Source organism: Talpa occidentalis, unplaced genomic scaffold, assembly GCF_014898055.3.
Source record: "Talpa occidentalis isolate TD23 unplaced genomic scaffold, MPIMG_talOcc4v2.1 talOcc4.12, whole genome shotgun sequence".
Classification (NCBI taxonomy): Eukaryota; Metazoa; Chordata; class Mammalia; order Eulipotyphla; family Talpidae; genus Talpa; species Talpa occidentalis.
Genome location: NW_023601212.1, coordinates 61,514,007 through 61,635,902, shown reverse-complemented (window position 1 = coordinate 61,635,902; position 121,896 = coordinate 61,514,007). Strand labels below are relative to the sequence as shown.

At 42.3% G+C, this 121,896-nt stretch overlaps 3 protein-coding genes and 1 long non-coding RNA gene across 11 annotated transcripts; 2 read left to right on the top strand and 2 right to left on the bottom strand.

Annotated features, from left to right (window-relative positions):
- Nucleotides 1-208: 208 nt before the first annotated feature.
- Nucleotides 209-15,417, bottom strand: MYOC (myocilin). Its single transcript, XM_037506480.2, has 3 exons — nt 14,741-15,417; nt 3,335-3,460; nt 209-1,624 (listed from the first exon to the last, which is right to left on the bottom strand). Exons 1-3 carry the CDS (start codon nt 15,300-15,302, stop codon nt 843-845), a joined length of 1,470 nt encoding a protein of 489 aa, XP_037362377.1. The 5' UTR covers nt 15,303-15,417; the 3' UTR covers nt 209-842.
- Nucleotides 14,562-53,838, top strand: LOC119241293 (uncharacterized). Its single transcript, XR_008551168.1, has 5 exons — nt 14,562-14,592; nt 22,050-22,182; nt 23,786-23,894; nt 49,911-49,979; nt 53,027-53,838. It is a non-coding gene; the product is annotated as an uncharacterized LOC119241293 (long non-coding RNA).
- Nucleotides 23,700-65,790, bottom strand: VAMP4 (vesicle associated membrane protein 4). 7 transcript variants are annotated; one of them, XM_054693477.1, is made up of 9 exons: nt 65,649-65,790; nt 64,445-65,189; nt 61,491-61,603; nt 57,356-57,402; nt 54,168-54,218; nt 49,447-49,547; nt 48,455-48,534; nt 43,169-43,220; nt 36,793-39,081 (listed from the first exon to the last, which is right to left on the bottom strand). In XM_054693477.1, the coding sequence occupies exons 3-9, from the start codon at nt 61,554-61,556 to the stop codon at nt 38,963-38,965; spliced, it is 516 nt and encodes a 171-aa protein (XP_054549452.1). In that variant the 5' UTR covers nt 61,557-61,603; nt 64,445-65,189; nt 65,649-65,790; the 3' UTR covers nt 36,793-38,962. The 7 variants fall into 7 exon arrangements, with proteins under 7 accessions (XP_037362383.1, XP_054549452.1, XP_054549453.1 ...); XM_054693478.1 differs by having other exon boundaries at nt 65,709-65,790; XM_037506486.2 differs by lacking the exons at nt 36,793-39,081; nt 64,445-65,189 and adding an exon at nt 23,700-23,870.
- An 11,582-nt stretch (nt 65,791-77,372) lies between these two features.
- Nucleotides 77,373-96,127, top strand: METTL13 (methyltransferase 13, eEF1A lysine and N-terminal methyltransferase). 2 transcript variants are annotated; one of them, XM_054693475.1, is made up of 8 exons: nt 77,373-77,745; nt 79,095-79,394; nt 81,451-81,642; nt 84,258-84,453; nt 87,150-87,317; nt 89,397-89,612; nt 91,994-92,125; nt 95,662-96,127. In XM_054693475.1, exons 1-8 carry the CDS (start codon nt 77,593-77,595, stop codon nt 95,934-95,936), a joined length of 1,632 nt encoding a protein of 543 aa, XP_054549450.1. In that variant the 5' UTR covers nt 77,373-77,592; the 3' UTR covers nt 95,937-96,127. The 2 variants fall into 2 exon arrangements, with proteins under 2 accessions (XP_054549450.1, XP_037362376.1); XM_037506479.1 differs by having other exon boundaries at nt 79,095-79,854; nt 81,443-81,642.
- Nucleotides 96,128-121,896: the final 25,769 nt, after the last annotated feature.

The following is a 121,896-nucleotide window of genomic DNA, read 5'->3' as shown; positions in this document are numbered from 1 at the left end:
CCTGAAACTGCTGGTAGCTCTGTTGTTGGTTTTTTTTTTTTTAAAGATTTATTTATTTATGCACACACACACATACACACACACACACACACACCCCACTTAAGCATCCTGCAATCATAGCTCCCAGCCTAAAGAAATTATCTGATGTTGGAATCTGTACTCCTCTGTTAAGTAAAGCATCCCATAAAGTCCAACGACTGCTGTGTAAGATCATTTTATTTCACAGGGCAAAGCATTAGAAGCCAATATAGTAAGTGCATTTTACATATGTCCAGTGCTGGCCGCAAGAGCTGAATCCCCTTTAGAAATTCAGCTTTTTTTGTCTGACTTAACAGTGCAGGGGGTGGCCCTGGATGCACCTGGGACAATTTGTTTCCCCCAAGCTCTCCTCCACCAAACATACTCTCTCTCTTTTTTTTATGACATAATACATGTTTTTTTTTTCTTTTATATATTTTTTGCATCATTTTTCATTTTTGCACAATGTATGCATTTTCATCTTGGTTATAGTCAGTGAGAGCCATCTATAAAAAAGCCTTGTGGTTTTCATGCAGAAACTACTACACATTCAATGCTTTTTGCCTCAGATTACCAGAAAACAAACTTCTTTGGTTAAAAGTCCCTTGAAGAGCCAACAGAAGAAAGTGATATTATAATGTGAAGTTGTCTAAATCCCGAGATTGCTACTCCTGTCCCAGGTGCCAGTGCACATTCTTCTGCATAAATGCAAACTTGGCGAGCAGAGAAAAGCTGCATGGGTTTGGCTGGCTGGCTCTCTGCTCCAGAGCTCTGCACACCCTCTCTTTCTGCCTGTCCTAACAAAGCTTGGTGACTTGTCACATCTATGAGAGCCTAATGTCATAGGTGACCATGTTGAAGTTGTCCCAGGCAAAGAGCTTCTTCTCCAGAGGGTTGTAGTCAACCATGCTGCTGTACTTGTAGCGGTTCTTGAACTGGATATTCAGGGTCTTGCTGCTCCTCGTGCCCATGTCGTACGCAAAATTGATGGCAGCATCAGGTGACGAGTAGCTGCTGACTGTGTACAAGGTGCCACAGATGATGAACGCGTTGGCAACTGACAGCTTACGGATGTTTGTCTCCCATGTTTGTTCAAGTTCCAGATTCTCTGGGTTCAGTTTGGAGAGGACAATAGCACCTTTGGCCTCCTCAGTGCTATAGATGACCCAGAGGCCCGTCTCATCCACAGCCAGGTCAATATCCGTGTAGCCTCCCCAGGAATAGGGGAACTGTCCATGGTATCCAGCTCCAGGGATTTCTTTCTTAGCCTTCACAGACTCTGAGTTCAACTCATACCTGATCACAACTCTGGACTCTGCCCCCTGGAAGTAGAGACTTCCCTGGTAGACCACAGCACCAGTGCTTTCCAGGGGCTGAGGGAGCACATGAACCTTGGAAGGGAAGCCCTGCAAAAACTGGCTGATGAGGCTGTACTCAAAAACCTGGCGGATGTCAGTGCCCACAGTGTCAATTCTCCATGTGGTCTCCGGGGTATAGGGTGAGGTGGGTTTGGGGTCTCGCATCCACACCCCATACTTGCCTGAGATGGTTTCAGCTGTCCTTAGAGTGACGGGCTCTCCAACCCACACGAGTTCTCCACATCCTGCTGAATTAAACAAACAAAAAGCACTTACCCATCATCTTTCCATGACAGGGAAGCATGTCAGAGCCAGCAAAAGCAAGAACCCCATTTGGGTTTAAGTCTGGCGTTTGCCACCTACTGGCTGGGTGACTTTCAGCAAGTTACTTAGCTCTGTAAGCCTCAGTTTCTCATTCATAAAGGGAGCAATAATCATGGTTGAAGTACTAGGGTCATTGTTAGTTTTAGATGTTAAAATGCTTAACATAGAGTAAATGCCCAGAGAATGTCACATTATATGAATTGAACTTCTACTCAGCATCAGTTGTAAAGATGAAGGCTTCACAGAAGTTTCAAATTGTATTTGTAATATTGGACTAAAAGCAGGTCAGGATTTCTTTGGTGTCCATTATATTACTCTTTGACTTTTATGTCTGATTTTCTTTATTATTTTAAAAAATGAAATAGGGCTTCCCTGGTGGCATAGGGGTTAATTCTCAGCTCTATCACTGCTAAGGCCTGAGATTGATCCCTGGCCAGGGAAGTGACCCACATGGCACAGCAGACCTCTCCTGACTCACCTGCCACTACCCTTAGCAGTGTATTTCAGTCAGTCTCCTGTTCTGCTCCCCACTCTGTTTCTGGTGAACCCTCTCACCCCCACACCTCTGGCCTATACCCAGTTCTGCTATATATAAATAATAAATGTATCTTTAAAAAATAAATGAATAAAAATTAAAAAAGAAGTAGAAAAATCAAGTCATAATCATAATTTCTATTAAAAAAACAAAGTTTCTCAAGTCCTAACATTTGGGTCATATATTCCAGGCATCAACTTCATGTAATAAAACCCGAATATACTTTTTTAAAAAAAAATAATAAAGTGATGATTAAAAACAGTTTTAGCTGAATCATAAGAAATCTCTGTACTTGAATGGGCCCCTTATAGAAAATGGAAATTGTTTACTGTTCATATCAGAGAATATGTGAATATTCCATAACTCCCATCCCATGCATGCCTGTCTGTGTGAGAAATAATTATCAACACTGTGGATAGTCACAGTTTCTGAAAACCAGTACTTTTCCTAAATTCTTAGGTTTCCTAAGTTCCCAAAGTTCAGAAAAATGTCTTTAGGAGCAGACTGTGCTGAGATGGAGCGTGCGAAGGACCTAATGAAAAATTTTCAGGTGTAATTAATTCTATGTGACAATCGAGTAGGTGAGATGCAATTGCCACTGGAGTGACATGGGTTGGAACGCTCAGGTTCACTTACACTTAGATGTTTTTCTATCCTTGGTTTTCAAATTCACAGATTCAACTGCAAGTATCCGTTGGTTAAATTCACAGATGTAGAACCCAGGGATACAGAGGGTTGACTCTGAGTTATTATACAGGGGGGTTTGACTAGAAGGTGGGGTTTGGGTCTTTAACCCAGGCATTTTTCAAGGGTCAGCCACACTTCTCTCATCTCCCTCCCCGGCAGCCCAGCTGCATCCCAACTGCAGTGAGAAAATGCAGGGTTTTGCTCAGGAAGAACTGACTTCTGCTGGCATCCCCTGGAAAGGGAGCAGAAAGGGGTTCTGTTCCTCTATTCCTTCCCGGCCTCTGCTCCCAAGGAAGTTACTTGCCCACTCCCCTTTGCCCACACATACCTCCCTCCTGGGAGGGCTGTGGTCAGAACACAGAACTAGATACATAAAAACCTAGTAGAAAAGAAAAGAAGGTTAACTTCATACCACCAGCTCCCTCTTTACTCCCAAGCTGGCCAGGTGAACTCTCCTTCGAGAATCGGGAAGCAGGAACCTCAGTTAACTCTGATTTCAGTTCTTGAAAGTCCAAGTTCTCCAAATTCCATTTAGAAACTATTGAAAGAAAGAGACAAAATCATACTGTGGTGGAAAATGTCCCAACGACTATATTGAAGGTAGCATGTAAATGGAGTTCCAAGGATAAGCTGTTTGAGATTTGCCTTAATAAATGGCTGAGTGGAGGAGAGGGAGGGAAACAAAACAAGCTTGGACTGTGGTGGCAACATTCAGAGCTGGGTGACAGGTGCCTTGGACTTCACGCTGTTGTGATTTTGCAAATATTTGAAAATTTTCATAATAAATAGCTCAAATAATAAATAACATAACAATAAGCCTAGAACAGGTGTAATTCATTCTATGTGACAACCTATGTAACAAGGTATTCAAAATAAAATAAGAGAAATAATTTCCACTAAAGGGCAGATTGACAAGCAGGTGAGGTGTGTGCTTCAGCAATCTTGGGAAGGTTTTTAGCATCTGGGGTGCTAAAAATCAGTAATTCCCTATATGACTGCGGTGTAAACCCTGCCGATTAACTTTTTTTTTTTTTTAAGATTTTATTTTGTGTAGAAAAACTTGGGTATAGGCCAAAGATGTGGGGATGAGAGGATTCACCAGAGACAGAGTGAGGAGATCTACTGAAATATACTGCTAAGGGGGGCAGTGGGTGAGGCAGGACAGGTCTCCTGCACCATGTGGGTTTGCTCTTTGGCCGGGATTGGAACACAGGCCTAGGGTTGATAGTGCTGAGACTTAACCCCTGGGCCTCCAGGGAGGCCCCTGCCAGTTAACTTTATGGTTTGTAATGCAAGTGGCTGACTTCAAAGATGACTCAAAGAAAAACAATGCCAGCCACAGGACTGACTGCTTCCTCCCCCCACCTGAGCTTCCTTCATTTTACAGATCCTGCCTAATTTAGATAACTGGTCCATTGGGACTGACATCTTTTTCCTTCTTTTGTCTCTCTTCCATCTTTATCATTTAAATTCATGAATAAAAACAAACCCAACATTCCTGTCAGCCCCAAGAAAAGGAGGACTCCACACCTGTGAGCTTGCTACCTGTGACATCACAGTGGCCCAGGTGTGCCCTGTAATTCCCAGGGCGTAGATGTCATTGAACTTTACTTTTTCAAAGTTTCATTGCTGTGGGGCATCTTACAATCATAGTAAGAACCCCAACAGCTAGCAGGCCCAGGTGTGTTATTAGTGTAAAAGGGGGAATTGTCTATGGAAAACTCACCTGGCCCAGGTGAATCATCTCCTTGTTGTCAGCAGCACCTGCCCCTGCCCTGCCGGCCTCCCTCCCACACAAGTGAAGCAGAAGTTCACAGTGTGGCAGTGTAACAGTGCGTCCACAGTAAGGAGGGTTCCAGCTTCCCTGTCCCACCCAAGGAAGGGTGGAACTGCGCATCAAGGAGAAGCTAGGGCCCACTGGGGAGGAAGGGAAAAGGAAGAAGAAGGGGTGACCTGGGGGAGGCACATGCAGGATTAACTTGTGAGGAGCTTGCTTCTCGGCTTTGGAGACATGGAAGGAGACAAAAGAGACAGAGATATGGGAGAGAGACTCGTGGAGAGGCTGACAATGGCAGCCTTTGTCTTGACTCATATTTTGATTTTACTTTTTTCCTTTGAGACTTGCCTGGTCCTTTCTGCCGCTTTCTCATGGGTCCACAGCGGCAGGTGCCTTAGACTTGTGGCAAGATTTTGGGCCTCAGTGGTCCTGCTTTGGGTCTACCCTTTTTGGCTGGGCATTTACCCACAAAGGGATGGGTGTTTCATGGGGAAATTATTTTAGCTATATTTCTCTTCTCTCTATGGCACACTAATTGTCTTGAAGTTTTTTTTTTTTTAAAGATTTATTTTTATTTTATACAAGAGCCAGGGTACAGTCCAGATGCGCGGGAGGGTAAGAGGATTCACCAGAGACAGAGTGGGGAGCAGAACAGGCAGACGGACTGAAAGCACTGCTGAGGGGAGCAGCGGGCAAGACAGGAGAGGTCTGCTCGCCATGCAGGTTGCTCTGAGGCCTGCGAGGATCGAATTGGCACTGCGGAGGCTGTGGCTGCGGATAGCTTCAAAGCGCTGCGCTCAACTGCCTGCGCCACCAGGGAGGCCCTGAAGTTCTTTCCTATTGAAGGTTTTACACACTAGAGCATACTTTATCTTCATGTGGTGAATGGCAGAACCCATTTAGAGCAGGCAGGGTCCCCAGGTACCCCTCATTCTGCCTACTAACAGCAGTCCTGGCAGGGCAGCTTCTCACAATCAGGTCAGCAAGCACATTCCCGGAGTTGAGCTATTTCTTATTCGTTTGTACCTTTTCTTAGTCCATGGCAGATGACTTCTTCAATCGTCTTTGTGCTTAACAATTCTCAGAATAGGACCTGGTGGTGCAAGGGGTTAAGTCTCAGCACTATGAAGCTATCCATAGCCACTGTGGCCTGAGTTCAATCCCCTGCCAGGGAGGTAACCTACATGGCGCAGCAGACCTCTCCAGTCTCACCTGCTGCTCCCCTCAGCAGTGTATTTCAGTCAGTCTGCCTGTTCTGCTCCCTGCTCTGTCTCTGGTGAATCCTCTCACAACCCCGCACCTCTGGCCTGTACCTCAGCTCTGTATGCATAAATAAATAAATCTTTAAAAAACAAAACAAAACAATTCTCAGAATATAGGAGCTGGTTTCGGGCAATGTAAAGTGAGAGAGAAATAGTGGTTGGCAGCTATACAGAATGTCTGGAGTGTTTGCTCAAACCTCCCCGCCCCCCAGCTGCCTGCCTGACTCTCTGACCCTTTGAGCCACCCTGACTCCTTTCTCTGTGACTTTGTTCTGTCAATGTGATTGGAGTGGCCACATAATTTAGTAACTTACTGGGGAAAGATACATATTGACAAAAATAGAGACATTTGCAAGTCAGCAAGGAGAAATTTTTTTAAAGCAGCACCCTTTGGGACCTCCCCGGTGGCCTAGGTGTTAAGTCTCAGCACTATCACTTCTTTGGCCTGACTTCAATCCCCGGCCAGGGAGCTGACCCATATGGTGCAGCAGACCTCTCCTGCCTCACCCGCTGCTCCCCTCAGCAGTGTATTTCAGTAAATCTGCCTGTTCTGTTCCCCACTGTCTCTAATGAATCCTCTCACCCCCACACACCTCTGGCCTACACCCCACCATTCTACACAAAAATAAATAAAATCTTAAAAAATAAATAAAGTAGCACCCTTTGTAGCAGCAGAGAGAATAAAAGTGGGGGGACCCCAACAGCCATTTTCACAGTGGCTTCCTTTAAGACAGCTAAATTACTGGCACCAAAATACTGAAAAGCAGCTTATTGGAGAAAAAGAGATGATTAATAGCTATTTATAACCCTTTTCCACCTTTCAAAGCATTTTCATAGAAATTATTACATGATCTCACAAGTATTAGAGAAATGGAATATGTGGTCGAGGACTGCAGGTGGCACTGAATGTGGTTTAGTTACTGGCAATACTTAGGTGATTCCTGTGAGCCCGGTGTTGTACCAGGTGCTTGCTGTCATTACCTCTGTCCCACATAACCGTTCTGAAAGGGAACGTTATTGTCTTCATTTTGCAAAACAGAAAACTGAGGCTCAGAGAAGCTAGGTAGCTTGCCTGAGGGCACCCGGTGAGTTGTTTGCCAAGGCCACAGCCTCAGAGACCCTTTCCACCCTGTTGGCTGGAGTCGTGCCTCACGGCTCTCTGCAAAACAAGGCATTTCTTCTTCAAAATAAGCATTGTTGGGCCTCCCCGGTGGCGCAGCGGTTGAGCGCTGGGTTGCGAAGCGGCCCGCAGCCTCTGCAGCGCCGGTTCGCTCCCCAGCTGCTCCCCGGCTGCTCCCCGGCTGCTCCCCGGCTGCTCCCCGGCCACCGGAAGAGGGTCCCATATGCCGCGCAGACCTCTCCTGCCTCCCGCTGCTCCCCTCAGCAGTGTACTTCGGTCCTTCTGCCTGCTCTGCTCCCCGCTCTGGCTCTGGTGAATTCTCTCACCCTCCCGCACTTCTGACTGTACCCAGTGCTTGTATAAAAAAAAAAAAAAAAAAAAAATCTTAAAAAAAAAAAAAATAATAAGCATTGTTAACCTTTCCCAGTAGAGGGCACTGGAGTGTCGCTGTGGGTGGAAGACTATCTGGTGTGTCCTGAGGGAGGGAGTGGGGTTGGTGACATGAGTGTCACCAGCTCAACACCTGACTCCTCAGTGATTCTTTCCAGCAGCCACAGCCATAAACAGCCCACAGCTTTCTCATCACAGAATCTGAGTCCCTGTCCAGGGCCCTCCAGCTCTGCCCTGACTAAACTGAACTTACGCCACAGGTGACTGGTCACTCAGGAGGGGACCAAGCCAGCTGTGGTCTGGGCAAATAGGCCACTTCTGCTACTGATGGGCTGAACCCTAGCTCATTCAAACCCTTCAGCCCTAGGGCACCCTGTAGAGTTTGCTTTTATGTCATAGTTGCTCTTTGATTCCAGCTCATCATCCTTTATATTAAAAGTCCTGGCTTAACCTGCTGTGGGTTTTCAGTTTCCTGATTAGGCCCAGACTACTGCTGGGAGTGGGGAGTGGGAGGGCCCTGCAGGAGCCTGGGAGATGCTGGGAGGTTGCAGTCCTGGAGCTGAGGTCAGATTCCAGCGTGCAGAGCAGCACTCAGCTCCCAGTTGAGGCGCACAAAGGGCCTCATCCTTCATTACTCTTTCCTCCTCCAATGCCCAGGAAGAGGGTGTACAGATGTCTGGCTGGGGCCAGTTCCTTTCCTGGTTCCATCAAGACCCTCAGGGCTCTGACAGGGCCTTTCTCTCTGTCTCTTCCTCTCTCTCTCATCACTCTTTGCAGGAACCACGCCTCATGTGCTTTCTTTGGAGTAAACAGGAACCATAATAAAACATAATGTCATGGAGTGGCTTCCAGAATGACTTCAAGGCCAGTTCTGAATTGGCAGGTGTGATGACTGGATTGCAGTCCCCATGGCTCCTGCTTGGGGTGTCAGCCAGGAACATCTGGCAATTGTCAGACACCCTGGGCAGAGTTGTCTCACATAAAGAACCAAGGACTGAAGGATTGATGCCCCTGGGAATGGATGCAGGATCTCAAAACAGGGACACAGTTGAGTGAAGGGGCCTGGACTATTTCCTACTTCAGTCCTGCCAGGTGCCAACTCTGTGACTTTGGGCAGGTTACCCAACCTCTCTGAGCCTTGGTAGTCTTAAGTCAATATGTGAAATGGACCTCAGTGAAGATGTGTCAAAACTAAAATTTCTATACCTCTACCATATGATCCAGCAATTACATTCTGAGGTATCTACCCAAGGAAAACAAAATCACTGATTTGAAGGGACATATGCATCCCTATGTGCATTGCAGCACTATTTGCAATAGCCACAGTATGGAAATAACCTAAATGCCCAATGACAGAGGAGTGGACTAAGATGTGGTGTATATGTGTGTATGTGTATGTATGTATGCATGTGTATATGTGTGTATATATACACATGCATACATACATACACACACAGTAGAATGCTACTCAGCTATAAAAAAAGATGAACTTTTACCATTTGTGACAACATGGATGGAACTGGAACGGATTATGCTAAGTGACTTAAGTCAGAAGGAAAAAGACAACTACCAGATGATTTCAGTCATATGTGGAATATAGAGAAAAAAAACCAAGGGAACAGACAAAACTAAGCCAAAACAAACCCTAGAAATATGACTGCAGAATTGAGGCTACTAGAGAGGGATAATAAGGGGTGAGGGAAAGCGGGGCGGGGGCGGGGGAGGTAGGAACAAAGTGGGGAGGGGCCCCATAGATTAGGGCAAAGGACTGTGGGTGCTTTGATGATGGGGGTGGTGTGGTAACATATATCTGAGGAGGTGTTAACCTGTTCCCCTAAGTCATACAGTGTTGTAAACCAAAAGCATCTCAAGAAAAAAAGAAAATTTCTCTAGGCTGTTTAGAGATCACTTGCATTTCATTCTGAATGGAAGAAAAACAAAGAGGTTATGGAAATGTGAAGAACTATACTGTATCAGACAATTAAAATTTTTAAGGGATTTTATGTTATTTACTTTTATTAACATTCAGTCCTTTTATTGAAAAATTCTGGATATTTTGTGCATGCTCTGCCCTATCTCCCTTATCTCTCTGCTTTATTTTTTTTTTTAAAGATTTATTTATTTATTTATACAAGCACTGGGTACAGTCAGAGGCGCCGGAGGGTGAGAGAATTCACCAGAGCCAGAGCGGGGAGCAGAACAGGCAGACTGACGAAGCACACTGCTGAGGGGAGCAGGGGGCAACAGGAGAGGTCTGCGTGCCATGTGGGACCCTTGCCCAGTTGTTGGGGATTGAACTGGTGCTGCAGAGGCTGCAGGCAGCCTCGCAACCGAGCACTCAACCGCTGTGCCACCGGGGAGGCCCATCTCTCTGTTTTATAGACTCACATTCTAGAGAGTTTAATATAGAAACCAAATTTATTAACTTGATTGCATATATTATATGTACATACATATATATGCATATTTACATATATATGTTATATTGTAATGCCTTTTGTAGTTGTTTTCTATCAATGCCCAAAAAGTTAGGTCAATATTAAATAATATATTTTTCATTTTTTTTTTTAAAGCAGGTCACTCTTTTTTTAAAAGATTTATTTATTAATTTTATACAAGCACTGGGTACAGTCAGAAGTGCAGGAGGGTGAGAGAATTCACCAGAGCCAGAGTGGGGAACAGAACAGGCAGACTGACAAAATACACTGCTGAGGGGAGCAGCGGGCACGGCAGGAGAGGTCTGTTGCGCCATGCGGGACCCTCACCGGTGGCCGGGGATTGAACTGGTGCTGCAGAGACTGTGGGCAGCTTCCACAGCCCAGCGCTGAACCTGCGCCACCAGGGGAGTTCCCAGGTCACTTTTTAAAAAAGATTTATTTATGCATTTTATGCTACAAGAACTGGGGTACAGGCCAGAGGTGCGGGGGCTGAGAGGATTCACCAGAGACAGAGTGGGGAGCAGAACAGGCGAATTTACTGAAATACACTGCTGAGAGGAGCAGCCGGTGAGACAGGAGAGGTCTTCTGCACCATGTGGGTAGCTCCCTAGCCAGCTGAGGATCAAACTGATGCTGCAGAGGCTGCCGATAGCTTCATAGGTTGCATCTTAACCCCTTGCACCACCAGGAAGGCCCTACGTGTACTTTTAAATCACACACACACATATAAATGAGTGATTTCTGTAATTCTAAGGAGATTTTGGGACAATTACATGACAAAGAAACAATTACATGACAAAGAAATTGTCATGTAGCTGTCATGGGAGCTGAGTGCTGCTCAGCACACAGGAATCTGACCTCAGCTCCAGGACTGCAACCTCCCAGCATCTCCCAGGCTCCTGCAGGGCCCTCCCACTCCCCACTCCCAGCAGTAGTCTGGGCCTAATCAGGAAACTGAAAACCCACAGCAGGTTAAGCCGGGACTTTTAATATAAAGGATGATGAACTGGAATCAAAGAGCAACTATGACATAAAAGCAAACTCTACAAAGATTTTGGGACAATTACATGACAAAGAAAGAGGTGACAATTTAAATTGTAAGAATTATTAAGTGGAACAAGGCAGGATCCACCTTCCCAGACTTTCTTTGGTTCAGTAAACCCTCACTGAACCCCCTGCCCCCTAAACCTCGGTCACTGGCACCTCTACATAAAGGTATAGCTACACTTAGACCTGCTCCAAAAAACTGCTTTGCCTTCCAATCTGGGACCTCAGAGCAGCTCTTCTCCTTCCAAGCATTTCTTTCCCTGAGGTTCAGGCATATCTTGTCTGCCATTTATCTCTAGGCTGTATAAATCAGGAATTGCCACGGGACCTGCAGGTCACAGAAACTCAGATGGAGAGGCAGGCAGTGTCTCATCCTGGTTCTGCCACTCCCTGGGGAGGTGACCACCGACCACCTGAGTCACCTCCTTGGGTCTCAGTTTTCACATCGGCAAAGATGAGCTTACTAGACCTTTCTCCAGCGCAACATTCTTATAGTAACTTGATTACCAACTCATGAAAAAACCCCACTACTTGGGAGCTTCCCTAGTGGTGTAGGATTAAGTCTCAGTGCTATCACCACTGTGGCCTGAGTATGATCCCCAGCCAGGAAGGTGACCCACAGATGGTGCAGAAGACCCCTCCGGTCTCACCTGCTCCCCTTAGCAGTGTATTTCAGAGGATCTGCCTGTTCCTCTCCCCGCTCTGTCTCTTGTCAGTCCTCTCACCCCCCCATACCTCTGGCCTGCACCCCAGTTCTTATATGCATTAAAAAAAACCTACTTGGGAGGAACTCCCAAGTTTAGACTTAATTCTAGTGGGCCTAATGGGATGTTGTCCTTATTTCAAAAATGGAGCAGCTGGAAAGGCCAAAAAGAAATATGAAATTAGAGAACACATTTCATAAATCCCCAATGACTTGTTAAATGACCACAAGATGATTAAAAAACAAGACATTCTTCCTATTTTCTCACAAACACACAGAGGTTTGTTGAGTAACTTCATTCAGCTAACAGTCTTTGTCTTCAAAGACTCAAGTTCAACAAGTCTCAGCTCAATCCCCCAGCAACCGTGTAACCCTGGCCCTTGACCTCTCTGAGGTCAAGGCCCTGACTGTCTAAGTACCTCACTGTCCTTCGTTGTAAAATATAGAATTCATCTCTTCCATTCTTTAGTCATATAGGATTTTTAAAAATCCTTTATAAAATATATATCCTTTATACTATATTTGAATAAAAATTGTTCTTTACAGTAGGAATTTTCATTGCCAAGTCAGAGGAAAGAAAAAAAAAATCAGAGGAAAGAAACCAAGGCACAGGTTAAATGGCTTGCCCAGGGTCACACCAAAGCAGTGGTTCTTGGGGGTTTTGACCTCAATTTATGCAGATCTTGCCTTTTATGTAGAAAGATTTTTAGAAAATTTCCCCCCATAATTTAAGTAGAAGATTTTCAAACCAATAGAAAAGTTAAAAGAATAGTTCAACAACCTCCTGTTACTGTTCATATAGATTCTTCAGTTGTTAATATTTTGCACAGAGGTTGAGCTCTGGGCTGCGAAGCTGCCCGCAGCCTCTGCAGCACCGGTTCGATCCCCGGCCGCCGCTGGGCAAGGGTCCCACATGGCGCGCAGACCTCTCCTGCCGCCCGCTGCTCCCCTCAGCAGTGTACTTCGGTCCTTCTGCCTGCTCTGCTCCCCGCTCTGGCTCTGGTGAATTCTCTCACCCTCCCGCACTTTTGACTGTACCCAGTGCTTGTAAAAATAAATAAAATCTTTAAAAAAATTTTTTTTGCCACATTTCTTTTAATGTCCTCTTACTCGGTGTTTAGTTTTTTCTGAGCCATCTGAAACACAGCGCAGATGCACGGATGCCTCACTCCTGAGGACTTGAGCACGAGTCTCCACAGAACAGGGATATTTTTCATTACCACAATACCACATTTCTTCCCAAAAAGTGAGCATTCAGGGCCTCCCTGGTGGCAAGGGGTTAAAGACAGCACTTTCAAGCTACTGCCAGCCACTGCAGCACGAGTTCAATCACCGGCAGCCAGGGAGGTGACCCACAAGGCGCAGCAGACCTCTCCTGACTCGCCCGCTGCTCCCCTCAGCAGTGTATTTCAGTCAGTCTGCCTGTTCTGCTCCCCACTCTGTCTCTGGTGAATCCTCTCACCACCCACACCTCTGGCTTACACCCCAGTTCTTGTATGCATAAATAAAAATCTTTTTTTAAAAAAAGAAAAATCAGAAAAAACAAACCAAAAAAATGAGCATTCATCCAAGAACATAATCTAATAAGCAGTCATATTCAAATTTCCTTGTGACCCCAAGCCTGTCCCTTGTAGCTTCTGCCCCCTGTGTCTGCCCCCATGTAGGAGCCAAGTCAGGTCACGTACTACAGGTTGGCTACCATGTCTCTGTAGTCTCCTTTAAACTAAAACAAACCCTCTTCCCATCTTTTTTTTATGAATTTATCTTACATCACTGTTAGTGTTTTGGAAGTAGAGGCTCTCCCCCCTCAGGTATAGTCACCTTAGTCCCCCCCGCCCCGCCACCAAAACACCATAGGCCTCCACCATAGTGCACTGTGCTCTTCCCACTCTGTCCTCGCCCACCCATTCCTCTCCCCTCCTGGATGCCTCGGATCTACCGTCAACTTTCCCTTTTTTTAAAAAATTTTATTTATTTTGCATATAAGAACTAGAGTATAGGTCAGAGGTGTGGAAGGGTGAGAGGATTCACCAGAGACAGAGCGGGGAGCAGAACAGGCAGATCTGCTGATATACATTGCTGAGGGGAGCATCCGGCAAGACAGGAGAGGTCTGCTGTGCCATGTGGATATCTCCCCAGCCAGGGATCAAACTCAGGCCATAGGAGTGATAGCGCTGAGACTTAACCCCTAGGCCACCAGGGAGACCCTGTATGGTCAGCTTTCAAGGGTTGGTTTTGAAGTTTGTCTTTGACCCTTTGTTTGGTGTTTCTATATTCCAACATAAGTAATATCCTCCACCTTTTTTCTTTTTCTTGATGTCCTGCTAATTATCCCTCAGCTGGATTCACTTGCTTGTTTCCTTGTTGTTGGAAAATGTATTAAACAGTGAATATTTGGGAGCACAACTCTCACAAAAAGTGACACAACTAATCCTCCCAACTAATGGGGAGCGTGTGCCCTCTCCCTCACACACACTCAGGGGTTCCCCTTCAAGCAGGGGCCGGAGGAACAGAAGAGCATCCCAGTTAGCAAATAACACCTCCCAGAGGTTCCTGGGGTCTCCAAGCGGGGGATCCTGTGTTGGACAGAGAATCAGACAACTCCCAGAGCAACATGCTATACAAAGTGACAGGGGACGCCGCTTCTTTATTGTGTCAGGCAAGGACATCTTTGAACAAAGCACCCACCACCTTTCATCATTTCATAAATCTGTTGTTATTTTATAAACAGGTCATTTTAACAGCAAAAGGAGGGAATCAGAATCTCAGGACAAATACTCTAAAAAGGATAGTTTTTCAAAAGGACAGTCTGCTCATATGTAGACCAGCCCACCAGGTCCTCTGAATTCTCATTGGCTATGGACTTCTGTCACAGGGAGGCACAAGAACTTGGTACCACTAGCCAGAGAGAACTATCTGGAGCTAAATTACTGGTAAGATCTGCAGGGGATGACTTTGCCCTTGTACTAGATGTGGTCTCTGGGGAAAAGGAGAGGGCAGGAGGCCCAGCCTGGCTCAGGTAAAAGGCCACTGTGAGCCATGTCACCTTCTGGACCAGGGGTCCTGCACCCATGTTCTTACCTTCCCTGGAGCCTGGTGGCACGTCCAGAGAGATGCTCCCAGCCTGAGGACACTGGCCCCTTCTTAGCATTTCCACCTCCTGGCTGCTACTTTCCAGCCTCCTGGCCAGGACCTCGTTCTCTGCCCCCAGTCGCCTGGTCTCTTCCTCCAGAGCTGACTTGTCGCGGAGGAGCTGGCTGTAGGCTGTCTCCAGCTCTCTGGTCTGGGATTCCAGCTGATCTCTTTCCCTGCTCAGAGAGCCCAGCTCCCCCTGCAGCCCCTCTTGGGTTGTCAAGACCTCGGCAGCCTGGTTCAAAGTCAGCCGGTGCAGGAGGCCCTCCAGGGAGCTAAGCCGGGCCCGGGTGGCCTCCAGGTCTGCATGTTGGGCTCTGCTGTCCCTCTGCAGGTCCTGGATGGCTGACATGGCCAGGCCCTGGTCAGGGCAGCTGGACTCGTTGGGGCTGGCCACAGTGAAGGTGTACTGGCATCGGCCACTCCGGTCATTGGCCTTCCGGAGCTGGGCTGTCCTGGCCCCCAACCCCCAGGCCAGACAGGCCAGTAGCAGCAGCTGGATGGCTGGCATCCTGAGTCTTCAGCTGTGGCACCACATGCAGAGCTTCAGCACAGGGGTGGGGGAGGTGGCCTCTGGGAAGCTCTTCTGTGCCGGGAGGTGTCTGGATGGTGACCTGGTTCATGTCGCAGCCCCACAGAGGTTTATATATACAGGGAGGCAGTCCTGCATGGAGTGAGAGAGAGAGGGGCCACGTGAGGCTGGGTGGGGCCCTGCACAGGGGGGTGCCTTCTCACTGCCAGCCAGACTCTTAGAAAATGACCTTTCAGAAATCTGTTTTGAATTTCTTAAAAAAAATTTCCACTTTACATACCCCATAATAGTCCCTATATCTCCACCCTTTTTGCGCACACACATCACACATGTCCCCTGCATCCAACATGACTTATTGTGTGCCGCTTTCGACAGGGAGTTATTTCTGGTTTACATTTCCATTTACTCTGTAAGCTCCATTGAGCTTACTGCCCTAGTGCTTTCTGATAGGCACTAGGTGGGGAGCCAGGGACACAGACATGCCTAGGACAGGTCTGTCTGCAGGGACAGAGGCAAATAACAGGCCGTCAGAATACAAAGGTAGCACAGCTCCAGCTACTAGGAACAGCAAGCCCAGAGAAGCCACAGGAAGCAGAATTCTTTCCTAGGCCCTCATTTTATTGAATTTATATTTTTTAAAGATTCATTTATGCATACCAGAACTGGGGTACAGGCCAGAGGTGCAGGGGGTGGGGTAAGAGGATTCACCAGAGACAGAGTGGGGAGCAGAACAGGCAGAGTGATTGAAATACACTGCTGAGGGGAGCAGCGAGCAGGTGAGGCAGGATTGGTGTGCCGAGCCATGTGGGTAGCTCCCTCACTGGGGGATTGAACTCAGTGCTGCAGTGGCTGCTGTTAGCTTCATAGTGCTGCAACTTAGCCCCTTGTGCCACCAGGGAGGCCCCTAAGCCCTTATTTTAAAACAACTGTGGTTGCATCCTTGGGAGAGCTTTCCATTGCAGTTTTGTATCTCAGTTACCAATATCAACATTAATCAACTTCTAGACCAATTCTTACTATTGTATGTTTGTGTGTGTGTGTGTACATGTTCCGTGAACCTCAGTGATGAAACCTTTGGAACCTTTCTCAAAAAGACATATGTAAAGGTATAAAATACAGGGCCTCCCTGGGGGCACAAGGGGTTTAGCACAGCACTGTAAAGCTGTCCGCAGCCTCTGCAGCATGAGTTCGATCCCTGGCTGGCCAGGGAGCTACCCACATGGTGCAGCAGACCTCTCCTGTCTTGCCCACTGCTCCCATCAGCAGTGTATTTCAGTAGATCTGCCTGTTCTGCTCCCCACTCTGTCTCTGCACCTCTGGGCTGTACCCCAGTTCTTGTGTGCATAAATAAATCTTTAAAATATGAATAAATAAAAGTATAAAATATATAGGATTACAAAGGAAATACATGATAGTAAAATACAATTATTAAAATATTTTTAATTGAAATATACATGTCCTTAACACATTAAAATCAAGGTCTAGCAGGGGACTGGATTTTAACTAGCTTTGAGTGTGTGATTATATGTACCTGCAATGACATGTACAGTGTCTGAGTTTTCTACTGGATGGCACTGTCACAGAAACTGCTGATGCAACTTTGGATGCTGGATTCTCTGGAGAGGACTTGGAGATTGGAACACAGCTGAGAAGCAAAGCTGAAGTTAGCGGTGTGTCCTTAGAGCGATATCCATAGTGGAACGAAAGGTTAAACTTACATTTTAGCTAGAAGATGGTGACAAGGAAGTTGTCATTTTTTCCCATCCAACTTCATGGGCTTTCTGGACCCTTGGTCAATAATCCCTGCTTTGTCATAGTAAGTCCAAAAAGAAAAAAAAACAAATGAAACAAAAGCAGGGGTAGGGGAGGACCCACCAAATATCCCCAGGCAAACGCTGTTGTGTGTGCTTAGGAAAAGCACCTGTGGCTTATGGTTTGGTGAGCTTTCCTCAGTCCTTGTGGCTCACCCTCACTTTCCCCCCCTGGAGCCTGGTGATAAGGACAGACGGGGCTTCCACACTTTGCCTTCTGGTGCCCCCCACCCTCATGATCACCACCCTATGATACTCTACTGTTTGAGCTCTGTCTACCACCCACTCTCTGCATCCCTCCCTCAAAGTATTCACTACTTCCATACACTATAGATGAGAAAACTAAGGCCCAGAGAAGGAGAGGTTCTGGCCCCGGGTCACACAGCCAATCAGGGGCAGAACAAAAGCCTGCTGTTTTCCAGGTTTCCATCACCAGGCATGAGCTAAATCCACCTAAACACCCAGAAGTTGCCAAGAATACATGAAAGGGGCCTCCTGGTGGTGCAAGGGGTTAAGTCGCTGCTCCTCTATGAGCTAACCCACATGGCCCAGCAGACCTCTCCTCTCTCGCCCTCTGCTCCCCTGAGCAGTGTTTCTGGTCTGTCTGCCTGTTCTACTCCCTGCTCTGTCTCTTGTGACTCCTCTCAGCCCCCACATCTCTGGCCTGTACCCCAGTTCTTGCATGCATAAATAAATAAATCTTTAAATTAAAAAAAAAAAAAGAAATACATGAAAGACTCCAGTCACTTCTTCCAGGAATTGAGGCTCTGGGGAACGAGCTAGCTTCCTATAGCCCCTTATATAAAGGCCCTCAGTGAAGGAAAAGTCAGACACACCCTTGAGTTTTTACAGCTGATTTTATGAAATGGCAAGCGCTCATGAAATAGAATTACTCTCCAAGAAGCAAAGAAAACGGCTCACTGGGAGACACAGGAAACTCCCAGCCCTGGGAGCAGCAGCAGACATCGGGCCTCTTCCAGCCTCCTTTTGCACCCTCCTGCCTCTCGGGGGTCCTCCCAGGGCCAGCACCACTCCCCACGCCCCTCCTAGAATCCTCCAACTTGAAGACCCCTTGCCCTTTAAGGGGTAATTTCAGATTCGCTTCTCGGCTGTGCTCCAACCTCCATGTCCTGTCTGGGGCCTGGATCCAGGGAATCTCCAGATCGGACGTTCGCGGCCGCCAGGGAGACAGCCAGGCTGCCAAAGGCAGTTCAACTTCTTGTTGGAGCCGCCGACACCCGGCAGGATGCTGGCAGCAGGGGGCGCTAGGGAGGTGGTGTCATGATCACCGGGTTTTCAGTTCCATTCAGCTGGCGTTTATTTTTGTTCCTTTTTAGCCCTGGTTCAAACTGGTTGGCTACTGATTTTCTTCTGCCATTTTTCCATGAGATGCTGTACCCCACCCTCCATGAAAGTAGGGCTGTGTCTGCTTTGCTCTCCAATGTCAGGAAAATATAGAAAGTTTTCCAAAATCATTCAATGGATGCATGGATAGATACAGAATAAATGCAGAGAGAGAGAACTAAGGAATGAGAACAGAGCCACCAGCGACGTTTAAACATACCAAAGGCGATGTTGGGGGACAGTGGGAGAAGTAGAGGGGAACAATCGGCCTGGCTGCGTAGGAGCTCGACCTGAGGACCCTGGACGCCATGTGTAAAAGTGCATTTTCTCAAGCATTACAGGTTACAAGTCTACTGCTGTTCGCGCGGGGATCTGCGAAATGTTTTCATGTTTGCAATAGCTTCTCAGACACTAACCGTTTGTAATTTACTGGTGGGGCACAATATCAAGTCAAGACTTTAAAATTTTTTTTTCTTACGTTGTTGTTCATTTTTGTATGATATTTGATTTCTTCTCTCAGGTGTAATCCCCATAAATCTCCCATCACCACCTCATCCGTGATCATCATACTCCCTTCCCTATTTTGAGGCCCTCCCTCCGCCTCCCCTATTGTATGTCTCAGATCTGTAATTTGCCTGCTAGTTTTGTCTGCCCCCCACCCCCACCGCCCTATGTTAATTCAAAGGTCAGTACTGAGCAGAGGGGCTTTCAGAAGATCAGAGAGCCCCATGTCATGTTCCACCAAAATGATATAAAAACTGAAGCCCTGATCTATATTAAGTTCATACTGTTTTTTCCTGGCAAATAATTAGTACAAACTTTACTTTTAGAATGACATCTATGAAGAATCCACAGAAAAGCAAAATATTTTCCATACAAAGCGAAAAAAGGTTATTAAAACGGTCCTGCTTTTTTGTCTAAGGGTGGGAGACTAACCATCAACCTGAGCTTGTTTTTTTAATTTAAATTTTATTTTTATATTCCCCATACAATTACAACCCCCTTATTTTGACCCCAATCCCTCCTTTCCCTGCCCCCCACCCCTCATAGAGTGTCTCTGGTTCATAGTTTTTTGTTGATTTTGATATTTTCTTTCTTATAGTTATTCATTTTCCTGGTCCCTTATTTAAGTTTTCTAGATTCCTGCTATGAGTGAGACCATCCGGTATTTTTCTTTTTCTTTCTGGCTTATTTCGCTGAGCATGATCCCTTCCAGCTCCATCCATGCTGCTGCAACATGAGCTTGTTTTAAGCAATTATTGAATAACTCATCTTAGGATTTTCTTCCATTTCTTTTAATTCTTACTTTTTACTTATTCCTTATGCTTTTGCTTTCTTAGGAGTCAGTATATTAGGGAAAGGTGAAGGGACCTAGATATCTCTGCAGTTTGTTCACTCCTTGGTCAGCTGGCTATGCCTCTTTTTCTCCAGGTTTAAAAATTGAGAAATTTTAGATTTTTTCTTTTGAAATTTGAAGATTTAGAAAGTTCCTGTGAAAACTGTGGCATATTGTTCAATGGTTGTAACAAGGAAAGGAAACTTGAAGACTTGAAAGAAGCTAGACACAAAAGGCCCATGTCATATGGTTCAATTTACGTGAATGTCCAGAACAGGCAAGTCCATAGAGTTAGTGAACACACTAGTTTTTGCTAAGGCTGGTAGCAGGAGAGAATGGTAAGTGACCGCTCATGGTTGGGGATGTTCCTTTTGGGGTGCTGAAAAATGTTCTGAAATTAGGTCAAGGTATGGTTGTACAACAATGTGAACATTGTAAAAAGGCAAATATTATTTAAAAAATAAGCCTATAATTTAAATATTTACCAAAAAAAGTAGTTCCTGTGAAGATCAGGTGACAAAATGAGCATGAAAGCTCTTAGAGCACTAGGACTGTGTCTTTAATCCTCTGTCCTCTGCTAGAGCAGAGCAAAGAGACCTCACAGAATGAAAGTTGCTTCTGATTCATTGTACAAGACTCTGCTGAGTGATTATGAATCATCGCCTGATCCAATAGCCACCATTTATTGTGCTCAGATTGTACACTAGGTGTTTACATGCAGTCTCTCATCCTTTCAACCACCCAACCAGATGGTTAACTTTTCCCCCACATTAGTTCCAGGGAAATTCAATTTCTGAGTCTAAAAGAAAGACATGTTGTTAAGCATGAGAACTAGAGTTGTGAACCTAACTTTTTGCAGGGTCTGAGTTCCCTGCATGGTTGGTTATTCTTCCTTATTTGACTGACATTAACTTACCAATAGATTATACCTCAGTCTGACATGACTAATTATTAAAGAGAGAGATTTTATTACTGGAACATATCCATCTATTCATTTCGTTTGAAAATTCTTTTATTCTACAGAGAACAGAAAATGTTTTCCCTGAAGATCAGTTAAATCCATGTAACAGATTTCAGTAAGCATAACTCAAAGGTTTTTTTTTTTTTTAAAGATTTATTTATTTGTGCATATAAGAGCTGGAGTACAGGCCAGAGATTCAGGGGGTAAGAGGATTCACCAGAGACAGAGTGGGGAACAGAACAGGCAGACTGACGAAATACACTGCTGAGGGGAGCAGCAGGCGAAAAAACAGGAGAGGTCTGCTTTGCTGTGTGGGTTTCTCCTTGGTGGGCTGGGGATCGAACTCATGCTGCAGAGGCTTCGGATTGCTTCATAGTGCAGTGTTTAACCCCTTGGGCCACCAGGGAGGCCCTCAAAGGGTTTTTAATCAAGAAAACATCATGTTTTATTTTTTAAAGTTGGAGTTGTGCTCTCCAACCAGCAAAATTATGTGAGCGCTTGCCAAGGAAGTAGTCACACACATTCACTTAAAGTTGGTGATTTGACTTTGGGTGAACACAGTTTATTCTTTAAAAACACATTTCTGAGGGCCTCCCCGGTGGCGCAGCGGTTGAGCGCTGGGTTGCGAAGCTGCCCGCAGCCTCTACAGCGCCGGTTCGATCCCCGGCTGCTCCCCGGCCACCGGAGGAGGGTCCCACATGGCGCGCAGACCTCTCCTGCCGCCCGCTGCTCCCCTCAGCAGTGTACTTCAGTCCTTCTGCTTGTTCTGCTCCCCGCTCTGGCTCTGGTGAATTCTCTCACCCTCCCGCGCTTCTGACTGTACCCAGTGCTTGTATGTATGTATGTATCAATCAATCAATAAATAAATCTTTAAAAAAAAAAAACACATTTCTGGGAGGTTATATCTAAAGCTATGGAGGGAAAATTGAAGACTTCTTGTCTTTTTGCCTTCTATCAAAGTAGAAAAACATCAGAATCAGAAAATCAGGAGATCATCTTAGGTCAACAACTCCTGAATGTCCTGCTTGGAATTTCATGTGTTATAAATTATCTGTGAGTATATTTCAAGTCCAGTAACTCCCTCACAAGCTTCCAATTACCTGGGCATCTTTCCACAAAATGTAGCAACCCTGTCATCAGAGAATTTCAAAGGATTTTACTATTAACACCAACAAGATTGAATCAAAAAGGTAAATCTCCTAAAAACAAATAAAAACCAAGAATGCAGCACATCCCAAGTTAAATATAACTTCAGATTTTTTTTTTTTTTACAGTTTACATCCTTTTCTATCATTGCAACATGTACTGCTGACTCTGCATGCTTTCTGGAATCTTGTTTCACTCTTGTTGCAAGAACACTGGAATTCCCTGGTCTCCTGTGTCCCTCTGAGAGTTCCTCCTGTCTAGGTAGGTTCTTTTCCTCTTTCTGTTCCATATCTTTTTTTTTTGCTTAGTTTTTTTTTTTTTTTTTAGAACTGGGGTGCAGGCCCGTGGTGCAAAAACAGATGGATCTACTGAAATGCACTGCTGAGGGGAGCAGCGGGCGAGTCAAGAGAGGTCTGCTGCATCATGTGCATATCTCCCTGGCCAGGGATCAAACTTGTGCTACAGTGGCTGCCCATAGCTTCATAGCTTCATAGGTTGCGTCTTAACCCCTTGCGCCACCGGGGAGGCCCCCCCAAATTATTTTTTTAAGATTTAGGGCCTCCCCGGTGGCGCAGCGGTTGAGCGCTGGGTTGCGAAGCTGCCTGCAGCCTCTGCAGCGCCGGTTCGATTCCCGGCTGCTCCCCGGCCACCGGAGGAGGGTCCCGCATGGCGCGCAGACCTCTCCTGCCGCCCGCTGCTCCCCTCAGCAGTGTACTTCGGCCCTTCTGCCTGCTCTGCTCCCCGCTCTGGCTCTGGTGAATTCTCTCACCCTCCCGCGCTTCTGACTGTACCCAGTGCTGTATAAATAAATAAAATAAATAAATAAATCTTTTAAAAAAAAAAAAGATTTATTTATTTATGCATTCAAGAATGGGGCTACAGGCCAAAGGTGTGAGGGTTGAGAGGATTCACCAGAAACAGAGTGGGGAACAGAACAGGCAGATTGAATGAAATACACTGCTGAGGGTAGCAGCAGGTTAGACAGGAGAGGTCTGCTGAGCCATGTGGGTCACCTCCCTGTCCAGGGATCAAACTCATGCCGTAGTGGCTGGCAACAGCTTCATAGTGCTGCGACTTAACCCCTTGTGCTACCAGGAAGGCCCACATCCCCAACTTATTGATGAGGATTCTGAGGTTCAGAGGTGACAAAATTTGCGTAAGTTTACACATTTAGAAAGTTGAGAAGCCAGAATTCAGACAGATGACCCTCTGACTCCTAACTTTATGCTAGACCATGTGCTTGCCTTACCCCTCCCTTGACCTTGGACTGTGTTGATCGAGGCTATGTGTATGTCACCCAGGGCAAAGGGGAGGATATGAGCAGAAAGGAGAAATTGAATGGGAAAAACAAATAAAAGGTAATATCTAAGATCTATTACATTTTTTAAGATGGAAAAAAATGTGTTTATATGCTAACGAGAAAGAGCCAAAGAGCAGAAGTCCAAGTATTAACAATCATAGTTGACATTTATTAAGCATGTTGTATGCCAGAGGCCTGCTAAACATTTTACCAGGATAACCTCACTAATCTACACAACACACTTATAAAGTACATGCTATTATTATCATGCTATTTTGCAGGTGACAAAAGAGAGGCTTTGTCCAAAGTCACCGGACAGGGTGATTTAAATGCAGGGGGTCTGAACTGCTGTAGGTGGGAATGCAGAAGTGGATGCCTGTCCTGGTGGGAAAGCCAAGCTTCTGTTGAGGCAGCACCTGGCAAATACCAAGTACATTAACTATGAGGCCATGATGTCTTTGAGGGCAGATGTATACATATATGTATCTTCACCATTTTCACAGATAGGACAGTCAGCCTCAGTGGTTGTCGACTTACTCAAAGCCTTCATCTTTTCTCTTTTAGCTCTCTGCCATGAGCTGTGATATGCAGGGGCTCTGCAGCCCCAAATCATGACAGCATTTGTTTCCAACACTTCTCGTCTTGTGAACTGGAATGAAAACACATAATTCGGGTAAGCGATGATCTTTTGAGCACTAAATGGATCATTTGGCTGCACCATCCTTATAAAGAGACTACTCAACTGCCCTGCTTGGGGGAATATAGCCAATTGCACTTTTGCTTTTAACAGTGGAACTCTGTTCCACTTTTTTAAACACAGCAAGATACTGTTTACAATGTCATTTCACTGGACTAGGCAACTTTTTTTTAAATAATAATGCATAGGATACATTGGTTTATTCATAATTTTTTTTTCTGAAATTGATCAACTAGTAGTAAATAATTGAAAAAAAAAAGCTGGGTACTCCCCTGGTGGCACAGGTGTTGAGCACCATGCTGTGAAGCTGTCTGCAGCCTCTGCAGCACCGGTTCGATCCTGGCTGGCTGGAGAGGGTCCTGCATGGCACAGCAGACCTCTCCTGTCGTGCCTGCTGCTCCCCTCAGCAGTGTATTTCATCAGTCTACCTGTTCTGCTCCCAGCTCTGTCTCTGGTGAATCCTCTCACCCTTCTGCGCCTCTGGCCTGTGCCCTGGCTCTTGTATAAAATAAATAAATAAAACTTTTTTTTTTTTTAAAGATTTAATTTATTTTTATACAAGAGCCGGGGTATAGGCCAGAGGCGTGGGAGGGTGAGAGGATTCAGAGAGACAGGGCAGGGAGCAGAACAGTCAGACAACAGAAATACACTGCTGAGGGGAGCAGCGGGCGAGACAGGAGAGGTCTGCTGCGCCATATGGGTAGCTCTCTGGCTGGAGATGGAACTCATGCTGCAGTGGCTGTGGATAGCTTCACAGGTTACATCTTAACTCCCTGTGCCACTAGGGAGGCCCGAAACTGGCATACTTCTAAAAGCTATGGCTCCTGGACCTCCTGGTGGTGCAGCGGTTGAGTGCTGGGTTGCGAAGCTGCCCGCAGCCTCTGTAGCACCGGTTCCATCTCTGGCAGCCTGGCGAGGGTCCCACATGGCGCGCAGACCTCTCCTGCCACCTGCTGCTCCCCTCAGCAGTGTACTTTGTCAGTCTGCCTGCTCTGCTCTCCACTCTGGCTCTGATGAATTCTCTCACCCTCCCGCGCTTCTGACTGTACCCAGTGCTTGTATAAATAAATAAATAAATAAATAAATAAATAAATAAATCTTTAAAAAATAAATAAAAGCTATGGCTCCTTAGCAGTTTTTTCTTGATAGAAATGAGACTATTACAAGGCAATATATTCTTTAGATTTTTTTAATTTTCTGAACTGAAAAAGGATATTTCACAGAGAAAAGTCTTAAGAAGACATCTAGATCTATGCTTTAAGAATATTAGGATGTAATTCTTTTTTTTTTTTTTTTTTTGTGGGACCCTCACCGGTGGCGGGGGATTGAACTGGTGCTGCAGAGGCTGTGGGCAGCCTCGCAACCCAGCGCTCAACCACTGCGCCACCAGGGGAGGCCCAAAAATATTAGGATGTAATTCTATGAACTCTTTAGAAAGAGAATTCAAGTTAATATCAAGGTGACTAAATGCAGAATATAGTTGCTGGAAAGGAAGTGGATTATGACAGAGATTTTGTTTAGGCAGTTAACATCCAAACTCTAAGTGGAAGAAATTTTTTAAAATCTTTATGGAATGGGAGAAATCATGGTTAAATAGTAATGGTGCTTTAATTGACTGTGCTTTAATAGTTGAGTTTAATGAGAAAGGAGAACCTAACTTGTACTTAGTTAGGCCTATTTAAGTCCTACTTCAAATACAAATTTATATTAAGCAAAATAGTTATGGGGGAGTAGGAAAGTTTTGTTCACATGAGTGCTTTTGTTGTTAAGTCCTCCTTCTGATGATTTCACTCACATCTGGAGCAACTTTACAACTGGGATCCACTGCCAAATAGAATGATCCAATATTTACTTGGTAATATCAAGTACAATCACAAGGGGAATACCAAAAGGAAATCATCTATAAAGTCCCTTTATATATTTGATCTGCACTGTCAATCAATGCAGTACAAGAATATCACCCCTATTTCTTTAAAAAAAAAAAATTTATTGGGTCTCCCTAGTGGTGGAGGCGGTTGAGCGCTGCATTGTGAGGCTGTTCACAGGTTCTGCAGTGTGGCCAGCCAGGGAGAAACCCCCATGGTGCAGCAGACCTCTCCTGTCTCGCCCGCTGCTCCCCTCAGCAGTGTATTTCGTCATTTTGCCTGTTCTGTTCCCTGCTCTGTCTCTCACCCTCCCACACATCTGGCCTGTACCCTGGTTCTTGTGTAAATAAATAAATCTTTAAAAATTTATTTTATTTATTTATGCATACAAAAGCTGGGGTACAGGCCAGAGGTGGGAAGGGTGAGAGGATTCACCAGAGACAGAGTGGGCAGAAGAACAGGCAGATCCACTGAAATACACTGCTGAGGGGAGCAGTGGGTGAGACAGGAGAGGTCTGCCGCGCATGTATGTATCTCCCTGGCCAGCCGGGGATTAAACTTGAGTTGCAATGGCTGTGGATAGCTTCACAGAGCTGTTTTTAATCCCTTGCACCACGAGGAAGGACCCCAATATCTTTTAAGAAATAACAAATTACTGATAACAAAGACAGGAGATGTGGAGAACTAGAGGATGAAGGCTTTTAGCAAGAGACTACCTGTCAGAAAAACAGGACTGGGCTGCTTTTGAAAGTCATGCTACAATAATGACCTTTAACCAGATTTCTTGTAATAAAATAAGGAAAAAACAAATCATTTCAAATATTAAGATTGGTAAAAATTTTAGTTGCATGCTTCTGGGAAAGCTATTTTCTCCCACCCCCACTTTGCCCTTCCCCTTTAAGTAGAGCACGCTGTTCAAAATTCAAAACCTGAGGGCCAAATTTCTAAGATAAACAAGACTTTCTGGATCTAAAATGTGCCCTGTCTTGAAAGCTGATTTAGTTTGGAAATGGAGTAAAAGGAGGAGAAAAGGAATTTTTAAATAAAAGGAATATGGACTTGAAAATAAATAATGAGGTTCAAGTTGCTTGGATTCTGTTCCTGGCACTGATATTTCTCTAAGCAACTTTAGACACATATAATTCCAAGCCAACTTGGCTAAGCCCAGAGCTGGCTGTAGAGAGCTGTGAAAAAAAGAAAGTGTGAAAGCCATTAAGTGGGAATCAGACCATGTGAAAGTTTCCCAGACCCATTTCAATGTGAGTGTGTGTTGGCTTCTCCGCACCAACCAGCAAGTCTTGGATCACAACACCGTGTGAGAATTCAACTCAGTTCAGATACTTTCTACCCAGAAATAGCATCATATTCCATAGGTTAAGACCTAAGTCTCCCACGACTGCCCTCCGATTCAGAGGTCAGCTGCAAGCCCATGCTGTTCCCTGCGCTTCTGACCAACTGGCTATTACTCAGAGGTTTCCACCATCTCCTCCTCCTCATCTCCTCAGGGTTTGATCAATTTGCTAAAGCAACTCACAGAACTCACTAGGACAGTAGTTTACTCACTAGATCACTGATTTATTATAATGGATGTAACTCAGCAAAGGATTTAACAGGAAGATATGTTTACAGGGCAAGGTGTGGGGAAAAGGTTCAAAACTTCCGTGACCTCTCCAGGTCCACCATTCTCCCCAAATCTCCATGTGTTCATCAATTCAGAAATCTTCTAGGGCCTCCTTGATGGCGCAAGTGATTGCAGCAGGAGTTCGATCCCCCACCAGAGAGCTATGCACATGGTACAGCAGATCTCTCCTGTCTCGCCCGCTGCTCCCCTCAGCACTGTATTTCAGTCAGTCTGCCTGTTCTGCTCCCCACTCTGTTGAATTCTCTTACTACCTCCCTGCACCTCTGGCCTACACCCCAGCTCTTATGGACATAGATAAATAAATCTTTAAAAACAAAAAACAGAAGTCTGCTAGAGCCTCTTCCTCTTGGATTTCTATAGAGTCTTCATTATTTAGGTATTGACCATTGATAATTCAACCTCCAGCTCCTCACCCCTCCCAAGGGGTCAGCAGTGGGACTGGAATTTCCAACCATCTAATCACAGGATTGGTATTCCTGGCAACCAGCCCTCATACGTGTGAGTTTTCCAAAAGTCACCTTCATTAACACAATAACAGGCACCTTTTACCTTCTTGACTTTAGGAAATTCTAAGACTTTCATGTTTTGGGAAAGCAGGACAATATCAAGTTTTGGGGAAAGACATGTACTTTTTAGGAAAGTCGGGGAAAATTCTGACACTACTTTGAGTAAGTGTAGCACCAGCAAGGCGCAGAGCAGGTTCTCTATGATCCAGGCAGGTGGGTAAAGGAAAGTCCTGGAGCCCTCAGTGGCTTTTCAGGCTTTTATTGAGCTTTTTACCAGGTACATGGCAGGCAGGGGTGCCAGGGGGCCAGGAGGCTAGCAGGCCTCCAAATTTTCACTCTGGGCTCTCTGGTGGCGAATTTTCACTCTTTCTGGGCTCTCTAATGGTCTCTCATGGCCTCTGAGTCTCCTTTGCTGCTCTGCTGGTCTGCTCTTGTTCTGCTGCTCTTGTTCTGCTCTTCTCATTCTTCTTCTCTTTCTGCTACTCTCTTCTGTTGGTTCCCTGTGACACCGCCCTTATAAGCCCAGTCTTAGCCCAGGTGTACCCCCTATGCATGCCCACACCCTACTCCAGGTGCCCGCCATCAGGCATGCATGTAGGGCCGCAGGGATCCATAATTAATGCTAATGAAGGGAGGGCAGGAAAGCCTGAGAATTTTTCACTTACCCTACAGTAAGTTAGAAGAATTTGCATTTCAGTATAAGAAATGAAAATAGTCTTTGTTATTGTTTGCTGAAATTTGCTTGAAATAGAGGGATGTAAAACTTCAAAATCTGCCTTTACAACACTGAAGGTGCCCCTTGACTTAAAAAAAGCACGATGAGAAATGAGCTTCACAGGTTAACACGTTGGGTTTAGTACCTGCCGGCGATTGAAGGTTCATGCTGTTGGTTTAATTGATGTCCTCAGCAATAGCATGTGACCAAGTAACTGGTGTTGAGATAATGCAACAATGCATATAGACTGCGCCTGGCCCTATTTCAGTATTTCAAAATATTAGTGATGATCATGGTGACTCTGAAGATGATGGAAAGGGAAGGAACAGGAAGAAAGGGAGAGCGAGATGATGACAGGGCACACACTAAACTTCCATGCTTGAAATGTGTGGAAGAGTTGCTGGTTCCCCCACCCCCCGTGTTAGGTCAGAGCCTGTGAGCAGGAAGGAGATAGTGGAGCAGGGAGTCGTGGAGGTAAAATGACTTGATGGGTTTTAAATCACATTATTGGTTTTCCTTGTTGTATTTATCTCTCGGTTTGATTCCTTTACACATGGAATTTTTCTGTTACCAATTAATTTGACTTGGCTTTGTGAAAAAATAAACACCCATCAGACAAGTAGAATTTATTTCCAGGGCAGATTTAGAGAAAGTAGATGTTTATTACTCACTAATTCAGTAATGCTGTAAATTGCCTCGTATTTAGTTTTTCTGAAATCATATAAAATTATCCATTCTAATTGCATGAACTTTCATAAACTTGACTGGAGTGAATAGCAGCAAGGATCTTTGTGGGCTAAGGTGGTTCTGTGCAGTTAAAGAGAGGCCACGAGATTCAGGTAAGCGAGTTAAGCAAATGAAGTGAGTTGAGTGAGTGTGTCCAGATAACTCGAGTTATTCCCACAGGAGGGCCCGGGGCCCTTGCCGCAGACCGCAGTGCTTTCTAACACCCACAGCTGCTTTTCATGAAGCTGGGGTCTTAAAAGGCAGCACAGGGCATCTATTTCCCTCATAAGATGGCGGAAGGCAGCTTTTCTCCTCGCACCTCTGTCCTTCCGTTTCTTCTATCCTGGGCTTCAGTTTCTTAGGCCTGACAGCTCTCCCTGCTGCTCCCCCAGCTAAACCCAGCCAGAGTTCTAGAGGCTTTTGTGGCATTCTGCTTGGGATCACACTCCTGAGCTAAGAGGTAAGACATTTCAGATAATTCTGGCACCATCATGGAAGTCAGAGAGCGAGGGAGACCCTCAGGGCACCTTGACCGCAAGCATGGCTGATATCTGCTGTGGCTTGATGTGAGTACAACTGCAGTTTTAGAAGTTACTGACATACTTTTCTTTGGTAAATTGTGCTGCCTTGAGTCCCTGAGGGTCCCTAGCCTCCTGTATATTTAAAACTATCTTGAATATCACCTTGCTCAAGTTAGTGATTTTGAATGCTTTCAGCCAACAACTGGGTTTTATTCAAATATACGTTTTATTAAGTTTGTAAATCACACCACAGTGGGCAGGATAATAAGAGGACAAATTTACCAGTAACACAGCGTAAATGACTGGTTACAAAAGGTAGATTTCAGAGGAGTGCACCTTAACATGGTTTATGATCATCACCACTACATCCTTGAGTGAGAAAGGTGAGTAGGGAAAGAGAGTACATGCCTGGCAAAGAGGGGGTGTTTGAGTAATATTTGTCACTGAATAACTGAACACATATCTGGATGACAAGGAGAAAAATCATTTCAGGATCTTTGATTTTAATTATCATTTTTTAAAGATTTATTTATCCATGCATACAAAAACTGGGGTACAGGCCAAGTTGGGGGGTGAGAGGATTCACCCGAGACAGAGAGGGGAACAGAGTAGGCGACTGACCTAAATACACTGCTGAGGGGAGCAGCGGGTGAGTCAGGAGAGGTCTGCTATGCCATGTGGGTAGGGACGCCCCTGGCTGGGGATCGAACTTATGCTGCAGTGGCTGCGGATAGCTTCATAGGTTGTGTGCTAACCCCGTGTGCCACCAGGGAGACCCCCGATTGTGTTTTAGAGGTGTAGGAGCTCCCCGTTCAGGTGTTGTCACACCATACCCATCACCTATGTACCCACAGACCTCAATCTTAGTCCATTGAGCTCCTTCCCCAATTTGTCATCTTTTGAAGCTAGATGCTGAGAACTGGAAATGTTCTGAGAGAGTGCCAGTGAGCAGGATCAGTGTCATGGGCATGTGACAAGCACAGCTACATCAGGCACCCTGAGACGCACCAGGTTAAAAGCTCTGCCACCATCTTGGAATTCTTTTTCTTCTTGGCTGACTGCATCCTTTGACCAGAAGTCAAAGATAACCCTCTCCACATGACATTCTCCTTCAAGGTCTGGGTAACTTTTCCCTTCCCTCATCCCTTCAAGCCTAAATGGTACACATTCCTTGCAGTTTCTTTCAATCCTAGACCACACCTTTATTAATAATCTCTTTATTAAATTCTTTTTGAATTATTTAGACAGTGTCGTGACTGTGGAGACTCTAATGCAGTTTGCCACCCTGGCAGCAGCAGGCAGAACCAAAGATAAGAAGTTTATTTTTTACTGTAAATACAGTGAGAATCAATTAATGGGTTGGTTTTAAGTAGAAGAATGAAATGATCTAATTTTTTTTAACTCTCAATTTTGATTTGTTAGTTGCCTGAAATATGTAAGTTTTCTAGTAAATTTATTTCAAGAAAGTCATCAGGGATATCTTTCTGCACCCTATTTCTAATTGGGTGTGTGTTTGTGTGTGTTTTCATGCATAAGTGATAACTGGCGGAGTGTAAAATTCCTTGTAGGAAACCATTTTTCCTGCCTCAACTCTTAAAATTTCCCCATTGGTCTTATAATATTTTTTTTCATATGCTTATTCTCTGCCACAATGTATTTTAATTGAAATAAGATTGCATGATAACAAATGTTATAGATATAATGTGCAGTTAAAAATCAACATGTGTTTAGACTATACAAGTTCACTAAAAGTTTAATTCTATACTTTAGCATGTATTTGGCCCCTTTTATCAAATTTGCCCAGTCCCTTTCCTTTCTGGTAAACACTAATTAGGTCTTTTAATTTATTTCATTAGTTTGGCTTCTCTATATATCACATGAATGAAATTACGTGGTGTTTGTCTTTCTCCATCATACTTATTTCATTATGCATAAAACTCTAGGTCCCTCCACTTTGCTAAAAATGGAAGCAGTTTTTAAAAATAGCTTTCCTTGTGTGTGTGTATATATATGTTCTATAATCATCACCATATGTTCTATAATCATCTATTGATGGATACTTAGGTTGTTTCCAGTTCTTGGCTATTATACATAATAGTGTTTTTTGTATTTTTTGGGTAAATACACAGAAGTGTGATAAAGATCATATGGAATTTCTATTTTTAATGATTTGAGGAATTTTCATACTGCTTTCCATAATGGCTGTGCAGATTTTACATTCCCGCCAACAGTGTGCAAGGGTTCCCATCGCTCCAACACTTGATGGTTCTCACTTTTTGAATATTAACCATTCTCACAAGTGTGACACATACTCCTATCTTACTGTCACTTTGATATGTATTTCTCTTTGTGGAAATGATGAACATCTTTTCTCATACCTGTTGGCCATCTAAATTTTTTTTGAAAAGTGTCTATTCAGATTCTCTGTTCATTTTTAAATGATTGTTTTTTTAGTTGAGTTTTATGAATTCTTTACATTCATATATTGGGCACTTAACCCCTCGTTGAATGTATGATGTATAAATACCTCCTCTCATTAAGTAGGATATATTTTCATTTTGTTCAGGGTTTTTTTTTTTTTGTGCAGAAAGTTTTTATTGGGCCTCCCTGGTGGTGCAAGGGTTAAGCACCGCACTATGAAGCAATTCGTAGCCTCTGCAGCACGAGTTTAATGCCCAGTTGGCCAGGGAGAAACCCACATGGCACAGCAGCCCTCTCGTGACTTCTCACCCACTGCTCCCCTCAGCAGTGTATTTCAGTCAGTCTGCCTGTTGTTCCCCACTCTGTCTCTGGTGGATCCTCTCACCACCCCCCCCCACCCCTTATCTCGGCCTGAACCCCAGCTCTTATATGCATAAATAAATCTTAAAAAAAAAAGTTTTTATTTCGAAATAGTCCTATTTGCTTTTTTAGCATTGGAGTAGTCTCCAAAGACATCTCTAAGATGGGTATCAAATAATGAATTGCCTATTTTCCTTCTATGTATTTTATGGTTTCTGTGACCTGAGTTCAATCCCCAGCCAGGGAGCTACCCACATGGCACAGCAGACCTCTCCTGTCTCGACCGCTGCTCCAAGGGTGGAAGGAGGTTGAATTCTGACCGCTGCTGCTTCTACATCTATTGCGATATTTCTGTCCTTTTTTTGATGTGGTACATCATGTTTACCAATTTGTGTGTTGAGCCACCCCTGGAATAAATCCCACTTGATCAGGTATATGACACTTATTTTTTTTAAAGATTTTTTTTTTTATTTTGGTGTAGAGAACTGGGATGTATATGCCAGAGGTACAGGGGGTGAGAGGATTTATCAGAGACAGAGTAGGGAACTGAGCAGCTGGATTTATTAAAATCCATTAAAGGGAGCAGCAGGCGAGACAGGAGAGGTCTGCCTTTGTGGTGGTAGCACTGAGCCTTAACCCCCAGGCTACAGGGAGGCCGGTATAGGATATTTTTGATGAGTTTTGTTTGCTAGTATTTTGTAAAAAATTTTTGTATCTATGTTCATCAGATTTTTTTAAATCAAATGTTGGTCTATAGTTTTCTTTTGTCTGAGGTCCTTGTCTGGTTTTGGAACCAGGGAAATACTGGCTTCATAGGATATGTTTGGAAGCTTTCCCTCTTTTTCAGATTTTTGGAAGAATTTAAGAACTACAGTATTCTTTGAAAGTTTGCTAGGGTTCACTAATGAAGTAATCTGGTTCTAAGCTTTTGGTGTCTGGGAACCTTGATTACTGTTTCAATTTCCTTATTTGTGATAGGACGGATCACATTGTCTATGTCTTCCTGATTTATTCTCAAATGCTCTATGTTTCTAAGAATTTGTCTATTTATTGCAACTTGTTGCCATGTAAGTGTTCATAACACTTTTGTATTTCCGTAATACCATAACTGCTCCTTTTTCTCCCTGATTTGTTTCCTTTGTGAATCTGATTAAAGGTTCATCTATTTTGTTAATCTTTTCAAAGAACTGGTTCTTGGTATTATTTTTGAATTGTCTCCTTGATCTCATTTATGCTTTTAATTTTTATTTCCTTGTACCAACTTTTGGTTTTGTCTTTCCTTTTTGTAGTTCATTATGGGATAAGCTTATGTTATTTCACCTTGATTTCTTCACTGACTCAATAATTGTTCAGTAGTATGTTATTTGTTCTCCACAGTTTTGTGGCCTTCCCCTCTTGTTCTTTTGGTGTTTCTCTGTTTCATGCATTGTAGTCCAGAAAGATTTCAATCTTCGTAAATGTACAGAGGCTTGTTTCTTTGAAATAGTTGTTTCCTTCTTTCTACCTTCTGAGATACAGGTATATTCCTATGGTATCTTTCCTAATGGAGTTGGGTGTCTCTTCATTAAAAAAAAAAAAAAATGTTATTTATTCCTCCATCTGGATCATTTCTGGTTTTCTTTTTCTTTTAAAGATTTATTTATTTATGCATACAAGAGCTGGGGTACAGGCCAGAGGTGCGGGAGGTGAGAGGGTTCCCCAGAGACAGAGTGGGGAGCAGAACAAGCAGACTGACTGAAACACACTGCTGAGAGGAGCAGCAGGAGTGTCAGGAGAGATCTGCGCCATGTGAGTACCTCCCTGGCCAGCTGGGGATTGAACTTGTGCTGCAGAGGCTGCAGATAGCTTCTACAGTGCTGTGCTTAACCCCTTGTGCCACCAGGGAGGCCCCATTTCTGGTTTTCTATTTTTGAGTTCACTGATTGGTTCTACTAGGTCTGTTTCCACGGCTTTCTATAGCATTTGATCTCACATAATGAGTGCTTCACACTTTGAATCTTAGTTTCTTATTGAAAAGTTGTATTTTTTACCTTGTTTAATTTATTTCTGAGGTCATTGCTTTTCTGAATCTTGTGGTGTGACTTTTTTCTTGAAATTTTTTTTTTAAAGATTTATTTATTTATTTATTTATACAAGCACTGGGTATAGTCAGAAGCGCAGGGAGGGTGAGAGAATTCACCAGAGCCAGAGGGGAGCACAGAGCAGGCAGACTGACGAAGTACACTGCTGAGGGGAGCAGCGGGCGGCAGGAGATGTCTGCACACCATGTGGGACCCTCGCCGGTGGCCGGGGATCGAACCGGTGCTGCAGAGGCCACAGGCAGCTTTGCAGCCCAGTGCTCAACTGCTGCACCACCGGGGAGGCCCTTTTCTTGAATTTTTATGATAGGTTTTTTGAATTCTTTATCCATTCAGACAGGTGTAATCTATCTCCTTGAATTTGGTTTCTGGAGATTTGTCATTCTCTTGTGGTCATACTACTGGTCATACTACTTTGAGGTCTCAAGTGGCCTGTTGCATTTTTCTGTGTATTTTTTTTTAAGATTTTTTTTTATATTCCCCATACAATTGCACACCCCTTATTTTGACCCCAATCCCTCCTCTCCCCACCCACCCCATGGTGTGTCTCTGGTCCATAGTTGCTCTATTTCTGTGTATTTAGAATCTCAATGAACTACTTATCTTTTACTGAGCTACTTATCTTTTACTTTTCCAAAAGGTGGTACTATGCCTTTATTTTTGTTACTGCTGGCTAGTGTATATGTATAGGCCAGTCAGTTTAGCTGTCACTTATGTCAATAGGGGAGAACCATGAAAAGGTCAGCTGCTGTCACAGACATGTGCATAGCACTGCTATTAACCCTCTTCTGGGGTCCACACCTGAGACTTGGTAGTTTTTGTGCTGCCAGTATACCTCATTGTGCTAGTACAGACTCGAGGAGTAGAATTCCATTGGGTGGGGAGGGCGAGTGTAATCTAGATATTCTGTTTTCCTCTTTGCTGTGGTTCCAGCTTATATAGAAATACCCTAGCACCTCTGGGTTTTACCTGAGCCAAGGATGTGTGCTTCCAAATCATCTCCTTTCTCGGGCCCCTTGACTGTGTAAGCAGCCTTGCCATTTCCATCCTCTCCTCCCCGGAACCGTCTCTGGACTCTGTCCCTCCACCTCCATCACACCAGTGAGTCACTCTCCTCAGCATCCTTTCTAATACAATCACTGTTGGTCTTTGAGGTGCAGGGTTGCTTCAGCTTCATCTTTGTGCTGCTGGATACCATCCCAGGGGTTATCCATTCTTGCCTAATTGTTGTTCTATTAGGAGTGGAGCAAGGAATGTGTCTTATGAGGACTTAAAAGAAAGTAGGGAGATAGCTGGGATATTAAAAGAAGAAACAACAGGTTCGTATGTTGCCGGGGGAGACACAGAAGAATGCTCTCCCTTACTGATACAGTGAGCTCATAAGCCATGCGTACTCTTTTTCCATCTCAGATGAAAATCTAGTTCTGTCACTCAATAGATGGGGTAAGTGCACTGACCTGGGCGCTGCTCAGCGGCACATGTTGCTAGTAGCCAAAACCCTTCTGAATGAGAGAGACTCGTGATCACTCCTCCACAGCAGCATCTGGCCTCTGCACTTAGGGGTTCACTAAGTGCAATTCTGTTGGATGTGGGTAGGATCTGACCTTCCTGCCAGGTTCTCTCACATGCGTAATGGTCAGATTAAATCCTGTTGTTCTCAGAATGCATAACTAGGATGCTTCCCATCTCCATTTTTGAATGCAGTATTTTCTTTGTGGAAACTATTTCAGCATAAAACATGCCCCCCGCCAACCGACATGTTCTTCCCACACCTTTTTGGAGTATTAAAAAGACCAAATTTAGCATGTGGTTGGAAAGAATAAACAATACTCTGGTTGCCTCTAAAAGCAGCACCATATAGTGGAGGGGGAGGTGTCAGGTTTTCTGACTGGAATTTGTAAGTCTAAGAAATCTGTTCTTTTCCACATAGATGTCACTGAGTTACAGTATGAATATTCTACCAATTGTTTTTTTTTTCTGTCACTGAGATACACTTATATTTTTTTAAAGATTTATTTATTTATGCATACAAGACCTGGGGTACAGGCCAGAGATGCGGGGTGAGAAGATCCACCAGAGACAGAGTGGGGAACAGAACAGGCAGACTGACTGAAATACACTGCTGAGGGGAGCAGCGGGCGAGTCAGGAGAGGTCTGCTGCGCCATGTGGGTTTCTCTCTGGCTGGCCGGGGATCAAACTTGTGCTGCAGTGGCTGTGGATTGCTTCATAGTGCGGCGCTCAAGCCCTTGCGCCAGTATGGAGGCCCAAGAGATACACTGATTTTTATACTGAGAAATTCCTCCTAAATTTTGCCAATAGGCTGTGCACTGGACATAGTTTTTGGTAGTAGGACACTTTTTCTTTTCCCTTTCTATACTTTATTAGAAAACTGGTCTGGATTAAATCAGATGATTAGCCAGATATTTTAAACAAGCTAAACTTTGAAGTTAAGGCAACAGGTAACGCATAGTAAATTATAAGCCAAAGTGCTTAATTTTGTTTTCTATGAAATAGTTTATTTTACTGCTTACTATGATGTAGCTACAAATACAAATCTGGTAAGAACACAAAGGACTAACTTTCAAGCACTGGTGAAAATAGTTCAAAGGACTGAGAAGCTAAAGAACAGAGCATGGCATTTACATTTGCTCCTCTCCCACCTTGTATCTTAAAACACCAAAGGCACTTAAATCAAAATGGTTAAAGGAGTGTGAAAATTTAAAATGACACACACCCAAGGCATAAAATAAAGTCCTTGATTTTTTTTTTTAGTTTGATTTCTGACATTTTACTAACTGAAATCCCTTTAAAGCCTTAAAATATTTAAGATGATTTCATTTAATTTCAAGACCTCTTTAAATGAAAACCTAATGAAATACTGGAAAATCAGGACTCCTATACCCAGTTATTCTAAGAGAACACTACTATTTCCTGGTAAAGGCCAGAGATCCCACTGCCTTGTCAATCATGTCATCTCTTCAGTGAGGGATATGGAAGTCAACTCTCACTTACGTACTATATTATATAGCACACTGTGTCTGTGATTCCTGGGCATACGCAACTGTCAGGGACACAACACTGTTAGGTGCCATGGAGACAGAAATTTATGGTGTACTTTGTGTTTTCCCATTTATCCCCTTTAGTTGGGTCAGTGATGATTTCCTTTCAATTCTTACTGACTTGTTCCAAGCAGCTTCTTAGAATAAAACAGGAGCTGGGGTAAGAGTTTGTATTTCCCATCCCTTATTCTACTTGATTTCCAGAAAGAGCAAGACCACCATCAAATGTAAAGACCCAATCCTGACATCAGGCTAAGCAAATTGTCCAGAATACGGGGGGGAAGAAGAGTGATCAAGAAGTAGGGCACTTTCAACTCCTGTGACCTGCAGGTGGCAATTTCCTGCACAAATAGAAGCCCTGCACTGCACTCTAAAACAAATGTTTAAGTGCTTTCCAGCTGATTCATGCTACTGCGCCCCACTTATAGAAAAACAGATTTCAATCATGTTTCCATGTGAAAAACACTTAGGACATTGTTTTGCCTCATTAGTCTTAATGACACTCTGCCTCCATACAATTAAGGCCACCTAATGGCATTCATTCTCAACATGAAAAGACAATCCTTGTATATTTTAATCAGTGTATATACAGATGTAGATACAGAAACCAGGTGGGTAACAATGGTGATAGGGCACCAAGCATGTTTGAGTGTACTGACCATGAGAATTTCAATTTCTTTTTGTTCTTAACCTTCCTCAGTGTGTACATGTATCATCATTTAAGATACAGGCTACACAGAATTGAGAGATGCCGATTTTTGCTAACACAGATGCTGAAGTTAATTTTTAAAGCAGAGTTAGTGCACAGAAAGACAATATAAGCGATCTACAAGAAAGCTAACAGGGTATTTCTGTATCTGATGTGAACAAATGATCCTTCCTCCATTTTAGATAATGTCCATTTTCAATAATGAACTTTCCTTTAGTTAAGAAATATCAAAGTTCATAAAACTAGGGACAGTTTACAGTGAGTTTTCTCAGGACAAGAGACAAAGGTCACATGTATTACTGGGTTATGATCAGAAGGGGTTAACTAATCAGTTTTATCACAAAATTGCTGCAAGGCAGCAGGCTTCTGTAATTAAACATGAATCACGAGGGTATATTTCAGGCATTATAAATAAAAATAGCAACCTGATTTCATTGGGTATCAACTAATATTTACAAGGCTACTTGAATTTTTCTGTTGATCTTCATTGTTGTTAAATAATAGTTTTGATGGTGGTAAAACTTCATGTTTCAAATGCAGGATGATCTGAGCCGAATGAACTGAATGAGAAAAACAATGATTAAGGGAGGGAAGATAGGCCTGACATCAATTTGAAAAACATAGAAAAACCAGAAAAATCTTTGATTTAAGAGGGCTCATCACTCCAAGGTTCTCACACTAAAGTCATAAACATTCCAGCCACTTTAAGGGTCTCAGGATTAATCAAAACCAAACGAAATGATAAACTATGAACCAAAGCCACCAAGATTAGAAAGGGCTAATGAGTGACACATCCACCACCAGCATTTTCAGCTGCAATATATTTAAATACATGTATATACTGTCATTTAAATACTTCCATATGAGTAAATTTTTACACTTTTTAAAAAGTGGCATATCTTATTAAAACAAACATAGGAAATGTGGATTCCTTTTGATCATTTTCATCATTTCTGGTATGGAGAAAACAGATTTCTACACCATCTAGTAGAAAATTGAGTACAGTTTTAATACCAAGTAAAGGACATACATACCCATGTTATGACTGATTCTGTATACTCAGGTAAAACATCTTCATTGTTGACCTATATTAAGTACTGATGTTCTAAAAATGTTAATTCCCTAGGCATCCTACTTTGCAAAAGGACTTAATATTTATTAAGCTATTTATATTAATACATTAACTGCCATTCACAATGACAAAGACTGGAGAGACCAGGGCCTCCCTGGTGGCACAAGGGGTTAAGACACAACCTATGAAGCTATTCGCAGCCACTGCAGCACAAGTTTGATTCCCCGGCCAGGGAGCTACCCACATGGCACAGCAGACCTCTCCTGACTTGCCCACTGCTCCCCTCAGCAGTGTATATCAGTCAATCCACCTGATCTGTTCCCCACTCTGTCTATGGTGAATCCTCTCACCCTGACAGCTCTGGCCTGTCCCTCAGTTCTTGTATGCATAAATAAATGAATCTTAAAAAAAAAAAAAAAAAACTGGAGCGATCAGAGACAACACATCATAGCATTTAAGACTTTTAATCTTTTTACTTGCTAAGCTTTATAGCCTGCAAAGAACATTTAAATTTAGATCTTCATTACTTGTAGTTCTTGGGTATCTCAACCTGCCTTTTCTCTCCTTTAAATTTCTTTCCAATCTTAAAGAACATATTTTGTCTCTTAGTACTAATTCTATTTAAAAAAAAAAACCCAAAAAACAAAAACCCCACTGCCCCAGATACTACACTTTGAATTAAAAGGACCAAAGACATAAAATTTATACAGGGTCTTTTTTCCTATTTAAATAACTGGCATATATTAAAAAAAAATACCGGTATTTTTCATTAACCCTATTTCAAATTTATGTACCTATTCTATATGTAGGTGTATGTGTGTGTGTGTGTGTGTGTGTATAGGTTACATATATAATCAAGATGCCCATGTGCACAAATTTTTATAGAATCTCCAGTTTTATTAAACCTTACTCCTCACACACATTGGAGGACTATTTTCACTTTCATTTGTTTTAAACAACACAAGAAAGTTGGAACATTTTAAAAGTAACACATTTTATTATAAAAAGACTAATAGTGACGCCTAGCATCTGGTAACAGACTGATGTATATAGAATACTGAGGCTCATGACTTTTACGCTCATTACTGTTTGCTAATTTGACACTTGATTGTGCAACATGCATCTCCCAGGGGATGATCAGGGAATGCAAAAAGGGCAAATTCTAAGCAGATGATTTTTGCTGTCTTTAGCACTTCTGGTAAAAAGCTAGTTGAAGTAAATTAGGGAGTAAGTTACCTGTGGGTTTCATTTATTCACACAGGGTTGGTCCCTCCTTGTTGGAAATTAACTACAACTACATGATTTGTAGCTATATATTGCTCATTTCAAACACTCCAATGACATCCAATAATTTTATTATCTCCAGTTTTAAGGTGCCATATTATGCTTTCACACTGTTTAAATGTCCCATTTCCATAATCCAAATGCCAAAAAATTAGTACACATTCCCTTATACAGTCAAAAATAGGTTTGCTGGAATGTTTTTAGTTATAGCTAAAGGTAAGCAACATTTACAACATTTAGCTTTTGTTACACCCATAAATATGTGGAAATTGCTTGCAAAACAATTGAGAAGAATCTTGCAAATACTGCCAGAATGCATCTTTTTAGCATAATGACTTATATTTTACATAGGCCTGCTGACTGCTAGAATGACCTCATCTTAATGCAGTAATGCAAGTCCTTAGGCCATTAAAATCACATTATGAAATATTATCAACTTTTATATACACAAATAATGTACACAAATAATGAACTGACAAGTATCTAGTTTCAAATTAGATCCTTGAAATATGGCAAATAGAAAGGCTGGTTATCTTTGCCTTAAACATAATTATTAAAAGCACATTTTGTTAGACAGGAAGAAGATAAATGGACATTCTCAATGCTCCAATTTGAAGTGATACTTGCCTCTTACTTTCTTGAAAAAGAAGTTTTGAAAGTTATATACATCGATTTCATTTAAATTATTCAGCAATCTTTTATTGTCCCAGATTTTGTTTAATGAAGATCTTTCATCAAATCAAGTATGGTATTTAATAACTATACAAACTGCAAGATAAAAAAAAATCAAAATCAGATCATATTCATTCATATTCTATGTTAGAAATAATCCTATTTGGAAATGGAAAATGAGAACTGAACTTTTGAGATAGTAGATAAATGGAAATGGAAAAACACATGTATCATTAAACAACCTATGTGTATAACATTAGCATTTTCATCAAATACATTATTGCATAAACCCTAGCATACAGCTGGTAAAATATTTAATAACATGGGGAAATAATCATATAAGTATCTTAGTTTTTAATTAAAGTATATGCTCTTTTAAGTTTTTTCCTATCAGTTATATCAACAGAAACCATCTGTGTGGTAATATTATAGTTAAATTATGTCTTTATGCTATTCCACATTTTCCAAATTGTACACTGTAAATATATGGTTGGTTCTTGTTTGCAAAAGTTATGTTCTATGAAATCACCGCAAACAATGAGCGAATACTGAAACATTGCCCCTAGGGGAAACAGGTTAAATTCTTGTGTGCCTCTGGCTACATTTTTATTAATACGAAGCCTTGTTTCATATATTTCTGTTTAAAGATAACATATTTAATATATACTGCTGATTCATTAACACTGAACTCACCGTCAGCAACACTATAACTCATGCCTTTAGTGAAGCTTATGTACTTTTTCTGTAAGGAACATCACAGCCATCCTGTGCTTAGCAACACTAGAGAGCACTACAATACTTGGTCATTTATTGAAATCATCAATAAAATGCACAAAAATGTAAGAAATGTGGCACTAAATAGACTGTGAAGGACACTTATTTTAAGAGCTGAAACTAGAAGGCAGAGCATGGTCTCACCGGACATTAGCAGGTTGTGTGCCATGAACACAACACATGGCTGCAAAAGCCCTTTAAGTATTGATCAAGGCTAGCTAGCAGGTGAATTCACAAACACAGAATCCACAAAACTTTTCTTCTGTTGAAAATTTCTCTGGTGATTCTCTTTTTAAAATGGTTATCTTGGGCCGCTTTCTAAATCTTTGCAAAAATTCAGCAATGGAGCAAAGGAGACATTAAAAGTGAACTGACCTTGAAGAGATTATTAAGGAAGGACAAGAGCTTATGCTTTAATTGAGACTGAAATCAGGGTCAAATACCAAACATTAATCTGGAGAATTTCTAGTTTGTCCTTCAAACACAGTATTATGAAATGCAAGTACCTGTACTGTAAGTTAGTAATAAACAGAAAACGAGTGTAATGCTCTGGCGTTAACAATAGATAGATGTGACCTTGAACCAAACAGACAGTCCTGTGGGTGGAGAGAGGGGACTGAATGGAATTCTTTGAGAATCTGATAAAAGATATACAGACGCTCCCCCCATAAAAGCATATACATGCTCTATGGATTCTAGGTTCTGAGATCCTAAGTAGGGTCAGAAGTCATTGCCCTATCCTGACATTAGTGAGTATGGGTCAACTGAAAGTAAATTCAAAAGGGAATTAAAATGAACTCTAACAAATGATAACCCTCCCTGCCAGTAATCTGGTAAATACTTACCGATAATCACTACCAAAAGGATAACAGCAACCAAAGCCATGATGGCTTTTATCTGCAACACACAAAAAGGCAAGAAAGATATTAACATCTGACTCATGCTGCTTACTGCATTATAATAATTCCTCAAACAAGCTCATTTCTTGAAAAGTTGTCCATTTTTTTCCTCATGAACTTGCAGAGTTCTCCAAATTCAAGGGCTGCTTGCTTGGATTTTGCTGTTCAAGCTTGTATTGCACAGCAAACAGTAATAACTGGAGACTCCAAAGGCCTGGACTTGGTCAGTCTGATTTCTCATGCTTATTTCTTTTTTTTCCCTTAAGATTTATTTATTTATACATACAAGAGCTGGGGAACAGCCCAGAGGTTTGAGGAGTGAGAGGATTCACCAGAGACAGAGTGGGAAGCAGAACAGGCAAACTGACTGAAATACACTGCTGAGGGGAGCAGTGAGCGAGCCAGGAGGGGTCTGTTGCGCCATGTGGGTAGCTCCCTGACTGGACAAGGAAACTCGTGCTGTAGAGGCTGCGGATTTGCCTCATAATGCTGTGCTTAACCCCTTGCGCCACCTGGGAGGCCCTCTAATGCTAATGCTTATTTCTAATGAGACCAAGAAAAGTACATATTTTAGCATCTGTTCAATACTGTCATGATTGATATCTGATACAAATGGATTTATATATCGATACAAATATACAACATTGATATCTGATACAAATGGATTTTTAACACCATTCTCAAAGTGCATGAAAATTCTGTTTGTCTATTTTCTTGGCATTTTAATCTCTTTAGAAATATAAGATTTTGGGTCTCCCTGGTGGCGCAGGTGGTTAAGCATCGCACTGTGAAGCCGACCACACACTTTGCAGCATGGGTTCAATCCCGGCTGGCCGGGGAGAAACCCACACGGCACGGCAGACCTCTGCTATCTTGCCCGCTGCTCCCCTCAGCAGTGTACTTTGTCAGTCCACTTGTTCTGCTCCCCATGCTGTCTCTGGTGCTGTCACCCCCGCACATCTGGCCTGTACCCCAGTTCTTGTATAAATAAATAATCTTAAAAAATATAAGATTCTTCATGAATAACCTCATTTAACAACTTGCATAGGAGTACTGTATATGTCAGCTTCAAAAAGGAGAAACTAAGATTAATGCTGGTTAACATTTTAAGCTCATGTTTCTCCATATAAAATTCATGTTCACCATTTAATGCTAAAATGCATAAGTAACACTGATTTCATTTTTAAAGAATTCCAATCAGTAAAAACTGTTTTCATTACTGATTAAAGATAGTTCTTTCAGAAAGTTACCTGTTATTATAAAAAGATGAGTATCACAAACAGCAGAGTAGCTAATGAAACATTTCCAAAATAGAACTACTGGAGATATTCTATGGCATATTTATGATAATAACCAGAAAATACATAGAAACCTTACAATTTGGATACCAGTGCTTGTTAAAGATAACCAAAACATGTAGAAACAGATCCAATGGACTATATAGGAAGTACATTTTCAGTAGGTATATGGGTTCACACTATACTAGAAACTGAAGTGCAGCAGATCCTTAGCAGCATTTTGTTCAACATCATTTTATGTTATGAGAAAAAAATTCCTAGCCAGGGTCAATTGTGTGGCTTGCAGTTCTCCATAGGTGAGTTTTCTCTAAGTGCTCCGGTTTTCTTCCAAATCCCAAATATGTGCATGTTTGGTTCAGTGGTGTGTCTAAGCTGTCCCAGTCTGAGTATGTCTGTGCATGTGCCCTGTGATGGAAGGGAGTCCTGAGCAAGGTGGTGACTCAACTTGTGCTCTGAGCTGCTGGCATAGGTTCTGGTCACCTCAACTCTGAACTGGAACAAATGGGCTAGAAAATGAATGACTGAATATGTTTGGGGTCTTTACATGATGTTAATGTGACTAGAAATATGTCCCAAGAGCTAAATTCCTATTTATATCAATTACCCAATGGTCAGCTGGTTTCATTATATAGTCAGGCATTGCTTGAGGATGTTTCGACAGAAATGAACCACCTGTACAATGTTGGTCACAATAGGTTACATCAATAATCTAGATCTGCAGTAGGCTGCATTATGCACCTGCATTATTTAATTACATGCTATAACATTCACATGATCATGAAATTACTTAATGACACATTTCTCAGAATTTATCCTTGGTAAGTGGTGTGTGACTATATGTTGTTTCAAGTAAAACTGCAGCTTCCAAGAAGCTATTAACACATTGAAGACTTATACTTTAATGATTTTAGTGACAAAGTGATAGCACTATACGGAAGCTTTGCATCCTTTGTAACCTGAAACATTACTAATTTTGAAAAATGATACTAATTTTTCAACTTTACCCAAAACACATTAATTTGCACTAGGCTTAAAATTTAAATGGAAATATCAGTGTTAATTTTAAAAATATTTCACTAATTTTCTTCACTGGATTTCTAACAATGGCCAGAAAATGTTTTAAAACCAAAAATGGCAGTAATGTATTTGTGCATGTCCAAAATTCTCTTCCAAATGACAAACAAAATCTGTAAAGAGCCTCTTAGATATTTAGAAGTCGGATTAGTGTTACAATTTCAAAAGGCAAATTTTATTCTATATAAAATTCATTTTGATGAATTTTGAGAACTATATAGTAGAAACCACCTTGATCACACTCTGTGAAATTTCACCACTCCAAAAGTCCCTGCACACCCTGTTGTAGTCAACTCTAGCCACTACCTTAGTCACTGGTAATCTCTGACCTGTTTTCTCATCCTATATTTCTTTTCTTAAAGCTCTTCCTAAAGGGTAGGCATAGGGAGTGACACAAACTGTCTAAAAATATAATTTAAAAATGTAATTGTTTCCCTTTAAAGCATACAATTCCTCTGAGCTAAACCAAATAAAACACAATCAAAATCTTTAGATAAGTGCCTTTTACCTAGGTTTTTTTTAGCCTTATTAATCATCTTTCTGTGGCTACATGGACCTTTGTTCTTCCAAACAAGTCTAAACAATAGAACATTCTGACAGAATTAGAAACACTTAAAGAAAATAGAACATTTACATTGTAGACAAGGGAAACAAAAGAAGTTTCTTCCTCAGTTCTATTTCTGAAACTAAAGAGTTTCAACACGTAGACAAGTAAACCAAGGTAACTCTTGGAAGAAATTCTTTGCATATGGCAAAGTCAAATTTAGAAAGTTATTGTTAAATTTGAGACTAAAAATGATTTTCAACAAAGTAAAAAATTACAATCAGAAGGAAAAAGATTTGCTCACATGATATTGAATTTTCCATAAGATCTTACAAGAAACCTGTTATATGGTTAGAAGTCATACATAATTTAAGGGATAAATTCATTTCTATAAAATGTTTTGCAGAAATGTTTATGACTCATTTTTTCCTTAAATTTATTTTTCTGGAATAATGAGGGAAAGTAGGATTTTGCTTAGCCCCATTTGCTGTAATAGATTCTGACATGAAACTGCTTTTATTTTGTCCCTTTTCAACAGAAAATTATATATTTTTTCTAACTTCTTATCTTTTTAATATCTTTATATATAGGTTATTACAAGAAGGTACTGATAAATTTAAAAAGAATTAGTATTTCTTATGAGGTAAAGGTACTAAAGTATTAATCAAATGTGGATTACTTTTTTGGGCATAAAACTTTAGTTAGCTATAATTTTTTTTTTAAAGATTTATTTATTTTATACAAGAACTGGGATCAGAAGAAGTAGCATGGGAGGGTGAGAGAATTCACCAGAGACAGAGTGGGGAGCAGAACAGGCAGACTGACCGAAGACACTGCTGAGGGGAGCAGCGGGTGAGGCAGAAGAGGTCTGCTGCGCCCATGTGGGAATCTCCCTGGCCGGCAGGGTATCGAATCAGCGCTGCACTCAACCCACTGTGCCACCAGGGAGACCCTATAATTTTTTAATGGTTTACAACACTGTATGTGATTCAGAGGCATAGGATCACACCTCCTCAGATGCATGTCCTCACATCACACAATCCAGGCACCCAGCGTCCTCCACTATTGTCCATTGTGGCCCCTTCCCACTGTGTTTTCCTCCTCCTTCCCCTTGTGTAGCCTCTATTCCACAGTCAGTATTCTAGGGTTTGTTACTGGTTTGGTTTCATCTGATCCTATGTTTTCTTTATATTCCACATATAAGTGAAACCATCCAGTGTATATTTTTTTTGATTATTTCGCTTACCGTATCTCTCACGTTGCATGTAATTGCAAATGGCAAGAGTTCATCTTTTTATTACAGTTGAGTAATATTTCATTATGTATAAATACATTTTTATTTATTTTATTTTTGTGTAGAAGAACTGGGGTTTAGGCCAGAGATTCAGGGGTGAGAGGATTCACCAGACACAGAGTGGGGAGCAGAACAGGAGGATTTACTGAAATACTCTGCTAAGGGGAGCAGCAGGCGAGACAGGAGAGGTCTGCTGCGCCATATGTGGGTTAGCTCCCTGGCTAGGGATTGAACTCAGGCCTCAGTGCTGATACTTAATCCCTAGGTCACCAGGGAGGTCCTATACCACATTTTTCTAGTCTGCCCCTCTGCCATCAGACATTTAGGTTGTTTCTATAACTTGGCTATTGTAATGAGTGCTGCAATGAACATAGTTGTGTATATATCCCTTTGATTAGCATTTCTGCATTCTTGGGGTAGATACCTAGGAGTGTGATTGCTGGATCATATGGAAGTTCTATCTTTTAATATTTTTGAGAAACCTCCAAAATGTGGATTTATTAATTTTTTAAAAGATTTATTTATTTATACAAGAACCGGGGTACAGGCCAGATGTGCGGGAGGGTGAGAGGACCTACCAGAGACAGAGCAGGGAGCAGAACAGGCAGACTGATGAAACACACTGCTGAAAGGAGCAGCAGACGATACAGGAGAGGTCTGCCTCACCATGTGGGGCCCAAGCCGGCCAGCCGGGATAGAACCGGCGCTGCAGAGGCTGCAGACAGCTTCACAGCACAGCACTCAACCGCCTACGCCACCAGGGGAGGCCCAATGTGGATTATTTATTATAAAGAAATCCATGAAAACATCCTTTTAGGCATTGCATTAGTTACTCCTGTCCCCAAAACAATTAGAGAATATTTACCGAATGCCTACTATGACCAGCTTCAGAAAATGTGTTAATAAGCAAAATAGCTGTAGTTCCTGTCCTCAGAGGTTGTCTAGAGTTACTTTTCTCTTCATGTCTTTCAACAGCACTTGAGATGCTGACCAATCTACCTGATATTTTTTGATTTACTTACTTTGCATCCACGCCACCACATTTGCCTTCGAAGTTGTTTGGATCTTTTGCTAAAAGCAGTTGCATTATCCAATAAGCTTTCTATATCACATAGAGGATGGAGAGAAGAATTAAACGACATAACAGGATTCTTTTATCTAGTCACACAAAGACAAGAAAATATTAATTTCTACTTCTGCGAATTTATTCCCTTTTAAGTATAAGCATGAAAACAACATCCTCCTTTTCCTCCACCCACAAACTCTGGCATTCTGTTTTGTTAATAGAACAAAGAGCAAGATGATACTGATGAAATCTTCCCAGAGCCTCAATGCTTTCAAATTAGCTTATAAATTTTGATAAGAATATACTCTTTAAAAATTCAAATGTTTCATACATCTATAGAAAAAAAAATTTATATGGCAAAAGTTAGATCTTAGAAGGTATAAAAATGATTTAAGCAAAACAATAAATTTTAAGTGACTAAGTAAAAAAAGTGGTTAAATGAGTTTTTTGGTGAGACAAGTCCTGTCAAGGATTTATAGGAATTCAGTCATTTATCATCATTCAAACAACCTGAAGCTTAATATGTGCAAGGAACTGTTAGAAGTACAGAGACTGACATTTGTCAGTAGAGAAAGGTCAAGTGACCAGAGAAAGCATAAGATGAAAATATCAAATAATTCAAAGTTTTGAGGAGTTGCTAGACCTCTTCTTAAGATAATGAAATAAAGTATATATCAACATAACAGATCTAAAGAAAATAATAACACTTCAATAATTTTTAAATTTTCCGTTCTCAACAATTAAGAAACAATATGATTAAAAGTGAGCAAAATAAAAACACTAAAATCATAAATTTAAGAATCAGAAATTCAAGAACAACATGCTATTTTCTTAAGCCAAGATTCTTAAACTTTGGCTAAATAGCAAGAAGAAAAACTATCAAAACATAAACTAATATCAATAAAGCTAATCATCAATAATATCAATAAATATATGAAGTATCTGTACCTGATTTGTCCTGTAGTTCATCTAGTCTCTCCCCTCTTTCAATTACCTTTGTAATATTTTCTTGCATGACATCAATAACTTCATCCACCTGATTCTGAACACTAATTTAAAAAAAATTAAGTTATTCTTTTAAAAACTTCAAAATTTTTCAAACTTTCACTTAAACATGATAGAAAATAAATTCGTAAGAGAATTAGTCAACTATAAAATTTTAAGACTTGGTAGCAATTGTCTTCCATTTTAGGGCTTGAGTACTCATAATTAAAGTAGGATATAAATAAAAGTAATGATATAAATTATGATATAATTTATATATCATTATAAATGACTCATTATGATATAAATGAAAGTAATGGTGAACTTAGTTTATTTTTAGCACTGTTTCTGCAAATTACTGTCACAGTGCTCTGTAACTTCTGAATTTAGTAAAACAGATTGACTCTAATAAGTTTTATTTTCAATAGGCTATTGAGGCATTATAGCTGCAACCTGCCCTTGCTGTGGTTCATACATTAACAAAGGAGTCTTCTCAGGTATGTTAGAAGCTTATGAAAAAATAAGTTTCCAAAAAGGAAATGTATGTTACTGTCTACAAAACACTCAACGGATATAATTGCATACTTATGAGTCTCCTCTTAAGCAGAGTTTATTTTAGGAAAACTGGCAACACTTTGGAAGGTTTTTATTTTTATTTATTTTTTAAAGATTTATTTATGCAAACAAGAATTGGGGTACATGCCAGAGGTGAGAGGATTCACCAGAGACAGTGGGGAACAGAACAGGCAGATCTACTGAAATACACTCCTCACGGGAGCAGCGGGTGAGACAGGAGGTCTGCTGTGCCATGTGGGTAGCTCCCTGGCAGCCAGGAACTCATGCTGCACTCAGAGGCTGTGGATAGCTTCATAGTGCTGTGCTTAACCTCTTACGCCACCATGGAGGACCCTTGGAAGGTTTTTAAAGTGCCCATGAAGGAGGAAAGAGGAAAAAACTGTTTTGCTGTTTAAATGAAAATGATTACCTCCTTTATATTGGGTGATATGGGCCTATTCTGCCAAATTTCATACTATTCAATGAATATATAACTAAGTTTAAAAAGTTTATAATTGGCTTTCAGCTGCCAACTCTTCAAGAATTACCACCAGAATATGTTTAGTTTTTCTGTTGCTCCAGTCAATAAAATTAAACTAAATTATAAAATAAGTCATGCCAGTGAAATATTTAAAAGTAAACTGAACTCATGCTTATAACTCAAACTGTTTAAAATGCCCTTCATTACTAGCAGAACAGTACATTTCAGGCTGTCTGAATTCTAAGTGTGTCTGTGTATATAATTACATGTACATGTTTTAAATAAGGATAAGCAATTGTTGCTTCTAGTTGGGGAATTGTGTTATCACCTGAAGAGCTTTTCACAATACAGACATACTTCTTCTCTGCCACCCACTGTACACTTTATTCCCCAAAATAGCCTAACGAATTAGATTAGCACATATGGACATGAGTAATTTTGAAAAGGGTTCTCTCTCCTTTTCCTATCAATGAAGTTTTATCTTCAAAGTGTGCTTTAAAACAAAATGCCCATTTAGACATCGGTGGGTTCAGAAGAATTCCCAGATCCAAGTAATAATTACTGTCACCTCCCTCCCATGTTAAAACTAGTAAATATGCCCACTGACTATGCAGACATAGCCTATAAGGTTCATCATAGTTGCTACAGTGTGCCTTCCACACAGTATGTTACTGATAGAGGCTGAAAAGCAACCACGTTGGGAATGTAGAATTCTCAGTCCAAACAGTCTGAAAGAGTCCCTGAATCCCTATGAATTCCTTCTATAAGATAGAACATCACTAGCTCTCTGCTTAGGTGACTAGAACAATGGCAAAATACTTCAACTAATAAATTTATAATGTGATAGCGCTGAGACTTACCCCTATGCCACCAGGGAGGCTCCTAATTAATGAATTTATAAATAAGAGCCTACTATGTCCTGTTCTAGGCACTGGGAAAACAATGAATAAAAATGTAAAATAGGTCCCTCTTATCTGTAGGGTAAGTATAAAGGGCAGGGGCTCTGGATTCAGACACAGGCTCTTGGATTTGCAAGCCAGCTCTATCACTTACTATTTATGTGGCTGTGCAAGCATCTTTGGGCCTCATTTTCTCACCTTTAAAATGAAGATGATAATCTCTCACTTTTGATAATTAGATGTGACAGTGTTTATTAAACACTTAGCACAGTGCCTAACACTCAAGCATGTGTTTAGCAGTGTCAGTACTCTTCCATTAAGAAAAACCGCATTCTGGAACCAACATCCCTTATTAAAGAAAATAATTCACTGTTAACAGCCCCATCTTGTGGTCCTTGAAAGTATTGTTGACATAGAATTTTTTAAACTATGTTATATTTAAAGCCATACACACACAGTTACAATGTAGAACATTCCTTGGCCTTTCAACTGGTAGGTTCAAGACTACAGTTAGGAAAGTGTCCCTACCTCTGGCAGAGAATAAATTCACTAGAGTGGCAAAGGAAACATTCCAAAAACCATAATTTTTATGTAGCTATGTGAATATTTAAAATCACTTTCCAAAACAATCTTCTTGAAAAGTAATGTTAACATGCCCAACAAGGAAAAATACTGCAGCCTATAAGGAAATGTTATAATTAAATGGTAATAACCTAACATTCACTAACCCTAGCATTTTGGTCACTATAATCTCAGGGGTTTGTCCATGGCAAGTTGTGCTCTACTGTGTTGGGCACACACATTTGTATCATCCCTGGTTAGTAAGCTTTCATGAGGTTGTGGATACAAGATTTAATCTGTGTTGATATTACTGACCACCTTCAGTTCTAGAGTAAGAGCCATGGGACTTAATTCCTTGCCATTCTAAAATTCTGTGATCACCAAAATTATTGTAATTACACATTCATGTGTATGTGTATTTGGCAATTACTAACAAAGACATATACCCTGCGATGTCCACTTTGTACAAGTGACAGTAATTTTTGGGATTCAGCTCAACAGTCAACTCAAGAGACTGTACTCAGTAGCTGCTCGCTCTGCAAGGACATCAGACAGGAAACTAAGCATACTGCCAAAACAAATACCAGGTGTCATCAGTATTGGTATAAGAGAACAAGACCAGGTAGATGGATACAGAAGTCACTCTGGCTCAGCAGAGGGGAACAGCTCTGCTAACAAAAAATAGTAATTGTGAATGCCTTCTGATCATTCTAAAACATGGGCCAATGAATGGCTTGTGAGGCTTTCTTCCCTAAAAACCTGTCTTAAACAAGTTCTACTACCTCTGAGATTATGTTGAGGTCTGCTGCAGGGGTCTATCTGCAGACTAGAGAAACCACTTAGATGCAGTCTAGAATTGGCACCTTTGTCACAGGATTTCCCATAACTCATTGTAGCCACACCACCCCTTTTGTTTTGGTATCATTGTTTTTGGTGTGTGGGGCAAGTACCCAGGGAGCTGGTACCTTTGGCTGCTTCTCTTTTTACTAAGTAAGTAATTAACTGTCTGAATCTAAGTGGCTCCTTTCATCTTCACTGGCCAAAGCAGATGCTTGAAGCAGCAAGAGACTCTTCTGTTGGCCTTGAAGAAACAAGCACCCCACGTACTACAGCTGCAAAGGCATGAATTCTGTCAACAACCACCTGAACTTGGTCCAGAGCATCAATGAGATCACAGGTCTGGTGACACAATGATTGCAGGCTTCTGAGACCCTGTAGAGAGCGCCTACCTAAGCAGTGACTGAAATCCATCTAGACTCAGGGAAAAAATGTGGGATGATTATATGGGTTGCTTCTGGCTACTAAGTTGATGGTAATTTGTTTACACAGCAATAGAAAATGAAAACATTATCTAGTACTCAAATCAATTTGTTGGTTCAGTACTTTGGAATCCATTAGTTATGAGTGGATTAAGTGTGGGCTAGCTGACAAGAACTCAGGTATCTCAACAGTAACTAGATACCCCATGTACCCTTCCCAAAATGTGTCAGCTATATCCAGAGTTAGGGAGGCAACAAGTTCTCTGTAGATCCTGAACTTGGGTAATTCAGTTTATCGTCCATAGTTAGCCTTTATAGCTTAATCAGTTTCCAGGGCTGCAACTTGCATCAATTCCTTCTTGTCATGATTCATATCCTTCTAACATTAGATCCAGTCACTATAGCATTACCCATCATATACCACCAACTATGTAGAAAACATGTAAACTGAAAATCAGCCATAAGATTTAAGATTATAGATAAAAATTTCTGATAGTAGATAGTACAGTATCACTTTGAAAATGGAAATAAAGCTGTAGCTTTACACCAAAACAGATCTTATTTAGGCTAAATGCATTTGACATCAGGTAACCAAGTTCAGTAATACCAACAGCCAGGAATTACATTTCCTTTGCTATTATTCAGAGGCAGCTGCATGAAATTAAAAATCATTGGGTTTTTGAAACCCATTAGTTATATTAAGTCTACATCAAGATGGGGCAAATTTTTTTCTGTAAACATACATTTTAGATTTCTGTCACAATTACTCGACTGTGCCATAAGAAAAACAGGTATGGCTGTGTTTGTAAATAAAACTATTTACAAAAACAGGCAGTAACCAGATTTGGCTCACACGCTGTATGTTACCAACCCCTGTTCTACATAGAAATATAGTAATCATTTAAACAAAGGACTATCTCAGGAACTTACTGCTTAATTTTATCATTTCTAGGTCCAAATCTTGGTCCAGATGGCCCCCTTCTGAAAACAAAATCACATACGTATTAGCAATAAGGGCATTAAAAAAATAGAACACACACTCAAGCTGAATTATAGACATGCATTAGTCATTTATCATAGGAACCACACTTTACAGTATTGCTGAAACTGAATGATATACAATCATGTCCGTATTTCACTGGTACATAGTGTTGGCGACAATTAACTTAATTCTGAATGTTACAACTTTCAGAGAAATTATGGGCTTATATAACCCTTAGTCATACAGTTGTTTTAATCATTAAACTAACATACTAAAGTGGCAATAATTGAGTAGTTATGAACAATTATGAATAGTTTTATGATCAATTATAAAATGCAGGCCATACAACTCACTTTAAATTTCAGTTATGATGAAATGCTGACTATCAGAGGTCGGTACAGAGAAAAATCCATTCAAAACTAAAACGTTTTAAGTTGGTTTTTGATGATTCATTTTCAGCTTACCAACATAGCAAATATAAGCGTCTATGAAAAATCAACATTTCTCAAATTATCTATTATAGTTAATACCACTTTAACTTACCCATTTTAATATCCTGGAAGTGAAAACCTTTGAATATTTTAATGATTATTCTGAAAATAGAGTATTTGACAAAACTCAAAAGTAGATTCTCTATCAAACCCTAACTCCCCTGCTCCTACCGCTCTCAGAAGCTCTGTTCTATTTTGTTCTCTATGAACTGTGAATTTGACTACTCTAGGTACCTCATAACTAGAATTATGTGACCATCTTATTTCCTTAGCATAATTTAAGACTCATCAATTTTATAATTATGTCAGAATTTTCCTTTTAAGACTGAGTAATAGGGGCCTCCCCGGTGGCGCAGCGGTTGAGCGCTGGGTTGCGAAGCTGCCCTCAGCCTCTGCAGCAACGGTTGGATCCCTGGCCACCGGGCGAGGGTCCCACATGGCGCGTAGACCTCTCCTGCCGCCCACTGCTCCCCTCAGCAGTGTACTTTGTCAGTCTGCCTGCTCTGCTCTCCTCTCTGGTGAATTCTCTCACCCTCCCGCGCTTCTGACTGTACCCAATGCTTGTATGAATAAATAAATCTTTAAAAAAAAAAAAGACTGAGTAATATTCCACTAAATATAAATACTGTCTTTTGTTTACCCATTCCTTCACAGATGGATACCTGGGTTGCATCCACCTTTTGGCTATTGTGAATAAAGCTACTATGAACATTAATGTTAATTTTTAGAAGCTATTTCAAGAACTTTCTCCCTTTGAGAGCCACAGGCTATGGAAGCTGCATTTTGAACAAGTATGCTGGGTTTGTCGTCACACCCTTTTGAAGATGTATAGTATTATTCAGGAATGGGACTCCTGTTACACTATTGATCTGAAAAGTTCTGTTTCTCACACAAATATTAACTTACATTCAGGTAATCACTTATTTAACCAAAAAACCTGGTCTTCTGTTGAATATGGAGTTCCTTTTTTTTAAAAAAAAAAAAAGATTTATTTATACAAGAACTGGGGTACAGGCCAGAGGCACGGGAGGGTGAGAGGATTCACCAGAGACAGAGTAGGGAGCATAACAGATGAATTTACTGAGATACACTGCTGAGGGGAGCAGCGGGCGAGACAGAAGAGGTCTGCTGTGCCATGTGGGTATCTCCCTGGCCAGCCAGGAATTGAACCCGCAATTAGAGGGTTGCGGACAGCTTCACAGTGCTGCGCTCAACCCACTGTGCCACTGGGGAGGCCCTGGAGTTCCTTTTTAACACATAGCTACTCTAGTCTGAGGCTTCTCACTGTCATTGGCATTGTGAGCAGTTCTGTGACTATGGAAATTTTATCGTCTACAGGAAATTACTTCCTACTTTATCTGACCTTTCTTCCAAAAAATGATTTCCTATTTTTTGTCCATTGTTTCATGCTGCCAATTATTTTCTATTAAAAAAAGCCTCTACCAAGAAATTCACGTAACAAAAGTAGTAGTAAATGTTTGTTCTTGGGCATATCCTCCACATCAATCTCCAGAGAAAAGTCCTATAAGAATGTTATCCTACCTAATTTTGCAAATACAAATCAAGGTCTTTGAGAGCCCTTACCAATCATAATTACAATCAAACTACAATCATAACTACAATCAGGTCAATTAGACAAAGTAACAAAGGCAATTCAATGGGCGGAAAGGATAATTTCATCAGATGATGGATCAATTGGATAGCCAAATGCTGAAAAGTATTATTCTCACCCTTAACTATATATAAAAATTAGCTTAACACAGATAATAGACCTAAATGTAAAAGCCAAAACCATACAATTCCTAGGAAAAAGAAGAATCTTAGTGACCTTGGTTGGGCTTGGCAAAGATTTCTTAAATAAGCAAAAACTCTTTTAAAAAATTTAATGGAGTGATTAAATTGGGGTGGTAGTAAATATTAGTATATGTATGACAACAAACTGTATACATAAAAAACCCTTAAATTTAAAATTCAGCAAAAAAATTTTAACATGTAATTCATAAAAGAATGGCAAATATATATGACCTTCAAATTAAATTTGAATACAAATTAAATGAATACAAATTAATTTGAATACAAATTAATGAATATAAATTAAAACCATGTTTGGAAAACAGCTGTAAATATACACTAATCACTCCACTCCTAAGTATTATCCAAGAGAAAGCATATGTCCACACAAAACCATATATACATAAATGTTTATATAGTAGCTTTATTCATAATAGCTAAAAACTAGAAGTATCCCAAATATTCATCAATAAGTGAATGGATGACTGAACTGCAGTACATTCATACAATAGAATGTACTCAACTAAAAACCTACTGACACATGTAACAGCATGGATGAATCACAAAATAATTATGCTTGAGTAAATCAAACCAGCAAAGTACACTGTATGATTCCACTCGTAAAAAATTCTAGAAAATGCAAACTATAGTTAGAGGATGCAGATCAATTATTGCCTGAGTACTAGGAGAGTGAGAAATTACCAATGAGTATGAGGAAACATCTGAGATGATATTTATATTCATTATTTGAGTTTGGTGATAATTTCACAGGTATTCATGTCAAAATTCACTGTGTATTTTATAGGCATTTCATTATATGTCAATTATACCCTAATAAAGTATTAAAAACTTACAGAAAAAAATCTTCTTCTTCATCTGAATCATCTTCCAAAAGATTTCTCTGTCAAAAAATAGAGGGAAAAACTCAGTTTTCAGAGTCAGAGGACTTACAGTCTGCCAGAGAGAAGTAATGAAACAAGTTCTATGCTGGTAAAATTTGAGTTCCAAATTCAGAAACAAACTGCATGCTCTACGCTAAAAAAGGAAAGATGTGGAACCACATATATGAAACACATTTGCATGTTCTTTAGAGAAAATGGTATCATAAATACAAGAATCTTAAAACTGACAAGGGAAAAAGGTCACAGAAACTGGTGGAATAGGGAACTTCAGGCAGTGTTAAAGTCCCTCTCCTTCCTCTTTCCTTCCCATCTTTCTCCTTCCTCTTGCTTTCTAATCTTACCATCTCTTAATGGTAAGCCAGGTGGCAAAGGAGAAATGTAAGTGTGGAGGCCAACTCTAGCATCAGAGAGAACAGAGGTAGGGTTGGAATTGAGAGACAAGGGCTTAATAATGGGCACAGTTCCCAACTACTAGCAACTTAGTCCACAAACAGCTGTCTTTACACTTACCTTCTAAGATGCAACTATTTTCCTTAACAAGATGGTGCCATCCTCCCCTCCAAAGGAGAAAATAAAAGTTCAAAAAGGCCCATAAAAAAGAACAAAGCCAGATCTTTTCAGTATATAAAATCTCAAACAGCACATAACCTGTATCTTTAGGGAGCCATTATTCCACATCCTAACCCCTGTAACCTATGCATGGCAAAAACTACGCAGACATGATTACGTCAAAGATCTTCAAATAGGATCATTATGGATTATTTGTATGGAACTAATGTAATTTTAAGAGCTCGTAAAAAGGGTAGGCAGAGGTGTCACAGAGATTGGAAGATGTTGCACTGTTGTCTTTAAAGATGTAGAAATGGGTCAAAAAGGACAGGCAGAGGCTAGGAAACGCAAGGGCACAGATTTTTCCCCAGAAGGAACACAGCCCTATTGGCACCTTGATTATTTGGCCCATTAAGACCCATTTTGGGCTATGGGTCAGCAGAACTTTAAGATAATAAAACCTTTTTTAAGTATGCAGTAATTTGAAACAACAGGACACAAATACACTACCCACGTACCTTTTCTGAGGAAATTACTCAAAGAATTACACCAGTCACAAAGAAAATTAAATCAGAACAAAGAGCTTAAAACAATATGACCAAGAATCGAATATTATGTGTTGTCAAATCTAAATGGATGATGACAATGTGATTGTGTACTATAACTTATAGTTCTTGAAAAGAAAAGGCATGTAAGGAAAAACTTTCAAAAATTCTCATTTAACAAAATCCAGAATCTGAAAGTGGGAAAGTAAAGTGGGGAAATAAAAGCAGAGTAACATGTTCATCTTAGGGGGCGGAGGAGTACAAGGGACAAGTGGGACTAGAATGAAAAAGGGAAACAATGGAAGGGGCGAGGTTTTTGGTTTGTAGGTGAACACAGATGTAAACAAATACTGTTGAAATATACTTAATAGAGAGGGGAAGAGGGAGAAAAGAAGGAATTTTTTTTACTGCCCAGTAGGGTGGGGAGAAGAAAAATGATTTGGAAAACATCGAGAAATATGACAATCTGTGTAATAATATATAATAGAGTAGGAAAATGAAAACAGCATTAATTCAAATACACTTATCCTTTATATGGTAGGCACTGTTAAAAATGTTTCCTCTGAGATCAGGAACAAGGTAAGGATCACTCTCATCACTACTATGCAAAATAGCCAGAAGTCCTAGTCAAAGCAATTAGATAAGTATATAAAATGTATTCAAATTGGAAAGGAAGAAGTAACGTTATTATTCTTACAGATAACATAATATACATAGGAAATCCCAAAACTCCAGTAAAAAGCTACTAGGGATAATAAATGACTATTAGGGATAATAAATGACTACAGTAAAAGTGGCAGACTACAAAATTAGTATATAAAAATCTGGCTGCAATCTATTGCAAACTAGCAGAGAAATCAGAAAAGCAATCCCATTTGCAACCACATCAAAAAGAATTAAATACATTGGAATAATGTTAATGCAATAAGTGAAAGATTTGTACATGGAAAACTCTAAGAAGTAGAAGACACAAAGAGGTGGAAAGATATTCCATATTCATAGACTGGAAGATTTAACATAGTTAAAATGGTTATATTACCAATGCAATATACAGGTTAAATGTAATCCCTATCAAAATCCTAACAGAAATAAACCAAAAAGCAAGAAATTTTTTTTTAAGATTTATTTATTCATACAAGAACTGGGGTACAGGCCAGAGGTGTTGGGGGTGAGAGGGCTCACCAGAGACAGAGCGGGGAACAGAACAGGTGGACTGAATGAAATACACTGCTGAGGGGAGCAGCGGGAGGGCCAGGCCTGGCCGGGGATGGAACTCGTGCTGCGGTGGCTGTGGACAGCTTCACAAGTTGCATTTCAACCCCTAGTGCCGCCGGAGAGGCCCAAAGTCATGAAATTTGTTCAAAAACAGCAAAGTCCCCAAACAGCAAAAACAGTCTGGGGTGAGGTTGGGTGAGGGGAGCATGAAAATGGTCTCTGAGATCAGTGGAACAGAACTGAGAGCCCAGAAATAAACTGGTACATAAATGGAACAATAAAATTTATGAAAAAAGGAAATGAGAGCAGATAACAGAGCATGGATTGTCTGTTAAAATTGGACAGCCCCATGCAAAAGAACAAAACTAGACCACTATCTAAATACTATACACAAAATTTAACTCAAAATGAATTAGACCTGGATGTTAACATGTGAAACCATAAAACACATAGAAGAAAATATATGCTCCTTGACATCAGCCTTAGACAAGTCTCCGAGGACTTGATTCCATCAGCAAGGAAAACAAAAGCAAAAATAAACAAATGGTACCATATCAAAGTAAAAAACTTCTGCATAAAAGATACTGTCATCAAAATGAAGACACCCTACTAAATGGGAGAAGATATTTACATATCATATGTACAATAAGAGGTTAAGTATACAAAATATATAAAAAACTCACAACTCAAAACCAAAAAACAAATAGATTAAAAATGGGCAGAAAATATAAACACACACTTCTCCAAATAAGATACATAGATGGCCAACAGGCATTGAAAAGATGTTCAGCTCTTATTATTGAGGGAACAAAACAATATATTACCTCACACCTGTGAGAATAGCTATCATCCAACAGACAAGAAACAAGTACTGAAATGATGTGGAAAGAAGGGAAGCCTTGTGTACTGTTGGTAGAAATGTAAATTGGTGCAGCTATTAAAAATAGTATGGAGATTAAAAGCAGAAATTTGGTATGATCCAATTATTCCATTATTCCACTTTTGGATGTTTACCTGAAAGATACAAAAACACTAATTTGGAGAGAAATATGCACCCCCATGTTTACTGCAGCATTATTTACAATAGCCAAGAGCTGGAAACCATCTAAGTTATCAACAGATGAATGGTCAAAAAGATACGGTACATATACCTACTACTACTATTAAAAAAAAGCTATAATAAAGATAAAATATTACTATTTGCAGCAATGTAGACTGACCTAGAGGGTACTATACTTCATGAAATAAGTCAGACAGAGAGAGACAAAAACCATAAGATCTTATTCATATGTGGTATATAGAGAAACCAACAAATGGATGAACTAAAGAAAAGTTAAATTTTTAGACTATAAGGCCAATTAGTGGCTATCAGATGAGTGGGTAAACAGTGTAAAAGGAGGAGGACAGACTTGGGACTTTAAATGGTGAACTTAATGTAGTATAAACACATACTGATTTTTACTGATACACGTCTGAAACTTACATGATTTTATAATGCAATGTTACTTCAATTAAAAAAAATCTGAATTCTAACCACATTTGGCTCTAGAGTTCTGAATGAGAATTTGTGTATTTGTACAAATTCCCTCTGAAAAACCAAAGTTGTGAGCATAATTTGACAATGAAAGTGGTATTCAGTTGAGTCACCAATCTAAGTAAGAAAACAAATAGAATTAGAATATAGCAAAAACCCTGAGGATTTTCCAAAACACATTAAAAAAAGAAAGAGAAGCATATTTTCTATTTTTCTCTTTTAAAGCTTACAATTCTGAACTTACCCTTTCACTTTTCACAGAACCAGTAACATCATCATCATTTAGGTGACGCTTGAATTTGGGAGGCATATTTTTCACTCACGAAATAACTTCTCAGTAGAACACGTATTCACCACCTTAAAGAGAAAATAAACTTAATCAGATTTGACACTTTGGGTATAAGTTAAAGCCCTTTGGAATATAAGGTCCTATGTGATAGGCTCCCCCTTCATTTTTTCTTTTTCTTTTTTTTTTAAAGATTTACTTATTTATACATACATACAAGAACTGGGGTATAGGCCAGAATTGTGGGGGGTGAGAGGATTCACCAGAGACAGAACGGGGAACAGAACAGGCAGATCTACTGAAATACACTGCTGAGGGGAGCAGCAGGCGAGTTAGGAGAGGTCTGCTGCGCCATGTGGGCAGCTCCCTAGCTGGGGATGGAACTTGTGTGGCCATGACTGTGGACAGCTTTATAGGTTGTGCCCCAACCCCCTGCGCCACCAGGGAGGACCCCCCCCCCTTCATTTTTCTGACTTCACCTACTCCCTGCTCATTTGCTACACTCAAATGTTCCTGGCCTCCATGCTAGGCCTCAAATCTTAATAGTTAAAACCGTGAGAAAATGGATGTAGCCTTCTTAAAAGAATATGAGGTTCTTATAAAATCAAAGAGCAGATTATACAGGAGAGGGAAAAAAGATAGTCTCCTGAAATTGACATAAAATGCTTTAAGATTATAACTTGGCATAAAGTCAGGATACTTTCAGTTCGCTCACTTTCATTTACTACATTAAAACAGCAATTACAGGGCCTCCCTGGTGGTGCAAGGGGTTAAGCACCTCACTATGAAGCAATCCGCAGCCACTGAAGCATGAGTTCAATCCCCGGCCTGCGAGGGAGCAATCCACATGGCGCAGCAGACCTCTCCTGTCTCCCCTGCTGCTCCCCTCAGCAGTGTATTTCAGTACATCTGCCTGTTCTGCTCCCCACTCTGTCTCTGGTGAATCTTCTTCCCTCCCCAACCCCCCCCCCCTACTTCTGGCCTACACCCCTTGTATGCATAAATAAAAATAAAACAATTTTTTTTGCTACCTAAGTAATAACTCTAGAATTTTATCTTTTATAAAATTTCTGTCCAGGGCATCCTGCCCATTTTATTCCTCATATTTTGATTTCAGACTAATCCATTCATGGGGAAGAGAGGTCATAGGAGACAGAAGATGATAGGGTGCCAGCACTAAAGTTTTGGTGGAGACTTATGGATATAAAGTTGTACTCACCAAATTATACAGTAATGTAAAACTAATGACAAATCGATAAAAAGAGTAATGCATTCATGAAGAAATGTTACAGAATGCATGGAAAAACAGGTGACAAAGGGAGCAATGAAGAACTTGACCTTTTAATTACACCTGTATTTTACTTATATTTAAAACCCTACAAAAGGGAAGCCTCAACAACCCAAAGCAGGGCCTCCCTGGTGGTGCAAGGGGTTAAGACACCAACCTATGAAGCTGTCTGCAGCCACTGCAGCACAAGTTCAATCCCCCAGCCAGCCAGGGGGCAACCCACATGACACAACAGACCTCTCTTGACTCGCCCACTGCTCCCCTCAGCAGTGTACTTTGGTCAATCTGCCTGTTCTGTTCCCCAATCTGTCTCTGGTGAATCCTCTTAACCCCCACACCTCTGGCCAGTACCCCGGCTCTTATATGCATATATAAATCTTTAAAAGAAAAAAAAAAAGCAAATACAAGACAGATGTAGGTTCCATCTCCCCAAAAGAAAAAGACTTTGCTCAGCATGCCCAGAGTAGGCCTCTAGAAACCATGACATGAAAACTAGAGGTCAATCAAGGCCCTGTGAGCATTATCCTTACTTAAAGAATGCAGATCATTTTAGGTTGAGAATAGTAAAGACCCTAAAGAATAGTAAAGACCCTAAAGGTTAGGAGAAGCTTCTGTCCTTGCCTAAATTCTTTGCCATCACTAACTGAAGAGATACCTAAAAGAATGTAGTTTGGAGGGTCTCATGGAGTTGTTTATCAGTGAATAGGTGCCCTCTATCTAAGAATCTCATCTTTACTCTTCAAGATGAGGATACCATTCCCCTCTTTTCAGTCATCTGAAGTTTCTTCTTTCTTCTTGACACCCCATGACCCTAAATGCAAGATAAATATTCCTGTTGTGTTTCATTATCTTTTAGAATTTACAACCATGTAAATTCTCCATCAGTATTCAAATAGATCCTTTGCTCCACCTGATGTTGTTTTGATTGTTTGTCCAGTCAAAGAAGAACCCGGGGTTGGGAGGTTTCGGATAATTTTCTTTGCTCCCAAAGACTTACGTATTTATGAAACATACAGCAAAACTACACATAAACCCCACAGTCAGCTCCCATAATCTAAGGATTAGCCTCATGACAGTAAGAAACCTGTGTCTGACAAACAGAAAAGCCCTCAGCAAAGCAGCAGGAAGATTAAACCACAGGGTAACTAATGATATCTATACCAAACAACTAGTAGAAATAAATCATGCTCAGAAACTAAATAGATACAGGTTAGATAGAAATTAGGTAGATATACTCTAAGAGTTCTCGTGTAAAAAATTCATATGGGGGCCTCCCTGGTGGTGCAAGGGGTTAAGCACAGCACTATGAAGCAATCCGCAGCCTCTGCAGCATGAGTTCAATCCTCACCCAGCTAGGCAGCAACCCACATGGCGCGCACACTTCTCCTGCCACGCCCGCTGCTCCCCTCAGCAGTGTACTTCGGTCCTTCTGCCTGTTCTGCTCCCCACTCTGGCTCTGGTGAGTTCTCTCACCCTCCCACACTTGTGACTGTACCCAGTGCTTGTATAAATAAATAAATCTTTAAAAAAAAATATGAATAGTTAAAAACAAAACAACAGACCCAAAATGGAGTCACCTATGCTAAGTCCCACTTGCCAATCCCAGATTTAATTGTAGTTTTACCTCTCCCAGAGATGTCAATAAGGAAGAGCTTGATGAGCCAGTTAGGTTATCTGGCTGATAAATCTCTGCCATCCCCTAAAGAAAAGTAGCCCTGTAATAACCAAACGTTTTTTGCCTACTTTAACTTTCTTCTTTCTGCTCCCTTTTGGCTATAAAAGCCTTTGATTTTGTACAACTCCTTCCAGCTCCTTTCCAGCTGCTAGAAACTGGATGCCATCTGAATAGTCAATTTTTGCTCAGATAAACTAAAAAAAAATTTAATATCCCTCGGCTTATCTTTCAATAGAATTCAGATGCCTGTGTCTAGGTATATATGAAACAAGAGCCTTCATGATGCATTCCGACATTGAGGTTGGGAAACCAATACCCAAATCACTTCTAAAAGGTCACATCACCCAATTATGCCCTCATCAGATCTTTCTAATTTCATGTAGATTTTTTTTGAAAAAGTGGTGTATTCTCTAAGTAACTATACATAATAAACTTGTAACCTATTCAATCCAAGCTGTGCTGTTTGTTTTTTTTTTTTTTTTAACAAACCCTAGTTGCAAAACCACCACCAAAAAAAATCTATGTATTTCATTTCACAAGAAGCTTGAATCTAGGCAGAAGGTTCCCTTTTCCCAGCCTCCATTCCCCTTTCTCAGTCCTCTTCCTCATCTTTCATCAGCAGTCTTGCTCCGTGCGGGTTCACGATAATAAAGTGACCGGGATGGACACAGCCTGGAGGTGTTATTCACACAACCTGCGAAAGTGTAATGATTCACCTCACCTGCCCGTCCCTAGGAACGCAGCAGGGTTGGCGCTCTTTCCCCAGAGCCTTCAAATGAAAACAAACCCACCTCTTTCGGCAAGTAGCTTGGTTCACCCCGTCCCCCGCCCGCACCCCAACTGTCGCATCAGGCCACGTCCCCCAACATCTGCTCCTAAGTCTGGCCTTTTCTGCCCCAATAACCCACTCAGATTCCGGACCGCCTCCCACTCTTCTCAAACCTTCCCCCCTCGCCCAGAGCCCCCTTCCATCGCTTTCCCCTCCCACCACCGCCCCCCAACCGCCCCCCCAGGTCATCCCCCAGGTCGTCCTTCCTCTGCATACCCCAACCAGACCCTCAGGCTTTTCCACTGGGGGGCCCCTGACAGCCGCCCCCTCCTCCAGTGCCCCGGCCGGACGCGGACGTTGGGGGAGGCGAAGCGGGGGCGTCACCTCCGTTTCCTTTCTTCCTAATGCCAGACACTCTGTCAGGAACCAGGCCGGCGCCAGTACCTGAGGCTCCCGGGGAGCTCCCGGCAGCGCTCCGGGGCGGGCCGCGCGGGGCGGGCGGGGGAAGGAGCTGGCAGCCGCGGAGGAAGGCGGGGAGCACAGGCAGTGGGCGCGGATTCCGCGTCGGCCGCTCCGCCGCTGCAGCGCCCCCGCTCATCCAGCCGATCGGCGCTCAGGGCGGAGGGGGCGGGGCCAAGCTGCAGATCGTCGAGCGAGTCGATTTCGCCCTCCGCTCTCCGCCTAGAGGCCTCCCTGGCGGAGGCGGGGTTTGGGACTGTGTCCCCGGGATCCAATTGGACTTCGAGGGCGGAAGAACCGCTTCCGGTTCTCGAGGTCCGGGCTGGCACCCAGAGTGCATAGAGAGCAGATCGTAAGAGAAGGAGGAGGAGGAAACTTTGAAAAGCCTGCTTGATGGTTGGGGTTCAGGAAGCGTTAGGAAGGTGGTGCTTTTGTTGCAGAAATAAATTCTGGCCTTTTACCCAGGCAGGGGAAGAACAAGTGGTACTTCAGGAATGGTGAGGGCAGGAGAAGCTTTATTATTCATGCATGAGGTCCCAGACCTGGGTAGTCCCATATAAGCTCCTTTAGGTAAGCTCATCTAGATAGGCTTTAGAGAAGCAAAACTTGTTGTTTACATTTACTTTGCATTATTTATTGCACAAGACCTATGATTTTTTTTTTAGCAGGATACAGGAAAGATTTCATTTGCTTAGCTGTTGCCTTTCACTCTCTGCATGGTGCATTCCGGAGGAAAAGCCAAATAGGTTAAGGAGGATGTTTCGAAGTCCTGGGGCCGACTTTGGATGTGGGGCGGTCTTTTTGGAAGAAGGGAGATCTGTGTTTATACAGTCTGAGTTAGATTTGGAGGGCAATATTAGGGATTACTGATCCAGTTTTCTCAATTTGGACTATAGGAATCTTTGATCCAAAGAGATTTGCTTGAGGTTGCACAACTTGTACAGATTTGAGGGCAAAGATAAGACTCTTCTTAGCCTTTCTCCACCCCCCTCCCGCCCCCAATCTTATAACCTAAAACAGCTGGGCACAGACACCAGCGCCTTCAGGTTTCACCTGAAGTAAATCACACTTGCAGGGCCCCTGCACTGTTGTCTACACTCACTCTACTAATTAGTTTCATATTTTAAACTCCAGGACTTCAGATCTGGGCATACTTATCCAAAATAATTCCAATTTGGTTTTTGCTTTCCTCTTTATTTAATTATCTACTTTTCTCCCACAGATCCTAAGTTGTTTTACTGAATTAATTCCCACGTTCAAGGATTAACAGTATTTCATCTTCTCCTACAGGTTGTGAATGGTTCTGGGAGTATTGGTAAGTTCTGAGCAAAGAATAAACTACTTCTGCATCTATATATCCAGGCATGAAGGAGCCTACTTGTAAGCAAAGTTGCTCTTCCTGACTAGAAGTCCGGTGTTTTGCTTACTAATATGTGAATACTTCTGCTTTGCTCAGAGCCCTTGCACTATTCCTAAGAATCTCAGAGTTGGATTGAAGTTTAAAGGTCATGTGCTACAATCAAAGTTTTCTACACTAAAGATACAGGTCAGGGCCTCCCCAGTGGCGCAGCGGTTGAGCGCTGGGTTGCGAGGCTGCCCGCAGCCTCTGCAGTGCCAGTTAGATTCCCGGCCGCCGACGAAGGTCCCACATGGCGCACAGACCTCTCCTGCAGCCCACTGCTCCCCTCAAAAGTGTACTTCGGTCCTTCTGCCTGTTCTGTTTCCCCGCTCTGGCTCTGGTGAATTCTCTCATCCTCCCGCGCTTCTGACTGTACCCAGTGCTTGTATAAATAAATAAATCTTAAAAAAAAAAAAAAAGATACAGGTCAGTCTTTTACTGTTTGTCAGGCCCTGTGTCATAAACACATTACTGCAGTTGATGCTTATTGCAACCCAGTGTATCCCAGTTTAGATTCGTTTGTTCATTTTAAAAAAATTGGACATATATATCTATTGCAAAGTTAGTTGTGTGGTTAAAATATAGACACAGTCGTTGAACTTTAGATTTTATAGTTGAGTAGAAGAGAGAGACAAAAATAACCAAATTACAAATTGTGATGTGATTTGAAAAGAACAAACACGTGATGTGACTGAGATTCAAGATGAAGCTGTTTCACAATATAGGGTTGTGGGGCCTCCCTGGTGGCACAGCAGTTGAGTGCTGGGTAGCAAAGCTGCCCTCAGCCTCTGCAGTGCCGGTTCCATCCCCAGCCGGTGGGCGAGGGTCCCACATGGCGGGCAGACCTCTCCTGCTGCCCGATGCTCCCCTCAGTAGTGTATCAGTCAGTCTGCCTGTTCTGTTCCCCGCTCTGGCGCTGGTGAATTCTCTCACCCTCCCGCGCTTCTGACTGTACCCAGTGCTTGTATAAACAAATAAATAAATCTTTAAAGAAAAAAAAAATACATTTAAAAAAAAAACAATATAGGGTTGTGAGGTAAGCTGGTGGGGGGCGGGGTGTGGAGCAGGACAGGAAAGAGTTTTCCAGACAGAAAAGCAAAAAAGTTTGGCGTTAAAAAGTTTTTAAAATTGTGGTTAAAAAAAACCACCAAATTTACCATATTAGTCATTTTTTACAATACTGACACTGTTATACAATTGGTCTCTAGGATTTTTCATTTTGTGATACTGAAACACTATACATTGAACATGAAGTCCTGATTTCCCCCTCTACACAACCCCTGGCAACCACAATTCTACTTTGTTTCCACGAATTTGCCTATTTCAGATACTTCATACAAGTGGAATCATACACTGTCTTTTTGTGACTGGTTTATTTCACTTAAAATAATATTCTCAAGGTTCATCCATGTTGTAACATATGACAGGATTTCCTTCTTTAAGGCTAAAGAATATTCTAGCATATGTATATACCACATTTTCTTTACCCATACATCTACTGATGGGCATTGGGGTTGCTACACCTCTTTTGTTATATGAGGTCTATTTCAATGGAAAATTCTGCTATTATATATTTTAAAAAGATCATTGTGGTACATGGATAGTGGTGGGCAAGTGTAAAGGAGGTCATTAGGCCTAAAAGGATCCTAAAGTGAAATGTGTCTGTTTTGTTTTGTTTTTAATGTATTTTCTTATATTTTCTTACATTACATATTTTCTACAATATTTGGTTTCTCCCCTCAGGTGTAGTCCCTGTAGTTCTCCCACCACTACACAACCTTGAACCATCACTATAGGCTCTGTGCTCTTCCCTCCCCTGGTTTGACCCCCCTCCCCCTCCTCCCCTGCTGTGTGCCTCAAATCAGTTTGCAAGTTTTGTCTTTTTCCTGACCCTTTGTTCAGTTTCCCTATATTCCTCCTAGAAAGATACCATCCAATACTTTCTTTATCCTTCTGACTTATTTTGCTTAGTATAATCCCTTCCAGCTCCATCCATGTTGCTGCAAATGGCATGAGTTTATCTTTTTTTTTTTTAAAGATTTATTTATTTATTTTATTTATTTATACAAGCACTGGGTACAGTCAGAAGCACAGGAGGGTGAGAGAATTCACCAGAGCCAGAGCAGGGATCAGAGCAGGCAGAAGTACACTGCTGAGGGGAGCAGCGGGCAGCAGGAGAGGTCTGTGCGCCATGTGGGACCCTCCTCCGGTGGCCGGGGAGCAGCCAGGGATCGAACCGGCGCTGCAGAGGCTGCGGGCAGCTTCGCAACCCAGCGCTCAACCGCTGCGCCACCGGGGAGGCCCAAGTTTATCTTTTTTGATTGCTGAGTAATATTCCATTGTGTATATATACCACATCTTCCCAAAGCAAAATGTTTGACCAAATTTATTTCCTGAAAAATGGATAAATCTTTCTGACTCTAAATCTCATGTTCTTAACTTCTGTGTTATATAGTTTCCTATTAAAAAGCAGGGTTTAGGGCCTCCCTGGTGGTGCAAGGGGTTAAGCACCACACTATGAAGCAATCCACAGCCTCTGTAGCATGAGTTTGATCCCCAGCCTGCCAGGGAGCTACCCACATGGTGAGGCAGACCTCTCCTGTCTCGCCCGCTGCTCCTCTCAGCAGTGTACTTCGGTCAGTCTGCCTGTTCTATTCCCCGCTCAGTCTCTGGTGAATCCTCTCACCCTCCGCATCTCTGGCCTGTACCTCAGTTCTTGTATGCATGAATAAATAAATCTTAAAAAAAAAAACAGGGTTTAAATTTAGCCAAACATTTACTTTCTTGTCATCTATCTCCAGAAATACTCATACCATCCTCCCTGAGGACATTTCTCTGTTGAGTTCTCTGTTGCTTGAATGAAATTTCCACATACTGGGAAATTTTTTCTTTGTATCAGAACAATGAGCAAAATGATACCTTGTTCAAAGATGAGATAGATAAAGAAATGTAAAAATGTGTTAGCATCATCTTTTGAGATTTTTCTTTTTTAATATTTATTTACTAGAAGAACTGGGGTATAGGCCAGAGGTACGGGGGCTGGAGGAACGAGAGGATTCACCAGAGACAGGTGGGTCTACTGAAATACAATGCTGAGGGGAGCAGCAGGCAAGACAGGAGAGGTCTGCTGCACCATATGTGGGTTAGCTCCCTGGCCAGGAAAGGAACTCAGGCCTTAACAGAGATAGTGCTGAGGCTTAACCCCTAGGCCACTAGAGAGGCTCTTAGATTTTCCTAAGGAAAAGAGCTTTCTTGCTCTGTCATGACAATGTGTTTTAGTTTTAGAAGATCACATGTAATTTTTTTGTTGTAGTGATGGGAATTTTGTTCTGGTTTTTTTTTTGAAGGCTAATGTTTTTTTTTTTTTAATTTTTTTTTTTTTCAAAAAATACCCTGGGTGGAGCATTTAAGTGGCTTTTATTTGTTAAATGCTGTTTTTAGAGATGTTTCTTTGGTGGTGGAAAATATTTTGTTATGGGCTGAGGACAGAGAGCATCCAGAAAATGGAATACATGGGAGAGATGCTGACTCTGAGAGTTTAGGGAAAAAACAACTTGTTTTCCAAAGTTTTTTTCCCCTGCAAAGGAACTGAAGCTTAGACCAAGCATGGAGAAAACTCTGTCATAGTTTAGCCAGGTAATTAGGGTCTAGGCTGCAAAAAACAAAGATAAGATCCAAAAATAAGCTTTGTGAGCCCCCTCATGTGGGGGTCAAAGACAACAGGTATAGGCCACTGCCCTTGGCACAATTCACTCATTCATTGCTCCTGAATTTTTCACAATGCTATTGCCTGCTGACCCCAAAGGCAAATAAATTGCTATGTTTGTTATGCCCATTGTTTTCTTCCCATTAAAATTAATACAAATAAAATCCTTCAGTCCACAGTCAGTCCATGTGTATCAGAAAACCAGTGTGCCTTCAGGTGTCTGCAGTGACAGTACAAACTATGGACCAAAGAGAACCCTGGGACATTTGCCTTAATTATGTATGCATCTTGTTTATTCATAGTAATGTTTGAGATCCCTTATTATTAGGGAAATGCAAAAAAAGAAAAAAGAGGCCATCACCTTTCATCTGAGAGAAATGGCTATTATCCAACAGACAGGAACTAAGTGTTGGAGAGCAGTTGGAGAGAAGGGAACCCTTGTACATTGTTAGTGGAAATGTAAATCGGTGCAACCATTATAGGAAGCAGTATGGTGGTTTCTCAAAAGATTAAAAATAGAAATCCAAACAATCCAGTTTTCCCACTTCTGGGTATTTACCCAAAAAATACAGAAAAGCTAATTTGTAGAATATATGTACCCCCATGTTTATTGCAGCACTATTTACAACAGTCAAAAACTGGAAGTAGGGCCTCCCCTGGTGGCTCAGCGGTTGAGCGCTGGGCTGTGAAGCTGCCTGCAGCCTCTGCAGCGCCTGTTCGATCCACGGCTGCCTGTGAGGGTCCCACATGGTGCACAGACCTCTCTTGCCGCCCGCTGCTCCCCACAGCAGTGTATTTCATCGGTCTGCCTGGTCTGCTCCCTGCTCTGGCTCTGGTGAATTCTCTCACCCTCCTGCGCTTCTGACTGTACCCAGTGCTTGTATAAATAAATAAATCTTTAAACAAACAAACAAAAAAAAAAACTGGAAGTAAGTACCCAATGACAGGTGACTATATAAAGAAAACATAGCATATATATTATACATAGTATGACTATTATTCAGCTATTAAACAAACAAACAAACAAGGATGAAATACCATCCCTGGCAACATTATGGATAAATCTAGAGACTTGTACTTCATGAAATAAGTCAGATGTAAAAGGACAAGCATTGTTATTGTTATGATTTCACTCATATGTGGTATATGGAAAATCTGGATGAACAAAATCAAACAAAAACAAACATAGATTATAAGACCATTTTAGTGGTTACCGGAAGGGAAGGAGGTGGGTGTTTACTCAGGTATGGGATGATAAATAAAATTAGGACTTTTGTAATGCACTTAATATAATATATACTACATATACACACATATTTTTTAATAATGCAGGGCATTATCCTAGTGTGTCATGCCAACCTTCCATTATTCCAAGACTTGAGAGGCCATTCATCTCTTAATTTTTCAAATGTGGAAAACAAGCCCTTTTTCAAGAAAGACTTCCAGTATGAATAGTTTCCTGTATTATATGAGCCACTCCCTTACACCAAGGAGAGAGTCCCTCTAAACAATTTTATATCCCACTCATGAAGCATTTTCATGTCTTGGGTCACTAACTCCAGTTGGATACCACTGGACAGAATTTGAGAAGGGCATGTGCCCTGGATAGGCATGCAGGGTGGGGAGACTGGTATTTGACTTTGGTATTTACTAGAGTGGTGACCTCTAAATTCCTCTCAAACAACAGTTTTACAATGATGCTCTGTCTCCTTCTGGATTTTTTTTTTTAATAGACCATTTCCCCTGTCATCCAAAGGACAATGTGGAAACCATTTTGAGACTCTTAGTCTTTTCTTCCTATTTACAGACATTTCTTCCCATGATGTCATATTATATGTCAGTTCTTTCCAATAATTACCCATTGGTTTCTAGTGATCTGAAAGGTTTAATCTAAATACTTGAAGCAGAAGACCTCTTAAAACCTGACTGTGAAATAATAGAAAAGAAATATTGGTTGGGGCCTCCCTGGTGGCACAGGGGTTAAAGTCTCAGTGCTATTAAGCTATCTCCAGCCACTGTGACATGAGTTCAATCCCTGGTCAGGGAGCTAACCCACATGGCACAGCAGACCTCTCCTATCTCGACCGCTGCTCCCCTCAGCAGTGTACTTATGTAGATCTGCCTGTTCTGCTCCCCACTCTGTCTCTGGTGAATCCTCTCACCCCCTACATCTCTGGCCTACACCCCAGTTCCTGTATGCGTAAATAAATAAAATAAATCTTTAAAAAAAATTGGTATTTGACCCTGGTTTCTGACACAGGGCACCTGAAACCCTTGTAATTTCTTGGGTGATGGGATAGTCTTTAGTTCCAAAGGGTGTGCTCCTGGATGAGTGCTGGTAAGAGACCAAGTCATGATTTGAAGTTTGGAATTTTCAGCCCCATCCAACCTCTTGAGAAGGGAGGACTGGAAATGGAGTTAATGATCAATCATGCCTACATGATGAAGCCTTCATAATAATCCCAATAGTACTGGGGTTTAGAAAGTGCCTAATATGTTGAACAAATCTGTATATAAGGAGGATGATGTGCCCCCACTTCACAGAACAGAAACTTTGGAATTAGGGACCCTCGCAGACCTCATGCTGTGCATATCATCAGGCTTGTTCATCTGTATCCTTTAGAATACTCTTTAATAAACTGGTAAACATAAGTAAATGTTTTCCTGAGTTCTGTGCACTGCTGTAACGAATGGAATTCAAGGAGAGGAGTATAAGAACCTCTGATTTGTAATCAATTTGGAAGGCCCTGGTAATCTGCTTACTATTGGTATGTGAACTGGGTGGGAGCAGCCTTGTGGGACTGAGCCCTTATCTGTAGATCTGACACTATTTCCAGATAGATTGTGTCAGATTTCAGTTACATTGTAGGACACCCAGCTGGTATTGCTGAGAATTGCTTAGTGTAGAGAAAACTCCTGCACATTTAGAGGCCAGAAATATCAGCCAGAAGTGTCCTGAGGAAACAGTAAAGAGAGACACACATAGCAAAACCAAGAACAGGTTTCCTCCCTACTCAGTAGATAGATTGAACTGAGTTGTCTTTTTTTTTTTTTAATTTTCTGACCTTCACCTAAGTTTCCAGTTTTATCTTCTGCTCCTTCCCTCCTATTGCAGCCTTTTGAGCCAACCACACACTCCCTCTTTTGTCTATCTATGCTCCCTTAGTTTGCTATTGCCACCATAGCAAGTTACCAAAAACTCAGAACTTCAACAATACACATAATCTTACAGTTCCAGAGGTCAGAATTCTGACAAGGTCTCACCCGAATAAAATCATGGTGTCAGCAGATCTATGTTCTCTCTGGACGTTCTAGGGGAGAATTCATTTCCTTGAATTTTCTAGCATCCAGGGGCCAACTACTCTCCTTGACTTCAAGTCCAGCAGCCCAGAGCCAGTGCTTCTCAGGCTACCTCCTCTGTGGTTCTTCCCCTTCTGCTTCTCTTTCAGTTTTAAGGATCCCTGTGATTCTACTAGACCCAGCTGTATAATCTACTCTCCCTATTTTAGCAGCAGCTGATTAGCAAGCAATTGTAATTCCTCTTTGCCATATAACTAATATTTCCACAAGTACTAGGGATCAGGACATGAATATCTTTGGAGGAACACTATTGACATGGGTCTCCCATGTGGTTGCCTTGCTTATCACTGCATCTGTAGCTGTTACCCCAGTGACTGGTTCATATCAGGTAATTGAAATGTCTGTTGAATAAATTTTGGGGGGAGAGTGCAAACAGAGTGTTGCCATTTGAGTGGGTTCTTGTGTTCAAGTGACTGACGAGTAATCGCTGACACAACGGACTGAAGATTAGTGAACTCAGGTTTTTTGCAAGAAAAACTCCTGACAGGTGGAAGGGATATAAGGGAGAAGCCCATTGCTGTTGGGGGTAGGTTTACTTTTATTAAAGTAAGATAAGTAATGTCTCTCAGGGGACATTCCCCATTCTGGTGCTTTTTCACTGCCCTCCTTTGCCTCATTGCCCCACTTTGCCACCCAGAGACGTGAGGCCACCACAAGCTACTATGTGCCTCTATATGCCTCTTGTGGTTACCAGCCTCTGCCTGCTAGCTCAGTGGCCAGCAGCCTTTGCCTGTCAGCTTTCTGCTCCCTCAAGCACCCAACCTCACTTTACTTTCTTAAAACCAGCCCTTGCCAGCCAGCTTGCAGCCAGATCTGCAGGGCAGCTCCCTAGCCAGCTAGTTCTCTACTCCCTCAAGAGTAGAGAGGCTACATCAATCCTTTTTTTTTTTCTTTTTTGTATTATGTAGCACTTCAAGCAGTTTTCTTCAGCTCTCAGAAAGTGCTTTCTGAAAGAACACACATCTCACCTATCAGGAATGGTGTATGAGGTGGTAGCTGAGGCCATGTGAGAGGCTCCTTCCAGTTCTTATTTAAGGTGGAGAAAATAGCTCTAATAATTTGAGCTCAGCAAGTGGTACATGAAAATAGATTATTTTTTTTTTAAATTTTACTCCTAGAGTGCCTTTGGGTTTACCTTTTTAAACTGCGGAGTTAGGAGCATATCCATTTTGACTTTTAATTATATTTTAAAACAGTGTTTTCAAAGTGTGGCCTTTGAACCAACATTATAGGTATCACTGGAAATTTGTTATGATCACAAATTCTTGAGTCCACTCTAGACTTGAATCAGAAACTGCAGGGTGGGCTGGGGCACTTGGAGCAGTTTTAACAAGGTCTTTAGGTGATTCTGACACATACCAAAATTTAGAACTTTCAAACCAAAGTTTAAGTTCACCTTAGCCTATTTACCTATTAACATTCTACCTATGCTGGTGAGGTCTGTAATAGTCCAGACTACAGATGCTCAATTCCAAATCTAGCTGCCCTCCTCAGTTTGTGTTCCTCCTGCAATTTATGGTACTGTGAAAAGTCCAACAATGCACATATTTTAATTATTTTTTAAACAGTGGCCTTCACAGGAACTTCCTGAGGGTATCAGGATAATGTATGTTCGCTAAATACTTTAACAGCTGCAACTACTTATAAATGATATTAGAATGACCACCTAGGGAGGCAGATTATCAAAATTAGTCTAAAATTTTCTATACTGAGCTTTGAGCGGTGGCAGAGGAGACACCTAGTTGAACACGGAGTTGTCTTTTTTCCTTACATTCCCGTTTATTACATTAGTAGTGGAACTCTGTATTTTTGGCGCAGAAGTACAGCCAAAATCCTTTTCCTACTAATGAAATCTGAATTATATAAGTAAAGTGATTAAACTAAGGGCGGGGGTTGGAGCCGGACATGCAGACTGTTAAGAAGACCAGGATGGGCACTATTATTTTGCTATAGACAGGTTCTACTCATCCCCTTCCTCACTTGTTATTTTTTAAAAAAGATTTACTTATTTGTGCATACAAGAACTGGGGTACAAGCCAGAGGTGTGGGGGGGGGCGGGTGAGAGGGCTTGTTAGGGAGAAATGATGTCCTGAGCTAATCCCATACAGGCTTTGTGGACTCCACTCCCAGTCCAGACTAAAGCCATCAAAACATTGGAAAAGACAAATCCCATCACCACCAAAGGGAAGGTGGCTGGGACCTGAGAGTGGAGTTAAGCAGCCAGGTTGGGTATAAAAACCAAACACGTGGGCCTTGGGGGGCTCGCTGTCGCTCACCTCCTGGCTTCACGGCTCCTGACTCGCGGCCAGCTCTCAGAGTGCCATTTGGGATTCCCGATCAGCCGATCGGGTAGGACTCATTTAAAACTTTGTCTCCCACATTTCTCCCTGAGCTGTACATTTCCTCATTTCCCCTTCCCTTATAAAAAAACCTTTTATTAACCTTTCGCGTGTGCCTGCAGTAGAGCACTGATAAGTCCTTTTAAGCGCGCGGGTGAGGACCCACAGTCAGGCACCCCGTTTTGTATCGGGGTTGCTCTACAACAGTTTCACCGGAGACATAGTGGGGAACAGAGCAAGCAGAACTACTGAAAAGCACACTGCTGGGAGATCTGCTTCGCCATGTGGGGTGCTCGCCGGCCGGGGATCGAACTCGTGCTGCAGAGGCTGCGGATAGCCTCACAGTGCTGTGCTTAACCCCTTGCGCCACTAGGGAGAACCCCCCCGCCCCCCGCCCCGCCTTCCTCACTTCTAATCTACAGGTTTTTCTTTTGGGGAGGGTCCCCAGGTCCAGTGCGCCCCCCATCAGCGCACGATCAGCCCTTGGGTGGCTCAGGGTCAGAAGGGGTGAGGAAGCCGGCTCCAAGCCCAAGGGCACACAGTGCCCGGAAGCCCTCGCGCTGCTCCCCGGCGCCGGACCCGAACTAGCGGCCCTCATGCAGGGCCCGAAATTGAGGCCCAGGGACCCAGCCCGGCCTCTTCCGCCCGGGACTCCGGGTCGCACTCCCGCCCCGCCCCCTGCTCCCGTACACTCCGCGCCTGCGCAGAAGCAGCCAGCGTGAGGTTTCCCCGCGTCGCCGCGGAGGCGGTGCCAGAAAAATCAGTAGCCAATGAGATCCTGGGAAGCACTGGACGGCCGACCAATCGCGAAGGCTAGCACCCGGATATGATTGCCGGCTGGGAAACCGATCTCAGACAGAGTGAGGGGCTCCCACGTGGGGTCGGGGCTGCGGGCGCGGAGGGCTGTAAGGGTTGTCCCGTGGGGTTTTGAGTGCGGGGCAAATCAATGTGGCTTGTTTATCCGTGGAAAGAATTCTCATTGTCCCGGAACCGGCGTGTGAAGTTCCTCCGATGGTGTCTCAGAGGGGAGGAGAGTCTTGAAGACGCATCTCGGCCGGTGGGAATATGAATCTCTTACCCAAAACCTCCAAGGAGTTTGGCTCCGCTGACTACTGGGAGAAGTTCTTCCAGCAGCGGGGAAAAAAAGCTTTTGAGTGGTATGGAACCTACCTGGAACTATGCGGGGTGCTCCATAAATACATCAAGCCCAGGGAGAAGGTAAACGCGGTCTGGCAGGGCCCCGGCGTGTGCTCGGGAAGGTGGGAACTGATAACAAATCCTGAGCTTCGTAGACATGATAGATGTGGGGACCCGTATCAGGCCCACTTCAGGTTTCTAGGTTTCATTCAGGCTAAAAAACAGTTTAAAAATACTCCTTTAAAGATTTTCCGTTAAGACTTCTTGTCCCCTGCTCATCCTCGAATTAGTAACCAGACCGAAAGAGTGACAGCTTTGGTAACCTAACCTTGATGTAGTCTCCAGAAGCGAGTGTGCCTTCTGTTACTGTTGTAACAGAAGTGAGTGTGCCTTCTGCCTACTGTTACTGCCTGGGGCAGGCAGCACATGGGGCTTTACTGATACATGAGTCTGTTATCAAATAGTTGTTGCAGGTCCACTGAATTTCAGGCATAGTGCTCAACACTTAAGCTGCAAGAGGATTAAGATAAAAACCCTGGGCACATTCCAGAAGTGAAAAGTGATAAGTACAATAAAAGGAGGCTTGATACAAGTGGGGTTGTACTGCAGTCAGGGAAGAATAGGGTAAAAAAATGGAACATTTGTGGAGGACACGTGACATGACAAGCCTTATGCTCTGTGTATGTGATAGTTCTGTAGTTGAATTCTCATAATAAACTCTGAGGTGAGTGGTACTTCATCTATCCTATAGACAATGACACAGATTTTGAGAGCCAGTTTCTTGTCTAAGATCAAGTGGTCACATGGCAATTTAAACTCAGGCCTATCTATCTCCAAAGTGTTAGCACATAGACACATCTCATTGTGTCTTTATATTTTAGAGATAGTGCTATCAGATCAGAATTTTGAAGTATGAATGGGAGAGTGTCCCAGAGACAGGGAGGCAGTGACCTGTGTTTTAAGTTTGGCTTCAGAAAATAGAATATCATAAGGTAGCGCCCAGGGCCTCATTGGAATAGGATTATGCCTATTTCATAGGCATAATCTTTGTCAAGAGTGAGACAGAGTCTTTGTCAAGAGTGAGACAGATAGAAGATTTCAACTGTAATGATTGTTTTTGGATTCTGTGACTTTATATCAACTAATGATAATAGATCCTTGATTCAGAGACATGACTAACCACAATAGTTTGTTTCTGAAATGCAGAAAGCCCATCCTCACATAATTTGTGATGTTGTAGCTGAATGAATGGTTACTTTAACCAATGGTGTTTCAAGATGGAACCTGGAATCTGCTCTGTAATGGTGCTCTCTCCTGACAAGTTTCTCCACTTTCTGCAAACATGGAATGGCTGAGGCAACTTAACTCCAGGTCTCTGAAGCACATTCTCTTGCCTTGATCTCCTCATCTTTTTGCTCTCCCCTTCCCAGGTACTGGTGGTTGGGTGTGGTAACTCAGAGCTCAGTGAGCAGCTGTATGATGTGGGCTATCAGGATATAGTGAACATCGACATCAGTGAGGTGGTCATCAAGCAAATGAAGGACCGCAATGCCAGCCGGCGGCCACACATGAGCTTCTTGAAGATGGATATGACACAGATGGAGTTTCCTAGTGCCTCCTTCCAGGTGGTGCTGGACAAGGGCACCCTGGACGCTGTCCTGACAGATGAGGAGGAGAAGACCCTACAACAGGTGGACAGGATGCTGGCTGAGGTTGGCCGTGTCCTGCAGGTGGGCGGTCGCTACCTCTGCATCTCCCTGGCTCAGGCTCACGTCCTGAAGAAAGCAGTGGGTCACTTCTCTCGGGAGGGGTGGATGGTGAGGGTGCACCAGGTGGCCGACAGCCAGGACCAGGTGTTGGAAGCAGAGCCTCGGTTCTCCCTGCCTGTCTTTGCCTTCATCATGACCAAGTTCAGGCCAGTCCCTGGCTCTGCCCTTCAGATCTTTGAGCTGTGTGCTCAGGAGCAGGGCAAGCCCATGCGGCTGGACAGTGCTGAGCGGCTGGCTGAGGCAGTGCGGGAGCGGCAGCAGTATGCCTGGCTGTGCAGCCAGCTGCACCGCAAGGCCGGGCTGGGGAGTGTGTCTCTGGACTTGTGCGATGGGGACACGGGGGAGCCACGCTACACCCTCCACGTGGTGGACAGCCCCACTGTGAAACCATCGCGGGACAGTCATTTTGCCATTTTCATCAGTGAGTTGGGATTGCTCCCTCTCTTTCCTGGAGGGGCTGGCTTACATGGGCTGGGGCTGGAGTTTTGGTGGATGGGTTTGCCTTGGCTGGTTCTATCTTACAGGGGGCGGTACTTCCAGAGGGTGAGAGCATGACAAAGGGGGTGTAGCAGTTCTGCAGCTACCTGCTAGACTTGAGGCTTGTTCCTTCTTCCATTGCAAAGGCTTAATGGAAATGTGAGAGAAGGGGTTAGTAGAGAGAATGAGAAGTATACAGATAAATTTAGGCAAGCCTCTCTATACAGAGATTTGAGTTACTGTGTAACAGTGTGGTTGTTGTAATGGAAACAACTGAGTTCTAGTCCCTACTCTAGCCTGTAAGCTGTGAGACTTGGGAGATCTGCACTTCTCTGTTGAACTTAGACAGTATAGAGTTGTAGCTAAAAATAGGAGTTCTGGAGCTACGCTATTCCGGTTCCAGTCTAGGTTCAGTGATTTCCTGGTGGTGGAAGTGTTGGAAAAGTTATTTTTTCTGTGTTTCAATTTCCTCATCTATAAAGTGAGATCATACCTATTCTTGTGTAGTTGTAAGAAGTGTAAAAGCCCTTAGGTGCCTCACAGGTGACTGCTTTATAAATACTAGTGTTGTTACTGAAAGGGGTCATTGATAACCAGATTTATCTTAGAATCAAAATACAGAGTATGAAGAAATGCTTTCAAAAACAGAAACTTCTAGGGCCTCCTCAGTGGCACAGCAGGTTGAGCGCAGCGCTGTGGAGCTGTCCTCAGCCTCTGCAGTGCTGGTTCGAGTCCTGATCGGCCAGGGAGATACCCACATGGCGCGGCAGACCTCTTCTGTCTCGCCCGCCCGCTGTGCCCCTCAGCAGTGCTTTTAGTCCATCTGCCTGTTCTGCTCCCTGCTGTCTCTGGTGAATCCTCTCACATCTGCTTCTGGCCTGTACCCCAGCTCTTGTAGAAATAAATAAATCTTCAGAAAAAAAAAAATAGAAACTTCTAGACAAATACAGCCTGTTGAGATGATCAGGCTGGTAATTTCCCAAAGCCTGAACCATTTCCCCAAGTATTTCCTAATCCTCTCTGTCTACCTGTGGGAACAAAATGATGGATACAACCATAGAGCCTGCAGCTGGACTGCTTGGGTTTGAATCCCAGCCAGGCCCTTACTGACTGTGTGAATGTGGGCAAATCTTTGTTTCAATTTCCTCATTTATAATATAGGAGTAATAATAATACTACCGGTATGATGGGTTTTGGATAGATTCAAATATTTTCTTTTTGCAAAGTGTTTGAAATAATGCCCGGCATGTAATGAGTGTTAATATTATTGCTGTTTTTCTTGTACCAGACACCTGTCTCTCTCCCCTTATATTCGTCCTCATGCTTGCATAGCCACCCTTGGTCCTGCCTGATGTGAATGGGCTGCTTGGCTCTGGGCAGTGTGCACTAGGGCATCCATAGTCCCTTAGTGGGTCACAGTTGGAAGGCATGCTGGGCCTGGGAAGGGTCTGGCTCTCTGTCATGTCATCATATTGGCTGTGGGCTTAAACATTCTTCCTGGGATCCGTTAATCACCAACTCACTCTTTCCAGTCCCCCAGGGGCGGGAGACAGAATGGCTATTTGGCATGGAGGAGGGCCGGAAGCAGCTGGCAGCCAGCGCAGGCTTCAGAAGATTGGTCACAGTTGCCCTTCACCGAGGTCAACGGTATGAAAGCATGGACAGCATCCAGGCCGAGCTGTCTGCCAGGGTCATGGAGCTGGCCCCTGCCGGGATGCCCACCCAACAGCAGGTAACAACTTTGGCAGCAGTCTCAGTTGTCTCCGGAAGAGTCCTGTTAGCAGCCAGGAAGGCTGAGGACGCCTTGGAGGGGCACCAAGTGCCTGATCATAACCTGTGCCTGGGGTGCATGTCAGCTGCTGAGTTGTCAAAATCATATAGCCTTGCCCTAGGCAGCGAGAGGTTAGCAGGTGCCCTTGTTGAGACCCACAGTAGCATCATTGTATTTGTAGGCGGGGACCCTCAGACTCCACAGAGGCGGCGTGAAGAGTATTCCTCACAGGCTCCAGCTCTTCATCCTGCCTACTCTTGCACAGGACTTGACCATTTTGCTTCTCATATCTGTTGTTATCTGAGGGTAGAAAGAAGAAGAACCAAAATAGCTTAACATAACTTTCAGGATATTAGCATTGCTGGTTTGTTGTTCTACTATGAAGGAAACTGAATGTTTTTGCCAAAATGGTGATATGGTATTATCAGCTGACACCTTCTGTCTTGTGCTATCCTGCTTACCCTGCGTAATTGATAGGTGACTTTCTTGCTCAAGCTTTATAGTAAGAAGTTTATCCTTCTTGATGTGTTGGACAGTCTATGTGCCTGGGGGTTGATGTGGGAGTAATGGGTCTGAAAAGAAAAACCCAGACTCTCAGCCTCTCAGCCTGTGGTTCTACCCACTGGGATGACCTCTGTTTACAGATGAGCGTGTCTGTGAATTTTCTGGCAGACTTGGGACAGGACATGACCAGAGAGATCCCAGAACCTGTGGGGTGGTTCATTTGTGACTTCTTTCCAGTACCTTTGTCTCTGCAGAGTCAGGCGTCCTGCTGATTATTACATACTTTTGTAAGTCTTTAAAAATAAATAAAGATTGGGCCTCCCTGGTGGCGCAGGCAGTTGAACGCAGCACTGTGAAGCTGTTCGCAGCCTCTGCAGTGCTGGTTCAATCCCCCGCTGGCCGCGGAGATACCCACATGGCGCAGCAGACCTCTCCTGGCTTGCCTGCTGTTCCCCTCAGCAATGTATTTCAGTCAATCTGCCTGTTCTGTTTCCCACTTTGTCACTGGTGAATCCTCTCACCCTCCTGCACATCTGCCCTGTTCTTGTATAAATGAATATATTATATTGTGTGTGTGTGTATGTGTGTGTGTGTGTGTATATATATATATATATATATATATATAAGAACCCCGGTTCTTGTATAAATGAATAAATCTTAAAAAAAAAATAGAGCGATTGGGAAGGAAAATTGAAATGTCTAGGGGAAAATATATTTTTCTTGTATGGTTTAGGAAAGTGGGGGCAGGGCATAAGATGAGAATAACTAGGGGAAAGGAGAGATTTCTCCACATTTGGAGTGGTCGTTTGGCCCTCTGGATCTTGTCATCTTTATCTCTCCTCAGCTTCTTTCTCTTATAATTTGGCTCTTGCTTTTATCATCTTCAATTGTTGAATGTCCTTTTTTTTTTAATTAATTAATTTATTTGTTTGTTTTGTTTGTTTTTCTTTATACAAGCACTGGGTACAGTCAGAAGCACGGGAGGGTGAGAGAATTCACCAGAGCCAGAGCGGGGAGCAGAGCAGGCAGAAGGACCGAAGTACACTGCTGAGGGGAGCAGCGGGCGGCAGGAGAGGTCTGCGCGCCATGTGGGACCCTCCTCCGGTGGTCGGGGAGCAGCCGGGGATCGAACCGGTGCTGCAGAGGCTGCGGGCAGCTTCGCATCCCAGCGCTCTGCTGCGCCACCGGGGAGGCCCTGTTGAATGTCCTTTTAAGGATTACTATTCAGAAACATTTATGTTATTCTTGGGGAGAACCAACTGCATTGCACTGATGCTTTGGGAATCTTTTTATGTCCTCATTTGTCCTTCGAAAAGTGAATTAAACCATCTGAAATCTATTTAAAGACCCCAGAAAAATACTTTTTAAAAAATATTTATTTTTTAAATTTTATTTTATATATTTTTTACATCATTTTTCATTTTTGCACAATGTATGCATTTTCATCTTGGTTACAGTCCTCATACAATTCCCACCCCTCCTTGTTTTGATGTTACTCCCCCTGCTCCCCCATAGTGTGTCTCTGGTTTATAGTTACTTGTTGATTTTGATTTTTTCTTTATTAGTCATTTTCCTGGTCCCTTATTTAGGTTTTCTAAATTCCTGCTATGAGTGAGACCATCCAGTATTGTTCTTTTTCTACCCAGAAAAATACTTTAATAAAAGGGCACATTTTCAGAGTAGCTGCTGCAAGAACCTTAGTGGGTATTCCTCATATATACACAAAGAGGCGAGATCATCATTTCTTCTTCTTTTTTTTTTAATTTATTTTTGCATAGAAAAACTGTGGTGTAGGTCAGAGGTATGGGGATGGGGTGTGTGTGTGAGAGAGGATTCACTAGAGACGGAGTGGGGAGCGGAACAGGCAGATTTACTGAAATACACTCCTGGGGGGAGTAGCAGGCAAGTCAGGAGAGGTCTGCTGCTCCATATGTGGGGTTAACTCCCTTGCTGGGGATCAAACTCAGGCTATAGAGGTGAAAGTTATGAGACTTAACCCTAGGCCATCAGGGAGGCCCCCTTATGTTTCTTACTGGGCTGGTGTTTTGATCATATTTCTGCCATACCTCCAGGTGCCCTTTCTTTCTGTGGGTGGGGACATTGGGGTCCGCACCGTTCAGCACCAAGACTGCAGCCCCATGAGTGGCGACTATGTCATCGAGGACGTGCAGGGGGATGACAAGCACTACTTTCGACGACTGATCTTCCTCAGCAACAGGAATGTGGTACAGTCGGAAGCCAGGCTGCTGAAGGATATGTCTCACAGAGGTGAGGTGTCCCACAGAGGTGAGGTCTCATAGGCATGGTGGTGGCACCCATGTAGAGATGGAATTTGGGGTGTTCTGAAAGACCTAGGAGCTTGGCAAAGATGTAGGCTGGACCTGGGTACCTGTGGCTCAAGGCATATGGCTGTGGGCTGTCCTCTCATCACCTAGGCTCATTTCAAAGCTTGGCTTTGAAATGATAAACCAAGGATGTGGGCCTCCCCGGGGGCGCAGCGGTTGAGCACTGGGTTGCAAAGCTGCCCGCAGCCTCTGCAGTGCCGGTTTGTTCCCCGGCCACCGGTGAGGGTCCCACATGGCGTGCAGACCTCTCCTGCCGCCCGCTGCTCCCCTCAGCAGTGTACTTCGTCAGTCTGCCTGTTCTGCTCTCCGCTCTGGCTCTGGTGAATTCTCTCACCCTCCCGTGCTTCCAACTGTACCCAGTGCTTGTATAAATAAATAAATAAATCTTAAAACAAAAACAAAAACAAAAACTAAGGATGTGGTAGAGCAAATAAATGTGATTGTCACTTTATGGCCTTCAGTTTAAAGGCTGCCAGTTTTCGACGTTGCTCTATGTACATCTGTACATTAATTTGATAGACCTCTGTGAGGTGAGCTGAAAACATGGGGGTACAGGTTGGCCTGCCCTCCACCCTGTTGCAGCTCTCTAGCACTTGTTTCAGAGGATTCTAGAATTGGTAGAGTGCCTTTGAGGTCATCTAGTCCAGTGTTGTTAAGCTTGCTGTAATGATGGAAATGTTTAATATCTGAGCTGCCTGGTACAGTACCACTCAACATCTGTGACCTCTGAGCTCTTGGAAAGTGACTGGTGTAACTGAATTTTAAATTTTACTTAATTCTAATCAACTCCGTTGCAATGGCCACAGGTGGTTGGTGTCTCTAGGGTTAAGACAGTGTAGATCTGCTTTGTGTCTTCCAGAATTCCTTTTAAAGAGTGGTCTCCCAGATGCTGCTCACTTATTCCCACCAGTGGGGAAAGTGGTGATGTGTTTCTGCTACTGTTTTCAGGGGTTGCATATGTTTATATTATGAAAATAATACTCATTTGTAGTCAATTAAAATACATGCAAAATAAAAAGTGACCATGCCTTCCCCCCCCCTCCTGCAGGTCAGTTTCCCTTTAGAAGCACAGAGGTTCAGCGCCTCCCTGGTGGCACAGGCTGTTGAGCGCCACTCTGTGAAGCTGTCTGCAGCCTCTGCAGTGCAGGTTCAATCCTGGCCAGCTGGCGAGAATCCCACGTGGCTTGGCGGACCTCTCCTGTCTCGCCCGCTGCTTCCCTCAGCAGTGTATTTCGTCAGTCTGCCTGTTCTATTCCCCGCTCTGTCTCTGGTGAATCCTCTCACCCTCTCATGCATCTGGCCTGTACCCCGGTTCTTGTATAAATAAATAAATAAATCTTTAAAAAAAAAAAAAAAAAGAAGCAGCACAGAGGTTCAGGGGTGGAAGCTGAAATTGGGTCTCCTCATTCTCAGTCTCTCTCTGCCTGACCATGCTGTCCAGATAGCCAGGCCATCTGAGAAGAGGGTGAGGAGATTCAGCAACTCTGGAGGTCACAGAATTGCCCAGAGTGTACCGTCAGCTTACTTATACCAGAATGATCTTTTCTTTAGAGTTGCCCCTAGTCAAGTGCACTGATGTGTGCTGGGTCCCTGCCCTGTGATTTGGCCACTCTTGTCAGTGGTCTGCTTCAGTGTTGCCTCACTAAAAGCTCGGTAAAATTGCTTACAAAAACATTTTGCCCTGCAGGTTGGGTTTCAGGGCTTTTTTCCACCATTATCAGGCTCCTAGCCTTCTTAGTATCACTGTCTTTTCTTGAAATTGGTCTCCCTCATGAAAGCATTGGTGAATAAGGAGAATGTATTAAAAAGTAATTTAACATCTCTGAAAAGGCTCCCTGTTACTACACATCAGTGCCTTAGGCTGCTGTAGAATGTAGCTCGTCCCTAGAAATATCCAGAACCATGATTTACTCTGATATCCTAAGGTAATCGAGGGACTAGATAGAGGGAAATAAGGGACTCTATAGGATTTCTCCTCTTCTTTGAACACTTGTGATTTCCATGTCCAAAGGAAGGGGGTGTCTATGTTATATCCAGGTGATACGGTAGGATTATGAAAGGTGCTGCAGATGGACATTCCTAGATCAAATCCTGCAGTACCACTGCTGCTTCTGGATGCATTGACTTTAGAACCTTGGTTTTTCCATCTGCCAAGAACTGGAATACCAGGGCTGTTATAAGAGCTAAAAGAGTAAAGTCCTAGTGTGTAATTACCACAGAGGAGGCATTATATGGAGTCATTCTCATAAATTGTGTTGTTAGTTGCCTGGCAACTACATGGAGAAATACTCAGGCTCCTCAGTTGAGTTTCACCAGGTTTTTAGGTGTGCTTTTGCCAGTTCCCTTTTCCTACTCTCTGGCATCCAGTGGAGCACATTAAGTGTTTCACAGTTGTCTCTTTGTTGGGACAAAACCCTGATAAGTACTGTTTGCCTATTTCTATGACATAAAAATGGCCACCCACAGTGAATTTCTAGCTATCTATATGATGTCAGCCATTTCACAAAATTCCTGCGTAGTTAACAGTGGGGCTCTTGAATCAGATCAGCATCACTGCTGGTGTGCCTGGCTTTCCAAGGGCTATAAGGTTACTAAGAGTTGTCGATCTTTCTCATTTAGCACAGAAGAAACGGAAAAAGGACAGGAAGAAGCAACATCCCGCTGATAATGTGGAGGACCTGCCTGCAACCCCAGGGCAGTCCATTGACAAGAGCTACCTGTGTTGTGAACACCACAAAGCCATGATCGCTGGCCTGGCCCTGCTGAGAAGGCCTGAGCTACTCCTAGGTGAGTGAGATGCCACTGCCTTCTGCAGAGGGAGCTTGTAAGATCAGAGAAATAAGCAGTCAAAGTCGCTGTCCTGTAGTTTATAAGAAGAGGGATTCCAGACCAACAGTTGCACATATTTTCTTTTCTTGTCCCCACCATCTTCTGTGTTAATGCATCCCTCATTATTTGTCCCTCAAATTCAGATTATAATCTTGAAATGACTACATGTGTTGATGTTTACATTTTTCTCTTCCACTCATTTTATTTTATTTTATTCTTTAAAAGATTTATTTTTATTTATTTATACAAACACTGGGTACAGTCAGAAGCGCAGGAGGGTGAGAGGATTCACCAGAGCCAGAGTGGGGAACAGAACAGGCAGACTGATGAAATACACTGCTGAGAGGAGCAGCGGGCATGGCAGGAGAGGTCTGCGCGCCATGTGGGACCCTCGCCGGCGGCTGGGGATCAAACTGGCGCTGCAGAGGCTGTGGGCAGCTTCATAGCCCAGCGTTCAACCGCTGAGCCACCAGGGAGGCCCCACTCATTTTATTTTAAAACTAAAGTATAAAGTCGTTCAATGAGGTATGTAAGTACACAGATCTTAAGTTGTTCAGCTTGATGTGTCTTTGCATATGTCTATGTATATATGCAACATTTAAGGATCATTTCTGGAGAAATGCCTTTGCAATTTAGGAGATCTGCTGGCTTTTCAGTAATGCATTATTTGGTAGCAGAGGCAATTCTTTCTGGAATTTCTACTTTAATAAACAATTTATAGCCTTAAACCTTATCATTTAGAGTAGGTTTGGATCAAACTACAGCAGCAAAAAAATGTTTTTCTTTTTAACACTTAAAACTGTCTTCGGGCCTCCCCTGGTGGCATAGGCGGTTGAGCGCCACACTGTGAAGCTGTCTGCAGAGGCAGACAGTGGGTTTGATCCCAGCCGGCCAGCAAGGGTCCTACATGGCACGGCAGACCTCTTCTGTCTCGCCCGCTGCTCCCCTCAGCAGTGTATTTCGTCAGTCTGCCTGTTCTGTTCCCCGCTCTGTCTCTGGTGAATCCTCTCACCCTCCTGCGCATCTGGCCCCTACCCCAGTTCTTGTATAAAAAAAAAAGTATTAAAAAAACACAAAGGGCCTTCCCAGTGGCGCAGTGGTTGAGCGCTGGGCTGCGAAGCTGTCCGCAGCCTCTGCAGCACCGGTTTGCTCCCCAGCCACTGGCAAGTGTCTCACATGGCGCGCAGATCTCTCCTGCCGTGCCTGCTGCTCCCCATTGCAGTGTACTTTGTCAGTCTGCCTGTCTGCTCCCCACTCTGGCTCTGGTGGATTCTCTCACCCTCCCGCGCTTCTGACTGTACTCAGTGCTTGTATAAATAAATGAATAAATCTTTTAAAAAAAAACTCACATAAAACTGTCTTCACCCAAAGTCCTGAATGTGTCTTATTGAAACTCCTTGTATTCTTGGCCTATCTCGATTACCTTATTACCTTGATGATGTGTGTCCTCATAGGCTCAGTTCTTGGGTTGAATACTCAGGATCTGTCTCCTTCTGATGATTCTTTCTTGTTTCTCATCTGCCTTCCATGCTGCTGTGGTTGCTGTTGGTTACTTTGCTTAGTTGGAGCATTTGGGCCTTTGTTTTCCTGTGATTTCTGGAACTCAGGTGGATTGCCATCTCTTAGAGGATGTGTTTGAGATGGAAGTTGTGGCTTTTGGATTAAAAGTTGGGCTGAGCTCATCATACCTACTCTGCCCTGTGACTCTGAGCAAGATGTCCCTCGCATTTCCTGTAAGGGTCTAATAACTTACTGTGGGGACTTTTGATATGTCAGCTGAGAGCTTTGGATCTTTAAGGGACCATAATACACACTGGTTCATCTCTGCATTTACCAAGAGAGGGATTGTGAGGCTAGGGTTGTTTTCTGATGTCAGATTCACTCCTAAATTTCTGGGACAGACAGGAGGTCAGATGTCTAAATCTTGTTCAGCTGAGCAGAACTTCCACTCTGACTCCTCCTACTACCTTCCCTGAAGCCTGTGCAAAACTTCCCAGCACGCAGATGATTCCTTAATGCTCTCTTCTTTTATTACAGAGACCCCGTTGGCGTTGCTGGTGGTGGGCCTGGGTGGGGGCAGCCTCCCCCTCTTCGTCCATGATCATTTCCCAAAGTCCTGCATCGATGCTGTGGAGATTGACTCCTCCATGCTGGAAGTGGCCACCCAGTGGTTTGGCTTCTCCCAGAGCAACCGGATGAAGGTGCACATTGCAGATGGCCTGGACTACATTTCCAGTCTGGCTGGAAGAGAAGGTACAGCTCTAGAACAATATGAAGAGTTGTCACAGGCCTACAATGGCCTCTAGAATTCATCTCTAAGAGGGAGGCATCAGCAGCATCCCAGACTTTTTTACCTGTTCATTTATTGACATACTTACTCAGTGATGTAGAGTTCCAGATGTGTGTTCAGCACTGTGCTAGGTGCTGGGGTGTAGCTGTGAATGAAACGGACTATTGCTCCCCTTATGGTTTTGAGACTGATGGGTTTCTCTTCTGAACATGTAACCTTACTACTTTCTCAGCATCCTAAGAATCCTGAAGTCTGGCTGGGTGAGGAAAAGGGTGAAAAAGGTGGGGTTAATGTTGGGAAATATTTCTTGTAAATATTTCATTTGGGCATGAAACCAGATATAGAGCAATGCAGGGACATTTGACAATGTCTACAGACATTTTTTCGTTGTTAGAATATTGGGTCAGGTGCTTCCGGCATCTGGTGGGTAGAAACCAAGGATGCTCCTAAGCACCCTACAGTGCATAGCTCAGTCACCGATGACAAAGGGGTCACCTGGCCACAGCTAGCACTGGTGCTGCAGGTGAGAAATCCCAAGGTAGAGATTGCTAGTGGGAATTCAGATAACCCTGCTGCTATAGGACTGAAGGCCCCATTTTGCTCTAATAATTGTATCCCAGACTTAGGACAAAAGGCATATTCATGTTCTGTGTGAGATCCCCTGATCCTTCTGCAACTATATGGCTCCTGATGATACTGGAATTTTCTGGAACCTGAGTCCTTCTAGGGGAAGTCAGTTTGGTTGGTTCAGCCCTAAGTGAACTTAGGAGTCTTAGATCACCCTTCCTGGTCTACTCATTCCATAACAGGTGCTCTAGTTCTCACTGGATTAGAATATCCAATAAAGGTGGCAAACTCAGATGCTTGGGGTGGGTATTTTGGTACTGGAATGGACAGATGCTGCCTTAATGTGAACTTCATATCAGAATTTACAGGTTTCCTCTCTAAAGCTGGGGCCAGGTTGAGGCCCAAGATAACTAATACGCTTGAAGTATTTAAAACCTAGATATTCAACCCATGATGCAGTCAGTTATGTACTTTCTGCAGTTATTACCTGCAGGTCAACTTTGAAGGGCTCCGGCCATCATCTCTAACCACCACAACCTTTCAGATTATTTGAAGGCTTAAGGCCACAGATGTGGGCCATCATTTTCCTTGGACTTGATAAGCCAGCATTTTCTGCTCTCTAAGAAACCACAATCAGATCTGTACTATGAACAGTGACAGGCATGCAAGAGTCCAAAGAAAATATTTATTAGATAATTTTATGTAGTCTCAAAATTTGCAAAATAACAAGCTGGTGGTATTACAGGCCTACGCCATGTAAAAACCACCTAACATTATAACAAGTAGAACTGATTCATTATCAGTAATTTCTCACCCACTTAGTAAAATCATTTCTTGAACCAGCTATTGTTCAAGTAACCAGAAAAGATGCAGTAACTTTAATATCAGAACATTTCCTCCCAAGAAGCAACATAAACTGTTTTCAGAATTGAGTTACAGTTACTATTTGCTGGGTCAGCCCTTAAAGGTTTAGGCAGCTGCTTTGTCTAGATAGGTGGTTCTCAGCTCTGATTGTGTTTGGAATGATCTGAGGAGCTTCCTGTCTGCTCTCCCATCTATTCCTCACTCCCCACCCCAGGGTTTTGGACTTAGTTGGTGAGGAGAGGAGACCAGGTTCTCTAAGTATTTACAATCTTCCCTAGGCACCTCCTAATGTTTTGTCGGGTTGAAAGCCACTGAGTTAGTAGGTAGACTTGTTATAGGTAATAATCACTCTAGAGTGGACTTCGCTAATGTGTGCTTTTTTTTTTTTAAATATTTATTTATGCACAGGAGAACTGGGGTGTAGGCCAGAGATGGGGGTCTGGGTGAGAGGACCTACCAGAGACAGAGTGGGGAGCAGAACAGGCAGATTGACTTGAAATGCATTGCTAAGGGGATCAGTGGGAGAGACAGGAGAGATCTGCTGGGCCATATGTGGGTTAGCTCCCTGGCCAGGGATTGAACTTAGGCTGCAGCAATGATAATGCTGAGACTTAACTCTCGACCATCAGGAAAGCCTCTCATATGTGCCTTTGGAAGGTGTTTTTAAATGTGGAGGAGGAAGATGAGATGGAGGTTCCCATTTTTAATGTGCGATACTCACAGCAGCACTAAGATGTCATCCCCTTCCTGGACCATGGAACCAGTGCTCTTATGGACTGCCACCTCCTCCATGGCAGCCTTGTGACTTAGCTATCCCTGCCATCCCCACAGGTCACAGTGAAAATGTGTAGGAATGAAATGGCTTTCTTTTATCCAGCAAAGACAAAGCCTCACCTTTGCTTTTCTTTCCCAGCACAACCTCAATACGATGTCATAATGTTTGATGTAGATAGTAAAGATCCGACACTGGGAATGAGTTGTCCTCCCCCGGCATTTGTGGACCAGCCTTTCCTACAGAAAGTCAAAAGCATTTTGTCTTCTGAAGGTATGGGGAGCAAAAGGGTGGAGGAGGGGGCAGTGAGGGTGGGAAGGAAAAATATTACCTTCTTAATGAAAAATGCATGTACCACAAGTGCATAGTTCAATCTGTTTCCCTAAATTGAATATACTCATTTATCAGCAAACATGGAGAATTTCTGGCACCCCAGAATTCCACCTTTTTCCTCCTTTCCGATAATTTATCCTCTCAAGGATCACTGCTACCCTAGATTCTAATAGTAAGCTTAATTTTGTCCATGTTTATTCTTTATATAAATAGAATCATACAGAATATACTCCTTAGGTATCTGTTTTCATTTATTCAACATGATGTTTATGAGATTCATCCTCTGTGTTGTTCCTTTTTGTTGCTGTGTAATGTCATGTGACTTAACCAGAGTTCATTTCTCCACTGTGGTTGGCATTTGGGTTGTTTCCTGTTTGGGGCTTTTATAAATAATGCTGCCAGGAACATACTAGTAGATGTGTTTTGGTGAAAGTGTTTATAGATCTGTTGGGCCTATATGTAGGATTGTAATGCTGGATCATAGATGATCATGTTTGTTGGACTTTCATAGGTGGTGCTATGTCCATTTTATGAAGGGGATTGTAGTGATTCCCATTCACATCCACAAGGTGGCGTTAGCTGCAATGTGAATTCTTCCCACATGCTCTGGACTAGGTGGCATCTTTATCTCTCTAGCAGCCCATTTCAAGTGAGGAAACTGAGGTAAAGATACTTACCAACTTGACACAAGATAACACTGGGACTCCAGTCCAGGTCCTTGTGACTTGGAAGCTGGAGCACTTAATCCATATGTTCAGGGTCTCCTAGGTATTTTGATTTGGTGTAAGGTACTGTGGGAACAGAGCTGATTTAGTACTAATTACTTGTTACAAGTCAAGGTACCTGGGTCCCCTCACTGACTGGTAAATACATCACTGTATAAGTCAACACAGTATCCCTGTGGAGTTGTTATTTATGCATACAAGAGCTGGGGTTGGAGGCCAGAGGGGTGGGGTGGGGGGTGAGAGGATTCACCAGAGACAGAGTGGGGTGCAGAACAGGCAGACTAACTGAAATACACTGCTGAGGGGAGTAGCGGGTGAGACAGTAGAGGTCTGCAGTGTCATGTGGGTTAGCTCTCTGGTCAGGGATCAAACTTGTGCTGCAGTGGCTGCTGATAGCTTCATAGTACTGAGACTTAACCCCTTGTACCACCAGGGAGTCCCCTAGAGTTGGTAGATTCTTTTTGTGGTGGTGTTCATTTCAAAGCAATTCTTTGGGAAACTTAGGCATGGAGAAGGGTGAAATAATTTACTAGCAGCATAGAAGAGCAGGCATTAGGCTGAAGTTTCTCACAGTTTATGTATTGCCCATGCTTTTCCCTTTCTGCCTTTCTTTGTGTGCTGTGTATCTCCAGAATCTCTCCTACCTTAGGAGCATTTTTTTTTTTTTTTTTTTTTTTTTTTTTGAACTTTTAAATATATTAACTTTTATTCAAAGGTAATACAAGAAAGACATGTTTTGGTTATTTGTAAAGTGAGATTAATCAAAGATCTAAGAAAAGTTGTATCTGATTAACATAGTTGACTACTTAACAAAAAGTTCTATCTTCTGTAAATAGTAACTAAATTTATACATAAAGGAAAAAATATCTTTAAAACCATTCAAATTCAGTTGAATCCCATACATCGGTATCGTCATCAAACCTTTAGAGTGTGTCCTTAAGAAATTAAAAATACACACCAAAACATGACCAACATTGAACAAAAGAAAATATAAATAAGGATAATTTATTTTATTTTAAAAGTTTGATATCATACATATTCATTTGAACTTTAATGTCAGTGTCACCAGACTTTTCTACTTTTTTTTTTACCATTTAAGCATTTTTAATGACATTTCACAGAAACCAGAAAAATTTCTCCTTTGATGGTATACATATATAAAATTTCTGTTTGGTAAGCAGAATTACAACTGGAGGCAGAGAATTTTATTTAAGTAAGAAATTTAGCTACCACTGTACTTATGACTCAGTGGGAACCAAGGTAATAAAAAATGACCAAACATTGAAATATTATTTCAGGGTATAATGTCATAGTAATGAAAAGAATCATTGCAGATTAGTCCATACAACAAATGGAAGTAACCCACAAAATTATTGATTTAAGTAACCCCACAATTTATTTTTTTTATAATAAATTTTATTTTTATATTCCCCATATAATTGCAACCCCCCCATTCTGACCCCAATCCCTCCCCTCCCGCCCCCCAACCCCCATAGAGTGTCTCTGGTTCATAGTTTTTTGTTGATTTTGATTTTCACTTTCTTATAGTTATTCATTTTCCTGGTCCCTTATTTAAGTTTTCTAGATTCCTGCTATGAGTGAGACCATCCGGTATTTTTCTTTTTCTTTCTGGATTATTTCACTGAGCATGATCCCCTTCCAGCGCCATCCGTGTTGCTGCAAATTGCATGTGTTTATCTTTTTTGAATGCTGAGTAATATTCCATGGTGTATATGTACCACATCTTGATCCAGTCATCTATTTTTGGGCATTTGGGTTGTTTCCAAAGCTTAGCTATTATAAATAGTGCTGCTATAAACATAGGGGTGCTGGTGCTCTTTGGAATTGATGTTTCTGTGTCCTTTGGGTAAATACCTAGGAGTGGAATTGCTGGATCATATGGAAGCTCTATGTTTAGTAGGTCCAGAAATCTCCACACAGCTCTCCATAGTGGTTGGACCAGTTTGCACTCCCACCAACAGTGCAGAAGAGTTCCTTTTTCTCCACATCCTTGCCAACATTTGCTGTTGCTAGTTTTTTTAATATGTGCCATTCTCACTGGTGTAAGATGGTATCTCATGGTAGTTTTGATTTGCATTTCCCTGATTACAAGTGATGTTGAACATTTTTTCATATGCCTGTTGGCCATTTGCATTTCATCTTCAGAGAAGTTTCTTTTTAGCTCTTCTGCCCATTTTTTGACTGGATTATTTTCTTTGTTGTTGTTGAGTTTCATCAGCTCTTTGCAGATTTTTGTGATCAGTCCTTTATCATTAGTGTTGTGTGCAAAAATGTTCTCCCAGTTGGTGGGGTTTCTCTTTGTTTTTTGTTATTGTCTCTTTTGCTGTGCAGAAGCTCTTTAATTTGATGTAGTCCCAGCTGTTTATCTTTGCCTTCACTATCACTGCTTTGGGTGATGTGTCTGTAAAGATGTCTTTGATGTGAATATCATGTAGTGTTTCGCCTATATTTCCTTCTATGTTTTTTATGGTTTCAGGTCTTATGTCTAGTTCTTTAATCCATTTTGAGTTGATTTTTGTGTATGGTGTGAGGTAGTGGTCAAGCTTCATTCTTTTGCATGTAGCGACCCAGTTTTCCCAGCACCATTTATTGAACAAACTTTCTTTGAGGAGCATTTCTTGATCTAATTGCCCACCAGCCTCCCAGGGCAGGGGCTAGTATTTTCCTTAGAGCTGAACCTCGTCTCCAACATGTCCCCTGGATTCTGACTCTTTCTTTCCCATCCTCCAGGTGTCTTTATTCTCAACCTTGTGTGCCGAGACATGGGGTTGAAGGACTCGGTGCTGGCTGGGCTCAAGGCCGTGTTCCCCCTCCTGTATGTCCGGCGAATTGAGGGGGAAGTGAATGAGATCCTGTTCTGTCAGCTGCACCCTGAGCAGAAACTTGCCACACCACAGCTCCTGGAAATGGCCCAGACCTTGGAGCAGACCCTGAGGAGGCCTGGAAGGGGTTGGGATGAAACATACGTCCTTTCTGATATGCTCAAGACTGTGAAGATTGTGTGATCGCTGAGTCAGGGAGACCTCCCAGTGTCCTGCCAGACTGACCTTGGCCTCCCCCATCCCAGAGAAAAAAGAAATATAATGGACCACACTTTTTAAGCCTCCTGTTTCTCTTGGTTTCATAATTAGCTGCATGTGACTTGTAGCTTAATGAGGTTGCCTGAAGATCTGGGAAAATAAAACATTCCTTCCCATCTCATCATCTTCAGTCCACTTGGGTTGATGATCTTGGCTGTTTTGGTGTCCTTGAGGAGGCTCTATGGAGCCCCCCTGATGCCTTAACATGTCTGCACCAAGTTCCGTGGGACTGGAGATAATCAAATTGCATTGCTTTAGCCTATTATTGGTTTTATAGGAATTATCTCAGTTCTGTGTCAAAGAGCTAAACTCTTGGGATCTCCACACATCTTCATAGGTGTGTGGTTTGAGAGAGACCATCTATTCTACCTCCCTGAAGATGGACTGTCCTTGACTGGTCCCAAGTTTTAAGAATCTGCTAAACCACCCCACTATGGAACAGTTTTCCTTGACTATCTAAATCTTGTCACCTAAGCCATTTGTACGGTTCTCAATAGAGGCGAATGGATGGAACTGGCTCCAGGATGGTATAGGCCAGGAATCTAGAAACTGCAGGTTTTTATGGTTTTTACTCACATTTGCTGAGTAATAGCTGCATGTTAGTTAGACCTGGGTGGAAGTAAAGAGGTAATGGGATGGCCAGAAAGCAGGCATTAGTAATTAAAGTTAATGTGTTTCAGGAACTTTTCTAAGTGGTTGATGTACATTGTCTTATTTAATCTGAGGCAAAGGATAGTTAAACCAAAACTATATTTAGCCTCAAATCTCACTTGAGACAGAAGTGTCAATGTGATCCATATATTGAAGCTGTTGAATAGTTGTTTGAAACTGACCTGCATTTCATCTCCTGACTGCACCAAGACTTAACAGGCAGTATCATGGGAAATGGGCTTTGTCCTCTACCACCTGGCTTACTCTCCATGACCTTTAAGATGAAGTCTAACCTCTTAAGATGAAGCATATTACAAAGTTAGGATGTCATCCTTACAAAATTGTGTTAACTCATTGAGGAGAAGGGATGTGAGTGCAAAATAGTATTTTTAGGTCTTACCTATTAGAAATACCTGGTGTTCTTGAAGGGAGGGTGGCCCTCAAAGCTTGGGACTCCCTGTTTTTATCCTCCAAGCGCAGGCAGTGTTAGGGTAGTTTATGGAGTCTACGAAGACTGCTCTGTGCTCAGTTCACCCTCCAATGCTGTGCAGACATGAGTGCACAAGGGTAGCACAGCCAAGCTGGGGAACTACCAGAATGATGATGGGGTCACCGCTATAGCATAGGCTGAGTTGTCCAAGGAATTAGGTAGGTTTACTGGAGACAAATTCTTGGAGATGAGAAGAAGCACTCTGGGGCCATAATAGTTGTCTTAAACTTTTGGAAAAATAATGGATATGACAGGAATAATGTTGGTTACATGTGGCTCCTAAGGCTGAAAAAGACCATTGAGCAGAAATTACAGTTAGGCAGCTTTCAGCTACATTTCCGAAAAAGAGGTGTGTACCAGTGGAGACCAATTTGTTTAGTGGAACACATGGTGGCTGCAGGCTATTTTTCAAACCTAGTGTTACTCATCAGGTTTATGGGGAAACCTGATTTGGATTTGGGATGTGGGGAAAAGGTCTGATGTGTTCAGTTCACTGTTATTGATTTGTATTCCATCTGTCCAACTGGAAAGCTAGCCACATTTGTATTAGCAATGGGCATGGTTCTTTATGAGAAGTTTTCCTGACTTCAGACATGAGTTTTGGAGGCTTATAGACCCAAATACCTTCCAGACCAGGCAAGTAACATGAAAGTGTGAAGTGAGCCATTTGTAAAACAAAAAGGCTAAGGAGAAGCCTGCAATAAACCAGAAAATAAATGCCCTAGTGAAAAAACAGTCTTCTTCCTGCCAAGAGTTGTTCTGCAGGAGAGCTGTCCCAGCAGGACTATATTCTAAGAGAAGCCAAAAAATTCATGCTTGTGTGTGTCTGTATGTGCGTGTAAGAGAATATTAAAGTGTTGGCCAATCAGAGCATATCTTCAAGCCACATTGACCTGTGGACCAGTAATTTGCATCTTCCACAATAGGAGACAGCTTACAGATGCCCTGACAATCTGCATGCACCAAGCCTCTGTGTGACCATAAAAGAAGGAGGAAGGTGGTAGCTCCCTGTCACCGATCTAGGAAATTCCATCCTGTGTCCTATATTTTCTGTAATGGTTACTCCTGAGTGGAGATGGTCCTACCATTGTTGGGGTACTGCAACTTCCCAGGACCATCAGCGAACAGATGCCATCTGTATGAGAATCAATCATGTGACAACTTGTCTACCCCAACCCAAGTTGTGTAATAATGCAAAATTGGTGAGACAGCCCTATCCCCACCTGCCCCCAAGCAACCCAACCAAATTTTCCAAGTCTACCTCCATTCTTCCATCATGGCTCAGCTTGTTAACTGGGCTGATGCTTGAGTCCCATCTTCCCAGGGGTGGGAGCTGACTTGTTGACCATCTTCTTATGGCTGATAGTTCTCAACTGCACAGTTGGAGTCATCTTATATGGTAGGCAGAATAATGGTCCCTAAAGATGTTCACATCCTAATCCCAGCAACCTGTGAATATGTTACATAACACGGTAAAGGGGAATTAAAACAACAGATGGATTTGATGTTGCTAATTATCTGACTGCTAGATTATTAGGATGAGCCCAACATAGCCATAAGGGTCTATAAATATGGGAGAGGGGGGCAGAAAGGTCACTGTTGGAGTGATGCTTTGTGAAAGACCCATCACTGCAGGCTTTGAACATAAGAACCTCAGGTGGCCTTCAGAAGCTGTAAAGGTAAGAAAACCTATTCTCTCCTAGAACCTTTACTAAGAAACCAGCACCTTCATGTTAGCTGGTGAGACCCATCTCAGACTTCTGCACTACACACCTGAAGATAATAAGTGTATTGTTTTAAGCCATTTAGTTTTTGCTTAATGGTTACAGCGGCAATAGGAGACTATGTGCAAGTGGGCAACTTGTAAAAATACTATTTATAGGCCTGGGCCCTCCCCACGGAAATGTTGATTTTGTCAGTCTGGGATGCAACCTGTGTATCCAAAGTTTAAAAACCTTTCCAGGTGATGCTGTTGTGTATCTGAAGTTGAGGGCCACTGAGGTAAAGGTTCTGAGAGTGATGATCATTAGATAAGAAGAGGGAGCCACTACTCCTATCTGCGATGCAAGCTACAGTCAATTGATGATTGGAATATGCCCCCCTCTCATCTTGTCTACGAAAAACACAAGAAATCTCCAATTCCCTACCATCAACTAGGTACCTTACAGCTGAAATCTGATGCTATCTATCTGGGGTTAAATGTTAAATAAAGGCTCAGCCCGACAAAACTACCCCTGGCCCTTCACAAAACTGCAAGTATAGGCTGTTACCCGTGTTTCTGACCAACTGACTATACATCAGTTTCCCAGGGCCTCCTCCTCAGGTTGGCAAGTTGGGAGAGCAGCTCATAGAAGTCAGGGAAACAGTTTTCTTTGATTACTGGTATTTTATAAAAGGATACACCTCAACTATGGAAAGCTGTGTGGAGGTTCCTTGGAACACTGAAAATGGACCTACCATATGATCCAGCAATTCCACTCCTAGCAATCTACCCAAAGAACACAAAAACACTCATTTGAAAGGAAATCTTCACTCCCGTATGTATTGCAGCACTATTTACAATAGCCAAAATATGGAAACAAACTAAAATGTCCCCAAACAGACGAATGGATCAAAAAGTTGTGATATATTTATACAATGGAATATTACTCCATGATCAAAAAAAGACAAACCTTATGCCATTTGTGGCAACATGGATGGAGCTGGAAGGGATTATGCTAGTTGAAATAAATCAGAAGGAAAAAGATAAATAGCGATGGCCTCACTTATATGTGGACTATAGAGAAACCAAACAAAAGCACAAGAAAAAGTCAAAACTAGCAAGTTAACCATAGAACTGAGACATACAGCAAAGGAAGGGAGGGAGGGCCAAGGGGGGGGGAAGAACACAAGGGAATATGGTGATGGTTCATGGGTGATACGGTGGCAGGAAAACTGTGGGGGTTACAATGGTATAAAAATATTTTTAATTAATTAAAAAAATCTATAAATAGTAGCAAAAAAAAAAAAAAGATACAACTCAGCAATAGCCAGATGGGAGATGCACAGGACAAGGTGTGTGGGAAGGGGTGCAAGCTTCCTCTCCCTCTCTGTACCTCCACATGCTCACCAACCTGGAAGCTGTCAGATCCCTGCACCTTTGGGACTGTTATGACAGCTTCATTTGGGCACAATCAATGATTAACTCAATTTTCAGCTCTTCTCCCTTCCCCAGAGAATGGGGGATGGGGCTGAAAATTCCAAGACAATCATGGCCTAGATTTTCTGGTGGCTGGTTCCTCTTCTGGAGCCTAAAGAGAGTCACCTATTAGAACAAAAGATGTTCCTATGCCCCAGGAATTTACCCCAATTACTTCAGCTCTATGTCAGGAATTGGGGTCAGAGGCCAATGTATATTTTCTATTATCTCACCCACCTTTAATATTGCCCTCCAGCCCTCCCTGCCACCACCAGCCCCACCGCTGTTTGCTCTTTAAGGGGATGACAGTTGTGGGAGGAGGTTGATTTTTCTCAGAGGTGCTGGAGTCCACTTCTCGCTGTAACTGGGCCCTGACGACATCCCAAGGACTGCTGAATAAAGCCCAAAGACCACAGAAGAACAAACCATGTCCTGTTACCCTCTTACCAGCGGGTTTCTATGAATTGGCAATCGGTAGTGGTCGATAAGAACTAGAATTGTTAAGGGGCTCCCTGGTGGCACAAGGGGTTAAGCACTGCACTATGAAGCAATCCACAGCCTCTGCAGCACGAATTCGATCCCCAGCTTGGCCAGTGAGCAACCCACATGGTGCAGCAGACCTCTCCTCTCTCGCCCACTGCTCCCCTCAGCAGTGTACTTCAGTCAGTCTGCCTGTTCTGTTCCCCACTCTGTCTCTAGTGAGTCCTCTCACCCCCTGCACTTCTGGCTTGTACCCCAGCTCTTGTGCATAAATAAAATAATTTTTTTTTTAAAAAAGAACTAGAATTGTTAAGTTGGGTTTTTTCCTTACGCAATAGGCGTTTTTGGAAGCAGCTGTTCTTTTCCAGACACTGCTTGTGTCTGGATAGAAAGGAGAGCAGGATAGAAAGAGGAAAGAGAGAGTTCCTGCTGTTACAGAGCTGTAACTCCTGCTGTTGAGCTCAGGGACTAGCTGGGGAGGCAAATAGCAACATATGGACTAGGAAATAACATGTGCATAAGGTTTAAGGGCTGCACTGAAGATGGTCAGCTGGTTGCTAAGAATCCTCTTAGAACCTCATTAGGATAGTCGGGGAGGGGTCCTCTGTCAACAAAATTGTCCCCTTAATGTGACTGAAGGCGGGACTCACTTTTGTTTTTCTAGCTCAGATCTGAGCTGGTTTTTTTTTTACTTCCCAGTAGATGGCGCTAGAAATCACATTTACGTTCTGGGGCATCTACAGTCCCCTCGAGAAAGAGCACACACTTTCGATATTTTTCACCTGAACCATATTTCCTGTTTCTTTTTTTTTCATATCTGAGGGCAGACTACATTCCCTATTTTTCTCTCTCTTTACTCAATACCGTATCTATTCTGTTCTTTCACCAAGACTCTCTTCCTTCTCACGTATATAGAAAGAGCATGGTTTTCTCCAATCCAGGAGTGCTTAGTGGAGGCGGAGATCTATTAGCCCCATGACCACGATTCTAGAAACAATGGCTGGAAGTAGAACAGTGGGTTGATGCTAATAGGATGTGAAGGAGCTAGACGCTAAGAAGTACAGATGAAATAAAAACAACAATGTGCATCTGGCATGCCTTCAAGTCTTCTTACAAGATGTGAGTCATTTCTATCACAGCAGTAGATTATTAGATAGGGGAAAGGTTGACAAAAATAAAATTTCTTTTTTTCAGTTTTTTTATTTTGCAAACCAAGCTTCATTTTTTTCTTTTATATATTTTTTGCATCATTTTTCATTTTTTGCACAATGTATGCATTTTCATCTTGGTTATAGAATAGTCCCCATACAATTCCCACCCACCTTGTTTTGATCCTACTCCCTCCTCCCCCCCCCCCCCCCCCGCCCCGCCCCAGTGTGTCTCTGGTTTACAGTTGCTTGCTGATTTTGATTTTTACTTTATTATAATTAGTCTTTTTCCTGGTCCCTTAAAACAATAAAAGAAAATTATCAACTTTCTAACTGGTTAAAAAAAGATTTTTTTAAAAAAAAATGTTGTTTGAGAATCCAAATAAAAATTTCATAATGCAAAAAAATAATTCGCTGAATTGACTTGGATTTTTATTTTTCAGATTTATTTTATTTATTTATGCATACAAGAGCTGGGGTACAGGCCACATGTGCAGGGGAGGGTGAGAGGATTCACCAAAGACAGAGTGGGGAAGAGAACAGGCAGACTGACTAAAATACACTGCTGAGGGGAACAGCGGGTAAGTCAGGAGAGGTCTGCTGTGCCATGTGGGTAGCTACTTGGCAGGGGATCGAACTTAGGTTACAGTGGCTGCAGACTCATAGTGCTGAGACTTAACCCCTTATGCCACCAGGGAGGTCCTGCTTTATCCCTGGAACTTGTAAATGTTACAAGGATCTTTGCAGATGTGATTAAGGATGTCAAGATGAGAGCATCGGCATTCAGGAGATCTGAAGTCCAATGATAAGACCTTCGAACAAGAACAAGGAAGAAGGCCAAATGGAGACAGGGGCAGACTGGAGAGATGACTCCATAAGCCAAGAATTGCTAACAGCCACAGAAGTGAGGAAAGAGGAATGAATGATTTTCCCTCAGAGCTCCCAGAAAGAACCATCCCTGCCAACACCAGAAAAGTGAAGACTTCTGGCCTCTGTAATTGTGACGGAATACATTTCTGTTGTTTTAAGCCATCAAGTGTGTGGTAATTTGTTTCAGGAGCCTCAGGAAACATGGATGCTCTCTAAAGGGGTTTTGTCTGTCTGTGTCACTCCACAGAATCACGGCCTCTGGGCCCAATGCCACCTACAGCTGTGTTTAGTTTAGCCTTCATAGGACATTTTATGTGAAGTCTGGATTTCTAGATTGTTTTGAAAACTTGAAACTCTGGCAATGTTCACACTTGTCTAGACCTGTAAACATCTGTTGCTTTAAGGTTGGTCATGTTTGCCACAAGCTCTACTACTCCCTATCTGCCTCCCTCTGCATTTATGTTAGATGACTGGTACTGCAGGCATTTGAGTTTGTTGCTCCAACATATGCATCAGGAGATACCATCCTTTCCTTTAGAATAAGGGGAAAGTAGTTAGTATTTTGGAAAGACTTATGTGACAGCACGATGTAGAAGGTTCTGAAAATTGGTTGCTCGGCAAAGCCACTTAGGGGCAATTTTCTATATATAGATTCTGGACCATATTCCAGAATGACTATCAGAATCTTGGATATGTGTGGGGGGTTTGGAGTAGAACTGGTGTAAAACCCAGGAAAATGTTGGTTGCAGTTCTATTACTAAACAGGTCCTAGAACAGCTGCGATAGGATATAATCTTCTAGGACTAAAGAAGGAGACAATGTGAGTGGAGATCTTTGAAGCATGTTGTTTTTAAAATGGCTTTTTTTCTCAAGAAAATTGGAATGATTGTAATATTTGGTAGAGCTAAGTGTTTTAATGGTATCTACAAACTGAGCAGTCAAGCATGGTAGTTCCTTTGATAAAAGCACAGAAAAAAGTACCTAATTAATATTAGAGAAATATGTTTTTTTTATTGAGGCAATATATTTACCAAGGCCCTTTCCTGTCTGTTTTGGTGGTGAATGGGAGCAAACTGAGAAGAAAGTCTACATAGAGTATCAGCTTGTGAGCAAAATATTGGTGAGTTGAGATTTAGCTACAATTCTGAAATTAAAAAAAATCAGCTTTCTTTTTTAAAATATGGCTTACAGTTTAAAAAGATGAAGTATTTCCATTTGTGAGAACATAGATAGGTCTTGAGGATGCTATGCTAATTGAATTAAGTCAGGAGGAGGAAAACAAACCTGGATGATTTCACTCATGTGGAATAAAAGGAAACTCAGCAAATAAACAAAACAGAACAAAAACAAACCATTAGACTTTGACAACAGAATGGCATTTCCAGAGGGGGATAGTGCAGGGGTGGAATAGGTAGAGAGGGGGGCAGTTGGTGGGAGAAGGGTGGTGACCAGAAATTTGATGGTGGATGTGGTATGGAATAAACAGTTGCTGGGGTGAGAAAAGGCACCCCTGAAAGTTACAGTGTTGTAAACTAATGTTACCTCATTAAAACTTGTTTTGTTTGATTGATTTTACTCCATATAATTTCTTTGAGTTTCATTATGTTGTAGCAATAGTTCATTGATTTTATTGTCAACAATGTAATCAATTGTCATTGATTGATATACATCAAGTTGTTTACTCATTCACTTATTGGTGAGTATTGTTTAGTTTCATCTACTAAAGATAAAGTTGCTATCTTCAAGTATTTGAGCAGACATATGCTTTCATTTCTTATGGCTGAATACCTGGGAAGGGAATTGCTGTGTACTGTGGTAGGTGTATATGACTTTTTAAGAAAGCACTAAACTGTTTTCCAAAGTATTTGTATCATCTTACGTTTCCATCAGCAGCATATGGAAGCTCCAATTGTTGCATGGCTTTGCCAACTCTTACTCTGGTCGCTCTTTTTTCTGTTAGACATTCTTTTTATTTATTTATTTTAAAGATTTATTTAGTTTATTTATGCATACAAGAGCTGGGTGTAGGCCAGAGGTGGGGGTGGGGGTGAGAGGAATCACCAAAGACAGAGTAGGGAGCAGAACAGGCAGATTTACTGAAATAAACTGCTAAGGGGAGCCCCGGGCAAGACAGGAGAGGTTTTCCTGCACCCTATGTGTGTCAGCTATCGGCCCAGGTATCAAACTCAGGTCATAGCAGTGACGGTGGGCTGAGACTTAACCCCTAGGCCACCAGGGAAGCCCCAGACATGATTTCTTTCTCTAAAAAATCCAAAGGAGATATGTAATACTTTACTAGAACTAATACATGAATTTAAAAAGTACATAATATTTTTCAAAACCAATTCTATTTCCATACAATAGTAATAAGCAATTTTAGAAGCAAAATTTAATTAGCACCAAAAAGAATAAAGAAACTAGCATTAAGTTTAATGAAAGATATGCAAAGTCATACAAATTTTCTATGCCAAGGAAATTAAGAGAACTTTACTATTGCTTTGTCCCGGGGCTACTATTTAGGCCATGGCTGACTTCTCTTTCTCTAGGCCACACATTTCCAGCCTGTTTTTTTGTCTCCTTCAAAGCAATAACCCATCCTATATGGTTTCTCCTCTAAAACACCCTCCTCCTCCAAGTGCTTTGTTCAATGCCTGGCACACAACAAGGTGCTCAATAAATGATTATCAAACAAACATAATAAATAAAACGGTTGACTGAAGGGAGGAGTGCAGCTGCTCTCTGTTTCCTAACAACTGCTCTAGGAGGGTTTCAGGGTTCTGCAGTCCCCAATACCCTGAATTCATATTAACCTCTGTGATCTATTATCTGGTCCCTCTGGCTAAAGCAAGACTTCTAACTCTTGTGAAACTCCTTCCCTCTACCTTGTAACAGTATTTCTGAATTTTAAAGAATTCATGAAGGAATAATACCTAGTACTTTGACTTGTTGGGAGGAAAAAGCACCAACTACAACTGTAAATAGAAGGTGGTAATTTTTTGTTCTCTCAAGTCACAAGCTGAGTTTGAAATTATGATTATACTAGTTTTGGACTGTAAATGTCACTGCTGGCATGAAAACCATGGCATTCATAAAAGGACACTTTTCTTCCTAAGATACCTCTGGTTTTTTTTTTTGTTTTTTTTAATAGAGGCATGTTTTTATTTATTTATTTGTTTGTTTGTTTGTTTTGTTTATACATGCACTGGGCACAGTCAGAAGCGCAGGAGGGTGAGAGAATCCACCAGAGCCAGAGCAGGGAGCAGAGCAGGCAGAAGGACCGAAGTACACTGCTGAGGGGAGCAATGGGCGGCAGGAGAGGTCTGCGCGCCATGTGGGACCCTCCTCCGGTGGCCGGGGAGCAGCCAGGGCAGGAGAGGTCTGCGCGCCATGTGGGACCCTCCTCGGGTGGCCGGGGAGCAGCCGGGGATTGAACCTGCGCCACAGAGGCCGCGGGCAGCTTCGCAACCCGGCACTCAACCACTGCGCCACTGGGGAGGCCCAAGATACCTCTGGTTTTAACAACTCCTGCTGACCAGATGATTCAAGGCCCCTTCCAGGCAGGCTTAGTTATGACAAGGGGACTAGAGTGCTCTCCTTCTAGGAGGTCCTTTGCGGCCTTGTGGGCCACAGAACAGAGGAGGAGCCAGAATAGAAAGTTCTGCTCCAGTCCCTCCACCCTCCTCTCCTCATTCCACCCCCTCCCCAACCCCCCAGCTCTTTCTCCTTCAGGGATGGTAACTTCCTATTTACTGCATAACCCCACAGAATGATTAATTTAGAGGCTGGATTATAAGGCCCTTATAAGGGTCAAATTCAGATAAATTTAACCACCATTTATGGAGTCTATGCTGTGTGCCCAGCAGGGTGCTCTTGCAGAGGTGGTCTTGGCTTCTGTTTGATGGAGCGGGATCTTGTGCCAAGGGAAGAGAACAATGAGACATAACACCTTGGGGCTGGGAGGGTCAGCTTTGGAAATTGACAACATCTCTGATAGCTTCAGAGCCTCTGGTAGTTTTAGGAGTGTTTGAATGCTTCCTCCTTCCTTTCTATTTCCTCTTTGCCCCAAGTCTGTAAGACCTGAGATGCTGCAGTGTTTGGGAATGAATTCAAGGTAAATCCAATTAAATATATAGTATGATATAGGTGCTTTAATTTGTTTTTTAATTGCTTATTAAAATTCACACTTAAAATTGGAGGTTTAGTATGTAAGCCATATCTGCATGTTTATTCATTTCATCCTTGCTCTAGTTCTTTGAGATAAGTACTAGCATTTTCTCTGTTTTCCTCAAAAGGAGATACTGGAAAGGGTTAAGGCATTTACCAAGCAAGTTAGAGATGGAAACTTAATTAACATTTGGTGCTGATTCTGTTTCCAGTGTTCTTCTCACTATCCCCTTTCTCTGGGCAGGACCTCTATGGGCCAATAACATTGGATTTACCTTTTAGTAGTAAGCAGCATGGGTAAAAGAAAAAGTACTAGCGTTGGCATTAGATTAACTTTACTCTAAAACCTGAATCCATCACTTAAAGGGTCTCTAACCCTTAATTTCTTTCTTTCTTTTTTTAAGATTTATTTAATTATGCATACAAGAGCCGGAGGACAGGCCAGAGGTGCAGGAGGTGAGAGGATTCACCAGAGGCAGAGAGGAGAATAGAACAGGCAGATCTATTGAAATACACTGCTGAGGGAGCAGAGGGCAAGACAAGAGAGGTCTGCTGTATCATGTGGGTAGCTCCCTGGCTGGGGATCAAACTAGTGCTGCAGTGCCTGCAAATAGCTTCATACGTTGTGTCTTAAATCCTTGCACCAGTAGGGAGGCTCTAACCCTCAATTTCTTTATCTGTGAATAAGGATAAAATTACTTGTCTGTTGTGGTAGAGATTCTGAGAAATTAAACTAAATATACTGTGGATATCTATTAATAGCCACACAGTTCTCATTTCTTTAACTATGCAACATCTCAATCTGTTACAGGATAGGGTGTGGGGTACCCCCAAACCTGCCTGCTCTAAATGGGTTCTGCCATCTGCCTCATCAAGACAAAACATATTCCAGTGTGTAAGACCTTTGATGGGAAGGAACTTTATTTATTTTTTTACTTGTACAAACAAACTTTTTTAATTAATGAAAAAATTTTTTCTTACTTCGTTGTGGTCCCCCTAGTTCTCTTGCCACCATGTCACCAGTGAGCCATCACCATATTCTGGAAAGAAATTTTAATACAATTATTGATTAGAAAGAGTATAGTTTAAAAGTTTCCTCATGATGCACCCAAAGTTATCCATCCTTGTGAAAAATGCCAAGCCAAACATGGTTGACCCAAAGGCCTGCCACAAGTCAAAGGCACCTCCTTGTGGGGACCTATAGGAAAGGGTCAGAAGAGGGCAGGAGAGTCTGGAGGAAAAGAGAAAAATCAAAATCAAGATAATGGTTGCCATTGTCAGCCTCTCCATGGGTCTCACTCACGTTTCTGTTTCTTTTAAATGTCTCCTTCCATGTCCCCCAAGTCCTTAGTATATGTGCAAGGCTGAGAAGCAAGCGTGACTTCTTCACAAGTCTTTCTACTCCTTATGCCTCCTAGGTGTTTTTGACATCCTCCCTGTCTTTTCCAGCTTCTCCCTGCTGCTTGGCTCTACCCTTCTTTTTTTGGTGGGACCCTCGCTGGTGGCCGGGGATGGAACCGAATTGGCGCTGCAGAGGCTGCCAACCCAGCGCTCAACTGCTGAGCCACCAGGGGAGGCCCTTGGCTCCATCCTTCTTTAGCTTGGGGCAGGGAACCTGGAACCTCCTGTTTCCCTGGGGACTACCCTGTTACAATTCCAGCTGAACCATCGTTTCCACAAAATCATCCCTTATTTCAGACCTCATGAATCTGCTTTTCCTCTGGGTAACTAAAGCACTTACAACCCCTGTTGTTCAATTTAATAATTGGGAACATGCACTTTTTTGTTCTTCATCTCAGACCTTGACTAGTTAGAAGCTTGGGGGAAATTTTGAACTAGATGTGAGATCTCTATATATTTTATGGTGTTGAATACATCTCTGGCATTGAACACATTTGTTGCCTAATAAATACTTGATGGAGTGAGATGGGTCATAATCCTTGGGGAGAAATTCTTTTTTTTTAAGATTTATTTATTTATGCATACAAGAACTGGGGTACAGGCCAGAGGTGTAGGGGGTGAGAGGAGTCATCAGAGAGTGGGGAGCAGAACAGGCAGATTGGCCAAAGTGCACTGCTGAGGGGAGCATCGGTTGAGAAAGGAGAGATCTGCTGTGCCATGTGGGTTAGCTCCTTGGCTGGGGATTGAAGTCAGGCAGGCCATAGGGGTGATAGCACTGAGACTTAATCTCTAGGTCACCAAAGAGGCCCTAAAGATCTTGCTATTGAAGGTCTTATGCACTAAGAGTATGTCTTTATGTGGTAGATGGCAGAACCCATATAGAGCAGGCAGGTTTGGGGGTACCATGGTCCTCCTCATTCTGCCTGCTAACAAAGTGAGGAAGAGAAGAACCTGTGCAAACCCAATACAATAGAAATTGTATACTAGGCATGGTGATAGGTATTTTACCGGATGCATCTCACTGAATCTTCATGACAACCTCTAGGTAAGCCATACCACTATCCTTGTGTTGCTGACGAAGAAGCTGAAGCTTAGAGAAAAGGCAAATCATCACAAGATCAGATCTTGTTCTGGCTGAATGTGGATCTTACCTCTCACCTGGTAATAGTTTTGTCTTAAAACCTGTGATTCTATATTTCCTGGCTTGTTTTCCCTCTAAATATTTTCCTTTGGGGTAAATCTACTTGTCACAACAGGGTATGCAGTGATGTGGTTCCAGCTGGGAGGTTTTTGCCCCAAAGAAGAGAAAGTAGGGGAAAAACATATTCTTAGAGACTGACAGAGAGACTGATAAACACACACTCCTGTCCTTTTCCTTGAGCTGGTTTTATGGCAGCAAAAATTTACCAAAGGCAGTGGTGACAACCCAGATTAGCAGTGGGCAGGTGGGAAGGTGCTGAAATTGGGGCTGGGGAGTGCCTTGCAGGGGCCCCAGTTTTTCTCAGGGCTGTGACTTAAGATCACAAGCTGTTCCCTGAAGTACATTCACTTGTTCCTGGATCTGAGCTTATTTCCAGAGCTCTGCGGGATTCCTTATACATCCTGACCATCTCCTGGGATGTGACCCTAATATTTTGCTCTTCATGCTGCTTATTAATGGAACATGAGAGCTTAGTGAACAAGATGGTTTAGGAGAGAAAAAAGTTCCTTTTTAATGGCTAAAATAATCATTTAATCTCAATATGAAAAAGAAATTTCTGAATTTATTCCTCAAATTTTTTTCTTGAGTCACCTCAATCAGGTATTTTAAGCTAGGCATAATCAGTACAGAGATGAATGAGAAATAATGACTAGTCCTAAGGAGCTAATGTACAAATGTAAATGTGATGCATAGTGATTATTACTAGAACAGAAGCTTTAACACTTAAAGCCTCCCTAGATTACAAAGTTGTAAGCTTTCCTACCCCTGGAAGTTTCAAGTAGATGCTGAAAACTACCTGGTTATGATAGGGTAACCTTTGTTCTTACATCAGATGGGGACTGATGTATGAGACTACACTATAACTCTGTGTAACTGATGATGAGTCTATATGACTTGAAAACATACTTTCTGGGATGCTAGGATTGTATTATTTTATGCGGTAACTACAATACTGCAATAGTGATGAATTAAAGCAGAAGAAATGTGGAAGTATTCCTAGTTGTCACATTCAAATCTGTTCTTTCTTTTCTAGTAAGAGAAATCCAATTTGTCCCAATTGTGCTCAGCTTAGAATACTCAGCTTGCAGCTAGGGGTAGCCTTGTGACGTAGTTGTGACCTGTGAGATGCAAGATCAAGTAACCAAGGGGATCTTCTGGGAAGGTTAGTTAAATGGGACCAGGTAACCTGGTCAGTATTTTTTCAGCTTTTCCTTTATGCCTTTTGTCCTTTCTCCCATTTTTATTTTCTTCTAGGAACATGGCTGTATGCCTGGAAATGAGATAGATATCCACTTAGTGACAAAATCACTTGCAAAAGATAGTGGGATAGGAAAAAGAGAAAATTGTGCCCTTTGTATTGTCATAGATCTTGTTTTCCAGCACAGATTCTATACATGAAGACTTTTTGTTACAGGAAAAACATTATCTAGTATTTAGCTAAATTACTGTAACTGATTTTCTGTTACTTACAGCCAAATATACTCTTAACTGATATATAAAACATAGAAAAAATATTAGCTGGATTCAAATTCCATTTTTATCACTTATTAGCTATCAGCCATTAAGCAATGGATCTCATGGAATGTCAATACCATCTATAATTGACATTAATAATGTCTTTTACAGGGTAATTGGGGTATTGAATGAGATCATATGAATGATGATCTAGTGCAGTACCTGGTTCACAGAAAGAATTCAATACATATTTATTTACTTTTCTAATAGGATGTGTCACTAAATGAAGTCCTTGACACCAGTAGAAAAGATACTTATTTTATTGACAGATTGCCTCCACTATTGTGATCCATAAGATGATCCATTGAAGTGTGGAAAGATGATATTAAAAATTGTGTTTGGGTTTATATTTAAATATTTTTTATAAAAAATAAGTATTTTGATTCATTTTCATCATATCATCAACACTACTACTTTGAGTACATGTTGTGTACAAAACAGAAACACATAGTATAACTTTTAAATAAAATTTAAGTACAGGAGGCCCATATCAGAAAAGGTTTGGTGACCACTGTAAACATCTCCTATATCATTGTCACTTGAGTTGTTTAGTAGAAAAAGAGATTTCTGGACTCTACAAATCAGCAACTCCACAGAATAATGAATGAAAAGTCTAGAATAGTGAATTAAAAGAGCTTGGGTTTTGAAATTATTCACATAACACTCAAAAAATGCATAACAAATTCTTATGATATTATTGGTACTTTGCAAAACACTGGATCTAAACCTGAAAGGAAGTAGTTCTTATTTTGAAGGAATGTGAAGATAAGTGTGGAGAATCACACACAAATCATTAGTATGAAGTGACTGCTTACATGAGTCAGAATAAATCACAATGAGAGCACAGAAAAAAGTGTCTGGGTCTGCTTGGGGAGGCCAGGACAACTTCCAGAAAATCTCATGAGCTGAAGGATGAGGAGTTTGCTAAAAAGAGAAGAATGTTTTATGCAGAGGCTCCAGCTGGAAAAAGACCCAGAGCAGGCAAAAATACAAGCGTTCTAGAAACGTGGAGTGGTTTTTAATTTTTCTATATCATAAGGTTTAGGTATGTGGAGAGACTGTCAAGAGTGAGAAACTGTTGTCCAGGTTGGCCTTGTAAAGGAGTTGGGTTTCATACTGTTAGCAACTGGGAGCCACAGAAGGATTTTGAGGCAGAGAGATCCCATCAGAAACGGATGTTAGACACATTAACAAGAGAATGGAGGTTAGACCAGAATGGAGAGATCACCCTACAGAGAAAAAGACCCATTAGAAAGCCAATGTTATTGACCAATTAAGAGATGATGAGGGTCAGGGGCCTCCCCTGGTGGCGCAGCGGTTGAGCACTGGGCTGCGAAGCTGCCTGCAGCCTCTGCAGTGCCGGTTCAATCCCCGACTGCCGGTGAGGGTCCCACATGGCACGACAGACCTCTCCTGCCATGCCCACTGCTCCCCTCAGCAGTGTATTTTGTCGGTCTGGGGCTGCCTGCTCTGCTCCCCGCTCTGTCTCTGGTGAATTCTCTCACCCTCCCGTGCTTCTGACTGTACCCAGTGCTTGTATAAATAAATAAATAAATCTTTGAAAAAAAAAAAAAAAAAAAAAAAAGAGATGATGAGGGTCAACTGGAAGCTGGTAGTAGGAATGGAGAGGAGGGGATGGATTGGAAAGATAATAAGGGGTTTGCACAGTGAGATTTGATGATGGTTGGATGTGAGTGGTGAGGGAGAATAGGATATCTAGGGTAAGTAATTAGAGGAATGTTATGGACACCATATTCCAAAATGGGATGTTGGAAGAGGGGTTGTCTTCCTGGTTCTGCCTTTCTCCAGGTGCCTGAATTTGACTTGTTACTTGACTTTTCAGGTCTCATTTCTCTTCATCTGTAAAATGAAATTGTGACTGTTGTATATAATGGTGTATGTAATAATAAAATAGAAATTAATTCTTTCAGATGCTAAAATACATATTTTACTTTCCCCAAGTAATACTTTAGTGTAGTAACAAATGCATGTATCTTTAGAAAGTCTTGAATTATTTGCATATACTTATAGTTGTATTGGCTTGCATTTCATAAGAAGCAATGAAAGGATATTTTGAGTAATTACTTAAGGGTTGGATATAAGACTATTTAATGGAAAAGTGGAGGAAGAGGAGGATGGACATAAAAATGGGAACAAGAATTTTGATGGTACCTTTTTGTATTGTTTTAATTTTGAACCATAACTGAACTACCTATTTAAAACATTAAATAAAAAAAGTAAAGTCATGGGACAATTTTATTTTATTTAAAAATTTTTAAAAAGATTTATTTATGCATACAAGAACTGGAGGACAGGCCAGAGGTGTGTGTGGGGGCGGTGGTGGTGAGAGGATTCACCAGCAACAGAGTGGGGAACAGAACAGGCAGGTTGACTGAAATGCACTGCTGAGGGGAGCAGTGGGAGAGTCAGGAGAGGTCTGCTGTGCCATGTGGGTAGCTCCCTGGCCAGCTGTGGATAAAAGCCATGCTGCAGTGGCTGCGGATAGCTTCATAGGTTGTGCCTTAACTCCTTGCACCACCAGAGAGGCCCTATTTTTAAAATTTTTAAAAGATTTTTATTTATTTAATTACTTTTTAAAATTTATTTTTACTTATTTATATAATAACTGGGATGTAGCAAGAGGTATGGGGTGGTGGTGAGAGGATTCACCAGAGACAGACTGGAGAGGCAGATCTACTGGAATACACTGCTGAGGGAAACAGCGGGAGAGACAGGAGAGGTCTGCTGTGCTATGTGGGTAGCTCCCTGGTGCGGGGATCATACTCAGGCTGCAGTGGCTGGCAATACCTTGACTGTTAAGCTCTGAGACTTAACCCCTGTGCTACCAGGGAGGCCACATGGGGTGATTTAAATGGTGTGAATTTCTGACTTGTGTCCAGTGGGTTCCACCAACACCCACTGGGGCACTTTTGCCAAGAGAATGGAGCTTTGCACAGCCCATCTCTTTTCAAGAATTTTCCTCCCAATTTGCCCTCCTTGGCTAACTCCCACTTCACTCAGGTGTTGGCTGAAGCATTACTTCTCTCCTGTTACCCCACTCTGGTTGCTATTACTTGTTATTTCAATTTTCCTCTCCTGTTTTCTAGTGGAATGTTGTGATAACTGTAATTATGACTTTCCCCACATAATTGTTGATTTACTTGTTTTTCTTCCTATTATACTGTGAACCCCTGAGAGTGAAGAGAATCTTCTTAGAGCATCAGATACTACTTGTAACTCACAAGTATTCAAGAAATGCTTATTGAATGATTCTACCATGTGGATGTAATGTCCTTATGCTATAAACTTTTGGAGATAGCTTCTATTTCAAATATTTGTATATTTGCTCTGTTAGGTGCTAATCAGGCCAATGTAGTGATTCTCTCCTTCCCCCTCCCTCCTTCCTTCTTTCATCCTTTCCTCCCTCCTCCCCATCCTCCCACCATCCCTTTTTCCTTCCTGATTATCTATGTTGGTCTCTCAGTTACAAATATGGAAAAACAAGCACGATCCTTTAACTATGTAAACAAAGGCAAAAATCCGTTTATACATACTACCAGGGCCAAAGGGAAACAAGGGTTTGAAAGAAATTCCGAAGCAATTCCTCTACTTAGATTGTGAGCTCATGGGAAGCAGTGCCTTTTCCACATTTGTTGCCCCAGTAGCTTGCACAGTGCCTGGTGCACAGTAGCTGCTAAACTTAGTTGAAAAAAAAAAAGAGAGGGAATGTCTTGTCTTCTCTTGAGAATTTTTTTATGAAGGTAAAAAACTCTAACTTTTGAAAATTAAGTGACTAACTGTACATCTATATTGTATATAGAAACAAGAAGCTGGTTAGGAGTATGTACTTGAGGGACAGGTAGGCCTAGACTCAAATTCCTTTGCTATCACTAACTGTGTGACTTTAGCTAAATGACTGAAGTTCTCTGAGTCTTTTTTTTTTTTTGATTTATTTTTTATTTATAAATGAGCTGGGGTACAGGCCAGAGGCGCGGGAAGGTGAGAGGATTCACCAGAGACAGAGTGGGGAGCAGAACAGGTGGATAGACCAAAGCACTGCTGAGGGGAGCAGCAGGCGCGACAGGAGAGGTCTGCTGCGCCATGTGGGAATCTCCCTGGGTGGCCAGGAATTGAACCCGCACTGCAGAGGCTGTGGGCAGCTTCATAGCTCTGTGTTCAACCCGCTGCGCCACCGGGGAGGCCGTGAGCCTGTCTTAATTTGTAAACCGTGCACAGGTGTGTGCGTTTGTGCATGCGTGTGTGTGCACGCACGCGCGCGTGCACACACGCACTATCTCAGATGGCTTGTAAGATAATTGAATGGAGTAACCAATGCAAAGGTGTTAGCACAATGCTTGACATCTAGTAATGACTCAACATTGTTTCATCGAACTTGATATTGTACAACATGATATCTAGCTATTATACTACATTTTGCAAGGCCAGGTCAATGGTACAGGTCTAAAAACTTAACCTAAAGGAGGAAGCTTCAACTGAGAGAAGAAATGGGGAAGACAGGCTACATTAGAAGCCATTCCGTTGAGGGTATTTTTTCCTTTCGGATTGAGTTTTTTGCTGGTACTAAAATTGGAAGATGAGAAAGAGACCTTGGAGTCATGGATACCACAAACCACAAATGATTAAGCAGAGCGCAGTGTTGTCTGGTGGCCATGGGCTTGTTATCTTGGAAGCACAGTCCTTGTGCCCCTCTGTCTGATTCATTTTCATCAAGACACGTCTTTTAGCAGGTGGGTGGAAAGAGGAGAGATAATAGGGATGCTGAGGACTGATAGGAAGGAGTATTTGAGGGTAGGTCGAAATAGACAAATATTCCCGATGGCTTTTATCTCATTGATTGTCAGGACCCTGGTTGATACAGAGCATTGGTTTTTTTCTGCTTTTTTTTCAGCATTGCTCCCAGTTGACAATAAATGTGTCTGAGTCACAGGGGGTCAAGTGACTGTTGTGTCTCTGATGAGTCATTGTCTTGCTTCCAGGAATGTCCCAGCAGCTGGGGCCAATTTGTTTACTGCGAGCAAACTACAGCTTTCTGCAGGTACAGTCTCTGCTTCAATCTCATTATCAGGACAACCAAGCTTGATTTGGGGAACAGGCGGCAGGAGCTGCCAGTGGGATGTGATGACATGCGTCCAATTTAGTATCACAAGGAGCAAGTGGGCAAGTGTTTAGATTGGGAACCCAAAAGATTGAGCAAGAGTTAGATGGTGTGAACAGAACTAATTCTTATCACTCAGGATCTCAGTGAGATGGGTGGCACATTCGCTTTGGGTAATTGAACAGCACTTCATAGAAAAGCTTTCTACAAAAGTTTGAGTTAGGTCCAGGGAAACAATGATGGATGGTATAAGTCCCCCAGGAAAGGAAGATGAGAGAGCCCTTACTAGGTTAAAGAAACCAGGGAAAGAAGTGGTTATGGAAGTTTGGTTGTGGGGGCGGGGGGGGTGTTAGTTGTTTGGAGAGGACCACCTGAAAGGAGCTGTGACCATCATTTTTTTTTTAAGATTTATTTATGTATACAAGAACCGGGGTACAGGCCAGATGCGCAGGAGGGTGAGAGGATTCACCAGAGACAGAACAGGGAACAGAACAGGCAGACTGACAAAATACACTGCTGAGGGGAGCAGCGGGCGAGACAGGATAGGTCTGCCACGCCATGTGGGACCCTCACCGGCCAGCTGGGATCGAACTCATGCTGCAGAGGCTGTGGACAGCTTCACAGCGTGGTGCTCAACCTCCTGCACCACCAGGGGAGGCCCTGTGACCATCATTTAAGGGCCTAAGTTGACTTATAGTTGTCAATACAAAGACAATTAGCGGAAAAAACCCAACCTCATATTTCCAACACCACTTCTTCTTAGATTCTTTCACTGACCACATCTAATTGGAAGCCAGAGAGCAAGGGGGCTGTTGATACAGGCCACAGGGATCAGCTTCCTAGGAAAGAGGATCAGGGGAAGAGGTTGAGTGGGTCTGGAGGACTTGCTAGCTAGATAAGCTGGTTTCCAATCTGGTTCTTAGCTTTTTTTCATAAGTAAAATGGGGAAATCACTCTACCTGCTGTGTTGTGATAATGGAATGAGATAACGGAGGTTGAAAAGAGTCAAAAATCCATGAAGGACTTTGTGAATGTTGAGTTTGAAGTTTTTGAATACCTGCTACTTTTCAAGGAAAAGGAAACTCTAATATCACAGTTTGACCAAAGTAAATATTTTACTCTCTGGTGGGTGGGTTCACCAATCTTTTGAGAGCCTAGTAAGCACAGAGCCCATATCTGAAGCTGCGGCTCTGCATGGGGACAAAGGTGTCTAGGCTATAAAAGAGATGATGACAGACATAAGATGTAGCCACTTCTCCCTCAAAAGTTGGTAATATAATTAGAAAGGAAGATATGATATGTTTGTGTATGTGTATTCCTAAATCTGTATGTGAAATGTATAGAAAGATATGAAGATCTCTGAACACACACACACACAAAGTAATAAAGTAACAGTGTCACACATGCACAATGAAGATATACAGCTGGGAGTGATTATAGTTGAATAGGGACAATCAGGAAAGGTATTTAGAGAATGGAGTTTGAGATGGAAACTGGGTGTTGAGGTTCCAGCCTGTTGTCCTGTTGAGGCTGTTATTCTCCTTCCCGGTTTAGAAAGAGATCTTTTCATGCTCTACCGACTGAGCTAGCCAGTCAGCCAGGCAACTTAGAAATAGATCCTTTTTTAAAAAGTGGATGCAATACTTGAGTTCTTTCAATTGCTAGCTTTGTTTCTTCTTTTTATCTCCAATACTGGGTATACTTTAGCCTCTGAAGGCCCTCAAGAAATGTTGGTTAACTGAATTAGTAAAATAGATATGGCATTTTCCGCCTTATGAAGCAGAACAGGAGAATGCACATCACACTGCCTACCCTCAGCAGTGGTCTCCATGAGAATCTTCCAAGGGTGTTTGAAATCCCACTCCATGCAAAAGAGGAGACACAGTGAGTGAGCTTAGCATATGCTTTGATACGTGATTTGCATAAGATTAGTGTGTGCATAGACTGCAATCTTAGAAATTTCCAGACAGAAAATGATTACTCTCTGGAAGATGTTTAGTTTATTAAGAGCCTATGACATGCCAGACATGCTTCTCCTATCCTTCACTTGTGGGGACTTAGTAGAAAGAAAAGATAGATGAGTGAGGGTGCTAATCTGCTTCCCCAGAAGTTGTCAGATTATTGTGAATGCAAGTGTTTGGCATTTAAATACTTGTTACGTAAATGCTAATAATCAGGGACTCAGGATGTGGCACAATGAAAGGAAATGTTAAAGTAACTCCAAACTTCTAGGGCAAATATCAGTGGAAAAGATACTGGAGTGCGTTAGTTCAGAAACACTGCTATGAGTGCAGAAATCAGTGGCTCTGAGCCCAGGGAGCACAGCCTAGGGAACAGAGCTTGAAGCAATGCCAAGGCTTCTGGGCATTGAGATCAGTCTGTAGCTGGTAGGAGCTCTTGAAACAGGCTGAAGTATGTGGAAGAAAAGCATAGGCTGTACCTACCATCAGTTCCCTGAAGAAGAAAGACGAGAATACTGCCCCCTCAGAAGCTTGAGGGCCTCAAGAATTGTTCTCTCCCACGTTCAGGGTGCTCAAGACTAAGCCAAGCTTCCAATGTACCTAAGAACAACTGGACCACACCTCAACCTATAACTAAGACTGCTGGGCTGTGGGCAAGTGTTGGGGATGATGGGATGTGTGTATGCCCAGGCAGGCCTCTTGAATTTTTCTCACATTTTTTAAATTGAGGTAAAATTTATGTAACAAATAACCGTTTTATTTTTTATGATAGTAGTATTAAATTAAATTATTTGTAATTAAATTTTTTTTTTAATAGAGGCATGTTTATTTATTTATTTGTTTGTTTGTTTGTTTTGCTTGTTTATACATGTACTGGGTACAGTCAGAAGCGCGGGAGGGTGAGAGAATTCACCAGAGCCAGAGCGGGGAGCAGAGCAGGCAGAAGGACCGAAGTACACTGCTGAGGGGAGCAGCGGGCGGCAGGAGAGGTCTGCACGCCATGTGGGACCCTCCTCGGGTGGCCGGGGAGCAGCCGGGGATCGAACCGGTGGCGCAGAGGCCACGGGCAGCTTCGCAACACAGCGCTCAACCGCTGCACCACCGGGGAGGCCCTGTAATTAAATTGTTTTATTCAAGTAACTGGTTTACCACACTTTGTATGTTTTAGGAATATAGGTTCACACCTCTTAAATAGATGTTATCATACCAGGTCCATCACTAAAGCATCAGCAACCCTCCACAATAGCCCATAAGCCCCTCCCCACTTCCCCTTCACACCCTCACTCTCCACTTCTGGTAGCCTCAATTCTGCAGTCAGATCTGAAGGGTTTCTTTGGGTTTGGTTTTGTCTGTTTCTCTGTTTCTTTGCTTTGTTTTCCTTTTTCTTTTTTTTAAATTAATTTATTTATTTTTTAAAAATATGCTTAACTATTTTATTTATTTATTTATACAAGCACTGGGGTACAGTCAGAAGCGCGGGAGGGTGAGAGAATTCACCAGAGCCAGAGCGGGGAGCAGAGCAGGCAGAAGGACCGAGGTACACTGCTGAGGGGAGCAGCGGGAGGCAGGAGAGGTCTGTGAGCCATGTGGGACCCTCCTCCGGTGGCCGGGGAGCAGCTGGGGATCGAACCGGAACTGCAGAGGCTGCGGGCAGCTTCGTAATCCAGCGCTCAACCGCTGCGCCACCGGGGAGGCCCTCTTTGCTTTGTTTTTCTATATTTCACAGATGAGTGAAATTCTGTGGTATTTGTCATTCTAGAATTAACCATTTTTATTTCTTTTAATTTTTAATTTTATTATTATTTTTCAATTTTATATATTTTTTACATCATTTTTCTTTTTTGCACAATGTATGCCTTTTCATCTTGGTTATAGTCCCCATACAATTCCCACCCGCCTTGTTTTGATCCTACTCCTTCCTCACTCCCTGTAGTGCATCTCTGGTTTATAGTTGCTTGTTGATTTTGATTTTTACTTTATTATAATTAGTCTTTTTCTTGGTCCCTTATTTAGGTTTTCTGAATTCCTGCTATGAGTGAGACCATCTGGTATTTTTCTTTTTCTCTTGTCTTATTTCGCTGAGCATGATCCCTTCCAGCTCCATCCATGTTGCTGCAAATTGCATGAGTTTATTTAGTTATTTATTTTTTTTAAGATGCATACAATAGATGGGGCACAGGCCAGAGATGTGGGGGGCGGGGAGGGGGTGTGAGGATTCACCAGAAACAGAGTGGGGAACAGAACAGGCAGACTGAACTGAAATACACTGCTGAGGGGAGCAGCAAGTGAGGCAGGAGAGGTCTGCTGCGCCATGTGGGAATCTTCCTGGCGGGCCGGGGGATCGAACTTGTGCTGCAGAGGCTTCAGATTGCTTCATAGTGCAGTGCTTAACCCCTTGCGCCACCAGGGAGGCCGAGGTTGTTTGTTTGTTTGTTTTTTTTTTTTTTTGATTACTGAGTAATATTCCATGGTGTATATGTACCACATCTTCTTGATCCAGTCATCTATTTGTGGGCATTTGGGTTGTTTCCAAAGCTTAGCTATTGCAAATAGTGCTGCTATAAACATAGGGGTGCAGGTGCCCTTTTGAATTAATGTTTCTGTGTCCTTTGGGTAAATACCTAGGAGTGAAATTGCTGGATCATATGGAAGCTTCATCTTTAGCAGGTTGAGGAATCTCCACACAGCTTTCCATAGTGGTTGGACCAGTTTGCACTCCCACCAGCAGTGCAGGAGAGTTCCTTTTTCTCCACATCCTTGCCAACATTTGTTGTTGCTAGTTTTTTTAATATGTGCCATTCTCACTGGTGTAAGATGGTATCTCATTGTAGTTTTGATTTGCATTTCCCTGATTACAAGTGATACTGAACATTTTTTTCATATGGCTGTTGGCCATTTGCATTTCCTCTGTGGAGAAGTTTCTTTTTGCTCTTCTGCCCATTTTTTTTTTTTCTGGACAATTGCAGTGAGGATTATTATTATTATTTTTAATATTTTATTTTATGTAATTTTTACATCATTTTTCATTTTTGCATAATGTATGCATTTTCATTTTGGTTATATTCCCCATACAATTGCATTCCCCCTTATTTTGACCCTAATTCCTCCTCTACCCATCCCCCCTCCGTCTACCCATTTTTTGACTGGATTATTTACTTTGTTTTTGTTGAGTCTCATCAGCTCTTTGTAGATTTTTGTTATCAGTCCTTTATCATTAGTGTTGTGTGCAAAAATTTTCTCACAATCGGTGGGGTGTCTCTTTGTTTTGGTTATTGTCTCTTGCTGTGCAGAAGCTCTTTAATTTGATGTAGTCCCAGCTTTTGATCTTTGCCTTCACTATCACTGCTTTGGGTGACATGTTTTTGAAGATGTTACTGAGGTGTATGTCATGTAGTGTTAGAATTAACCATTTTTAAAGTATACAATTCATTTAGGACATTCACAATGTTGTATAACCATCACCTCTATCTAGTTCCACGACATACCTATTAAGCAACTCCCCATTCCTCTCTCTGTCAAGTGCTGAGTAAACTCCATTCTGGGATTTGTTTCTGAATGAATGGCCATACCACACTTTGTTTATCCATTTATTACTTGATGGAAATTTAGATTGTTTCCACCTTTCGGTATTTGAATAATGTTGCTATGAAATTCATATACAAGGATTTTGGGACTATCTATTTTCAGTTTTCTGAGTATACACCAAGGAG

What these genes read in the sequence shown, in the direction of transcription:
- MYOC (XM_037506480.2), bottom strand. Translation starts at nt 15,302, where the DNA reads ATGCCAGCCATCCAGCTGCTGCTACTGGCCTGTCTGGCCTGGGGGTTG. An exon ending in GCCACCAGGCTCCAGGGAAG is followed by an intron (nt 3,461 to 14,740) that starts GTAAGAACATGG and finishes TTCTTTCAATAG; the next exon opens with TTTCTAAATGGAATTTGGAG. An exon ending in GAGTAAAGAGGGAGCTGGTG is followed by an intron (nt 1,625 to 3,334) that starts GTATGAAGTTAA and finishes TGTTTAATTCAG; the next exon opens with CAGGATGTGGAGAACTCGTG.
- VAMP4 (XM_054693477.1), bottom strand. Translation starts at nt 61,556, where the DNA reads ATGCCTCCCAAATTCAAGCGTCACCTAAATGATGATGATGTTACTGGT. An exon ending in GAAGAAGAAGATTTTTTTCT is followed by an intron (nt 54,219 to 57,355) that starts GTAAGTTTTTAA and finishes TTTTGTTTTCAG; the next exon opens with AAGGGGGCCATCTGGACCAA. An exon ending in TGTGGTGGCGTGGATGCAAA is followed by an intron (nt 43,221 to 48,454) that starts GTAAGTAAATCA and finishes TGTGTGTTGCAG; the next exon opens with ATAAAAGCCATCATGGCTTT.
- METTL13 (XM_037506479.1), top strand. Translation starts at nt 77,593, where the DNA reads ATGAATCTCTTACCCAAAACCTCCAAGGAGTTTGGCTCCGCTGACTAC. An exon ending in TCATTTTGCCATTTTCATCA is followed by an intron (nt 79,855 to 81,442) that starts GTGAGTTGGGAT and finishes CACTCTTTCCAG; the next exon opens with TCCCCCAGGGGCGGGAGACA. An exon ending in AAGGCCTGAGCTACTCCTAG is followed by an intron (nt 87,318 to 89,396) that starts GTGAGTGAGATG and finishes CTTTTATTACAG; the next exon opens with AGACCCCGTTGGCGTTGCTG.